Source organism: Nymphalis io, chromosome 13 (genome assembly GCF_905147045.1).
Source record: "Nymphalis io chromosome 13, ilAglIoxx1.1, whole genome shotgun sequence".
In the NCBI taxonomy this organism is placed as follows: domain Eukaryota; kingdom Metazoa; phylum Arthropoda; class Insecta; order Lepidoptera; family Nymphalidae; genus Nymphalis; species Nymphalis io.
Genome location: NC_065900.1, coordinates 11204598 through 11328335, shown reverse-complemented (window position 1 = coordinate 11328335; position 123738 = coordinate 11204598). Strand labels below are relative to the sequence as shown.

Genomic DNA, 123738 nt, shown 5'->3' with positions numbered 1-123738 from the left:
TGGCTCATGTATGTATGTATACGGAAAGATGTGACTTAATATCAAGTCAATGATGACTGTTTGTTGTTGAGTGTTTTGTACACTCTCGTATATCTATTTATTTTATAGATTTGGTTTGGGTTACCACTTCTTCTGTGCAAAATTTATAATTCATAGTATTATGGTATATAATATGATTCTATCACAAATTAAAAATCGTATGATATAATATATATATAATATATATATATATATATATATATATATATAAATGCTCGTAAAATAGCTACTATCACTTATGAAAGATATATAACATATACAAAACTTTTATACAATGTTTTCATGTTTCTGTTATAGTTTGGACAGCATTCACTTTTATAGTGCCCGTCTTTCCATCTCAAAAAAGTTTTTAATACAATCTGGAAAAAATAAAAAACTGAACAAACCTTTTCATGTATTATAAATAAAACCAATACCAGAATATTGAAATAGTAAATTATCCATTTATTATTATTGTACCGCAAAAATCGGTCGTGAAATTTTAGAAAGTGAGATGGGATATTCTCCGTAATATTTATTTTTATTTTTATATTATAGGTAGGCGGACGAGCATATGGGCTACTTGACGGTAAGTGGTCACCAACACTCATAGACATTGTAAGTAATTTTAACCATCGCTTACATCGCCAATGCGCCACCAACCTTCTAAACTAAGGTGTTATGTCCCTTATACCTGTAATTGCACTGCACTTACATTGGCTCACTCACCCTTTAAACCGAAACACAACAATACCAAGTACTACTATTTTGAGGTAGAATATACATCTGATGAGTGAATGTTACTTACCCAGACGAGCTTGCACAAAGCCCTACTCAACCTAATCATAACATTTCAAAAATACACGCATCAAAATAGTATATAATACTGAATGTCAGTTGTCAACATTTCACGACAGAGTAGTGAAGTGAGTTCGTACAGAATAGCACTGCAGGTCATTAAAAAAGGTTCATTCAGTAAAATGAATTCGATTATTGTGTGTATGATAAAATATTATTACTGAACAGTTTATAATAAATATAAAATATCTTAAGTCAATAATATCAATTATTATTAATAATCAGCAATCGAACTAAACAGGTTTGACATGGGAATCATTTGAGTCGGTGTTTTGTAATGAGCATGACAATTCAATAATTAATTATCTTGACGCCGCAATTTGGAAAATTACACACACTGTCGTAGCCAGACCGCGCTCTTACTTAAAATTTATGACTACACTATTTTCTCTAATCTTATTAAATGTTTAATAACTTTGTGCTTATATTATGTAGCCATTTAAACATTAATTCGTAACATATTTAAGTATTTCTATACCAAAAATACTTTTCGCTGATCTATACACGTCTTCACAACCCACTCGTTCCAAACGCTATAAAATGTCAGATTAAACACTCAGAATGGTTTAATGAAAACCAATTTATTGGGCATACATTGGCGATTTTACGACACGAGTCCTCTACGTGTGAAGGTCATGAATGGTATTTTACACATCGTTGAAGTATTAATGTTTAACCTTTATCAAGTTAAGGCACACAAATAATTAAAATATATGTGTAGATTGATTTATTAATCAAAATAAGTTAAGAGGAAGATATCATTTGTATTACAAAAAGTATCGATATTTTTCAAGTAGCAATTTTTATAAATCGTTTAAAAAAGGAATAATGTGTGAAAAATAATAAATAATAAAATATACGAGCATTAAGTAAATAACGGTTAGTTAAATTGTAAAATATTTAATATATTTAATGCAAGAATACTATCATAAATAATCTACATATTCATTTTTCAAATTGAGAATAATTTGTGAATAATGTATGTAATATTATGTAAAACTACAAATGGTTATTTATGGTAATTTTGCTGAGAAAAATTAGCATGTAAAGCAGTGGCTATTTTGATTACTTAGCGATAGTAATATTCATTTTATGAATTAGTGCTTTCATCGCAACATTATTAAAGTAATAAGCGTAGCAATTTTTGGATAAAGTTAAATATATGTAAGTAACAGTCTCTAAACAGCCCACAGCTGGGCTAGAATCTTTTTCATCTTAGAGGTAAGAGCAAAATTGTAAATCTTTTACTTGATTTTACATGAATAAATCCAAAAAAATAATATATTGTATGTATAGCTACATTATATTTTCAAGGGTTGTGTTTGATCAAAAACAAATAGTTTTCTAGATAGAAAAAAAATCACAAATTGTCCTCTAATCATTTTATATTTTTTATTTATACTCTTAATGATAGGATAGGTTATTGAGATCAAATGGATAATTAATTGTATTTATATAGTCGGTGTTGCAAAGAAAGGATTAAAAAATTAAAAAATATGAAAGCGCTTTCTTTGTATTAATAATCATATCTAAGTTAAAAGAACTATATAAAAATGACTCCTAACGCCATCTGTTAGCTCGAGTTAATATCACTATTCCATGAACATTTCAAATAACAGATAGACATTAAGTTTTGATGTTTGATAAAGCGCCATCTACATATTAGATGTTTAACTAAACAGCTTACAGTTGATACGAAATCTGCTATGCTCGTAGTAAGGTAGCGTCTTACTACGAATCTCGTAGGACGTCATCTGTTGGAATACAGTGAGTCTGAAAAATTGTATACACATCAATAAATATGATTTATAATTGTAGAATACCCTATCAATTTGTAGTAAATTTATTAAATGTGAAAAGTATAAGATGGAATGGATACATGATTTTAGTGTACAAAACGAGCTGTTCTGGATTTTTGCAATCTCAAAACTCGATATTTTCTTTCGGGTTTTGGTTAAAAACTTGGAATAACATTGAATTCATAGTATATTTACTACATTTATGTACATATATCGACAATAATATTAATTATTTTGTTAGAAACTGTGACGTTGTTTACGAGAAGTAAAGACAAATTGTACCACCACCCATCGTATACCTTCCTTCCTTTAGCATTACATAAATTAAAATAAAACTCAATTAAAATTATTATTATTATATGTTACAGAGGGCAAACGAGCAGGAGGATCACCTGGTGGAAAGTGACTACCACTGCCCATGCAACAGCCAAAGGCTTGCAGGTGCGTTGCCGGCCTTTAAGGATTCATTCCTTACGCTCTTTTCTTGAAGATTTGTATGTCATATCGGTTCGGAAAAGTCGCCGGCGATATCTGGTTCCACAAAGTAGTGGCAGGAAATGCATTAAAATTTATTTTAACAACTAACATAATAAGAACAACTAAAGATTAATGTTCAAAATAAATGAGGTTAGTACCTGGGCGGACAGACCTGTGCGCGGCTTTAATATATATATTTTTGTGAAATATTACGTTTTTTCAGGAGACACCTAAATTGTTAAATTTAATAAGTAAAACCTTAAATTTATAGAGCTACACAATATATGTATAGTTTATAATTCAAGAATTGCTCATTGAATATAATAACACGTATCAGCCTGTGAATGTCCCACTGCTGCCTTTTCTCTCTTTTTGACGTGAAGGCTTGGAGCTTTTTCCACTACGCTACTCCAATGCCGGTTGGTGGAGCACACTTGTGATAGAATTTCAGTGAAATTAGACACATGGAGGTTTCCTCACGATGTTTTCCTTTACCGTAAAGCAGGAAGAAGAATTATAATCACAAATTAAGCACATGAAAATTCAGTGGTGCTTGCCCGTGTTAGAACCCACGATCATCGGTTAAGATTCACGCGTTCTTACTACTGGGCCATCTCGAATATAATAAGATTAACTTTAATTAGCTCTTCTAAATAACTCAACAGAGCTTAAATGTGCGTTGTGCAGGTATTGCTGTTTGGCTGTAGAATATATGATGAGTTGGTGGTACCAACCCAAACAGACTTGGACAAAGCCCTAACACTGACTTATAAATTCTTGTAGTATAGCACTGCTGTTATTATATATTATTGTTAAGTTAATATCACTAGGACTATCTACTTTGTCAAAATATTTCAAGTTATATTATAATGAAGCGATGACTGAAGTAGAAGGGGGCTGGCGAATAACAGCGCATCTGGCGATTCGCCAGTATATGTACGTGCCGGAGTGTTTGAAGGCAGGCGCAGACATGCGAAAATTTCTGCGACAAAATATACTACATGACTGGCGTAGCAATATTAATTATCGTGCACTATTTTCTTGTATCAGTTTTATGGCTGTCGGGATTTTTTAGTAATAGTGAACAGCAGTGGTTTTCTGTAAGAGTTTACTTCATCTATCTCATCTACTTCACCTGTCAAATGTTGACTTATACAATTTTGATGCGTGTATTCCTGAAACGTTTGTATTATTACGGTCAATGTCACTTATCACTTTCTGACATTTCACGACTTATTTCTGCGGTGAATTTCGAGTTTGTTACAGAATAGCTGTACACTATATTTAAAATTATCGTTTGTCATAATCGTTTTTATTACAGTTTAGTAAACACGTGAAACATTTCACATCGTATAGAAACAAATTCGATCTTGAAATAACATTCTCATCACGTCCGAAGAAGTTTTAAGTCGCTGAGGGTAATAGCGTTCTTCTATAATCAGTATTTTTTTGGTAAAGTCTGCGCTGGTTACAAAATAATGTCTTTTAAACTTAATTTTAACGAAATTTGTAGGACTTTCATTCGGCCAACGAGTGACAACTGAACGTTTTATTAAGACCTGAAATTTACTCTTCCGTATTTGAAAAGTTTTACAAAAGAAATAAAATACACAATACATGTCGTGATATTAAAATTATCAGTTTGTATAAAATAGTACCTATGTAATCTTAATATCCACTAGAAACCTGATTTTTTTTAATAAATAGAAGTTTTTTTAATGCTTAAAATACGCTTAATAGAATCTAAATAAGTCTTAAAATATTTTAAAAAAAATCTCAACAATCAACATCATCATCTATTCCTACAAAAATATAATATCGACAGTCATGATTTATGTCGAGGTTTATGTTAATCTACCCGTCCACCTAATCGATGATCTATCCACCGTCAAAAATAATATTATACAATACATTATTATTAAACTTCTGTGAATACAAAAAAAGTCTCCACCAAATTATAGTCCTAGTTATAAGAATATAGTAACGTGTTATATCGTGACGTATTCTATCGTGTAAATAAAAGACTCAAAATATTACATATAAACGAAAACAAAAATATTCGTTAAACAATGACAATGAAATTTAAAATAAAGTTCTTACTGGTATATCCAAGAAAACATCAATGAAAATTGTGTTAACATATTCTTTGTAGTTTTTATCTGATGCGTGGCCAAACATGTACAGAAAGACAGACAGACTGATGACGGGCATACAGGCAGACGAACAAAACGTGTCCCACATCCTATTTTACGACATCACCAATAACAAAGTAATACAGCAGTCGACACGTGTTTGCAAGTTCGATTCACTCAATTCATGAGGTACCCATCGTTCAAGTTTTTTTTACTTTTAAGTGGATTAATACAGTTTTATCACTTACCCCGAAGCCTGCAGCTATCTCTGAAGTGCTTTGTGAAGGATCCGCTTCCACAATAGCCTTTAATTCTTCATTTTCCACTTTGGTCTCCGGCCGTCCACGGGGTTGGTTCTTAAGGTCGAAATTTCCAGAACGAAAACGTTGAAACAAAAAACGTACAGTGCTTTCTTTTGCGACACCAGCGCCGTACACATCATTAATCCTTCGTGCTGTTTCTGCAGCACTGGTGCCACGGTAAAACTCATTCTCGTAAATATACCGATATTTCCTGTTCTCCATTGTGCGGTAATAAGCGACGCCAAAGAAAAAATAATGAGGAAAAAACAAATGAATGACTGTTTTCAAAACTCAAATGTACCAGCTAAATGAATTTATAAATTTGAATTTGGAATTCTTAACAAAAGAGGAGATATTTCAGATCAAAGTGGTCATCAGTACGACAAAACGCTAATTTCATATGTAAGGACCTAATATTAAAATAATTATTATAAAATAAACAAACAAATTATAATTAATTGTAGTTTTCATTTTGAATTGTGAATACTTAAGAAAATGATTAATTAAACTTTAACAATTTACGTCACTTTTGTAGTTCGCGTGGTTCCCTACAACTTTTTAATTAACTCCAACTTGTCGAGTGTCTTTACTTTAGTTCAGTTGAAATAGAAATAAGAAATTATTTTATTGTTGTAAGTAATGTACATAACTCTAATTTCAAAAGAAACTTGGGAATGCGTATATTTTTGGACAAGGTACAAAAAATCATGTTCAATGGGAGTTTATATGTGGTTATTTTTAACATAATCACGCGTAATTTAAGTAATCATATTATTCATATAAAAAGAGTTTGGCCCATGAATTATATTGTGTTCATCACCAATGAATATCCTGTGTTACAGTGATAATAGTTTTCGCCCGCGGCTTCATCCGCGTGTAAGGAAAGGGATGTTTTAGGTACCTTATATTCATTTCAACAACCCTGAAAACGAGTACGTAACATTTCATGATGATCGTTTGAGTTGTTAAGACGTGAAAGCGAAACAGAGCATGGATGCACATGCTTTGTGCATTCTTCAATTGTTTCTTCAGATTTTAAGCTCACGTATGTTTGAAAAATAAGTCCTTACGATTTTGAAGTCGTATACAATTTTATTATATACTAATTTGTATTAAACACATTTCACGCAACTAGTCAATCCTTCTGGGGATTGAAGAATAAATAAATGAGATAGCAATCCAGAGAGATAATAGCTTCAGCGTTCTGGGTCAGCGCAACAGGACAATCTTTTAGGCGACGTGTATTGTACATAAATTTTATATGACGCGTCTTTTTGTTTTATCTCTTTTCATGATATAATTAAGTTGTATAGAAATACATACAACGTGTAATAAAAACGTGTAAATATCTTATAAGTAAATTTATAAACACAGCTGGGCTAAAGCGTCCGCTTCCTTCAAGGAGACGGTATGAAGGTACATATGTGGCAAAATTTCAGTAAAATTGACAGACACGCTGAGATGAATTATTATAATTATAAATTAATCGAATAAAAATTCAGTGGTGTTTTCCTGGGTTTAAGCTCGCGACCAATGGCTAAGATTCACGCGTTCTAACCACTGTGCCGCCTTGGCACTATTCAGCTTTTACATATTTCGACATAAATATGTAGTGCTGAATAATTAACAAAAAAAGTTAAGCTGCTTTTTTTATAGAATAGGAAGGCGGACGAGCATATGGGCCACCTAATGGTAAGTGGTCACAAACGCCCATAGACATTGGCATTGTAAGAAATGTTAACCAACGCTTACATCACCAATGCGCCACCAACTTTGGGAACTAAGATGTTATGTCTTTTTTGCTTATTAAATTATTGAATATATTTTGTGACACTAATTGGGTTATACAATAATAATATAATACTGTTTGAGCAAATAACTTAGAACATAATATTGACAGACCCGAACTCCAAGGCCCTTTGATATTTGAGACCACCCCCAGCCCCATATTGAAGCGGTTAGAATAAATTTATATTATTTTTGGATGGGTGGGGCCTCGATTGGCGGGTCTCCTAAGCCTTGTTGGCCTAGGCTTAAATCTGGAACTGAATATTGATGATACTTGGTAAGCATCATCGAAACTAATGAGATAATTGTATGTAGGTATATACCAAATAAAAAAAATATTTAAATAATATGTGCAAAAAAAGGTTTTTATAATTTTTTCTTTACCTAATATATAATGAATATAATAACATTGTTTAATAGTATGAGCTTTATGTATACCGTAACAGCCTGTGAATGTCCCACTGCTGGGCTAAAGGCCTCCTCTCCTCTTTTTGAGGAGAAGGTTTGGAGATTATTCCACCACGCTGCTCCAATGCGAGGTGGTAGAATTCACATGTGGCAGAACTTCAGTGAAATTAGACACATGCAGGTTTCCTCACAATGTTTTCCTTCACCGTAAAGCACGAGATGAATTATAATCACAAATTAAGCACATGAAAATTCAATGGTCTTGCCCGGGTTTGAACCCACGATCATCGGTTTAAGATTCACGCGTTCTTACCACAGGGCCATCTCGGCTTTTTTTTTTTTTTTTGATTTGAGCTTTATGTATGTTTTTTAAATATTTTCTTTTCGTCATAATTATGTGTTGCTAAATATGATTATTATTGTTTTCTACGATGCAATGGGAAAACAATAATTGCCTCTCACGAACTTCTTCAATCCTTAGAGTGAAGAGCATCGTCTACTAATATTTATTTGGGACACATGTTTTACGACGAAGTTTTTCTAATTAATAAGATAATTAAGTTTTAATTTCTTTGTAATGTTTTTGCGGTTGCTTGTGTAATATCTTTTCGATTTCTTTATTTGCTTATATACTGTTAACTTGTGTGTGAATGATTAAATTATAAATCCAAAGTAATTTATATAAATAAAAATTACATAATATCACTAATAACGTAAGCTAAGTATGGGATTAGTAGAGTAAGCGAATCGCGACTTGTCAAATTTCTTATTTTAAAATGCATTGGTTTTTATATATTAATGAAATATTCACCAATAATGTAAAATAATATTTTATTTTATGTATAAAAAATATTGTGAAATAGAAGGTGGGCCAGGATAGCGAAAGAAGTGTTGGGTGGTTATAAACAATATTTATTTAAACAGGCAGAGTAACCACCCTGCTCAAGTTCAACAATAATTATGATCGTTCATTGCAAATACATCGCTTTTTATACAAAAGTTAAATCATTATATTGTCGGTAGTTGTAAAAATCATATCACGAAGTTAAATAACATTAAAACAAAATTTATAATAAAATTAACTTCAATAAATATTAGGTTATTCTAAATTATATACGCGTTGGTCGTAGTGTTGAGTTTAACACTCGGCCATCCTGAAACTGCCGTGTCCCACGGCTGGTAGAGTTTTCACCGGCATCGGATATCTGGAAAAAAAAGCAGTACAAAAGTATCTCGTTTCATATTAATGTATTGTTATTAATTAGTAATATTTTCTTCTGTTACTTATAATTGAAGCCTTTACCAGTGACATATTTTAGTCACACATACGCTTTTAGTCACACATACGCTTTTAGTCACACATACGCTTTTAGTCACACAGACGCTTTTAGTCACACAGACGCTTTTAGTCACACAGACGCTTTTAGTCACAGACGCTTTTTTCTTGAAATATCATCTCATACATTAATTACTTCAATTAATTAAACATTCTGGTATGTAATAAGATGTACCTTCTAACTCGTAATAGACCCCGTGTATCAAATACGATTTGTTCTCCGTGTATAAATAATCAATAACCCCAACGGACACGAAGGCATAATTACATTTTTTTTATAATTAATATTTTCTGTTAAGAGTACAGGAAAACTATTTATAAAGTCATTTGAATCTAAATTAGTACCTATAACGTTAATGTTCAATTTATTTGTCGTGCAAAACGAAACAGATGCGGCGGTGGTCACTAAGCTAACATGATTTTGATTAATCAACGTATGGCCTATTATTAAAACTATGTCGGGTAGATGATATCTCAAATCTTGTCCATTTAGTACAATATTAACAACATTTACTTCTATCTCACATTTACCTAAAGAAGGTAATTGACTACTTTCAAAGCCGTTTATTATTATATTAGAGGGTTGAAGTTGTAGTTTTAATTTTTTTTGCTTTTTGCAAGGGTAAGCAAATTTAATTTGCTGCCTGTATATATGCGATTAAATCGTGACCTTTCATATGCAATTATATTACCATACATAAGCAATTTTCTTAAATAAATCTAATAAAATATCGTAGGTAATTTGTAAAACGACCTTTTGTGTGGGCTGGCTTGAACCGCTTGAAGAAAACCAGCACGTCGCGATGTTGTGCTCCCAGCGATGACGGTACTCGCAGCGCGTTGTCGCCTTATAATCCATCGCCTCGTGCCCCGTTCGACGACATGTGTAGCAGCGTTTTGTTTCTGCGAGTTCTTGTGTGCTTGAAATAGTATTCGCCGAAACACCTTCAGCGCGGCCTCATCAAGTTGATCTTCTAGCGGAATTCACCATTTCAATCCACCTCTTATTATACAGGATATAGCATCTTCTCCACTAATCTTGCATTTCTTAAGTAATGACATTTTTCCGTGAAAGTACTTAGTCATTGTCTCAGATTCATTTTTCTTTCTTGCCAACATTTCTTCTTCTTCAGATGATATAGACGGATCACTGTTCCTTTTTTGGTTCCCAAGACCAGATGTACGGTCCTGATATATTTTAGGCCGATCCCACTTCTGAGATGAAACAGAAGTTGGGCCAGATAGCGAAAGAAGTGTTGGGTGGTTATAAACAATATTTATTTAAACAGGCAGAGTAACCACCCTGCTCAAGTTCAACAATAATTATGATCGTTCATTGCAAATACATCGCTTTTTATACAAAAGTTAAATCATTATAATGTCGGTAGTTGCAAAAATCATATCACGAAGTTAAATAACATTAAAACAAAATTTATAATCAAATTAACTTCAATAAATATTAGGTTATTCTAAATTATATACGCGTTGGTCGTAGCGTTGAGTTTAACAATTGTTATAAAATTTGTAATATTACTTTACTTACTTTACTTTAATACTTTATTGTACAGCACACCACAAAGAGAAAAATACAAAACATGTATATTGCCTAAATAAATGTACAATTATGGCGACCTTATCGCTCTCACAGCGATCTCTTCCAGGTAACCGAGTGTAAGTAATTACAGATAGGATATGGGGTAGGGGTAGGTATTACTAGGGGAAGCACATATCTGTCATAAGAAATATATATTTTTAATTTCGTTTTGTATTCAATAGCCATAGCGGGCGTACCCTAAATTTTTTACACCCACCTTATATAAAAGGTTAATAAATAATAATATGTTGACGAGCTCGTTGGCTTGGTTGGTAGAATACTTGCCTTTCACGCTGAAGGTTGTGGGTTCGATTCCCACCCAGGACCGACATTTGTGTGCATGAACATGTATGTTTGTTCTGAGTCTGGGTGTAATTATCTATATAAGTATGTATTTACAAAAAAAAGTAGTATATGTAGTATATCAGTTGTCTGGTTTCCATAGCACAAGCTTTGTACAAGCTTAATTTGGGATCAGATGGCCGTGTGTGAAAAATGTCCCAGGATATTATTATTATTTTTGTAATAAAGGTTAATAAAAATAAGAGATTTTATTAAAATTCAATCAATTTATAAATTAGACATCTTGAAAAAATAATATTTCAATTTTATTATGGCATTTATACCAGTACTTTATTCGAATTAAATTTCGTTCACAAACAGTAATATGACAGAAGAATTTTAATTTTAAATAGCATTCTACGGGCAATACAAACATTTCGCCGAGAAACCAACCGCTCGCTGCTGCTTACAGGAATATTTGTTTACAAGAATTTAATTTCAAATGGATTGTTTAATTTAAATTCATAACTTTGAGATTAACTTTACGTATAACAAAATAAACATGCTCATGAACTGGATGAATTTTAAATAATATATGAAAGATTATTAAAATTTCGAAATACGTTTATTAAAGTACTCTGATTACGTACTAAAACTTACATTACGTATAAACTGATTTAGATGGCTATATCAGTTTATACATAATGTAAGTTCAAAAATAAAAGCACTTTAAGCTGTCTAGTATTTCCGAATTCATTATCTTATCATTAATTTAATTGATGTGTATCACAAAACAATTATCAGATTGTTGATTTACTGCATACTCAGTTCGTTGCTTAATTTTTGTGTCAAAAATAAATTGTTGTGGTGTTGCCTTAAAATCACTTGATAAATTAAAGTGATAATGCCGGATCTCAACGAAGCTTCGTTGAAATTATTTATAGTTACGACAAAGTAGTGCTTAGTTTAGTAATTTTTCGCAATGTTAAGCAATGTGCTAAGAAAACTTACTTTGACTTACGAAGAATGGGGAAAAACTTAGCTGCGGGTAGATTTTTCCCATGGGCGAGTGGTCCAAGTAGTTTGATCCAGTTTAGCTTTTAACGTGCATTTAAGATCCATAGCATTTAGCAAAATATAATCAATATATAAATTTTAAATAATATCTTGTTAGCATTTAGGACGACTGCTAACATTTAAATATATTGCTAAAAGCAGTTCAGAACTAAGAATATTCTTCTAAAAATTTCGATATAAAACAGGTAAAAGAGTTGCCAACTCTTCCAATTCACTTTACGGAAGGTACCTTGGACGGAAAGCAGGATAATTCACTGTGTTAGGTAACATTCTTAAAGTTCTGTGCCTTCAAGCAAAAAGGCATTTACTGATGAGCGTTATAGATTTAGATCAGAGTTAAAGAATATGTGTATTTGTATGCATTTCGAATACTAATAATGGTTTTTTTAATTTCCTGTTTAAAAGGTTATATTGAAATTTAAGTGTGACGTAACGTATTATTTATTATGCGTAATGGTTTTATTACTCTAATTATTAATCGTGAAACTGTTATTACATTACTGAAAAATATGTTTTTTGTCCAGGAATTAAATCCTTTGTATATATATTATATGCTGTTGTAAATATATTATTGTACTAACCGCTAGTGGTCAAAAGCTGATGATTAATATGAAAAGCGTAATGACATACGCAAAATTAAAAAAAAAGTGCTCATTTTCAAAATAGTGATTAAATTTTTAATATTCCATTACTCTATTTATTCCACTAACAAACATCAATACTTGACTTTCGGTTTGACGAGTGAGCCAGTGTAATTAAAGGTACAGTGTATATTAAATACTTTTTTAATTTTTCAAAAATCATGACAACGTTTATGCATAGTTTCATGTTGATCGGTTGAGTAGTAAAGACTTGCGTGACAAACAAACAAACTCACATTCACATTTATAATATTAGTGAGGAAACCTCGCTGTCAATTTTGGGATCTCTTGTAAAAAGTGTAACTAGATAAGCTTGTAAAATCTGAAATAACGTAAAATAAAATTAATAAGCCTCCTTGTAAGTAATTTTATTCATAAATAATGCAATTTTATACTTTAAAATAACTTTTGACAGCTAAACCTAAAATCTACTCGGCCAATTGTTCGAAATTGAAAAATGTGGTTTGCTTCTATTTGTATTCTGAGCTTGACATGAGTCAAATTTAGCGGCCATATTAGACATCCAATGAAATAAAATGGAGATTTATTTAAGTAAGTGAAATATTTTTTAGACAAATGGATTCCGTCCATCCATTCCGTCTAGAGTTAAAACACATGGAAGAATGAGTTTTAAGCAATAATCTCTCGTAAAGTATATATCTGTTTCTTAACACAATCACTGTTTTTATATCAAATAAAAACCGAATTACTCGTTTGTCTTTTTATTTTTCAGTGCAAATTTTTAGACAATTTTGAATTATTTAACTCATTTACAATGACGAACAGTTTTGATATTTGTATATGCTAATGTCGGGAAATATTTGTACGATTTGATTAATTAATTTTGCATGACATATTACGTTTATTTAGAAATATTAAAGACTGCGTAACTTCTCGCTACGACTCTAAGGAACGAAGATCGAAAACGCCAATATGAAAAATTACGTAAAATAAGACAGAATTAATAAAAATTAAGGCGAGCAAAACTGCGGGTATATTTAGTCTAGTATAGACGTTGATATAATGAGTGCATTTTAATATTTAAGGAAATTTATTAATATTTAAGATTACAATAATAACGTAAGTAATATTTTATCATCGTTAACAGTCAATGGTGCAATTACGGGTCGCCTAGCGATGTAAAAGTCGCAGGTCCTATCCTGACCCCTTGGGCTATTGTCATCCCCACTCCGACACAAGCATTTCGCTTAATTGGAGGGGTAAATAGGAATATACGTAACTCCTTAAAATTGGCATTGATATTAATGCCAATATTCTTTTTCTAAAAATTGATGCTTAAAAATAATATATTCATAATTTGTTTTATAAATAAACTTTAAACTTAACATTAGCTTAATAATTTAAAATGAATATGTTATTAGATTATTCAGTTATATATATGTATCTCTTTGCCAAATATTTGTATTACAATTGTTTTTCATATATATAATAAAATAATTAAATAATTATAATAAATTAATATAATTCGGGACAACGTTTCTAAAAAAAAGTTAAAAGTAAAAAAAATTTTGAAATTCGTTTACATTAAAACCTCTTTTAAAAATTCTACGCTGTAAAGAAAATATATTTCCTGGTCATTTTCTCGAAGAACAAAATTGCTTCATTAGAGCGACTTGCGATTCAACATTAAATGTTATTACTAAGGTTTTTTTTTGAATTCCGTACAAGGAGCCAGTTTTATGAATGCCATTAAAGAATAATTTTTGAAGGTAGGGGAACATCTCTGTGAGAGACAATTTAAATTTTTTAGTATAATATAACCTGGAGTATAAACTTATTGACCGATTTCATAAGATAAACGTGTTTACAAACTCGCAGAACTCGATAGCGAAATATCGGAAGTTATATGTGACATTGATTATAAAAAATATTATCTTTAATCGACATACGCATGAAAATAGCCTATCACTATAAGTGTACTTTATAACCATTCGTAAATCAACTTCAAATATCAAATATTGATTGATTGATAATTACCGAAACCACCTTTGTTGGTATGAGCATTTCAAAAGGCGTTATAAATTGCGTTAAGCTTGCCCGAACAAAAAAACGTATTGGCCGCCCGTCATTTACCTGATGATCGAACATAGAAAGACACCGCTGAGAGAATCTAGTCCATTGCGGTGCGTTGGATATACAAGTGACATAATTTTATTTAATGGTTTCCACGCCATACTCAATGTTTTTTAAACAAGTATAATATAAGTAAGTACATACCATTTCAGTTGTAATGCCCCGATTTGAACCCGCGATGCTCGATTACGCTCGAGTTCTATCCACTAGGCTATCTAGTCTATTTTATCATTAATATCGTTACTAAACGAGTATAAACCTTATTATAATCTCATTGATATTAATATTAACAATCGAATTATTTTCTATAAACTTATTAGCAAGCTGCATTTGATATTGTGCCTTTGTCACTATAATTGCTGAAATCAAATCTTTCAATTAAAAATAATTAAATAAAGGTCTGTTCAGACTCAACTGCTTATAAACAATACTACAAAGAACAATGTAAGAAACTTCTTAAGAATCAGTATAGTACGTTTCATCTGAAACGACAGCTTCAGCCTGCAGTGCAGCTGCAGTGTTCGACTAATGCACTAATACTTTTTTAATTATATCTTTTCTACTATATCTTGTTACTGGATATAGATTCGATCCGCTAGTTAATTAAAACTGTAAATTGAAAAAATTCTAAGTTTCGTCTTTCATCTTAATTTTAAATATAAAGAGAATATAGTTTTAACAGTTTGTATGATATTACCATTCATATAAATGAAAAAAGGTTAAAATACCACGAATTTCCTGGCTATTGCTTTGTTTATTTTTAATTATAAGTGAATAAAGTATCCTGAAATTAATATTCTTAAACAAAGAATTGGTTTTTCTCATAATGTAGTTACGATTGAAAATGAAGATTCATTAGATACATCACCTTTTACGTTAAATATAACTATTAAATACTCCAATGTAATAAGCCGCATTTTTCCCAATGTATTGGTCATGATTTTGTTAAATTTCTTGTAATATTATAAATGTCAAAGTAACTCTGACTGCTTGTTTCGCTTTCACATCTGAACCACTGAATTAAATTCGATGAAATTTGGTATGGAGCAAGCTTGGCCACAGCATGCAGGTGAAGCCGCGCGCGATAGCTATCAATCAAATCAATCAACAGCCAATCGTTGTCCACTGCTGAACATAGGCCTCTCCCAAGGTGCGCCAAAGCTCCCTGTCCTCCGCCTTCCGCATCCAGTTGGTGCCCGCCACCTTCTTAAGGCCGTCGGTCCACCTGGCTGGAGGGCGCCTGCGCTTGCCGATTCGCGGTCTCCACTCTAGGACTCGTCTGCTCCAACGGCCATCGGTCCTACGACATACGTGACCAGCCCACTGCCACTTCAGCCTGCTAATTTTGCAAGCTATGTCGGTGACTCCGGTTCTTTTCCGGATAATCTCATTTCTGATCTTATCCTTCAAAGATACTCCGATAGCTAACTTACTATAATTCTCCAATCACTTGCTATTTTCTTATGTTTCCAAACCCAAACTCTAAGTGGATGAAGCAAAAAGAAACGAATCCATTTGGGGTTTTCTACAAGATTAATTTATCAGAAAATCAATTAAGTTGCAGGAAGAAATATTAACACAATATTATCTTTCACACATTAACATCTATGACAACTCCGTCAGTAATGACCGTAGGTATAAAGAATAGACGAAGAATTCTTAATTAATTAAAAATGAAGCTACAATAGTGCAATGATATACAGGTTGTCTAGCGTTGTTAAAGTCTCAGGTTCAATATTGACCCTAGAGATATTTTCCTCTTAACTCCTAATATAAGCTTAATGATAAATTGAAGGAGAGTAAAGGGATAATAAATTCCTTGAAAACAGTTCCTCTATTCGATTTCCAATACAATCGAAGAGCTATCAAAGATATAACAGTTTACCATAAAAAAGGAGTTCTAGGCTGTTACCATTTCCTGCAAAAAAACTAAACTATTAATTTTTATCAGCCTTACTGGAGTCTTTGGGACCGCGGAATGTGTAGCTGTATTGGCTAGCCGTGATACTTATCAAACGTTGAAAAATATTACTTTGTTCTTACAGTCTTCAATTTTAACTGTCGGCTTTTGTCTGTCTATGATCAACGTCTATGGTAGAAACATACTGATATAATAATAAAGTCATTATTAGTACGATTCAACATTTACGCATCATTAATCTTGTAATTAATGCGAGGAAAAAAAGTCTTAATTACAAGGTGATAACGTTCAGAACCATGTAATCATGTAAGATTAATTTTGCTAAAAGATATATATATATGTATGTACCTATAAGATTTGCTCTATTCATTATTGTTCGTGGTGTCATCATTCAAAGATGAATAAATACTGGAAGTAATATAATATTTACTTTATTAAAATTTCTTTTCATTTTTGGCCCAAGGCTTAAACATGACCAAGGAATCTTCATCCTTATAAGCGAGTAACTAGATCAATAGCTGTTTAACAAGGCTCTAAGCAATATTCACCGAATAACTGTAATGACAGATAACTCATAGGTTCACTAGTTTCCAGCCGCGGCTTCGTCTGCGTGACAGGGGGGGGGGGGTCAGGTTTTAGTATGTCCTTTTGACAACCTATCCTGTGACAACGTGCAGAATATCATGTTGGTCGGGTTGTTAGGACGTGAAAGCGTAACAACCAAGCTACTACTGCTACTGGTAGTAGAGCTTTGTGTAAGCTCGTCTGGGTAGGTACCACCCACTCATCAGATATTCTACCGCAAAACAGCAGTACTAGGTATTTGTTGTGTTCCCGTTTGAAGGGTGAGTGAGTCAGAATTACAGGCAGAAGGGACATAACATCTTAGTTCCCAAGGATGGTGGCGCATTGGATATGTAAGCGATATTTAACATTTCTTACAATGCCAATGTATATGGGCGTTGGTGACCACTTACCATCAGGTGGCCTATATGCTCGTCCGCCTTCCTATTCTATAAAAAAAGCAAGCAATATTAGGTAGAATTATAAAATGAAATAATATAATATATATAATTAATATTATAATTATGCTGATTCTTCTCGGTTTTACATTGCAATCGTCCTTTAAAATCACGATTTCTTACATTACCTTCACTTCCTGTACCGTCCTGTATCTCTGTCGTAAATAAATATTGCTTGAACGTGATTCGCTCCTTTACCGCTAGATTATGGTAACATCGTGTTAATGTTTTGGTATGAAACTGTTCTCTGAATATCATGGAATAATCTTGGACTATTTCCTCTCCTACATTATTCTTACTTGAAGTGAAAATTCTTTGAGCGCGATGAAAGTAGAATTTCAAAGTCGAATTTGAATGCAACGTTCCTTTATGTACGTTTTAAAACGAAATATATATCACATGACCACCGAGATGGCCCAGTGGTCAGAACGCGTGAATCTTAACCGATGATCGTGGGTTCAAACCCGGGCAAGCACCACTGAATTTTCTTGTGCTTAATTTGTGATTATAATTCATCTCGTGCTTTACGGTGAAGGAAAACATCGTGAGGAAACCTGCATGTGTCTAATTTCACTGAAATTCTGCCACATGTGTATTCCACCAACCCGCATTGGAGCAGCGTGGTGGAATAAGCTCCAAACCTTCTCCTCAAAATGAGGAGAGGAGGCCTTTAGCCCAGCAGTGGGGCATTCACAGGCCGGTTCGGTTCGGATATATCACATATTATTATTTTATTTACTACACAGATTACAACTTACTAATACTTACATAGATTACTAATTAATACTACAATACTTCTACATATTATGAAACGAAGTCGCTCTGTCGCGTTTATCTGTGGTTCATGTGGTTCTCACTAATTGAAGGAGTGAATAATGAGGGAAGTTTACGTGTGTAATTTAAAAAGGTTTTGTTTAAATTCGTCGAAATATAACGATGATTGTCGAAGGTGTCAGGAAAATCATATCGACTGGGGGCTGTACTGCCGTGCACTTCGGAAACAAAAGTAGATATTACGATAAAAACGTTTTATGTAAACTTTTATTTCACCAGTGTGAAGCCAGTAGGTAGTTCATAAAATAATAACCGGCGCGATTAAAAAATTTCCAACAACACTACCATTTTTATGAGTTTCGTTCGTGTTAATTATCCATCTGATGCTCGGTGATGCAAAACCTTAGAAGACGTGCATGTAACTGAAACTATATAACGGATACTATTAAAAATAAACACGTTTACTTTATTTGCATCATATTTAATATTAAACGTAACTAAAAATTTTAAAAAGTAAATCATAATTCATTGAAATTTTTAAAAATAGAACGTCTAGAAAGTCTATTACAGATAACAAAGGTTTCACTCCGCATTGTACATTTCGCATCTGTGGCAGTGTTCAGGATCAAATTAGACACGTTGCTTTGAACTAACAAAGGTAGTTTGCGATAAAGAATTTTCTGAACATTTCTCATTTCCCGGCAGCTAATGAAACTATGTTATGATATTAATAAAGCTGTTGTTACAAGCGGACGTTTGGTATAGTGCAATTAACGGACACTTTCATAAATACTTACAAGAGCAACACACGACGTTATATTACGGTTAAATAAATACTGCGCTAAGAACTTGTACCGTAATAGGTCTCGTAATAGGTTAATAGATTTGTTCGAAATATTCCTACATGACTAATCTCCAAGCAAAACTAAAATAAATATATTATATCAACATTATTAACTTAAATTAAAAGATTATGAAAAGTACCGCAAGACATTTATAGTATATAAAAAAAATTTGATTTGCCTCTCTCTTTCTATTCGTACGTATATCTGTTTTTGTGTGCTTAATATTATGAAACAACGTTCTATATAGTACGTATACTTAGGTTGAATTTGAAAATCACGCTTTTTTTTTCTCGCTGTGGAAACCTTCAGAAAGGTACCCGAGTCCTATGGAGGTGGAACCGGGTTATGTGGGATTCTTACCCACTAAAACCACTGCGATGGTCATCCTCAGCAAGGATCGGAGAGGCTGGGATCGTGTTGTTATAACGCATCCGCGGCCTCTCCCGTGCTTTGCTCTACTCGTGGCTCGGCGGAGCTCTCATCAGGGGGCAAATTTCGCCCCCCGCACTCCTCGCTAGTGCGTACGGCAGCGCGAGGCCATCACGGCTGCCGTCCTCCGCAGAGCCGTCTGAAATAGGACACGTGAGGCCCCCACCTCACGTATCCACGGCCCCAGGGTTACGCCTTATCTTTTAAGCCCCGGGCGTCTGGGCTATGGGAGGGCCGAGACGACGCCGTCGTCGTCTCCGCCGAGCAGGATCGGCCCTTTCTCTTTCTCGCTCCGCCGTCTCCTTCTGAACCATGACGGCCCTCCACGCCGATTCCCTGCGAAGCATCGCCGACACGATTGCTGGTAGGGACAGGTCTTGTCCGACTTCACGGACCAGGATCTCCCTCTCCGCATTCCACGCGGGGCACACTTCCAACGTATGCTGAGCGGTGTCCCGGTCCGCGCCACAGTCGTGGCACATCGCCGTCGATTCGCGTCCGATCTTACACAGGTATTCTCCAAAACAACCGCGACCGGTCATTACCTGCGTAAGTCGGAAGGTGACTCGTCGCTTTCATCTCATCCAGGCTTCGAAGGCTGGCAGGATCGCTCCAACGACGCGTTTGCATGTGTACCGTTCTTCACAGAGACGGTCGCGCTCGAAAATCATGCTAACTTAACCAGAGTAGACCAGGTTATATTAATTATTATTATTTTCTACATACACATCTTCAACGATTTTGTTATTAGTGTAAATAAGATAGAGTTACGTTCCCTTAGTATCCCTCATGACGCCATACTGCCTTTATTACGGATACATGAATAAATTCTAGTATTACTTTCGAGAACCCATCCAAAAATTTCCTATTAAAAGTTTGAAGCGCTTGTATTTATGTAGCAACAGCTGCAGGCCATGTTATATTTGTAAATAAGCATTTTCTTAACAAAAGTAAATTAATGTTGAAAAAAGAATAATTATTTATTACGTTGTTAAGTTCGTCGTTGAGCATATTTATTATTAAAGCTATTTTGCTTTCACAATAGATTAGAGTGAATATGCTTTGTGAATTTTTACTTGGTGGTAGGGCTTTTGCAAGCTCATCTGGGTTGGTACCATCCCTTATTAGATATTCTACCGCTAAGCAGCAATACTAAAGTATTGTTGTGGTCCTGTTTGAAGGGTTAGTGAACCATTGAAGTACAGGAACAGGACATGACGTATTAGTTTCCAAGATTGCTGGGGAATTGGTGACGTAAGGAGTTCTATTAAAAAAATATATGATGGAATATAGATTAGTTTATTTACTTTTGAGTTATATGTTGTACAGATTGTATTCTATATTTCATTTTTTTCTATTATATAAAGTAATTTTATTTATAATTATATTTTTATAAATAGTGTAATGACAAATGTCTATTGCAGAAGTGACAATTTCTATGAATAAAATAAATACACTTTTCCGCTATTAATAAAAATATATGGGAACATTTCATGGTAGCTGTTTTTTTTTATTTCAAGCTGGCTTGTGATTAACGAAATGTTTGTCTTATGGAGAACCATCATGAGTCTAGATTTAGTGGAGTTTATCTTCCAGAAAATACATATCTGCTCTCGATGGCATTCAAATTATATGCGACATCCACATTGGAAGTGCGCTCCATCTTAGCGTATCGCAGATGAGATGTCCGTGTGAGGTGAATAGATGTGAACCTCAGAAATTGTTCTTACAACTGAAAAAAAAGAAACGAAAAAAAACTACGATTTAGTTTTTCATACAAACTACTTGTTAAAATTGAAGCACTTACCTACAAATATACTTGGTAGGGCTTTATGTTAGCCTAACTGGATCCATCTTATCACATATTCTACTGTTAAACAGCAATACGTAGATTTTTTGTGTTCCGGCGAGTGCAAGCTGCAGGCACAAAGGACATAACATCTATGGATAATATTTCTTACGGTGCCAATGTCTATGGTGACCAATCACAATCAGGTGGCTCACCTATCTATTTTATAAAGAATATAGAAAATAAATCGAAATGGCTTAAAAAATAGTTTCTAAGTGAAACGATATTGCGCCGTTAATTAAGCGTTTATTAAATTAAGTATTGCTATTATGTTAAATAAGAATTATTTCGCATGTAAGAGGAAATTAACTGACTGGCTTTTAAAACTGGACTATGAAGAGACAGAAAAATTATTAATTTAATATATTAATAATAAACAAGCAATTGTAGTAAAAAAAAGTAATCTACACACCCATAGCAAATACACAAATACCCTCAAACATATATACACATACATATAAGACACACAGACACACATACACATGCGTTTACACGCAAATATTCACAACCATACATTTTTTTTTTTCAATTAGCATAAGTATAACTTATTACTAGATAATATATTGTAAAAGTTTTATTGTTTCTCCTGTTTTATATAAAATTAAACAAATAAATAGTTCCTTACTAAAGAAGGGGAGCCAGGAGACCCTTAGCACAGGGCAACCTAGTTTGGGCTCCTGTCTCCCACACATAATTGTATTTATATATATTATAAAAAAAAATGTAAACATTATTGTCTGTGGGAGAGAATAAATAAATTTATAAATTATAAAAATTCGCATTGCTTCTTGGCATTATATAATATAAGTCATTAGTAGTGGTTACTGTTTTTGTATTTTCGACATGGTGACGTTATTTATGACAGTGGTAACACTTCACTTTCATAAGAACAAAACCGATTCGCTGATGTTTTATCGAATTGCTTTCAGGGCCAGGCTTTCGCATTTGAGGACCTCATTCCGAAGTGCTTAGAGTAAAATTATATTATTATTGGCTGGGCCCCTCTCAGCTGGTTAGGCTCCTAGGCCGGGACTGGTTGCTTTATACGGGTTTTTAACGTAACAATACATTGAAAAATGAAGGTCATTATAGAACGTTAGAAGTTTAAAGTATAATTTTGCCAGCATAAATTGACTCTTTATCGACGTTGCACGTACTCGTCGTGACACTAGTGATGTCACTTCATTTAATATATAATAAATGTATCGGTAAAACATAATTACATATGTTATTATAATTTTTTTATGTAAAAATGAATTGATAAAAATATGCCAAATGTTATTAATATTAAAGTGGCAAATTTGATATTTCAAAAATCTTTACGAAAAAGTTTATTTAAAGAAACATTCGTTTGTACAGGTTACCATAAAACTTAATATAACTTTACAAGACCGTAATTCTGTTTTGAAATAAATTGTCCAACATTTTCTTCAAAATAGGAATACATTGTTAACACTTGCTACTAAATTGAAGTGTCACAGCGCGCTTCAAACGACAAGTTAGACGGAAATTTGTTTAGGCATTTCACCGAAGCAATCTTATTCAAAATATATTTCTAGTTTTAAAATAAAAAATAGTTATCATGTTTAAAACAAAACCTTTTCATGAAACTATTATTTCTTCCTTAACCTAATTTCTGTTTGTTTGCAACATACACAAGATATAACAAAAAGATAACAGTGAAATATATCTGATTTTTATTTTTTATTGACTAGGTAGTTGGACGAGCATATGGGCCACGTGATGGTAAATGTTCACCAACGCCCATAGACATTGGCATTGTAATAAATGTTAACAATCGCTTACATCGTCAATGCGCCATCAATCTTGGGAAATAAGATGTTATTTCCCTTGCGCATGAATTTTGCGATGTAACAATAAAAATAAGACAATCTTTGGATGATACATATCGTTCACTATAATTTGTCTATTTAGTTTTATTTTATTTTTGTTTTATCCTTACTACTGTATTATATAAGTTTGCAAATAAATCAGCTATGAGAGTGAAACTGGCTTAAAAAGGTACCTACTCTCATTGTATATATATATATATATATAAATATAAATACAATAGTATTTCTGTTTGAGATTAAATTACATCAACAACATTTACCGAATGAAAATTGGCTCATTTATGTATTTTTTATTTTTTACTCATTGCATACCGTTATCACCGTGTTAATTGGTATATATTCAGCCTTGACAACATATGACGGCTGTTACTAGTAAAATTATTTATTACGCAGGTGCCTAGTAAATAATATAATTGCATTTTATAAATGAATAAAATACTAATAACACTAACTTGTCTATTATCAAATAAAAAAGGAAAATAAAATACCAGCCTGTGAATGTCCCTCTGTTGGGCTAAGTTGTATGAAGATTATTCTTTTACTTTGCTTCAATATAGACAGGTGGACTTCATTAGTTAACTAATCGATTATTTGTAAATTATATTTACTGGTGGTACGGCTTTGTGCCAGCTCGTCTAAGTAGGTATAACCCACTCATCAGATATTCTACCGCAAAACAGCAGTACTTGGTATTGTTGCATTCCAGTTTGAATGGTGAGTAAGCCAGTATAAATACAGGCACAAGAGACATAACATCATAGTTCCCAAGGTTGGTAGCGCATTGACGATATAAGCGATGATTAATATTTCGTATAATGCCAATGTCTATGGGCGTTGATCACTTACCATCAGGTGGCCCATTTGTTCGTCCGCATACCTCTACTATAAAAAAATTAATAAAGGAAGCTGATGTTGTATAGGAAACGAAATTTGAGAGATTATCTGGTATGTATGCCCATTATCCACCAATTCAAAGTATAGCTGCGTATCTATAGAGCAACTATCTAATATAATGGATCTATACATATACATTATTATTTAAACATTTTTGAATATAACAGTAGACAATTTATTGTATTTGAAATAGCCAATAGAGAAGCGGGAAATTATCTATAAAATATTGCTTTACTGCGTGTTCAATAGTGTTAAATATATTGAGGTATTTGTTTTCTAAATGTAACATCGAACGAGCATTATAATGGTAAGCCGTTATCGACATTTTGACTTGAAATATAGCAGTTCAATGGTCTATCGATACATTATGTGACATCACTATTTAATGGTGATGCAGGCAAAGTTATAAAAGTTCCCCCTTTAGTAATTACACCTCATACGTCTGTAATATGACTCGCAAAATTATCAGAACGATATCATGCTATAAAGGAAAATTAATATTTTAGAATAACAAGCCCAGGATCGTGTGTTATTAATTGCTTCGAAAAATATTCTCGAATCGAATAAAGATTCTTGAACGTATGAAATTTGAAAAAGTAATTGAATTTCAAGCAAAATTCAACTAAACGAGAAAATAGAACTTGAAATAACACTTTGAAAGATTAATTTCGTTTCGTAATATTTTAACGTTAGATATAATTTAAAGTATTTAATTTATAGGCATTTATGTTTTCTAACATTACTCACATTTCATTTTATCTAAGAAAGCAGAAATATATATGATAAAGATGATGTCATCCGGTACTGTTTTGCAACGGCGAAGATTTAAGCCGAGATGGCCCAGTGGTTAGAACGCGTGAATCTTGTCCGATGATCGTGGGTTCAAACCCGGGCAAGCACCACTGTATTTTCATGTGCTTAATTTGTGATTATAATTCATCTCGTGCTTAACGGTGAAGGAAAACATCGTGAGGAAACCTGCATGTGTCTAATTTCATTGAAATTCTGCCACATGTGTATTCTACCAACCCGCATTGGAGCAGCGTGGTGGAATAAGCTCCACAACCTTCTCCTCAAAAAGGAGAGGAGGCCTTAGTGGGACATTAACAGGCTGTTACTGTTACTGTGACCATTCTCAGGAGAGACTAGCCAACTACGCAAAAACAACTGCACCCTCTATTCTTTAAAAAAAACCTGCCACAGAAATGTTAAGGGCGTGGCGCTTACATTACGCTTTATAATACGCGGTTACACTATAGGGTACACACTATGCACGGTTCTCACGACTCGTTCCCGTGTAACTTAAATATGTATATAAAGTTTTTGGGTATCCCAATGGGGCCGTTTCATATCCCAGGATAAATAGTATATGTTGGTTGACCGAGGTTATAAACGAAATTTTATCAAAACAGTTACACATATTATACATATATTTTATCATACATTTTACATATCTCATTATCCTTAAATAATTTTTTTATAGACATAATATACTAATATTATAAATGAGGAAGTATCTCTGTCTATCTGTTTCAAATCAAAGGATTTTGAAAAACCCCAAGAGGGTTCAAGTTTGCTTCATACCAAAGGACATATTTTATACCAAATACCCTTCTCCTAAAACGCAGGCGAAGCAAGCGAAAATTAGTAATAAATATTTGAAGATCTATAACTATTTTATCTTATCTCAATATAAATGTGTATTATTTGCTCTTTTTATGTCAATTATATGGTGGGAGGATGTTAAACATCCGCCTGGCTTGTTACCACCGTACGCATGGTGAAAAACTCGTGAAGTGGCTTGCAGCCGCGTTTCGAGGTCAGCCTGCGTACAGCCAGAGCCCAAGCGAGTATTGCCGCGATGGGTGTTGGTCCGATGGAGACGGTTGTTGAACCAATGCCGGGGGAAACTGTATTGACCTGCCGGACAGGGAGACCCGAAGAAACGGCTGTTCCGCTGGCCGCCCGTGGCATAGTACAGGGGCCCGAGCGTGCCTAACCAGCTCGTGAGGCTGCCCCACCAGGCCACGCATAATCTCGGGGTGGACCGTCGTGCCGGTTGGTGACCGGTAGGTGGAGTCCCGGCGGCCACTTCCGGGGGGGTTCGGGGGCTTTTCCGTCCGGCGGGTCAGTATATTTTTCCTTTTGGCAACCACTTGGGGAAACACGCCTCCACACTTTGCCCATCCCTATCGTGGCAATACATCGCTCGCTTCACGTCTCTTTTCCATTTTATTTTTCCCAAATGGCGCAACAAAACAGAAATAACGGTCGTACAGCGGTGCACACCCCCACCATACCCTCGCTGTTTGAGGTCGAGTTCTCTAACATCCGAGGACTCCACACTAACCTCAACGCTGTCCACCACTATCTCGAGACAGCACGGCCAGCAATGTTGTTTCTCACGGAGACACAAATACTCCGTCCTGCCGATACCAGCTACCTTAATTATCCCGGCTACACGCTTGAAGAATCCTTCAAAGCGAAAGCCGGAGTATGCATGTTCGTCAGGACGGATGTTTGCTGTCACCGACTGCGTTGCTTGGAGGACCCCTCCTTCTCCATGTTGGTGGTACGTGTGGACCTGGTTCGTCAGAGCCGAGTCTACGTGTGCCTCTACAGATCCCACAATGGTGACTTGGAGACAAGCCGATTATTTGACCATCTTAGTCGGGTGGCAGATGCTGCGCAAGAGCAATTTCCTAACGCGGAATTGGTGTTTTTGGGGGATTTTAATGCTCACCACGAATCCTGGTTGAAATCACTCAAAACTGACCATGCTGGAAGGACTGCTCATGCTTTTGCTCTCACACATGACTTGACCCAACTGGTTGATCAGCCCACCAGGATCCCAGACATTGATGGGCAAGCACCTTCTCTACTGGACCTTCTGCTGACTTCTCACCCGGTGGAATATCAGGTTGTGGTTCAGGCTCCTCTTGGCTCTTCGGATCACAGCCTTATATCTACCAGAGTGCCACAGGCCAAGCTGCCGCCACTAGCGGTATGCAAACGTCGCGTTTGGCACTATAAGTCGGCGGATTGGGACGGTATGCGCGATTACTATGCGTCGGTCCCTTGGAAGGAACGTTGCTTCAGTGGGAATGACCCGACAGCTAGTGCTGCTGCTGTTGCTGGCGAGATCATGTTGGGAATGGAATACTACATTCCTAGCTCAGATCTCGTCACGCGTAACCGTTGGTTCACTCGTGAATGTGCCGATGCTGTATCATCTAAGCAGGTGGCATATCGCAAGTGGATCAACGACTGCATTAGCGGGGCATCTAACATTGACTCACTGAAAGCAAACTATAATAAAAATTCCAAGTCCTGTAGAAAGGCATACACGAGAGCGGATGCCCAGCGCATTGTACAGATTGGTCATGACCTTGTTTCGCATCCTAGGGGCTCCCGTAGCTTCTGGCGTCTGACCAAGTCTGTGCAAAACAATTTCTGCCAACTTTCGCTGCCACCGCTCAGAAATCCGGACGGATCGCTAGCTCACAGTCCGCAGGAGCAAGCTGATCTCCTGGCTAAACTCTTTGCCGACAATTCCGTCATCGATGATTGTAGTGCACTGCCACCTACAATACCTTCATGTGGCCATACGATGCCTGACATTAAAATCAGGCAACGTGATATGCGTGCGGAGCTGCAATCACTTGATGTACGGAAAGCTAGCGGTCCCGATGGAATACCAGCCATAGTGCTGAAGAAGTGCGCAGCGGAGCTGTCTCCTGTGTTAACGCGCCTGTTCCAACTTTTTCTCTCTTCGGGAAGTGTGCCGGAGGCTTGGAGAAGAGCTAATGTGCAAGCGGTTCCCAAAAAAGGGGATCGGTCTGACCCGGCAAATTATCGGTTAATAGCTATCACCTCAGTACTTTGTAAGGTGATGGAACGGATTTTAAACAACCAACTGATCCATTACCTAGAAGATCATTCTTTAATTAATGATCGTCAATACGGGTTTCGACCAAAACGGTCCACAGGTGATCTTCTAGCGTACGTAAAACACCTCTGGGGTGAAGCTATCGACAAGCATGGAGAATCGTTGCTTGTCAGCCTCGATATCTCCAAGGCTTTCGACAGGGTCTGGCACAGAAGTCTTCTCTCCAAGCTGCCGGAATATGGTCTGCCTGCTCAGCTATGTACCTGGATTGCTAGCTTCCTACACAAGCGTAGCCTTCGTGTTTTAGTTGATGGTTGCGCTTCACAATTCTATGTAGTGAATGCTGGGGTCCCCCAGGGATCTGTGCTATCTCCCACACTCTTTCTTTTGCATATCAATGATATGCTCTCTCTTGGGAACATACATTGCTATGCAGACGATAGTACAGTGCATGGTGGATACCACGGACGCGCAGTGGCTGGGCGAGCGGAAATTCAAGAGAGGTGGAAGGATCTTGTCATTGAACTCGATAGGACGTTAGAGCTCATCGCCAAATGGGGCTCTGATAATCTTGTTGAGTTTAATGCCAAGAAAACACAGGTATGCGCTCTCACGGCGAAAAAGTCAACATTTTCCCCTCTTCCCTCCCTCTGTGGTACTCCGCTGGTGATGCAAAGCAAAATCGCCATGCTGGGGATTGACGTTCGCTGCGACCTTAGTCCAAGGGATTACATCGAGGCTGTTATAAAAACAGTTTCACGGAAACTCGGAGTTCTGAACAAGGTGCGGCGCTTTTTCACGCCACAACAACTGTGCCTGCTGTACAAAACACAGGTACGGTCTTGCGTGGAATATTGCTCGCACCTTTGGGATGGCTCCGCTAAGTACCTACTTGAGGCCTTGGACCGGTTGCAGCGACGTGCCGTACGCATTATTGGCGACGTAAAGGTCACAAACACCCTTGAACCTTTACAATTGCGTCGTGAGATAGCAGCACTGAGCGCTTTCTATCGACTGTATCACGGCGAGTGCTCTGAGGTATTATTCTCTCTAATTCCTGCTTCCCCCTTCCTTCTTAAGTCCACGCGAGCTGGTTCTCGATGTCACCGCCTTACTGTGACATCAATTCCATCGCGAACAAAGAAATTTGGCAACTCCTTTCTTTGTCGCACTTCCAAAAAATGGAATTCCTTACCAGCTCACGTGTTCCCCTCCTCTTACAACCCGGGTTCCTTCAAACGAGGCGTGAAGAGGCATCTTGCGGGCCGGCAAGGCGATGGCGGCTAGTGCAGAACGTTTTTCCCGTCTGTACTGGCCGTCGTCGCGTTTGGACTCTACTACCACTTACCATCAGGTGGAGTAGAGTCATTTGCCCTCCCGGCGAATATAAAAAAAAAAAAAAATTAATTCGCTCCTTTTTAATTCTTATATATTTTAATTATTATTATTTTTGTGATTGTGATTCTAATTATTAATGTATGTTATGTTATGTTATGTTTTGTATCAAAAGTATGGGCCATCTTGCCTAAATAATTAAAGATATTATTATTATTATTATAACGGGTAGCTTACAACAGACACCAGCTCCATAAATAAAATTGATTTTAAATTCTATCATGAAGTATTTTCTGAGGGAAAATAACGATTTTTTTTATATAATACGCATGATCGTAGTCTGGTAATATATTATACATGGGAATTGCCAAGAGGCTTTGTGTACTGTTTTATACCTCAATTAGCGTCTACCTTCCTTGAATGAGTGTCTTTGTATAATTAAACAGCTCATTAAAATTAATGTTCCTATAATAATATAATTTGCAAAACGTATTGTTAAGGAGCGCAGCATCTTGTAGGAAAATATATTTTAAAGGGCTTCACAATGCATCTTTAGTACTTTGGAGTAAAGTTTTACTGAATTTATGGTTTATTACAGCCGAGATGGCCCAGTGGTAAGAACGCGTGATTTTTAAACGATGATCGTGGTTTCAAGCCCGGGCAAGCACCACTGAATTTTCATGTGCTTAATTTGTGATTATAATTCATCTTGTCCTTTACGGTGAACAAAAACATCGTGGTAAAAATGCATGTGTCTATTTTCACTGAAAATTTGCCACATGTGTATTCCACCAACCCGCATTGGAGCAGCGTGGTGGAATAAGCTCTAAACCTTCTCCTCAAAAAGGGAGAGGAGGCCTTAACCCAGCAGTGGGACATTCACAGGCTACTACCTTCTTAACCTACCTACCATGGTTTATTTGAGAAGTTTTAAATGTTCAACTAATTACTGGAAATATTTTCTTCACTGTTTATTCGGGTAAGATTAATGTTTTCAAAGAAAACCAGTTTTGTTTCCAAAACTCTTAAGTTTTCTCCAGCTCTACAGCTGGACTGTTCTTTTAGAATAACTAAAAACTATCATATTTAAAATAATTTGTGAACGTCAATTAACTTTATTTTTTAAGATGTTTTTGGTCTTCGTAGTGGCCAGTTTCTTTTTATAATAATATTTTTTTAACAAGTAATCGAATTTAATTTAATTTTCTTAGAATAAAAAAAATATTTTTTTGTCAGATATTTTATTTTGTTTCATGTCCTGACTCGGAAAAAGAATAATGATGAAATGAATATTATCTTTGTAACGAGCTACTGGATACAGCAGCTGCATCATGCGGACTGACATTGTCAGTTTTAGAAAAAAGAACGGACTAAAGCTTGAAAATAAGGTAATTTTTTTATAAAACTAACAAAAAAAAATCAAGATGAAAATGTACTAAAAATGAAGTGTTAAAAATATTGTCGAGTAGGTAACCATAATTAATATATTTTCATTTATTTGAAGTAAAAATGCATCAAAGCCTTCCTTACATTTATTTTTATAACCATTTAGCGATAATGTTATATTTGGAGGTCATTGTTGTTAATCGATTCCACTAAAAATATAAAAAGTCAATTTTCGATGTAAATTGAAAGTTATAAACAGGTTTAACATCCCTCGGGCCCGGAATACGAACGATCAATCTTCGGTTCCTTTTGAACTGCAGTATGTAGACGAGACGTAGTGGATCGGCTCACTCCGCCGCACGGCATTCCACGTTGTGCCGCGCTCGCTGCCGAACGCCTACTAATACCCGAAAGGTAAGTGCCACAAATAATTTCAGTCTTCGAAATTCGAAATTTAAATATAAGATTCGAATAGGTTATCGTCGAAGCGATATTTAGTTCAGGCAAAGGATTTATTAGGTATTAATATTTTGCAAAGCACGTTTCTAATAAAAAAATTTCTATATAAGATTCGTAACTAATTTAAGAACGCTAAACTTTTCTTGAAATGCGATTCGCATAATTTTAACTGACGCTGTTGAAGTTCGGAACGTTGTAAAACTTTCAATAGCGACGCGTTATTTTCCGTAAAGGTTTCGATTTAAATTTTTCAAAGTAATAAATAACTCTTAAAGTTTTCCGCGTTTATAACGTCGAGAAGTTTAATGTGGATTTTCTTAAACCTTTAGTTAGGATTTTGTTAGAAAATAATTATATACTTACGACACATAATAAAATAGGAATTAAAATAATATATAAATAAGCTTTCTTAATAATTATATTCATAATTTCTATAGATAAAAGAGTCAAAAATAAATTGAAACAAAAAATATAAAAAATACACATAGATGATATTTTTTCAAGTCAAGGAGTTATGGTTAAACTCTACGACTATTATGACTCATGAGGATTTTATTCAAATATAAATATGTGACTTTAAACAAAAAAATGTTTTAAATCCCATGGGGTATTGTTACGTCACACTCCCGAAAAACATTTTTTTGAACTTATAAAATGATTAGCCTTTATTTTATATGAGTATTTAGATCTACATAATCATATGAAATACACGATTCAAGGCTCCACCCTTTTCAATATATGTATAACAATTTATATACTATCAGTACCTTATTATATTCACTCAGTGTGTCTTGTACACCGACATTAAATAATATTGAGTTATGAATATATAAGCATATAACAATTACATAATTCAATATCAACTTACATTAAAAAAAACTTGTTACACGATCATGATGAAAAGAGTGGAGTAGCCCGGAGGTATTTGTTAATTTACCGACTTCTCCGAGAAGATTAACAAATTTAATTGTATTTTATTTATATACTAACGTTATTTAATTCGTTGAAGAGTTACTATACGTTTATCTTTTAGTTAGAATCTACATTCATAATCAGTAGTAGCTTTACATTTAATATAATATAGTAAAACAACGATTCATAGGTGCTTATAAAAGAATCAAGAATATTTTAATTTCTGTTTTTGTACATATATATTTTATTTATAATAATATATTATAAGCGACTTCAGATTTGAATACGGTTAAAGTTTTAGCTATTTTTTGTAGCCCAATTTAAGAAAAATATTAAATAATTCATTTTATGCATAAGTTACTAATGTTAAATATATTTAAAACATTCTTGAAATTCCGTTCTGTTATGCGTAATTGATTGGAAATTAACAATTCTTTTTAAAAATCCTTTCTTAGTAAGCACATGTCAGCTAACGGAAACGCTTTAAGTATTGAAGTTTTTTGTTCTTGAGAATTGTGTGTGTGTGCGAAATAGTCGCAGTTGTACGCCTTACATCGATTATTTTCAAAATATATAAAAAATTGATCAGACCGTTCAAAATGTCAATAGAATAATTCCCAAAAAAAAAACAAATTAATACTATTATAATTTAAAAGAAAAAAGTAAGAAGCTCTTTTATTGTCACACACTGAACAACTAGTGACAATTTATGTCACATAATTTGTGGCAAACGAAGCCGAGTCGAAACACAAAAAATAAAGAAATGATTACACGAACAAATGATATATAATAAAAAAATATATTGAACAATCAATCATAACTAATGCGAAATTGAATTAAATTTATTTGTTTCTTTGTAACGCTTTTACGTCTTAACTACTCAACTTAACATCGTGAAATTTCCCATACAAGATGTCAGGGGTACAATAAAAGGACATAGCGTAACTAATACCTGCAACGCCCCTCTCCCTTATCTCACTTGCGGGTTGGGCCGAGGTTGGAAGCTGGTCGTATTTATACGTTGGCAAAATTCAATTTTAATATCTGCAAATACTACGAGTAATAATACGGGTGTAATTCGTTTCACAGCCCTATTTAAAAGTACAATAATATTGAAAAGAAACTTAATCTATACATATTATTTATTTTTTTATAGTCTAAGTAGGCATATGGGCGAGCATATAGGCCACTTGATGGTATGTGGCCCATATGCTCCAACGCCCATAGGCATTGCCATTGTGAGAAATGTTAACCATCGATCACATCGCCAATGCGCCACCAACCTTGGGAACTAAGATGTTATGTCCATTGTGCCTGTAATTACACTGGCTCACTCATCCTTGAAATCGGAACACAACAATACCAAGTACTGCTGTTTTGCGTTAGAATATCTGATGAGTACCTACCCAGATGAGCTTATATATTTATATGATACAAAGCCACGTATTAAAATACGTTTCTGAGAAAACTATCTTACTAAATACGATAAAACGGTTTTTTAACAACGTAAGAAGTTTTTTTTAAATTAAATATAAAAAAGGTTGTTTGCCAAATCGGTCACCAGATAGTAAATAACTATATATATATAGAAAAAAGAAATGTAAGGAAAAATAACATAACCTACGTTTTGCCTTCTACTTACACTGGCACACTCACCTCAGTGAAATAAAACAACATAAATTACTGCTGTTTAAGTTCCATGGTTGGCATGACAGTATAAAGATAAAGAAATGGTCTTTTTTATATACCAATTGTAACACTGTTAGTATGTATAAGTCGAATCTTTCAACCGAATTTTGTACAAGTTCTGCTCAACTGTAGCTCAAAATTTGTCCACTTTCTTCAAATTCGTATCACAGCTGGGCAAAGGCCTCTTGAGAAGAGGGTTTGGAGGTTATTTCCACCCTTCTCCATATGTTTGAGTTGATAGATGTTTGTCCACTATTTTTGCGGAATTTTATCCAACACATATAACCTACATATTGGATAGAATTGCTTAACCACCAAGCAGGAGATGGATTATAAACAAAAATTAAGCAGATGAAAACTCAGTGTCGCCCGGGCTTGAACCCCACAATCGCATACACGTTCCAGCCATTGGGTCATCTCTGTATTGTAAATGGCCAGAAATAAAAGTGACTTCTTAAAAATATTTGGTCTACATTACATTAAGATCATGACAATTTAAAATAAAAACAATTCCTATCCACTTTCTTTAAATGCAATATAATTACACTTTTTAAAAACTTTTTAAGTGTCTGGAAAATACAGTTATATAATAACAACATAAATAAAAAAAACGCTCGTTATTGTTTTAAAAAGAATTACGTTATTAAAATTATATGACCGCGGCTTTTGTTTTTATTCCTTTTCTTTATATAAATTCAAACGAGATTCGGATAAAAAATTTTTATTACAAAACTCATTCAAACTTCGGGACTCGTCAATTCCTTCTACAAGTATATTCATGAGAGTTAATATTTTGGTTAAATTGTTCGAAGGAGGGTTTGATCTAGCATCCATAATTACTTATTACAGGTATTTAAATTTAACCTAAACAGATATTATTGTAATAAATCGTTCTTAAGATGATAAATTTCTTTTCACCTAATAAATAATAAACATAATTCAAATCGTATCACCTTTTCCTCTTTTACTTTGTTCTTTTAATATAAATATCAAAAAGGAGGCCCGGAGGGAAACTTACATCTTATGCAAATATTTTCGCCTGCCATGATAAGTCGTTCCTCGCAAAAAATATCAAATGTTTTATACAATCTTATTCTATCTTAATCTATTTAAATGCGCGTTGTTCTGTATATTGAAGAAATTCTTCTACAATATTAAATAATAAAATATATATAAAATATATTGGTTTAAATATATAAATAATAAAAATACGTTTTTATATATACATATAAATAGGTAGGCGGACGGACAAAGGGGCGTCTGATGGTAAGTGGTCACGACTCATAGACATTGGTGCTGTTAGATATTCCCCATTCCTTACATAGCTAATACGCCACACCTTGGTAACCATTGATCTTATGATCCTTATGACTTACGCTGGTTCACTCTACCCTTCAACCCGGAAAACAACAATACTGTTGTTGCTAGTTGGTAAAATATGTGATGAGTAGGTGGTATCTATTCAGACGGACTTGTACAAAATCCTACCACCACTACATTATTGCCTTCATTAATATTCTGCTATGATTGGTTGCAGGTTTCCTTCGAGTCGTCGCAAACCAAGTAAGTTTATTATTTTTTTTGTTTTTTACTTCAACGGTTTTATTTAATAATATATTTTATATACTTCGTAATATAAAACAAACGTATATATATCTAATGAAAATATTTTCAATATTTCTTACACGTGATATAAGTGCATACGAACATGACTCGAGGTTAAGTCGTGATCATAACGGACCTTAATTATAAACGTTGTTTACAGTTTATTTTGACATTGATTTCTTTCTATCACTGTCATCTTTGACTTTAAACTAGAAAATTGAAGACATCTAAACTGATCAACTCTAAAGCATTTATAAGTTATGCTGAAAAAAGCAAATGCGTAAGTAACGATAACATCTACTCGTGATAAGGAACGTAACAAAAATTAACAATTTTTCAACATTTATTTAATATTAGCATATTATATACTTATTTGAAGTAAGATGTATATGTAAAAATGCGATCTTATCACTACCGAAGTAATCTTTTCCAGATAATATCAGAGTAAACGTATAATATAGGCATAGACGAGATGGCCTAGTGATGTTAACCGATGATCGTGGGTTCAAACCCGGGCAAGCACCACTGAATTTTTATGTGCTTAATTTGTGTTTATAATTCATCACATGCTCAACAGTGGAGGAAAACATCCTGAGGAAACCAGAATGTGCCTAATTTCATTGAAATTATGCCACATGTGTATTCTACCAACCCGCATTGGAGGAACGTGGTGAAATAAGCTCCAAACCTTCTCCTCACAAGGGAGAGGAGGCCTTAGCCCAGAAGTGGGACATTAACAGGCTGTAACTGATAGGCATGCTTATCCTTTAAAAAGTTTTCTGTTCAGTTAAATAAAATCTCGTCACGTATAACCATAACGTAAACTTTAGATTATTGTTTGTATTTATTTAATATAAATTAAAAGTCACAACATTTTAATTTACGCCAAGCGAACGGGCAAAGAACATTATTAATATTAAAACAGCGGAGTGCGACAATTTTACTTTCAAAATTATACAATTGCCAAAATGTTCAAGAGTGTCTTTGTATTTAAAGGGAAACTTTGTTCAAGCATTTACAAAACATATATTTGTATTTGTTAAAGCAGAAATGTCCACGAATTCTCCGTTCAAACGCTATGCAGAGAATTGGACGATTTCCAGTTTAAGTCTGATTGAAGTTTGCCCACTAGAGACTTGTTTAGAAATCACTGGTATTTGCTTCAGCAATTAAAGTGTTTGGCTTTGTCCGAATACTAAGCTGTGCTGATAGTTTAATTGAAAAGGACTATAGACAAACACAAACATAAACTTTAACTTTTCTAAATTTTACTTTACTAAATTTGTTTACATAATAAATCATTTAACTGTCTAGATGGACGCGCGATTAGCTTATAAAGGACCGAGGATCAAATTTTCAAATCAAAAGAGTTATTATGTTTTTTTATCTACAAACTTTGGTTGGGTTGGTGTCCCATCAGAATATTATATGCATATATCTTTGCGTAAAACAGACACATTTGCAATATAAAATCTCCTACACAGCTGGCTAGTCTCCACCGAGATTGGCTGTTGCGACCGAAATATGTAAATAAGTCGACATTTCTTCCGTTGTGAAATTTTATCATGTCTCGAAAATAAGCTTAGTTCATTACAAACATCTTTATTGTATTGTATCTTTATTGCATTATGTAATTTGAAACAAAAAATACACATTTTATATTTTCTTCTCTTTTATAAGTGTATTATTACAATGGATGAATCCATCCAATCCAAAAAAGATTTATCTCCTAAAATCCGATGGACGGCAAATCTCCAAGAGGAAAAAGTTCAGCCGCAGATTTGCAAGCACAAATGTTTAATCAACGATAGAAGTTGGAAACATCAGATGCCTGGTTAAGTTTTGACGTCGATTCCCTTGTTGGACTTTGACATTTCATGAGTAAAGAGAAAAATTCATTTTGACGTAGACATTATACAGAAAATTAAATTTAAATATTATTAAAACAGTATTTTGTTTCCGCTGGTAATTTAATAATTATTATTTTGTGTAAATTATAAGACATAAGCAGTCTTTGTCCTGCATATATATAATAATATGTATATATATACATAATTAATATCTATATTATGATGTATTGTGTATATTATATATATCAATTGTGTATAGAGATCGATCGATCGATATAGAAGTTGATGAGCTACAGCAGCATCTAACGGCGAGTTGCAATAAATTGTATAATACAGAAACCCTATGAAAAACTACGTTTTTGTGCCAATGTGCCTTTTAATGGTCTAACGGTGTCAATAACCGACTATTTCGGAAGTGTACCAAAACTGGTACAATCCTTTACACTAATAAAATACTATTAAAAAAAATCTATCTATTTCCATATATTAACATATAGATGCATTGGTTAATATGTTAAGCCTTGAAACATTTTTATTTAACATGTGTATCCAGTACTTAATTAACGTTAGGTAAAAAGCACAAACCTTCTGCAGGTTTTATAATTACATTTTTAAAAAGAAAAGTATGTTCACGACTAATGAGTTTTTCAATGGATTCTATTCGAGCACTTATACAAACAAACACTTGGACATAATTAATGACCCAGTAGTAAGAATAACTAGACCTTAATTATATCGTAACTTAAGGAGTAAATCGTCAAGAAAATAATACATAACATAGTTATACGCTATTATTTACTTTCGTTTTATCCAATTTGTTGTTAACTCTACCAATAATAACCAATTGTCGAGAGATAAAAAAAAAGTGTAACATTTTATTGCAATATAAAATATGTATTAAATTTATAACGTTTGTGAGTAATTTAATGAAAAAAAGAATGGTAAAATTCTAATTATCGACGAGCCTTTCATGCCGAAGGTTGTGGATTCAATTCCCACACAGGACAGATATTTGTGTGTATAAACATGTCTATTTGTCCTGAGTCTGGGTGTTTTTTTTTTTTTTTTTTTTTTTTTTTTTTTTTTTTTTTTTTTTTTTTTTTTTTTTTTTTTTTTTTTTTTTTATAGAATAGGAAGGCGGACGAGCATATGGGCCACCTGATGGTAAGTGGTCACCAACGCTCTTAGACATTAGCGTTGTATAACCAATGCGCCACCAACCTTGGGAACTAAGATTTTATGTCCCTTGTGCCTGTAATTACACTGGCTCACTCACCCTTCAAACCGGAACACAACAATATCAAGTATTGCTGTTTTGCGGTAGAATATCTGATGAGTGGGTGGTACCTACCCAGACGAGCTTGCACAAAGCCCTACCACCAGTAATTATCTATATAAGTATGTATTTATAAAAAAAGATAAATAGTATATGTAGAATGTCTGGTTTCCATATTACAAGCTCTGTACAAGCTAATTTGGGATCAGATGGCCGTGTGTGAAAAATGTAACAGGATATTATTATTATTATTACATAATTACTTACCAAATAAATACAAGCATATACAGTTAACACACATATATAGATGTACGCATGTTAATACATAGAAACACACACCAAAGCAAAAGTGTTCTGACAGTTGAAGTTTTACACTTATATTAGGCCAGTTCGCATTCGCCAAATATACGGAGTATGTTTAGAAATTTCATTCAAAAACACAAAACTTGAAATTACAGACACCACTGATATAAAATACTTATCTGTCAAATTAATTAAACAACATACAAACGAACGCAATAATTAACTCATTTACTCGTTCATTTTAAATGATTTATTTTAAACTCTGATAAATGATGGCTTCATTAAGCTTATTAGAAAATATACGGCATAAGAAATTCGGAAACCTATTCGAGAGGAGATTTGTTGTAAAGCATATAAAGATTGTTATTTATAGTGTAAGTAATTTGATATTTATAATAAAATGTTTTTAAATGTTTTCAAATTCTATTTCAAACAAAGAAAAGAAGGCAACTTTTTATCGAAGCAATCATTTACCTCACAACACATTCTCACCACGTTCTCGCCAAATAGTGCGGTTAAATTATCGATTCTGCGAAATTGTTACGCGAATTCTTATATATTTTCGATTTAGCTTGCTAAAATATATGTCATATGAAATCGCTAAAAATGATACAAAGTGAGGAAGCCTCTCTGGGAAATGACCATCCATTCATGAAATATTCTTCAACTAAACAGCAATACTTTGTACAGATATTTTGTACACAACAGACACTAGTTAAAGTAGTAAGAAACATCTTAGTTTCCAAGGTTGGTGGCGCATTGGCGTTGTAAGTATTTGTTAATATTTTATTGCCTATTGGTGGTAGTGACCACTTAGTATCAAGTGGTCACTACTCTACTCAAAAAAAAACAAGTAAAACAATAAAAATGTTTAAAATTAGTGCTTAAAATAATAAATTATTTTTTAATTCCTCGAGATTAATTAGTGATATAAGATTGACAGTATCTTTTCAAAGCCCAGCAGTGTGTCAGTCCAAAATCGATGATTAGAGTTATTTGTTATTGCTCCAAGTTCTTTTCTACCATGAAGTTAAAACATATTTAAATAATAGCATTTTTAAGCAACCCAATCTCTTACATTTATGTAATACTTCCTTACAAGTTTTATTAAGAAAAACTTTTGCGTAACCGAGACAGGTCGGTATTACGTAAAGTAACGCCTATCTTCGCTATTGGCTGAAGTTGCTGAATGTTTCACCGATATATCAAAAATCTTCAGACCAATTTTGTTTGCTGGCCACGTTCTTATAGTTATGAGACTTATTGGATAAATGGATCTCCACAGACCAATGTAGAAGTTCCAATCTCATTTTCTTCGAGTGTTCATCTTAATGTGCAAAACCAAAATGGCACAGATGCTAAAATTTTTTTTCGAACTTGATACTGAAATATATATTACAATAATTTTGTCTATGTCTTAATTTTTTTCTCTTTAAATGATTATATGAAGTTCATAGACAATATAACATATATACAATATGTAAACATATTGTTTAAGAACTTTATACATATATAAAGTTCTATACACTACACTTCAGTAGAAAGTTGGACAAAATCTATACCCAAGTTCGGTTTAAATTATATTTAATTTTTACTATAAATAAATAAGTGTAATGCATCAATCAATACTAATATATAAAGCTAGAGAGTTTGTTAGTTCCAATAAAAAATAGCTGGTAACTCCCAAATATCGATATTAACTTCAAAATAGACAGTTATTTTGACAAAGATATTTATATTTTATTTATTTTTATAGATGTGTAAAAAATAAAAAATAAATAGTGGAACAAAAATACGTAAAACTTATGAGAGAATCAACCGATTTTAATAAAATTTAGCCTACACTGTACCTTGGAATACTCCCTAAAATAATTTAGTTATTTTAATTTATAATATATAGTCATTTTGATGATTACCCCGGACAAACAGACAGCCAGAAGACAGACAATAATAAAAAAATCCAATGTTTTGGATTTTGAAACATAATATTAACTTAAAAAGAGGTCGTTATTTGAAATTACAGACAGACACTTCTATTTACAGAGCTGTGAGATGTAGTTGAAAAATTCAAACCACACGACATCAGTGCGCATTTCAGAGAAAATAAAGTTTGCATCGTTAGCAATTTCACTTAGAACCCTGAACTTAAAGTTCCCACTGAATTATATCAAAGTGCAAGTTATTTTACTTTTACGTACTAAGCTTCAGGATACTTTGAGATAATATTTACAACCAAGTTTCGAAAACGCTTGCCAACTTTAGCTTTGCCATGTATAACAATTTTAATACTACATAAATAATTGCACTGGTGCCGGTCACCATGTCATTTAATGGCTTAGAGGGTTAAAATCTAAATAATTCTAATAAGCACTTTTCTTGCATTGTTGCCAGCATTTCACGGTCATGACTTATACAGTAGCTACTTTTAATTTTTAGCTATATATATTTAAACTTTAATGTATATAACTATATATCATTAAATATATATCCTACATGGAATTAACGAATACTATGTTAATAAAAATGAATGTATATAGCTTAAAATAAATAACTTTACGTTTATATCATCTGTATATAACATAAGGTTTAATTTAATCATTGGCTAAATTAAAGAAAAATTTTTTGCGGATTTTTATTATTTAAACGAATACCTAAAGCAAAACATTATCTACATTTATTTTTAAACGATTATATATTTTTCTAAAACCACTCCGCACCTGATTTTTTTTCCGGTCATGTCTGATTATGAGAGTAATTGAATAGAGAGCGCACCTGTGTTTTTGATATACATTTGTGCACTATAATATCCTGAACAATTACTTAGGTTCTCATAAGAATGGCCGTCGTGCAAGAAATCTGTCTGGAAGAATTCAAACATTAATAATATTTTAGTTTCATTTTATGATATTCAATTTGAAAAATAAAATAAAAAATAGACGGCACATGGTATGTGGTCATCATTGCCCGTAGAAATTTTCTTTGCAAGAAATATTAAGCATTATTGACGTTGTCAATAAGTCACAGCGACACTAATTGGAACAATATTGTGTGATAAGTGGTACCACACCTAAACATACGGGATTGCGCAAAGCCCTACCACCAAGCAAAATCACAACCTTCTACAAATCTAAGAGAATTTTTTTAAAGTAGTTTCTATCATTTATTTCTAATAAGTCGGTTCTCTATTAGCTGTGGTATACACACACACACACACACACACACACACACACACTCTCACACACACACACACACACATGTATACTACACAGTACATACAATAATACTTAAAAGGTTTGTCATAGTCAATAAAATAGTACATTTGCTAATGAGACCACAATGTTAGTGAATCAAAATTGCATTAATGTCGTCCAGTGAAAACAAAAATCAAGTAGATTGTTTAAGCTTTGCTCAGTTACTTTGTTTGCACGTTGAAATGTTTGCACACGAAAGTTTAGCTCATCCATGTTTGTTAGGAAACGATTACGCCGTTATTCAACACATTAATGAAATTAGTCTTCTCTATTGTAATTATACGATAATTATATTTAATTGGTCTAGTGTGCTTACAAGGTCGCAAATCTAGAGGTCCTAGGTTCAAATTCCGGGTCTGGTAAAATATAATTAAACTGAATAAAAATATAATTAATTATATGACATTATAAAATATTTGTACTTTTTCAACGTTTGAGTCGGTTTTAATAAATACCAGTTTTTTTTTATTTTTTTATTTCTATTTTGGTTTTTTTTACTATAACATAATATCTTTAATCGTTTTAGATAACCAGGTCTTATTGCTCTGGCTTTAAAATAACAAAACATAAGTTCTTCTTATTCTACTAGTGATCACTTCTTTATATATATTAAACATCATTATATATAATTATATGGTGATAGAATAATATTAATATAAATTAAAGATATGATGCACCAATGGCACGGAGAACACGGCTGTGGAGATACAAATGACTTTTATAAATATTGTATGATATTTGTTTATAATACGTTTTCTATCATTCCATCATTCTATCTCAGCTGAACTAACAATTTCATTTATATTATTTAAATTTCTAGATAAATATAAATCGCGACTCAACGAACCCGTTCAATTAAGCTAATCTGCTGCTTGTGCGAATAATTCCAGTGATTACGTATTGGAAATAGAGAATCCAATTGTTTGGAATGTCCTGATTTAGTTTCGCTTTTCAATTTGTAATAAAACTTCTTTAATGAACTATAGAAACGCCAGCGACGAAAATTTGTTTCGAATTTCAATTTCCAATACGTATATGTTTAGATTGTTTTTTATTTTTTATTTAAGAATTTTAGTAAACCAAAAGAAAACGGTAACTATGACTGGGTAATTTTTATCATAAAAACCTTTCATTATCATCATTAATTATTGATAAACGTTTATATTCCTGCTAGTTTTTTCTATACAGACTTGATAGTATATATACCTTTGATGAGTTAATTTTAAGCAAATGGATTTATAAACAGGAAAAAAGTAAAAGCCTGTGAATGTCTGCTGATTACACGTATATAGCAGAGTTTTATCACGATTATTATTATTTCGAAATTTGGCAAATCCTTTCTTTGTCGCACTTCCAAAAAATTGAATTCTTTACCAGCTCATGTGTTCCTTTTCTCTTACAACCCGAGTTTCTTCAAACGAGGCATAAAGAGGCATCTTGCGGGCCGGCAAGGCGGGGGCGGCTAGTGCAGAACTTTCTTCCCGACTATACTGGCCGTCGTAGCGTTTGGACTCTACTACCACTTACCATAAGGTGGAGTAGAGTCATTTGTCTTCCCGGCAAATATATGCATATATAAACGATGTTCCTCATCACCGGCGAGCACAATATGGGTTTATAAATACAAATTAACCAAATGAAAATTCTGTATTGCTTGGCTTTTGAACCCGCGATCATCACTTCAGATCCACGCGTTTCAATTACTGGATCATCTCGGCTCTGAGATTATTAAAACATTTTCAAATTATATCTTGTAGTCATACCCATCGATATATATCAAATTCGAGGTACCTTGCTGAATTATCAACGGGATCCTTGGGATCGCGAAATCCAATTTCGGGAAGTATCATATACATTGAGCGTGGGTATGAATTATCACCTTTCCGAGATTTATTATAACCGAACACGATGATAAATTCAGAACTTGATTATATTAATTCTTGAATAGTTTAACTGGAGCAAGTATTTTTTTTAAATATAATATAAATGGAAAGGTAAAAAAAAATAATTAAAAGGAAAATAAATTGCATGCAAAAGCGGTTTTATCATTAATGGCTATCTTTTATGGACAACCTTGGGTATTTATAGATTATACTTACAGAGAAGGGATATAGCTGAAATATATTTAATCAGTTTACATTAACAAGTTAATAATATACATGCCAATGGTGATAGATAATACCTTTATGCCGTCTGTTAGAAACCGTTGTAATTTGAAATTGATTGAGTAACAAACATACAAGCCCATACCTTCGCATTTATATAAAAAGATAAGATAATCTACAGAAATTAAATATATATATATATATATATACATATATATATATATATATATATATATATATATATATATATTAAATTGGTAAAAAGATTATTTAATTATTTTATACGAAATGATGTTGAAAGTGTTACTGAATAAATTCATTTCGTCCGTTGGGTGTCTTAAAATAAATTAATTTATTCGTTTCATTTAAATTCGCTTTTATCCTAAAAGAAATAAAAGTTGAAAATTAATAAAAGGATTTGACTTTTGGAACTTGAAAATATAGCCTCTGAATAATTCTTACTTTGTTAATTTCTTTCGGGAACGCACTTTTAGTACAACAATTTTTTACACTTTAAACATTTAATTGAAATCTATAACTGACTCTTACATAAAATATAAATAAAATGATACGTATATATTTATGTATTTCAGTATTTTTGACATTAAACCCTTAATAATCACCAACGTTTTTAAAACTTATATAATAATTGATCAAATCAAATCAAATCAACAGCCAATCGTTGTCCACTGCTGAACATAGGCCTCTCCCAAGGTGCGCCAAAGCTCCCTGTCCTCCGCCTTCCACATCCAGTTGGTGCCCGCCACCTTCTTAAGGTCGTCGGTACACCTGGCTGGAGGGTGACCTACGCTGCGCTTGCCGATTCGCGGTCTCCACTCTAGGACTCGTCTGCTCCAACGGCCATCGGTCCTACGACATACGTGACCAGCCCACTGCCACTTCAGCCTGCTAATTTTGCAAGCTATGTCGGTGACTCCGGTTCTTTTCCGGATAATCTCATTTCTGATCTTATCCTTCAAAGATACTCCGAGCATAGCTCGTGCTAATTTGTGGACTAGTCCCGCAGTTAGTGTACACGTTTCGGCACCGTATGTCATGGCAGGTAAGACGCATTGGTTGAAGACTTTCGTCTTTAAACATTGCGGTATAGACGACTTGAGGACTTGACGAAGGTTGCCAAATGCTGCCCATCCCAAGCGAATTCTTCGATCAGCTTCCTTCTCGAAGTTGTTCCTACCGACTTGTATTATCTGTCCTAGGTAGGTATATTCACTAACAACTTCGAGAGGTTTCCCCTCGACGTATATCGGTCCCGGCACGACATGCCTATTGAACATGACCTTGGTCTTGTCTAAATTCATACCGAGACCGACACACCAGGAAGACTCGCCTAGGCTACGCAGCATTTCGGTGAGTTGTTCCAGCGACTCTGCTATGATGACGATATCGTCGGCAAATCGAAGTTGTGAAATGTACTCGCCGTTTAAGTTGACTCCATACCCAGTCCAATCCAGCGTCTTGAAAACGTCTTCCAAAGCGTTGGTGAACAGTTTCGGGGATATTACATCCCCCTGTCTCACCCCTCTGCGCAGTTGGATCGCCTTCGTCTTACAGTCCTGGATGTGGACATTCATTATAGCGGCGTTGTACAGACATCTCAGTACCTTGACATATCTCCAATCGATATGACATCTCTGCAATGAGTGGAGCACTGCCCAGGTTTCGATGGAGTCGAACGCTTTCTCGTAGTCCACAAATGCCATACACAGCGGCTGATTGTACTCTTCGGTCTTCTGCACAATCTGCCGAACAGTATGGATGTGGTCCACGGTGCTGTAGCCTGATCGAAAGCCGGCTTGCTCTGGGGGCTGGAACTCGTCAAGTCGTCTGACGAGACGGTTCGTGACGACTCTTGAGAACAGCTTATACACGTGACTCAGGAGAGAGATTGGTCTGTAGTTTTTCAAGAGGGGTTTATCACCTTTCTTGAAAAACAGTATAACCTCATTCCCGCTCCACGTTTCCGGGGTCTTGCCATGTTGGATGACGGAATTAAAGAGGCTTGCTAGCTCTTTTAGGACCGGAGTCCCGCTTGCCTTAAGCAACTCTATTGTGATTCCGTCATCTCCCGGAGATTTGTTGTTTTTAAGCTGTTCTAAAGCCTAATCTCGCCTTGGTCAACGACCGGGAGCTCCTCGGAGTAATGGCGCGTAAGAGGGGTGCGCTGGTCATCAATACTGATTCCCACGGGTTTATCCCATCTTGAAGAGAACAACTGCCCATAAAACCTCTCTACTTCTCCGACAATCTCAGGCCTAGAGGTAACGACCCCACCATTTTCAGATTTAAGTTTTGTCAGACGCGGCCTCCCAAACTTGCGAGCGAACACTTTCGATCCCCGATTTTGCTCAATCGCAGCCTTGATGGCACGGGTATTGGAGCGTTGGAGATCGCGTCGCGTCAGCGTTTTTATGGTAGTTCTCGTCGTTTTCTCATGAGCTCGAGTGTCTCAGCAGAGAGTTTTGGTGCATTGTCTCTTCTCTGTGGCGGAATAAATATATAATAGTCGATAGTATTGTTTAATTTGGATACTGCAAAATAGGCCTTACAAAGTAAATGTTAGGGCATTTGTTTCCTAGCCGAGATGGCCCAGTGGTAAGAACGCGTGAATCTAACCGATGATCGTGGGTTCAAACCTGGGCAAGCACCACTGAATTTTCATGTGCTTAATTTGTGATTATAATTCATCTCGTGCTTTACGGTGAAAACATCGTGAGGAAACCTGCATGTGTCTAATTTCACTGAAATTCTGCCACATGTGTATTCTACCAATCCGCATTGGAGCAGCGTGGTGGAATAAGCTCCAAATCTTCTCCTCCAAAAAGAAGAGAAGAGGCCTACAGCCCAGCAGTGGGACATTCACAGGCTGTTACGCTAAGGTACGGTTGTTTCCTTAAAAACTAAAAATAAGTACGTTTCACTTTAAAGGACCACCGAATTTAGTAACCATCTCCTACAATGAGTATTCAATTTAAGCTGACCATTCATTTGACAACGGAAATAGCGTTCCACGTATCCCAAGAAAACGATTCACTTGAACCAATGTCAAAGTAACAAAGAGATGAAAAATAGACATTATTAGGCTAATATATTGAAACAATGAGCTCGTGCAAGATAAAGACATTCTGGAAACTAATGGAGCCAGTTCGGGAGGTCATTTTCTGAAAGATAATTCTGTCAGTTTGAGTTTACGACTTAGATTCTTCAAATAAAAGTTATTTTTCTGTTCATTGTGACCCAATTCAATTAGTTTATGTAGACTTCAGTACCCCAATTAAGCCGAGTCTTGAAGAATAAGATATAGTGTTTCATGGTTATTACTTTTCCAGGTAAATTATGATCTTAGAATTCGACGGCACCATTCCATAAAATTCGTCTTCGTCTTCAAACGAACGACGACGACAACGACGCATTGGTTGAAGACGAAAGTCTTCAACCAATGCGTCTTACCTGCCATGACATACGGTGCCGAAACGTGGACACTAACTGCGGGACTAGTCCACAAATTCAAAGTCGCTCAGCGTGCTATGGAGCGAGCTATGCTCGGAGTATCTTTGAAGGATAAGATCAGAAATGAGATTATCCGGAAAAGAACCGGAGTCACCGACATAGCTTGCAAAATTAGCAGGCTGAAGTGGCAGTGGGCTGGTCACGTATGTCGTAGGACCGATGGCCGTTGGAGCAGACGAGTCCTAGAGTGGAGACCGCGAATCGGCAAGCGCAGCGTAGGGCGCCCTCCAGCCAGGTGGACCGACGACCTTAAGAAGGTGGCGGGCACCAACTGGATGCGGAAGGCGGAGGACAGGGAGCTTTGGCGCACCTTGGGAGAGGCCTATGTTCAGCAGTGGACAACGATTGGCTGTTGATTGATTCCATAAAATTTATTTATAATCTATTTAATAATGGGCACAAATAGCGACTACCAAGGAGATTCTGGATTAAAACTTTAAAATGGCGATCCATAATAGAAATGATCGGATTATGGTAAGACTGACCGGAATCCAGAATTCCACGAAGACCGAGTCAACTGGCACACATTCTAAGTTAATAAAATAGTTACTTGGACTTTACGACGTCAAAATTCCTTAAATGTTTAATCCTGAAACGTAGATTGTAATGATGCTTGGTAATAAACTTGGAGGTACATTAACGAACTATTAATATGAATTAAATATAAGATACACCAAAGGTATGAACAACACATATGTGGAGATAAAAATACAATAACATAATAATAAACAGATCGTTTGTATATATATAGTATTTGTATGAACAGAAATACGACGAAAAAATGCGCGGGAATAATTTCTCTTTAAGAGAAGCGTAGGTTCGAGCCCAACTGTGGAAAGCTTACGAGCTGTAACTTACCTTGCTCTTGTTTTTTGGGCTTAATTTGTATATCTTAAATTATATAAACGATAGCGTTTACACAATTTAAGCTGATAGCATAATCAACGCAAATTGCAATACCGATTACATTACGAACGTTTGTGTAAACAAATGTCTCGCTGCAAAGCTGTGAATGAAAACATTCAATTTAAGCCTTTATAGCGTTAATTCGCTTGGAATAGCTTGATTGAACTTTGTAGATTCTGAAACGAGTGTCTTTTATTACACATAATAATCAAAACATATTTAATAATTGCAATATGATTCTTACATAGACAGATTTTAATAACAATTGTGTTTTGAGATCTTACTATTATACTTCCAAAATCTATACTATCTAAACCATTTAACAAAAAAAATCGTTACCCTTTTTGTTTCATAATAATAAACATTTGTTCTTTTTTGATAATATTTAAAAAAAAAATTACATAAACATTCACATATCTAACGATACATAAAAGGTATATATGTACAAACTAATTGAGAGTCTCTTTCGTTTTTTAAATTGTTTAACAAATATTCAACGACAAAATATCAATTATAAACCAATATTTTTGTACAAACCAATGCTAAGTTAAAATTATAATTTTTTTCTCATTATTAGACTTTTCTAAAACTATAATTGATACGATTATATACTATAAGGTATGTATATGCTATTCTAAAATCGCTCATTTGCTAATTTTTTTTTTTTTTTTATAGTATAGGAAGGCGGACGAGCATATGGGCCACCTGATGGTAAGTGGTCACCAACGCTCTTAGACATTGGCATTGTAAGAAATGTCAACCATCGCTTATAGCCAATGCGCCACCAACCTTGGGAACTAAGATTTTATGTCCCTTGTGCCTGTAATTACACTGGCTCACTCACCCTTCAAACCGGAACACAACAATACAAAGTACTGCTGTTTTGCGGTAGAATATCTGATGAGTGGGTGGTACCTACCCAGACGAGCTTGCACAAAGCCCTAAGTAAATACTATTTCATTTGCAATTCAATCAGTCGAATCAATTTCTTTACAATTGCTTAAAGTTGCTATTTATTACAAACTACCAATGATTCATCTGAGATCACGAAATAATTTAAAATCCACGTGTAAATTAAACTGGGTGACCTCGTCATCATCATAGTTAACAATCATATGCTGCTTTTTGTTAATGTAATGAGATATACATGGACGTGCAGTATTACGAACTTAAAACGTATTTAAAATTAACAATTCGTTGAAATTTATTCATTTGTTTGATGAAACATAAAATGCAATTTATATTATTTTGTTTTATACGTTCATTCCCTTTGAATTGTCATTCGATGGTGAATGTTTGGACATTTTAATCACAAAGGAATATAAATATTTATAAATTATCATAGCTTTATTCGTTTTCAGTATCATTTGACTCATAATTTTTTGTTTGTTTATGTTTTATGCGTTTTGTTTGCTTATAATACCGTCAAAAATATAAACACAAAATTATTGTTGCTTTATATTATGAAGGTAAAAAAAAAATTATGCCAGCTGAAGGTAAGCTGATCACTAAGGTATAAAACGTAACCTATTTTGGTTTCGCTAGAAAAACGCCTTTATGACAGCATGAATTGGTGGAATCTGGGACTCGGTAGGGCCATTTGCACCGGTATACAGACTAAAAAACCAGGCACCCACTCCGTCTCTTGGGTGGGGGGGCGTTACGGGATTGCTGGATACTATCGTGATATAACGTTATCTTTGCGAGAAGTATGAAATATACAATAATTGCCATGTAAAACTGTATCAGGTGGTAAATGCATAAAACAGTTAACATTAACAAATGTGATTGTTAACAGTTACATTAGTCATAGACTGTGTTGCAGCCATTAGCGCCCACCTCCAGAAAGGTGACGTGCATAGTTTACTCACTTATTATCTTACGTACTATTAATTTCTATTACTTATAATATAGTAATTCAAACACTCACACTTTCTTCTATTTAAATCATGAATTATTTGTAAATAATTCATTAATCTTTCATTTATTTAAAAGTAATTAATAAAATTAAACTTATATAAGATACTGCGTCCTCGGATCATTTAAAGTATAAACTACTATAATAAAGGCTTTAGGGACACACGACACTCGCTTACAATGTAGTTCAATTTGAAACTCTTGCGATCGACCCTTCCGTTTGTAACTTCAACGATATTCACAAGATTTATGAATGTGATAAATTCACCCTTGCGTAAATTATTCATAAAATGTAACATTTCACGACTCAAGATAAACGTAATGATATGTAAATCATAAAAAGTCACATCTGCGCCGTCTTATAACTCTACACCATTGAGTTTAAAAAACATAAAATTTTGTGAGACACCATAATAAAGACTGCTCCTTGAATGCTATTATTTTATAGTCTCTGGTATGATTATATAGTAAGACTATTCTTATGTTTTTTTTCATATATTTTTTTCCTTATGAATATGCAATAAAGATATTTATTACTATTATTATTATTACAAATATATGTGTTTTCCCAGTCATGAAATAAACAGTAGTGACTTGGAGCTAGGAAGGAAGCGTTACATTCCTGAGCCTTAGAAAGTACATAAAGCCGTTGGTCCTGCGCCTCATCGCTGTGCGAACGTGCAGAATACCCGGCCTATCGGACTGAAAAAATTGAGTGCTGTTTTAGTTGCGCAATCACTTGAACACAATAATATTTTCTCTCTTCTTTCACGGCCTAAATTGAGTGAATGTGGAGAATGAATGAGGTTAGTGATCTAGGTCTGAACATTGTTGAAAAGGCTATGTTCAGGTGCACGATTTACATAATCAGATCTGCCCAGTTTATGCAAAGCGGAACCACGTTACATAACCTTGTCACCATATCTTACCAATGGCCTCTAGTAAGCCCATCAACTGTAGAAAGTTTTTTTTTTTTGAAAATATATTTTGAAAACAGATTGGAGTCATATGATTTTATTCCGTCATATATTTTACAACAATACGGTTTTTTACGCGATTTTCCATTTAAGTATATATTTGTTATTCTAAACATATCCAAAGCATATTTATTAAGCACTCGACCTTCCTCCCAAGGCAGATAATATAATTGAACAACATTTATACCGGATAAAACATTATTTTAAATACTACCAAGGATTTAATATTGTACTAACAAAATCCAATTTTGTTAGGCACAAGGGTACAATTTAAAATAATAGCTGCAATCCAGAAATATGCAAATTTTAAAACTTAATATAAATCTCCAAGGTGCGAAAGAGGAGTAAATATAATTTATGATATCATCACAGTTCATAATCTCCTTAGTGATATTTACTAAACAAATCCTTTGATATTCACGAAAGCACTTTACTTAAGATAATCAGCTGAGCCAATTTGAGCCGTATTGTTTGATACTGTGTAAAGTGAAGCTATTGTTTATAAAATGTGGTATATTGAGCGCTTGAGAGATATGCCAGTGGTATCGTGGCTACATACCTTTGTCATTTAATTGGTGATAAAGTGTAACCACTGAATTTATTGTTATTTTCAGCAAAATTTGACTCAATAATAGATTTACATTTATAAAATAATATTATTGTTGAGCCCTGTCTGATTACGGCGACGGCACCGCATTTCTCAAGAACGACTATCCGACTACGTAGGATATATTTCACAAGAATGTGCGTAAACACAAATTCCCTTGCTCACATAATCCGATTAGTCAGCAAATCCCATATGACTGGCGAGAGTTCAAGCGTAGGTGCAAAATTCAGCAGGACCGATTTCCAGACTCTAGTTGGATTTAAAATTTTATATAATTCTGCAAAACGTCGATTTAGTAGAGTCGACTTGAATGAAGTATATTTATACTTTAATATTTATTATAAGTATTTATTTCTATTATATTTTAACATACTTTTAATTGATGGTAGAGCTATTTGTCAGTGATATAGTTCTGGTGGTCACTCTCGTGCCGGACATTCTACCACTATTAAACATTTCTTCTTTTGTGTTCCTAAAACTATTAGCAGTTGAATATAAATATTCAATAATCACTACTTTTTAACCAAAGCTAAACATTCTAATGAAGCATTCTAGCAAAATATTCGAATGAAGCTACGAACATAGTACAATTTCTCTATTCTTACATACATATAATATTTAGTACATGTGATATTTTAACAACATCCCATGGCTGATGTCTAACAGTGCTAGAAATGCATTTTTTTGATGGCCTTAATCTGTATGGGAAATGGATTATCATCAAATGGCCAATTGGCTCGTCTGCTTTATCTTTCTTTATGAGAAATTATTATATCTACAATGGTCCATTATATCATCTATTCATTATAAATATTTGTATCTATTAAGAATTTTCTTGAAGAAATTGTATATATTTAGTTAAAAATATATATTAATATTGAACACTTTAGTTACTAAACGTTATTTGTAACACAAATTCAAAATACGTTTTGAAAGATTGACTCAAACTTGCTCTAATTGTGGGATATTCTCTGTGATAATACTGAAACTAAACTTTACTTACATTCAAGGAGTTTCTCTTTAAATGCATATTTAAGGACTTCGTTTGTTGGAATGCAAGCCATTCCTAATTATTACAAGTTCCATTTAAAGCGTCAGAATATTTATATGGAAATGCATATTGCATTTATAATGTTTCATTTTTGGTTATTTTGAAGACTTTGAGGTTTATACTTTTACATTATACATATCATATTAAAGTAAAAATATTAATGTTTTTAATCTTCGTCGATACGAAAATAAGAGTCAATTGTATCTGTAACTCACAAAACTGACCCTTATAGCGCTGGGCTATAGACTTAAATTCGTTTGGATTATTCAAATATAATGAAGTTGACTGAATTATAATTGTAATCAAATGTATATAACTAACGAAGTCTTAAGTCTGTTATTACCTGAAATACGACATAGGATTATTTATATATGTAAAAATATATACCCTGCTGGTAGTGACATATTCCTTTAATATATAAATTATAAAATACATTGTATATATGTACATTACTCCCGTTACTCGACTGCATAGAGTCAGTAACTCTTTTGTGGGGCAATGTATACGGTTCTACAACAGGATCCCAGAAAGCGTTCAAAATGCCTCAGTTGCTAAATTTAAAAAAATTGTAAAGGAACGCTTGTGTGCTAAGGGTTATTATATGAATGAATTCATGGATGTGTGCACCTTGGCAATGAGACTATCACCGTATGGCTATTTCTGTTTTTTTTTTTGTAAACGAAACATGATACATATAAAAAAACCCGCTGAGTTTCTTTCGCCGGTTCTTCTCGGGGTTTTTTTCGCCGTTTCTTTTCCGAACCGGTGGTAGTTTCTGGTTTGACTATCAATAAGCAAGATTTATGCAACACTGAAGCATTACTTCAATGTTGCGTAAATCATTTTGATTTTGATTGCCTTATAACAATTGTTTTAATTAATTATTCAAAATCATATATATCTACTATGAACATATTACAATTCCAATCAATATTCTATGTACAGTGTAGTAGCATAAATAGTGTTTTGACATTCACGCTAAATGAAATACATAATCTAATTTGAAAGCATTCAGTTGAAACCCACAATATTAAGGAAATTAAATGAATTCTAAAACTCTTTCACGTTGATTTTATTTAAAAGCGAGAATGAGAGAATACAGCGCTGTGTTGGCACAGATAAAAGTCATATATGATAAAAATTACTTTAAAAACGACTGTATTTATTAGTGATAGAGCTTAAATTCCGGTAACACCGTAGAGCTTAGAAGAAAATGACTTCCAGTGTAAAGTGGAAATTAGATGTTCTATAACATTCGCGTTATGAATCTCGGGCGGAAGCTACAGTTGTATATTGTGATGGTAAAAAGATATATTAATTCAAATGAAAACAAACAAATTGTCTTCTTTTAAATGCAATGCATTATTAAGATCTTTTTAATTGATTCAAAAACACTAATAAATGTAAGTACATTTTTTATTCTGTATTTCTGCGGACATTAATATCCAGAATTATAAAAAAACGGCACCACCAATCCAGTACTCTGTTAATTCAGCTTATGTAGTCTACAAGATATATGAAAAGATAAAGAAAATATTTGTACGGCATATAAAGTTAATTTTCGTCATAGAAATTTTGTTTAACATAATCTCTCTTACAACAAATTATTAATTAAAAATAAATAAAACAATTTAAAAACTTCAATACATATATTGAGCGAACATTAAATCTAAGTTATTTATTTGATCCCATTTCGACCACAAAAGGCCAATGCGACATTTCCCTCTATTTACATTTCAAACGAGTCCTTCCTCTTAATTATAGTGTAGCCACAAACATACAAAGGGTCGGGAAACTATGTAGATACAGAGTTCTATTACTTCGTCAATTTACTTTCATTTGCATTTGTGCTGAAATTAATAACGACAAACTAAATCTTTCGTGTTTAATTAAGTACCGAACATTGCGTGTTGAAATCTAGACAGCTAAATTATGTTATAATATAATAATATACATAAGTTTATACTTCATCACGTGCTTCGTGAGAAAATCTACATTTGATGAATAAAATTCAGCCATTTCACCAGTCATATCCACGTGTGCGCCACTCCGCATTAGAGCATCACAGTGGAATAAGCTTCAAGCCTCAATTCTCCTCATGATAAAGCGAATATACTGTTTTTCTTGTCGCTTACTACCATAACTTCTATGAGCTTGTCTGTAACACTCAAAAGTCACTTATATAAATAAACTATATTCTTATTCAACTTTCAAATATATTTTTTCTTACACAACGATTGTAATTTATACCTCGTACATAACTTACCTACGTGTTGCCAAGGAAGGTTTTCAAGCTGAATAAATTGTGATTATTTTAGCGAAAAATGAGCCAGTCCTTCTATAAAAATGAAGAAAAATGAGCTCCATTAATAAAGAAAAATTTCAAAAGTATTTTCATATAACGTAAGAAATGTAGAAATATGAAAATATATATATATACATATTAACATAGCTAAATACTTTACTGCGTTAAATGTTGGCCTGAACAGTATAACTGGCGGTAAAGACTACTAAAACTCCTTGGCCATAAAAATTACGTTGCTTTTTACGGTAAAGTATAAACGTATGAAAAGGGTTCGTGTCACCATTGACTTTAATTGCATTCAAATGATATGCGTGTTACCTTTGAAATTAAACCCTTACCTTGGAGTCAATTAAGAATATAATTGCAGAAATGATAAGACAATATATATATATATATAGTAAGCTGTATAATAATATGACAGTATCTTGCTACTTGTACCAGTTCGAACATCGAAGTTATGTTCATTTTTCACTCAGACAATTAGAAATGCAATTCATTTCACATGGATACTATGCATTTTTGGAAACATTTCCAGCAAGTTTACTTTGAAATATATGTATAATGTTATGTCTTATGTCGACTAACTATTAACAAATATGTTTAATTTTTTTCAATTATGTCGATCCATTTTATTTATTCGATATAAGTAGTGTATTAATATTTATCGATCAGGACGAGCTCGGATTATAAATAAAATATAACAAAACGGATCATAAATTGTTGGGTATTTGAGTAAAAAAATGTTGCCGTTAATATATTGTATGGCAGTTTTTTGATGTGTTACATAAGTGTGTGTACACAATTACAGGCACAAGGGATATAACATCTTAGTTCCCAAGGTTGGTGGCACATCGGCGACGTAAGCGATTGTTAATATTTCTTACAATGCCAATGTCTATAGGCGTTGGTGACCACTTACCATCAGGTAGCCCATATATTCTTGTTTGAAAAGCTATTATTTGTCCATTTCCAAGTAAGGTATGTATGTATGTATGAAATAGTATGTGGTTTATAATTTATCTATATATAATTTTATACTCTATAATTATATATAATATGTATATGCTAAGTAATAATTATATATGTGTATGTATATATATATATATATATTTGTATGAATGTATATGTGTATGTGTGTGTATGTATGTATGTATATGTGGTTAGTGGGATGTAGATATGTGTAGTCTATTAAATATTTAGTATCTCCTTTTTATATGTAAATGCACTTACCTGTTCTCTTACAAAATTCTTTCACCAAAGGTTGTCTGTTAGAGATCGCTATAAGCGATAAGACCGCCTTTGCGCACCATTTTTTATTTTCTTTTTCTTTGATTGTTTCCTACTTCTCTCATTTTATGTATATGTTGTGCAAAAAGTGTTAAATAAATAAAATAAATAAATAAATACTCGACCGCCTACCTATACTATAAAAAAAGAGTTGATGGTTATTGAAAGTATGTCTTATTTGAGAAAACTAATTAATGTAGAATATATATTGAGGGAATAAATATTTTGTTATTATTATAAACAGAGATAACAGTATCCGATATGTGCCAAGTAAACACAGGGGAGTTGAGAGCGGATAGGGAGCATGACTGATGAATACAAGCCAGTACTCCAAAGCGCGCCAATAGATGTTTCAAGTCAAAATTCATTTTGTTTTTTTTTTATAAGCGTATTCAGTTCTGACATTGACTAAATAAAAATTATGACAGACATAAACTTGAAGTTTTTGATATTGTGGGTAAAACTAGAACTGTAAATTCAACGTTACTTATTTGATCGAACGGATTCGTTCTCTTTTTAAGATTACGAAGTGAACAATTGACTAAAATAACGATAATAAGGAATTGTATTCGTTTCGTTACAATTGTTCTTTATGCCATTGTATGATAATTCTGATCATTGTAACTCTAATTAGGTTCATTTCGAACGATAGTGTTCGCGAAAAGTTTTCAAGTACTAGAAGAAACGACTATTTGTGTTGTGAATAATAATTAAAAACTTTTGCCTTATCTTTCCTTTTTTATGGATCAATATTGATTTATAGTATTTGTTGTGATTTTAAAATAACAAGGAATAATGTAATTATAACAATTTTGTATAGTAATTTTTCAATATATAAAGTTACCCACCGGAATGGAATGGACGGGATGGAATTCTATCGGGAAAAACGAGCAAAAATTCAATATTTTCCCTTTGCCGACATTTAAATTACAAAGGTATGTTAATTGAATAGAATTAAATGATCATTTAATTTTTGTTACTGATAAATAAGGATTTATCAATGTTTTTTTACAAATACAAATATTTCTGAATTCTCTTCTGTTTACAAATTATCTTCAGTTCAACTGTAGAATGCAATATAAACTGTGTTCAACAAAGAATTCGAAAAGCTGAAGTATGAATTCAGCATCTCTTTAAATAGTCCAAAGTGAATCGCTATTTCGCTATTGACCTGGACTTATATCGCTTTCAGCTCTAGTCGAGCAAGTGGTAGTTAAACGTGCCGCCAACGACTTTGCAGACCTTGCTAACCCAAGTGTTGATGCTTTTAAACGTTTAAAGCAAAGCTGTCAGAAACTTTTGACACTCAATGTTTGACTTGATCGTAAGATGTTAACTTTCTTATGCTATTTTGAACCTTGTATTCTTTTAATTTTATTATTATTTGAAGTTCAATGTTGCTTAAGATAAGTTCAATTACTTTGAGATGTTTCATGATGGAATCTATACCAAATATTATGAGACAATATAAGCCTATCATGAGATCAATTTACTTTTCTGCGACAGGCAAAGCAGATGGAAGATATGCCAAAAAGTTGTATGATAACCGTTATTGTCTCGTTTAATAATAACGCTTCTACGATCAATCTTGACATATTACATGCATAGATACAGTCTAAAGCCTTAGTTTAACAATGACGTATATATATGGTTGTAGGGATTTCTCGAGCCACAAACCTATGATTTATTATAATACCAAAAAATTTATAAATCACCATAATCGTTTAAAGGGTAAGCGAGATAGGAGCGTAATTAATATAAGAAAGAGAAAAGATTTAATTGTAGATGAAGTATACTTATATAGGGATAAAAAACATAAAGGGACAAAACCCAATTACTGGCATTGCTTTAATGTAAGGTGTATTAACTTTAAGTAAATGCATATCTGCGTTCTACGATACCAGTGGTACCACTTACCATTAAGTAGTCCATTTGCTCATTCACGTGAAAGTAAATGAATATCATGAGTATTATTAGAAATGAAAACATAAATCTCCTTTAATTAGTTTAATCATATGATACTCGTATCCACTAGCCCATAAAGCCGTGGGGACTGACTTAACGCGACAGAATAATTAGGTTCCATACTTCATACCTATGTTTATAGACTTTATTAACCAACCCTTATAGTTATATCTATAATTTAATCCCCTTTTATCAGCAATTAACAAAAAACAATATTAAAGTAAGTTTGATGTTATTTTAGGCGTCTTATCATTTGACACAGATGACACATTCGAATTATTCAAGTTACATTTTTATATTTCGAACAAAACTTTTTGTTTTTTTTTTTACTATAATAGTATTTATCTTAACGAAGTTATGACAACTGACAGCCTAACAAAAAATTATTCAATGGAAATATTAACGCGATATTAACTACAATAATTTACTTAAAGTATATATGCGATCATCAAGTCTGGTTTCAACATTTTGCAATAAAATCCAGCATCGAGGTTCAAATTTGTTTTTGCTGAAAAGCTTTCCATATTACAGTTAACAACAAAATACTATCTTATGTATAAAGACAGATAATGCCAAGACAACGTCCGCCATGTTAGGCTAGTCACATATATATAGGGCCCATCCTGCTCGGCGGAGACGACGACGGCGTCGTCTCAGCCCTCCCATAGCCCAGACGCCCGGGGCTTAAAAGATAGGGTCCGTAACCCTGGGGCCGTGAATGCGTGAGGTGGGATGGCCTCACGTGTCCTATTTCAGACGGCCCTGTGGAGGACGGCAGCCGTGATGGCCTCGCGCTGCCGTACACACTAGCGAGGAGTGCGGGGGGCCGAGATTCGCCCCCTGATGAGAGCTCCGCCGAGCCACGAGTGGAGCAAAGCACGGGAGAGGCCGCGGATGCGTTATATCAACACGATCCCGCAGCCTCTCCGATCCGTGCTGAGGACGGCCATCGCAGTGGTTTTAGTGGGTAAGAATCCCACATAACCCGGTTCCACCCCCATAGGACCCGGGTACCTTTCTGAAGGTTTCCACTGCGAGAAAAAAAAAGACATATATTTATATATATACATAATATTATATATAGCACAATTAACAGCTAGACGGTATTAAACCGTATTTACCTACTTTCAATCAAATTGAAGCAACTATAATCGATACAATAAAAGCGTGCTTTTAACTCTTGCTGAATCATATATTTTTTAAGTTTCTACACTAACACGCGCTTATATATAAATACATAAGCGTTCATTTTAATAAGCTTATGGCTTACCGGCAGAGAAAGCTTTTAGTACTAAGCCCGCTTTTTGTAAAATGTATATTTTGTGTTGTGCAATGAAGTATTAAGTAAATAAAAACCTTACTCCAAAGAGTTCGTAAAGCTGAATATTGGGAAATTTATATTTCGTCGTCAACTTCTTGACGTACACGGATGTGTGGACATCTGCGATTACAATAGCAACTTCTTTCATTTTTGTCCCATATTTTGCCGATTTTGAAGTACCAACCTGCGATTGACCGTCGGCTGGGCTGATCTACTTTTGCTAACTCAGTGGTACAAGTTGCTTGCTTATTTTTTAATTATAATGTCATGTTCATCCGTGTTGAAGGCATATTATTTTTTCAGCATTTTGTATTTGTGCGTAAAAGTTATTTTTTTATGAAATACTACAACTATACAACACTATACAAATATAAGGTGTATCCTTATTTCTTACCATAGTGCGTGACATATGTCACTGGCTTTAGATAAATGTTTTTTTTACATGTATTGTTTTTATGCATATTGTCATAATAATGTTGAAAGTGTCATTTTATAGGTTTTATTTGAAATAAGAAATGATTTTTTGTCTGTAATAATACATAAATTATACGACAAAGTTACAGCTTAAAACTAATCGAAAATGTTTTTTTTTCTTTCCTATTTAAAGTAACTAACTACTAGTTGGTCCTTGCGAAAAGCGCGCTCTGAATTTCAAATTATTTTTGAAATTCAAACTTCATTTTTATACCATAGAGCTGAATTTTTTATTTAAATCCTGTTCAAAGCCTCCAATTCATAATTCCGAAGCTCTTTATTATTTTAAGCGGCGTAAAGTGAATTTTTACAGCATACTTGAGCTTACTTAAAATATTTTCAACATGTGAAAAATATGAATTATGAAATTCGAATTAAACTTCAACGAGGAAAAGTAACTTTTTTGTAGATCATATAAAATAATTTAAAGGTGACCTAATAATTAACCTTAAAAATCTTATAAGTTCCATTTGTTATGTGATGCTAACATTTCGCGTGTTATATTATCGTAAAAAGAATCAGAATTTTACGAATCGAAAACTCCACTTATGTTACTTACTCTTTTACATATTAATGATAGCTCGTATTGAGCTCACGCAACGTAAAATCAAATATTTGGACGCGGAAAATGCAGACATACTTTTGATATTCGAATTAATTTGATTCATTACGGATTGTTTAATCTGTTTAGCCGAAAGGGTTTTGTTTGTTTCATTCGTTTGATTTCTGACTTCCATGCTTTGTATTTACTTAAGCATTTTAAATTTCCAAGCGTTATGAATAATTTAAATATAATGGAATTAACTTCAATTTATGTAATGATGATAATCTTTTGTTATCATTTTTATACAGGTTATTCAAATCTCATCCATTTAAAGTAACACATTAAAAAAATGTTTAAGTAATATAATTCATAAGTGAAATAAATAATATAATGTATATTCTATTTTCTTATAAAATATAAATATTATTAAAATTATTATAAAAGTAAATTACATTGTTAAATGAGAATCATGATGATTTTTATCGTGATATTGTATTTAATCCGTGAATAATATCTTTATTATCTATTAAATTAAAATTATCAATTAAAATTAATATGAAAATAAAAAATAATAAATTTATTTTATCTATTATCGAAATACAAATCTACCCTATTTTATATTCAATATTTTACATATTATAACAATATTAATTTAATAAAATGTTTTCTAATCTTTAATTGAATTGCTTTTCTTGTAAACTTAATATCTGGATCAGCGATATGACATAGAAAAGGTTATGTTTTGTTATTATATACAGTTTTTAATCAAGAATCGCTTGCATGTGACATGCGAGAGAAAAAACTTGATCCTTCACGCAGATTGGTCGTCGACAATTTGTGAAATTTTATTAAATATTAATTTCAAAAAGATTTAATTTTGTTGCTATAAAATGAAATAAATAAATTGATCTAAAACAATTTACATTAAATATCTATATATCAGCCCCAACGTTCATTGAAGTCTAGAATATAGGTTTTTAATGTTAATTAAATGTCAGGTACTTGTTCCGGGCGAACGATCACAAACCTTTTTTAAAATATCCCAGTAAGGAAAAATGTAAGGATATAAAGTCTTGTAAGGCTCTTGGGAAAATGCAGATTGAATACATTCTTTCCCTTCATAAGCTAATGCTTCTACTGTCATTATTACATATAAATTCGAATAAGAAGACAGCTTGAAGTAAGACTATTATTTTATTAAAAAAATAAATAGTTGTCATTTATATTTTCATAAATATCAAACAGAACTTCTCGTTGAAGAATAAGTTTTTATTTTGTAAATCATAAATCTTTATCTTAAAAAAATAAAATTTTAAAATTATTCTTTTTAATTATTGAATACGTAAATGATATATGTACGTAGCCAACAAATTTACAATGTAATATTTATGTATTGGGCTACATGATCATCTGGGCTACCTGATCACCAATAGACACGGGAAAAAATATAAATCATTTCTTACACCATCTAAGATGGTAAGTTCTTTGTGTCTATCATACACTGGCTCACTTGAAATAGAGCGATACGAAGTATTATTGTTTGACGGTAAAATTATTTATTAATAAAAGTCGTACTCATCCATACAAGTTTGCACAAAGCCTTGTAATAGGGTAACAAAAATTACTTTAGGCCGATGGAAGATTCAGTTTTTCAAAATTAGATAGCCAACCTGTTTCATATTATTGTTGATTATTTGATCAAAACCAAGATACAAGTCCCGGATACAATAAGTATTAGTAAAAAAAGTATTTATCACGTACTTCAGAGAAATCCTCCAAACAAATACCTTCCAACAATATCGGAAAACTTTACAAAACCCTTCAATTCATTTGTTTTCCGTGTTCCAGTGTTATTTATAGTTTTAACCCTTTTTATTACCAAGTCGTAACAAATAATGGTATTGTATACCATCCTGTGGGCCATTATACATAATTGTACATTGTTCGAAACAGGGAAAAGGACTATCCTCGAATATATGGTTTCTGTTGTTAAGATCATTTCACACTAATATACTAACAATTATTCAAATTTTGCTAGTTTTGTGACTTGAATTATTAACACAAAATAAGACAATTAATGCTATTCTGATTTTGAACCTGTAACTTTAGGTAAAAATGCACGAATATATAATATACATATATATCTATCCGTTGTAGATCTCTTGGACAATTTTAAAATGAAAATTTAATTACTGTATACGTTTTTGCTTTTCAATTGATAGCCCATCCTAGTTAATAATAAATAAATATATCTGTATGTCAATTTATTTTCAACAATTTACTTCACGATTGCTGATTTCGAGTTGGTTTTTTTAAATATTTCATAACAAAATTGAAGATCTATTTGTAACATTACAATTGTTACAATTTACATAAACTTTGGAAGAGACATTAGTAATAACATGTCACACGCTAAATATTGTAACAAAGTTATGACTTGTGCAACATATTCTTAACTCAAAACTTCACTTACTCACCATTCAAACTTTACCATAGAAATACGAAGCAGAGCTGTTTGAGCTTAAAATATCTTCTAGATATGAAACACAGGTCCAAATTACTTTGCACTTGCCACTATTATAACTATGCGTGGTTGACTAATCTCTCTTGGGAGTTTTCACCACGGCTTAAAAATAAAATCAAGTTTTGCAAAGGTGTGGCGTATATACTAGTTGTGTTTGAAATAAAGTATAATAATGTTATAATACAACTAGTATAAATTAAAACAGTAGTCTTCCGTAACGATAGTTAAATGTTCACTGCATAGTCTGATCTCTCAACAATATGACGTCATAATGCTATGTAAAGTCAATCAAGCTTGGACAGGGCTAATTCTGACGGTTTAGTTTGGCTTAAAAGCCTATAAGCCGGCCGCGTCAGGTGTTCATAATAGCAATAGCCCCAGTAAATTGCTTTCGGTTTTAGATACCACTCCTTTGATCAACTTAAGCCCATAATCGACTAGCAAACAATGACACAAGCCATAAATTACGTAATAACATTAGTTGGTAGCTCCGTAATGTTTTATCGAAATAATAACTACTGTGGAATGGACACAATTTAGCCGGTTTATAAATTAGTATTTGATAGCAGTTTCTATGACAATAATTTATGTTTGTAATTCCTCTTCTGTGCTGCGGTGCAGGAAACTATAAATTTTGAGAAGTGTTTCTGTGGCTCTAAGATATATTACTAGTATGACCACCTCTTTCGGGCACAGTGGACATTCAACAGAGAATAGCCAACTGTACCGGAGATATCATAGCGCTTCAGTGTGTGCATCAAACACAAATGCACTCTATATTCCCTCATTCTCATAATTCAATGGAAATACAGTACGACACGACCAAAGTGAGTTCAGGTGAAGAACAACGGATTTATGTAATTTCCGAGTACACACAGATTTACGGGAGTGAAACATTGAAACTTCTAAACTTCTACTGATTTGCTATTTCTCAGTAGAAAGTAGTAGGGATTATCCGAAATCAGTTTGTAGTATGCCACGTATAAAAACATACTCGCCAAATTTAAATTGGTGTTCCTTTCAGGAAAAGAGTGTCTCTTTATCAGGTCGTACATTCGCCCCTTTACAACCTCTTGGGATTTAATTTCTATGGGATTCTTTTTCAGGTAACACATATAATATATACAATACGAATAACATATAGGTATACGATTATATAGGCAAGAATATTATACATTTTGAAAGTGAAGGTAAACATTTATTATTTTGTTAATCATATTATGTCGTGTTAAATTAATTAATGTGAGAAAACTGCCTTAAAAGAAGGGAAAAAACACTCAAAACTTTCTTATATTAATACAAAGTTATACGCCATTATTATGTTCTTAGAATATCCTGAACATTTTGCATATCATCATATTGCACTTATTCCTGAACGGTGTAATTAAAATATATTTGGGTCACGTAGTGCGTTCACTCTTGTAGCAGCGTGTCCAGAATTGAACGGGGGCTTTATTAAAAACATCAATCATTCGGAACGCACAAACGCTAGTGAAAAAAGTCACTAATGCTTATTATTACCTCCAAGCAGGAATGTTCGGTTTTATTTTCGATAATTTGTTGAAAGTATTTTCTATAATTAAACCGTATAAAATGCATTATCAATTAATTTAATTAGGTGTTAATAATAAAAATAATTTGAAAAGAACTTGTTCGTTTTGAATGAACTTAAATAATATTGGATATCCAGCTTTCCTCGGTAAGACGTAAATGCATCATGAGGTGAAATCGCTAATGACTTCAGTCTAAACACGTAATAAAAATACCTACATATGTAATACAGATACAATATAATATTGGTAATGTATGGAAGGTGATGCCAATTACCTACCAATAAAAATGTTGTGTACTGTATTTGTCCTTAATATTTTATAATGTTAGTGTAACTTCAGATACAATGGACATTGCGTCTTAGTTCCCTAGGTTGCAAGTGAATTGACGAATTAGGAAATGGTTTATAATAAGATATACATACATATTTTTAAAACGATTATAAAGCAGTTTTTGTAAATACAATTCACCATTTAAACCTTGTTATTTGTATATAATTTCAAATATAAAACAATGTATTTGAATGAACTCATAAAAAAGAGGGATTCTTGGGCCCGATGTTAGTAGCATAATAAAGTTATAAGTTCCCCAAGTAATAAGAATATTCATTGTTTTATTAATGGCAAACCTTTATAAGTAAATTTTACCCTAGCCTTATAAATTTCCAAGCATATTTTGTAAAGAATTAAGTTCTATAAAGATGCTTATCAAATTTAATTAAAGTCCCGGTATCTGATACCTATTTTAGCTTGTATTTTATGTAATTATAATTTATCTCCATCGAACAGACTCTTTTGAAAACATTTACTATATATTGTATAATTTTGGGGTGATATTATTTTTGTACACTTGAGAAGAAGATTTGGGGTGTATTCCCCCACACCACACACGTACATGTACAGACAATATAAATTTTAATTACAAATTGAGCTCAAGATAAACTCATAGTCCACTACATTTGCTTACTGGGGCTTCAACGAGCAATCATATCCAAGATTCACATATTCTAATAACTGGCACATTTCATCTCTATCAGTTTTTATACCATAAGTAAAAAAAAACATAATTTTGCAATGTAGATTCTACCATAGAATAAGCAAGGTAACATAAAAGATTTCGTTTTCATTTTTTATGAAAGTTATTTGTTTTTTATTACTTTATTTACAGAAAGTTGATGTTACAACCTGAAAATATTCTAAATAAATAAACTAACAAAAATGATCTATTAGGTGTGTTTTTTATCACAGCGGTGTTCATTATTCCCAATTATATTTTAATTAGATTTTGCAGACCTCGCGAGTTGCGGCTGACGTACTAATTATTGCAACTTATCAAGTGTTACTCTAATAACATTATTTACTAATTACGTTATGCGGTTACGAAGAACATGTACAAAGTTATTAGATTTAACTCCAAAATGTTGCTAATTCGAAAATTATTTGGACAACACGATGGAAACTTAATTAGAATTTGAAACAGGTATTATATATTCATATACTTTTGTCGAACATTAGGGATATTAGTTGAAGGTTATATGGTTTTAAACAGTAATACTGTAGTAAATACTGATCAATTGTTTTTGCCGTTCTTATTCTGTAGTATTAATGTGAACTTGTAGTAATTTTACGTGTAAAATGACATAAAAAAAACACGTCAAAAAAATAACACCACCAGGCAAATGGGAGATTGACTTCTCAATACAGCATCAGCGCATCAAACACCCAGATTATGTTTATAAAACTCTGGTGCTGATGGTATTAATGCCAAGGAACCAGTGTCAATACGATCTAATAAGATCGCTACCAAAACTATGTAATTTATTAACAACTGAAAGAATTTGGTTGGAGGAGGAGTAATAGTAATATCAGTTATGTTTTTTATTATGAATTCTTCTTATGAATCTTAACCGATAACTGCATATTAATGAAGGGAAACATCGTGAGCACACTTGGATTTATCAGATGAAATTTCGTTCCATGTATACAAACCGCAGTGGGGTGTCATAAAGCACACTGCTTCACTGCGGTTTGAGACCAATCATTTCCAGCACAAGATACTTAAGCAATTCGCCATAAACGGGCTGTTATTTGTTTTTTTTTACGAGGACGGTGTCAAATTCACAAATTTCTTTGTACGTAACTGGTTGTTCTGTACTTTAACGAAAATAAAATATTTTTACGCCAATATATTATGGCAGTTATTTTTAAAGAAACGTAATCGATATTATAAAAAATGTATCTTGTAAAAACTTAAGTCTTCGTGGCTTTATTTTTTTTGCTATTTTCCTTCGGGCGCACCCGATCGTTCTACGATAATTTTTCCAAGTACAATTTTCCAATACTGGTGACATTGTATTGAAAAAATACTAATTAAGAAAAAGGCATCATTGTTTTACATTTTCTTCTAATTGAATGTTTTAAAAACTCCTATTTATTCCTGTCTTAATTATTTTTAGTAATTTAACCTTAAATAAAAAACTAATATATCTCTTTGCGATTAATATAGATAAGATAGATTTCGAACGATCAATATGAAAGTTGGTACAAATATAATATATGTATTTTTCATGGAAAACGTGATTAAATTATTCAATGTTTGCGCTGCAGGATTTCATCTTCTATACCGTTCAACCGATCGCTTCGACAATTGATATGGGCTCCATCTACTGGGTTTTGTAATATATAATGGAGCAAGTAGTTAAAGTTTCTAGTAACCTTAAACGAAGCGAGAAATATATTAAGGGTTAGATTAAATTTACGTTAGGCCTTTATTGATAAATACTTCGTTGAATTCGTTTAAACTATCGATTTTCTTTCTTGTATATAACCGAATAAGCCAATTTATAAAAAAAATCTCAATTTTAAATACTTTCAACAAAATAAATTATATTAAAATGAACATATTTTCCATTTATGAATAAGTAATAATAATAATAAAATTATATCCCCTACGCAGTCAACCCCAGATAATGATTAAATGCATAGTGTATTAAGCCGTTGATATTGTTTGTATTATCTAATACCAGAACACCACATCCCCAATCTTCATAAGGAACATAGCATTACTTATTTTCTACTCTATAATCCCTGTACCTAAAGACTGTTTGTACTCGCACAAATTGGTGTAGACGCTAGACCTTGACAAACAAGAGAGAAACAAAAAGACCCCAACTACAGAAAGACTTTTGCTTCAATTAAATGCCAACACCCTTTTAGTTACAACATGACTTACAAGAGATTATTTGAAGGAATACATATTTTTTTGTAATTTAAGAATTCATATAAAAACGTATAAGGTTATAAAAAAATATCATGAAATTTTCGTTTTACTTGAGATCTTTTCGACGATGTAACAAATTGTTCAAAGTATACGCAGTTTCGCTTTAATGCACGACAAATATTACGATCAAGTCTGCCTAAGAAGTTCAAAGAAAGGATAAAACATTGTGCCATTATAATACAATTTTTTCCGTATAGAAATGCAAATTTATCTAATTGTGTCTTTTTTATTGTTACAGATAAAATAAATATGTCTATCTCCGCATTTAGACGAAAGAAGCTGCTGTATGTCTTCAATGTATTCTTTGGTAAGAATTTTATAAAAGTTTTTTTATGCCATGGCTCATTGGCTTGAAGACGAGAATCTTAACCGATGCCGAGTTCAAACCCGAGAAAACTGTACTGAATTTTCATGTGCTTGCTCTTTATGATTCATCTCGTGCTCAGCGGTTAACAAGACATCGTGACGAGACCTGCATTTGGTATACGAAAGTTAGCCACGTGTACCCATAGAAGCAGCGTGATTTAGCAGTGGTAATTTAACAAGCTGTTACTTTTACTTCCTTTAAGGCTAATGTAGCATAACATATTATGTATTTAACTGTTGAAGAATAGTAATTATTTCTATGTCTTTCTGGTTCTTCCCGATATTTTTTTTTTTTTATAGAATAGGAAGGCGGACGAGCATATGGGCCACCTGATGGTAAGTGGTCACCAACGCTCTTAGACATTGGCATTGTAAGAAATGTCAACCATCGCTTACATATCCAATGCGCCACCAACATTGGGAACTAAGATTTTATGTCCCTTGTGCCTGTAATTACACTGACTCACTCACCCTTCAAACCGGAATATATCAAATATCTTGCCAGATCAATATATCTACATTTAGAACCAGTAATAGCTTTAAATTCAATATAATTTTCTGTAATAACGATTCGAAAGCGCTTATAAGTAATTTGAATAAATAGATAAAATAATATATATCGGAATATATGGAATGAAGAAAATGAAGTAATATATATTTTAAAATAATTTTTTTTTCAGTAAACTTACTATCCTTTCAGAATAAGTTAGTTAAAGTGAAATAACAATATATATAAATATTTATGGATCATATCATAAAATTTTACATTTGAAAATTATATTTTTAAAAAGTAACGCTTATTTTAAGTAAAGATCATATTTCATCATAGTTTTAAGCATATGGCCCTACTTATAAACGTTGTTTAACGGGGCCTTGGTTAAACTCTGATTACTTTCTTTGTGACGTCATTGACCTGAGATTCGAAAGAAGAAGATACAGCATTGTTTGTTTGACGGGCGTGGTTGGTAGATACTTGCTTTTCTGGCTGAAGATTGTGGGTTCGATTCCCACTCAGGACAGACATTTGTGTGCATGAACATGTCTGTTTATCCAAAGTCTGGGTGTAATTAATATATGTGTTATTGTAAGTATATTTTTACAAAGGAAACGTAGTATAAGTAGTATATCAGTTGTCTGGTTTCCATAGTACGAGCTTTGCTTAGTTTGGGATCAGATGGCCATGTGTGAATAATGAACCAGGATGTACCAGGATATTATGTTTAACTAATCACCCATTAAATAACGGTGTCGATAGATTTTAAAAACGGTTTTCTTTTCAGATGTCAATCAAAGCGGTACCATTGAGAGGAAAGATTTCGAGCTAGCTATCGAGGTTGGTGTATTTATTAATTTATTGGTAATAAAAATAAGTTTATTTTTATTTTATCGTTATTAAAACAATTTGCTTAGGTGATCCCTCCGCCTAAATTGAATAATGAAAAAAAAAAGAAAGCTTTCTTTATTTAAATATTTGAACATGCTATACACTATTTGACGTTTGAATAACTCATTTACTAGAAAAGTTGGTTAGAGGGTAATATATGATATAATGTCCACCAAACCGAATGTCTGCTAGACATTACGCGGATTATATTTTTTAGTCTCTCAAATTCACATTTCGAAGACGAAGTGACATTAATAGGGTGTATCATCCTCAGATTTAGCTTTCCAAGGAATTCCGAGGGAGTATGACATCACTAATTTTTTTTATTCCTTATTTTATGCCATGAATGATTTCGTGCCTAAAATAAACAATAACACTGATGGCTCCGAAATTTGTTCCTGTTACGTTATATCTGCAACCCAAGAAGGTAGAGGTGGCATTATTCATTAGATAATCCATCTGTTCGTGTGTCTTACTCACTTATATGTATAATCTTTTTTAATGGATTTTTCCCGGTAAAGTTATCCAATAGGACTTCTCTCACTTGATAATTAGTTTCAAAGTAGCTCAGATCGAAATTGCAGATTCTTTTAAAGCTGAAGAAGGAATTTTCAAGCTTAATTGATCAAATAGTTTTATCTTTTTGCAGTGATCAAAGAGCTTAAAATTCAATATAAAAGAATAAGGTTTTTTAATGGAAATATGGGTTATATTAAATTACGAATACAAGCTTAAGAAATTTAATTTGAGATTCCGTAGTAATTTCGTTATTATTGTTCTTCATTGTTAATAGAACTTCATATCTTTTAATAATGTTGTTACAGTTTTAAAATATCATGACAACTGTTGCTTCGTAACATTTTAAAATATATGAAACACTAATTAGGCAAGCAATAAAGCTTTTAGAAAGGACAGAATGTGAAATTTGCAAATGGGCCCATGAATTATTTTTAAAAGCCATCTAGTGATGTGTGGAGTAAATAAAAGGGATGAGTTGGTTAGTTTGTCATCCTAATACCTGCAGGAGTCCATTCCAATTATGAAATAAAAAGTGCAATCGTGTTCATAATAATCACGGTATATTCTTAATTATATTTTTGGCTATCATATTATTAAGCTGAATTTTATAATACTATACACACTATTACTAATACTATTACAAGTATGTTTTGTGTAAAGCGATTGTGTTCGTGTCATTATATGTCATGTATCTTTATTATATCATATTATATTTAAATATGATATTTAATACTTCATAGCTAAGACCATTCTGCCTCTTCTCAAATGATTTCAATAGATTAATTAACATTATAAAAAGAATACGTACCAATTATGGAACATTATTTTTTGTTACTTAGATTGTGAATTAAATAAGCACATTAAAATTAAAAATAGCTACTGGACAAATCTCGACCACGAGGAAAGAGGGAAATGGATAGATGAATGAAAAAATGTGTCGATTATAATTAAATAATTAAAGTTTGTTTACTTTATATATAATTTAAGAGAGTAAGTTCTATAATATATATATATATATATTGTACGACGTATCAAATTTTATAACAATCGCACAAAGTCATATTGAGTCCTGATTAATTTGTATTGTTAACCAAACAAATTTTGTTCTTAGAAAATCTGCAGCCTTCGAGGCTGGAAGCCCGGAGATGCGAAGAACACTGAGACCCACGAGATCATGATTAAGATCTGGGAAGGTCTGAGGAAGAGGGCTGACTCCAACAAGGATGGACAGGCAAGTATATTACATATACATACATAAGAATAAGAAATTTGACTACTAGTTTTATTATATTATTATTTTATTTTATTGATGAACGATTATTTATTTATGCTTTTTTTTAAATATAATAAATAACTCACATAATAAATAAAATTATTAATAAAGTTTTATTAATGGCAGTTTTATAGCATACTAAAGATAATATTGAAATGTGCAAATTGATATAATATCTGAAGGAAAATAATTTGCAATATATATGTATAAATGGAATGTATAGCGGCAAAACATTCATTCATTCGTTGTTACCTATATTATTTTTTGCGAGTTGTAAAATATTTGATTAGTTAAGTCTTAAAGTCCAACTCATCATTCTCGTGCATGTTAGACATATTTTTCATTTGTTTTTTTTTTTTGTATTTTTATGATTTTTTTTAACATATATATATATTAAAGTTATCAATGGATAACTTTGGATGGAACAATGGATAATGAAACTAATATAAGCATATTATAGTGGATAAAGCACATAGCATTCTCAGTGTCATTATCTTATCACTCTCAAGTGATAAGGGTGAGCTACAACAAAGTGAATACCTTAGATCGATTAACGAGGGGCATTTTAACACAATTGAAAATTAATTGAAAGTCTTTCAAGAAGGATTAATATTAATTTTATATCTTTATCTAATAATTATAGCTTGTCAGTTAATTTAAGGTATTTAGATGAAATACTTTAATGTAAAATGAATATTATACGGACATAAATGTACTGTTAATAAATAAACATGACTTTTAAAGTTTGTCTAATGTTTTTTTTTTTTAAAGAATAGGAAGGTGGACGAGCATATGGGCCACCTGATGGGAAGTGGTCACCGAACGCCCTTAGACATTGGCATTGTAAGAAATGTCAACCATCGCTTATACAGCCAATGCGCCACCAACCTTGGGAACTAAGATTTTATATCCCTTGTGCCTGTAATTACACTGGCTCACTCACCCTTCAAACCGGAACACAACAATAACAAGTACTGCTTGTGGAATATCTGATGAGTGGGTGGTACCTAAACAGACGAGCTTGCACAAAGCTCTACCACCAGTATATAATGTTATAGATTCATTGTTTTTTTTGGAAAGTAAATTCCATCCTTTGCCTTTATTGCGATTAAATATTTTTTATTGATTAAAAATATTTGAAAATCAGACGGTTTAACTATGAGATGTTATTGAGATACAAAAATATATTGTCCTAAAGAAATCTCGATTCTGTTCATATATTATTAATATATAGCTAAAATAAATCCCTAAAAACTACATCAAATACACTTATTTTCTTATATATGCAAAAGACCAAATACTATTACAATAATTTAATATATAAAATCAAATAAATAAAAATCTGTGGCTGCGGAAAAGAAGTCCAGCGTCGATTTATCACCGTAAGCTTGAGCCTGACTTTACTTAAATGTAAGTTATGAGGTTCTACGATTCTCTAAGGAGTAATATAATATTATGGATAGGTAATCTTATACTACTAAGAACATTTAAACACAATCATTAAATCTATAGTTCAGTAGCTATATCTTGATTAAAGTAATGGAATATGTTTAATAAGAACATTAAAATTAATAAATGTTAGTTATTTATTTGTCGAAAAAGATTTACACACAGACTTACAAAGAATTTTACATAATTGTTTGATGTTTAATTACAAATGTACATTTATAAATCGATATAAAGATGATGCACTATTTTTAACTATCACTTTCCTTTGTGGTTAATAAGCTCACCATCTCGATTACATCAGGTTCTCAATAGAAAAAAGTTCATTCAAGATACTATTAAAAATATATGTTCAAAGAATTATAAAATAACAGGAATACATAATGAAACAAACTATATAATAATGTAAAATAATTTATTAAATTTAATAGTATAAAATGTAGCAATAAAAAATCAATAAATAATAATAAACACTCACTCATACCACTTCCTAGCTGTACTTAATCCATGTATTTGCGATAAGACCAGACAATCGACAATAATGCAAGATTTTCACAGATACCCTCTTCGAAATTGTATTTTTCTATCATTTAATAATATCATGTATACATGCTGCTTTGCCACGCCGCTGGGCAATTGTTGTAGTAATATTATGTTCTCATTTTAGTGAATGTGTTTCTTGATGAGAATAAAGTTTATTTAACCCGAAAAAACCGAATCAAAATCGGTCCACTCGTTTAGGAGCAACGATGCCGCAGACGAACAGAAACATAGTTACACACGTATAACTTATAACACCCTTCATTTGGGGGTTAAACAAAATAATACAAAGCAAAGGTACAAGAAAATATCATTACCGAATCTCCTTATTATGTGTTATTTATTGTTTTTTTGTTAAAAACATTTTTCATTCTATTAATAATAATAATATTCCTACTTTGTTGCTTAGTTTAGTATAATATGCAATCAAGTAGTATGGCATTATTCAAAAAAAGCAATGTTGGATGGAATTTTGTTAGAACATTCCATCCAACATTCTCAAAGAGATTATTCAGTGCTTAATTTCTTAAAAACTGTACCTTCATCTCAAGCTTACTTAATGAAGCTTTTACTTAATGGATTAAGTATTCGTCATGTCCCTCACCTAGATCACATTCATTAGTCGAGTGACATTACAACAATTACTGAATGTAGGCTGTCACATTTCAGAGACTACATCTCGTCGGAATTTTCTTGTGCCCTTATAAAAACATTCGAGAAGTACAAGAACGAATTACTGCTTTTAGTTATAAATCACTAGCTACTCGTCCCGGCTTAACACATATAAAAATAGGATCTTGTATGTATATTTGTCCTTCAATGAGTTTAATTATTGAAGCACAAACATACAAAGAAAAAATCAAATAAAAAAAATATTTTTTTTTGTTCAGAACAACTCATCATATTTTCATTACAATCGGTTTCAATCAATGTTTTATAATAATAATAATGTCCTCCACACCGATTTCGGCCACGGCGGCCAATCTCAAGAAAGATTAGCCAACTACGCAGGAGATATTATAGTGCCTAAGTGTGTGCTCAAACACAGGTGCACTCTATTCCCTAACTCACATAATTCGATGGGACGGCAATTCGTTACAACCGGACAGTATTTAGACGCTGGACCAACGGCTTTATGTGCTTCCCGAGGCACGGGCGTGTACACACTTCCAACTTCCAGACTCCGGGCTCCTACTGAGAATTTTCTGACAGAAAAACCCAATAACTTTTTATTGGTCCGACCTGGGAATTGAACCCAGGACCTCCAGGTCTGCGGGCTTGCATCAAGCCACTAGACCAACGAGGCAGTCAATGTTTTAATTAAGTAATTGACGTATAAAGGACAAACTTAGAAACAGTCATTTTAAAATACCAATCTACATCTACAGTTTAGATCAAAGTTAGATGAACTAATTTAACTTTAATCCGGATGATCATTGGTTACTATACCTATGCTTTTACAACAGGATCCCAGCGTTAGCAAATTTCAGATATATAGTTTAGAAAAGTACCGATCACCTATTCAATATTCTTATTATAATATTCTTGAGTGAATGTGAAAGTAAAAAATAGCATTTACGAGATAAATAAAAAAGTAGTAGTTAACTTTATTTCTTATGTAATATAACCATTTATCTACTTTTATTATACCTTTGCGCGGAAAAGGTCTCCGATGATCTTTTATTCATCCAGACTTGACTACACTCAGTGGCATTTACAGATACCAAACATTGTAGATAATTGTATCCGTTATTTGGTTTTATCTTTGTAGATATTATTATTTGGATCGTTTTCTTTGTCCATTGTTCTTGAGAGAATTATATTTTTTGAGCCTTTCTAGGTAAAGGATATAATGCTGTATAAGCAAGTGTCTTTATGCTGCCACAACAACTCTACAAGGCAATTTGATTACGTCAGAGCTAAGTTTTTACGATTACATAAGAGAATATCGTTAAAGTCAACTGTATACTTTGTGCTTTTTAATATAACTTTATTAAATTATAGAACATAGCATATTTATATATTTCTTACAACTATCATTATAATTCTAATACTATAGCCGTCGTCAGCTATTCGTTATACGTTGGACCTGGCTTCTCCTAAGGTGCGCCAAAAGTTCTTAGCATTTAGCATCTATTCGGTTCCAATGACTTGCAGTTTCCAATACCTCGATTTTATTGCAACGTCGTATCGTTTGTAGTATCGTTAATTTTACTGTACTTAAATATAAGAAATTCCCTTTTTAATAAAATTTCTAATATTACTTTTCACCTCTCATGACCTCCTTTTGACTACCCCCAAAAACTGTTAAGTTAGGCAGGATCAAACATGCGACTTTCACTTTGATAGAAACGTAACAATCGTAAACGATTGCGCTATTGGCGCTATATTATATACAATATAATATCTAAAAAGAGCAATTATATTGAATATATCAATATAATTGTTCTTTTTTCAAACTTAAATTTTTAATGCTCATCAACCAACAGCCTTTATAAATAAATGTATAAAATGTGACCTTTGTTTTCTTCTATATCAGTCATGAATCTCTATGAAGGGACTCTCGACCTTTTATAAAGGCTGACGTTTTAATGCATGCCTTCGGGTCGAGTATTAGCATTTTTATGAAATAACCCTTATTTTTAGGCTAACCCTTTTTTTCTTGTGTTTGTTTGCGACATTGCTTCTTGTATACAAGGATTCAATTACGATATCAAACAGATGAGAGTAAACTTGGGACTTGTTTGTGTTTAATTTCAATACGAATTTTAACGTAATTTAACATTGGGGCTCCAACACATGGTTTTGCTGATAGTAGCGGTAGAAAAATCGTTTTATCCTATGTAATATAATAATATTTTTTATCACATGATAAACAAATTGTATTCAATCCTACTTTTATACAACTAATTAAAAGTATTACTTTTAAATGTCGTATATGTAGTATATTCTGTTGAAGTCTGATGTAATTATATTAAAATACTGATTTTTAACATAGTTCCCTAGTGGGAACACCATATAAATTTCATTCACTAGGTCGAAATTAGAGAATAATTGTTATTGTAAATGGAAGATAGTATATTATATATGCTTGTTTAGATCTTTTTTTGTACTCTATTTTTAATTTTTTATGCCAAACAAAAAAAATTAAAAGAAAATCGGTAGACAAACAAAGAAAAAGTCACTGTACTGTTTTGTCTTTGACTTTTATAGTAGTAGTCAAATTATTTATAGTTTTTTATGTTAATGCACTCGAATGATTGTCATCCTGACTACATCAATTTGGCACTTTCGAAAATTGGTTTTTCTCAGTATCATTTGGCATCTTCTATCCAATCTCATTCTCTGGGTACCTCAGAAAAAGAAATATTAATATTTTAAACAACTGATATGAAATCGATATCATTAATTGTTCATCACTTCGCACGCTATTTGGATCTTCTTTCTTTAAAGATCAGAAAATTAAATAGGATTTCATAAATCGTGACAAAGGTTTGACTTACAATAACAGTAATAGCCTGTTAATGTCCCACTGCTGGCCTAAGGCCTCTTCTTCTTTTTGAGGAGAAGGTTTGGAGCTTATTCCATCACGCTGCTTCAATGCGGATTGATAGAATACACATGTGGCAGAATTTCAATGAAATTGGACACATGCAGGTTTCCTCACGATGTTTTCCTTCACCGTCAAGCACGAGATGAATTATAAACACAAATTAAGCACATAAACATTCACTGGTGCTTGCCCGGGTTTCAACCCACGATCATCGGTTAAGATTCACGCGTTCTCACCACTAGGCCATCTCGGCATCTTTTAGGCATGACATGGATTCATGCATTGGCAAAAACTGGACTCATTATAATCCATCCTAATATATGAAGCAAAAATTTGGTTTGTTTGTTTGAAGTTTTCGATTTTTAATTCATATATTTTTGCCACAGGTATCTGTTGAAGAGTGGGTGTCTATGTGGAACGATTATGCTCAGAATCCCTCCGCTGCTTTGAAATGGCAGCAGCTGTACTGCAAGTTTATGTTCCAACTCGAGGATGCCAGTGCCGATGGCACTATCGATTGTGACGAGTTCACAACCGTTTGCTCCTCTTATGGCATTGATCCTCAAGAATGCAAGGTGGCCTTCGGTCAGATGGCTAAGGTAAGTAAGCGAAAGCTTGGAATGGGTTGTTTAATAAACCTCAACCATAGTTTCTTTAACATTATGAGTAAATATTTCTCCGTACATACCATTATACCATATTCTATTCCATTTTTTTTAATTCAACTAAACTCAATTTTATTTTAATTCACAGGGTAAGGCGAGCGTCTCCTGGGAGGAATTCCAGGAATTGTGGAAGGAGTACTTCTCTACCGAAGATCCAAATGCGGCTGGCAACTACATATTTGGAAGAACTAGCTTCTAAGTTCAGTCGCTATTGACAATGCCCAAAATTTAAAGGGCAAAGTACATTCCATCAACACGAGTTTTGACATCAAGGTTTAACACACGAAATGAAAAATCGTTGCGTTTCAATTTAACGCAAAACTCCTATCTAATTCTACGAGAAATCAAATTAATCGTGTGATAGACCTCACGTCAACGTTACATTAATCTAATTTTGGGTGTGTGTTCAAGATATAATAGTAATTTTGCCATTAATAGAATCATATGAATATTCGATTTCAATATTGAAGCTCAAAGTTTAGGAATTTTTGACTCTTAGAGTATATGCTATCAAATCTTTTCACTATCGACTTTCTTATTATAGCATATCTTGTAGTCATATCTAGATAAAATTAATCAAATCGTATTTTTAATTGTGTCTCAGAATTCTTGTTATCTAATATTTTGCCTTTAAATGTGTGTATTCAAAGTTTTCATTTTTTACGACTAACATGAAAGCACTGCCGTCTGCCGATACTTTTTCGTTTCACTAGTGTGAAACACCCTTACAATCTAGTCGTTCGAATTTTATTTATTTCATGTTTTATATTACTGTTGATATTGTTGTAACAAATACTTTGTTGTTATTTTCTTCGTTTTGTTTTAATTATTCAAACATTTAATATTGTTGCAACTTGATGATTTAATGTATACATATATATATTTTAATGAAATAAAGTTTATGTCATACTTACTTGTGTATTTTATTATTGATTTTTGCAACTATTTACAACATATTTTGTCTTTTGAGAAAATCTATTATTTAATATTGTTTAATAAAATCTTAATTTCTTAATTGAATTTATATATTTTTATTCATAAATAATTATTTACAAAACAAATATAAATTACACATAGTATATAACATTTCAGTAAAAAAAATTACAAATAGATCAAGAAGAAGAAATAATATATTTCATAACGATACTACAATAACCTGTAATTAAAATTTTAATAATGAACCTCATTTGTACCAAATTAACAAATAATTTTCTTTTATATTATATGACTTCTCTTTGTTATTAAATATAACTAAATAACTCTTTAATTGTAATAGTAATTACAGTATAATCAAATGGTATTTTCGCGTGCTGATAAAATAAAATGGTAACTTTAATAATTTAATACACTTATGCCTATATGTTGTGAAAACACGACTCCTCTTCTCGATTGGGAGAAAGAAACACAAACTAACCTCGAAATTAAAAAAAAAAACATCTGTATTCAATATATAGCTTACATAAACCAATGAAAAATGTTAAATAAACTAAATTAATAGAATATGAGTACTATGTGATTAAAATTTTTTAAAAGGCTTTTCATTCGTTATCAATTAAACTCTGAAAAAATACGTGCACGCCCAATTTCGCCTGACCCGCGCTGCCAAATCTTTTGGGCTTCGAATGGGATCTTGTTATATTGAGTAATATTTTATTAGTACTACCTACAAGAAGTAGAAAAATTTGTATGGTATCAATCGGACATAATCGGAAAATACTGCAATAAAAAAAACAAAACACGGAATTGGGGAAAATAATAACTTTTTATAAATTATCATAGCTGCTATTCAAAATATTAATTGTCTGCACAGTGCAAGTGAGATAGCTGTTATTAAACGGCGGCGAGACGGAGACAAAATATTTTAGAAAACAACTAGATACATTTAACTTGCAAATGGAGATAATCTGAACTGACTGCTATGATTTGCGGTTAAATTAATTTGTATTCCGCATATGTTCGACGCGTACTCGACCACATTTCATTTACAGCTTCAGCGAGACAGTTTGACGTGTGGCTGACTTACCTGGTCACATATGGAACCTACATACATATTAAGTCATGTTTAGCCATGTTAAGTTTGTTCCTTTTCAGTACCATGAGTGTTTTCTTTAAGTCTGTAAGAAGGTTTTTAGCAACTATCACATTTAATGGAATCATGGACGTAAAAGCCTTATGGCGATACTAAATCTAGTATTATGACGTCGTAAAACATATTTGTGATATATCACAACGTTGTGATACGTGTCTCTAGAAAGTCTGTAAAATTTTATTTCAAATATCTAAGTAATTTTAAATTAAAATTATCTATACAACACAGATATTAATTCGATACATAGAATTACATATTATTGTTTTAAAGTGAGTTAATTAAATGTTTTCTTTGGCGTAGTGATCAAGTGAGTGCAAAATTAACGGCAATTCCCGCTCATGGTACATATTTACTCTGGGTGTTTGTATCGTGCGTTTTATCGAAAATCTGACGCAAGGTTTCAAACTAATAGCTGATGACTGTGAGTAGTTGATTACTATTTATTAATTGCGAGTATATTTTTTAATCTGTCTGTGATTTAAATTGGTGGAATTGGTTAAACTTGTCAAAGGAAGAGTGATTTATACCCTATCTATTATACCCTTATGGTGGTGTCATGAGCTTATTCATCCTATATATATATATATATATATATATATAATATATATATATATATATATAGGATGCTTCTATAAGCATCCTATGTATGCATAGCACAGTCGAGTGTTCTCAACATAATAATTTTGAACTACGCTAATGACTATGACTACGACTCACGATAATTCAAATAACTGTCATAGCGTCTTATATCAATGTCAATACCGCCATTAGTCATACGCAAGTCACAACTAAGACTTTATTTTATTATTATTATTTATTATCTGACATTTTATACCAGTCCCGGCTTCGCACGGGCAGAATACTGGTCTACTGAAAAAACGTTTTTATCGTAATACAAACGACTATTGGTTTACGCGGCACGTCACGGCACGTAAAGCTTTCAATCGGCATCTTCAATATTTATCGTCAAAATTAGCCATTTTTTACAAAGCATTACCGAATTATACACTTAAGCTTCGTCGTTCCCTTGCTCCAAAATCTCATTCGGTTATAATGTTAACTGGAAATTTTTCTATATAATCAAGTTTTACTTGTTCTTGATATTTGTTTACAAAAAATAATATCAAAGAATAAATAAAAATAAATAAATCTAAAACATCAGTACAATATTGTCAAACCAATCAACAATAATCAACAATTTTTTAATAATGTGATCACTAAACACTTTTTGGGCTCTATCTATTATTTTTATATATGTTGTTGATTACCTATATGGGACCCAAATATGAAAATATTATAACCTACATATATTTAATCAAATACCATAGCCTCAACCCGGACCCAAAGAATTGCCCTAATTTGTCTTCTAAACACGTGAGGGCATTTTGTACACATTTACTAAATAAACATGGATGCAATCACACCGGATATTCTATATATTTGAAGACTAAGAAGGCTAATCTAATCTGTCATAAAAACTTGAAACACAGCATTTCAATTATTCACGCATCAAAATAATGAAGTGATTTCTTACAGAATAACACTGCCGACCAATAAATGTCGCATGAATTCTGCTGGATATGGAAATTATTTAAAAAAAAACTGATAGCTTGGCCACGAAGTATGTTCATTAATTTCATTGTTTTAATTTAATTTATACATCTCCCTTTGATAATAATTACATTTTGAAAAGACTAAGTGTACAGAGAATATTAAAACTATTTAAAAGGAAGCAAACCGTGTCGCTCGTATTAAAGGGACATAACTGTCTCCGTTAATGTTGAAAAACTTCTGTAAATACAATTTAGTATTATTATAGTTATAGATAGGATCTCTTACGTAGTACATGTAATGTTTTTTTTATAAAATGAAAGGCAAATTTGCAAATGGATCAGGGGATCATGTCAACGTCTCATTCTTCATTCTTCAAACTGGAACACAACCACACTAAGTAAAGCTATTTGCCGGTTGAATACGTGTTGAGTGGGTGGTACCTACCCATACGGGCTTGCACCAAGCCCTATCACCAAGTAACTAAATAAGTATAATAACAATTTACATTATTTGAATAGTTAACAAATTACAGAGTTCAAGTTAACGTATATAATATAATGTAAGTTATATTATATGTATAACTAGCAGATCGCCCGTGACTTCGCGCGTTTCATAATCGATAATCCAGTTAAACAGGATAAAAAGGCCAAAATATGTTGATTAAATTATAATTCAGCTATGATAATACATGAAGAAGTAACACATATTCACAACGAACACATACTTTCGTATTTATGAAATTAGTGCGATTATTATTATTCCAGTAATTAAACTTTAAAAATAATTAACTGAATTATTGTAATGTCCTTTTATATACTATATTATGCACGATATATTTGGCATGACTTACACGTAAACATGCTTGTATGGTAAAAGAGCAGCAAGTTATACAAAATATTACGACCCTTCTAATCTATTAAACCATAAATAAGGTTACAACTAAACAATTTAATGCAAACTTTATTAAGCCTTACAAACTAAGGAAAAGGTAACCTAAATAGTACAAAGTAATAATGTATAAAATTCAAAACAAAAAGATTAACTTAGACAAAATTAAAAGCGAGTCAATAACTTTTGTTATAACTTTTGATATACACAACTGATTTTGATGAAATAAAGACTAAAAGGAACCTTGTAATGCTTCTTATTCAGTTATTTTAATTATAATTTTTAGGCGTTTCAAAGATTAGCCAGGACAAACAGACAGACAGACAAAAGTTTTAAAAACGATTGTTTTGATTATGTTAACTCGCAAATAGCCATATTAACTTAAAAATTTAGTCATTTTGAAATCGCAGGCAAAAATTTAAATTGTATTGATTTGTAAACATAACTTAAAATAAAAATTTATAAATAGGGTTAAAACCAAATTAATACATTCTTGCTTTTCATAGTTGACTATGCTGACCTGTGTTATCTAAACCTGAATGAAATCATTATAACTAAGCTCTGATCGTTTTCTTAATATAGCGATTCGTTTTATTTTCATCCTTCTTATATTTGACCACGTTACTTACCGCTCTCAGCATTAGTGGCTTTCCAATCGCGAACGCAGATTGTCCTTTCTTTTTCAGAGTTCTGACTTAGTAGCTGATTCATTTGCTATGGTTGCCGTTGGTCTTCCAAACAATTTGCGTAAAGTATTTCTTCGAGTATCATATATAAATAATGTCTTCAGATATCTACCGATTACAAAGTAAAGTTTCTACGTGTGGTGACAGCGACGAATATCACCACTCCATCTCCTGTGAAGGTAGAAGTCGTCCCAAGAGTATATACACCAGAGAACGACAGTAGGCTTTCTCTCAGTATTATGACCGTCTTACCGCGATTGCAATCCCGTGTGCCAAACATGACGATTATCGCAATTAAACAATGATTGACAATGATGTATATTTATTGTATTTTCATTAGTAGTATATGTAAATAAAATATATTACCTGTATTATTATTACTTCTTTTGCTTAATCTCAGTTTGCATACCTAATAACAGTATTCTGTTTACGTCTCAAGATTTGCTCGGAATGTATAATACTCTTGTTAGTTTCTTGACACTTTTATATCGTATACTTTAATAATTAATTACATAAATTATATACATATTATTATTATATTATGCATATAAAAACACATATTTATCTATAAAATTTATTAAAATACTTTAATGGATAAAAATATGAAACAGTTATTTAGAACGATGATACGGTGTAATAGGCGCCTAAAACTGCAGATGGTGAGTTTCATTCCAGGGTTGTATGGGGGAAAAGCAACGGTCATTTATTATTTTACCGTAATACACCATGACACGGACGTCGTTTCGATGCCGGTGTCGAAATAACTTTGATCAAGTCTTATTCTATTAAAAGCGACACTTTACATAATAGCAAAGAATGAGTCATTAATTTACATATTGTACATAATAAAATATTATATAACGGTCTTGCCCAGATTGACATTTATGCAATAAAACATAAAGTTCTACTATTTTATTCAGACTCTAAAATAATTTAAAAAATGTTAGTTTCTATAACAATGTCATTACACAATTAATATATTCAAAGTTAGAACCTTTTGAATTTTATTTCACCACGCTGTTTCAATGCCGCTTGGCGGATACACATGTGGCCTCCATGCTGTCTTCTTCTTTCAAATGTTAAATCAATAATGTCAGAAAGAGAAATGAGTCTTAAATAAATCAATCGCTACGTTTATAAGTAGGACCGTTAAAGTTTAGGTCCAATGTCATTAATAGTTAAGACTTTTACTGGTGGTAGAGCTTTGTGCAAGCTCGTCTGGGTAGGTACCACCCACTCATCAGATATTCTACCGCAAAACAGCAGTACTTATTATTGTTGTGTTCCGGTTTGAAGGGTGAGTGAGCCAGTGTAATTACAGGCACAAGGGACATAACATCTTAGTTCCCAAGGTTGGTGGCGTATTGGCTATGTAAGCGATGGTAAGCATTTCTTACAATGCCAATATCTATGGGCGTTTGGTGACCACTTACCATCAGGTGGCCCATATGCTCGTCCGTCTTCCTATTTTATAAAAAAAAAAAGACTAATTATTCTATACAAAATGGTATTACAACAAAGTATAAAACAAAGTGTCGTGAACACGTCTATCCGTCTGACTGTATCTTCATTCCAATTCGGTAATAGCTTTGTATATAATTTAAACTTATAAAGTTTAAGATTGTTAACGATTCATATAATAAAAGCTTTAATGTATATTTTTTTTTATTTATACTTTATTAAATAGATAAAAATAATACAATACAACTTCGTTATGTGTGTTTCGTAAATGTGGTCTTATGGCTTAAAGATTAACTCTTACTTTTAGAATAAAGTTTGATGAAGATTAAAGTACGTTAAAGTAAAGTTATATATCGTACGCTTATAAAATATCTCATTAATTTTTTTTTTGAATCAAAATAAGCTATGCAAATGACATTTCTTTTATAAGTTTAGACGTAATCCCGAATCCCCAGGTAGCTTCGCTTGAATATGACATATATTCAGCGACGGTAGCGCACGTCTTAGCAATAAATCAGCGCAGTCAAATCAGAACTGTACTGAGGTAAAACAAATTATTTATTAAAAAACAGTCTAGAATATATAGTTAAGATTGTCAAAAAAACTTAGATTTAATGTGATAATTGCACCTATAATTGAGTGTTCCAACTGTAATCATCCCGACCGTAACCCAATTAAAGTACTACATATTGCTGTAGGTAGAATATTTGATAAGTGGCTGGTACCCACAAAGATTGCACCAAACCCTACCACCAAATATACCCTACCAATTAATACGTTTATGTTGAATAAAGGAGTTTGAGTTTGAGTTAAAAACATCATGATCATGAGTTGATACAGAAATAATAAATATTGGAACGATATTTTTACTATTAAATATGTATTGCAAGGAATACTGTTACAAACGTGAGTATGTTTGCTCTCCACTCTCCTGAGCGGCGCTGAACACAAACATCAGAGTATCCGCATATATCGATTGAAATTCTGAAACACATACTTACGAGTACCACGTGTACCAAGTCGCTGTAATATATTCTTCAACTTCACAAACTTCGTTTCTATCTTATTAACAACTAGTTTTTGCCAGCGGTTTCACCCGCATGTTAAGAGGGGGATACATATAAGATATAAATAAGTAGCGTATCTTCTTCTTTGGGGTTCCAGCTTGCTCAAAATTTATCAAAATCGGTTCAGTTTTCACATTAATTACAGCCATATTGTTTTAATTAATGTTTGGCGGTAGATTAAATGATGGGATGTTGACTACCCCGCTCACTGTCCACTACCAATAAGAAAAATCACGATTTGCAAAAAAAAAAGTATTTAAAGTATATTAACAACCCTTGAATGTCCCACTGCTGGGCTATTTTGATTATTTATTAACATATGCAAACCTTTTATAATTTTAAACTCGGAGGAAGACGTGTTATAAACCAAAAAATATAATTTATACAGCGAGTAAGACAATGCGTTTATACTACATACTACAAAGAGCTACATTTGTTTCGTATGTACATGACATGTGTTCTCGACTCGAAACGACTTCGCTGTCTGATTTTTATTGCAATTGCTAAACTCAATATTTGCCAGACTATTTCTCTGGTTTTGTATTTTATGAATTCATATAAAAGTAAATAAGTCGAATAATACTTAATAACAAAATTAATTAATAAATTTTGTGTATAATATTTTTGATGAAAAACATATACTGACGCGCGTGGGGTTAAGACTCGTAAAAATATTTATTTCATTGAAAAATTTAATTTTATTGTTTAATCTACTTCAATTCTATTTTTTTTAAATTGATTTTCTTTACTTTTAAAAATTCTTTCAATAATCATCAATTTTGAGATTTCGTATCGTGCGTCCCTTGCTTATTACTAATATTATAAATGCAAAGGTGAGTTTGTTTGTTTTTTTTTCTTCTTAACTTTTTTTATATATTATAAGTAGATGGAAGAGCATATGGGCCTTCTGATGGTAAGTGGTCACCAACACCCATAGACAATGTCATTGTAAGAAATGTTAACCATACCCTACATCGCCAATGCGCCACCAACCTTGGGAACTAAGATGTTATCCCTTGTGCCTGTAATACCCTTCAAACCGGAACACAACAGTACCAAGTACTGCTATTTTGCGGTAGAATATCTGATGAGTGGGTGGTACCTACCCAGAAAAGCTTGCACAAAGCCCTACCACTAGTAAACCACTTAGCGGATTTTCATGAAAGTTTGTATACATATTACCAGGGATACAAAATAGGATTTAGGATATCTAATATCTTACCTCTGCAGCCCAGGCATCGACTGAAAACCAGTTTTAATATAAACAAAAAAAAATCTTATAACAAAATTTAAATAACTAGTAACTTTTTACATTTCTCGATTCAGTAACATAATATCGCGCACTTGCAAGCATTACCGATTTACCCTTATTCCTATTTTCTTCACAAATTGAGTGGAAAGCTTTTCCTAAGATTACAGCGACAATTGCCGAAGAATTCGAAATTTTGTATTGAAAAAACCGTATAACAAAAGCTAACGTAAAGTTTCCATGATAAAATATATAGACAGGTAAAAAGTGACAGGGTAAATATCCTGTTGCTGGGTTAAGGCTTAAAGCTTTTTTCACAACGCTGTTCCATCTGACGTGCATCCGACATATGAAGCTTTCCGTGACCGCGATGTTTTTCTTCACCGCCGCGCACGAGATAGATTATGAACACAAGCAATTAAGCACATAAACATTTGATGGTTCGCATTTGAGCCCGCAATCTTTACCTCATTTATCATCAGGACACTTATTTATCTGACTCTCTTTCAATTTTTAGTTAAAAAGCAACCTCATATTATAATTTTTTAGTTAGGTACCAATTTTATAAAGAAACGATGTTCTAAGCCAGATTTGGCACAGTATTGAGCTGACTCTTCTTTAATTTTTGAACGAGCTCAACTTCTTCTCAATCAGGCAGATCGTTATATATTTAGAATAATTTTCTTTTTATAACTAACTTTTCGTTTTATGTAATAGCAGCTCTCGGACTATCTAGCTAGAAGCTGTTATTAAATAACTAATTTAACTAGGTCCGCTAGCCTTAGCCTTCTTTCAGCGCTCCCATTAAATATGATAATGTTCAAAGAAAGAAATTGCAAAGTTTATTATGTTAGTACACAAAGGAAATTTATTTAAAGCTAAATGAATGAAAATTATAATATTATTTAGTTATGTTATTTAAAAGATATTAATTGTGATAAGTAACTTTTATCACGAAGTATTAATAACTTGGAACTTCTCCGGTAAGTCAATTTAATTAGCACAAAGGATATAAGATCTATTGTTAATTTTTTTTTATATTCGCTGGGAGGGCAAATGACTCTACTCCACCTGATGGTAAGTGGTAGTAGAGTCCAAACGCGACGGCGGCCAGTACAGATGGGAAAAACGTTCTGCACTAGCCGCCTTCGCCTTGCCGGCCCGCAAGATGCCTCTTCACGCCTCGTTTGAAGGAACCCGGGTTGTAAGAGGAGGGGAATACGTGAGCTGGTAAGGAATTCTATTTTTTGGAAGTGCGACAAAGAAAGGAGTTGCCAAATTTCTTTGTTCGCGATGGAATTGATGTCACAGTTAGGCGGTGACATCGAGAACCAGCTCGCGTGGACTTAAAAAGGAAGGGGAAGCAGGAATTAGAGAGATTAATTCCTTAGAGCACTTGCCGTGATACAGTCGATAGAAAGCGCTCAGTGCTGCTATCTCACGACGCAATTGTAAAGGTTCAAGGGTGTTTGTGACCTTTACGTCACCAATAATGCGTACGGCACGTTGCTGCAGCCCGTCCAAGGCCTCCAGTAAGTACTTAGCGGAGCCATCCCAAAGGTGCGAGCAATATTCCACGCAATACCGTACCTGTGTTTTGTACAGCAGGCATAGTTGTTGTGGCGTGAAAAAACGCCGCACCTTGTTCAGAACTCCGTGTTTCCGTGAAGCTATTTTTATAACAGCCTCGATGTAATTCCCTTGGACTAAGGTCGCAGCGAACGTCGATCCCCAGCATGGCGATTTTGCTTTGTATCACCAGTGGAGTACCACAAAGGGAGGGAAGAGGGGAAAATGCTGACTTTTTCGCTGTGAGAGCGCATACCTGTGTTTTCTTGGTATTAAACTCAACAAGATTATCAGAGCCCCATTTGGCGATGAGCTCTAATGTCCTATCGAGTTCAATGACAAGATCCTTCCGCCTCTCCTCAATTTCCGCTCGCCCAGCCACTGCGCGTCCGTGGTATCCACTATATCCACCATGCACTGTACTATCGTCTGCATAGCAATGTATGTTCCCAAGAGAGAGCATATCATTGATATGCAAAAGAAAGAGTGTGGGAAATAGCACAGATCAGATCAGATACGAAAAGAGACGTGAAGCGAGCGACGTATGGCCACGATAGGGATGGGCAAAGTGTGGAGGCGAGTTTCCCCAAGTGGTTGCCAAAAGGAAAAATATACTGGACCCGCCGGACGGAATGGCCCCCGAACGCCCCCCGAAGTGACCGCCGGGACCCCACCTTCCGGTCACCAACCAGCACGACGGTCCACCCCGAGATTATGCGTGGCCTGGTGGGGCAGCCTCGCGAGCTGGTTAGGCACGCTCGGGCCCCTGTACTATGCCACGGGTGGCCAGCGGAACAGCCGTTTCTTCGGGTCTCCCTGTCCAGCAGGTCAATACAGTTTCCCCCGGCATTAGTTCAACAGCCGTCTCCATTGGACCAACACCCATCGCGGCAATACTCGCTCGGGCACTGGCTGTACGCTGGCTGACCTCGAAACGCGGCTGCAAGCCACTTCACGAGTTTTTCACCATGCGTACGGTGGTAACAAGCCAAGCGGATGTTTAACAACCTACCACCAGATGAGCAGATGGTCGCTCAGATATCCCTTAGTCGCCTCTTACGACACCCATGGGAAAGAGAGGGGCAGTGAAATGTATTCTTTCTCCGTCACTGCACGGACGCAACTTTTAGTTTCTGATAATAAAGCTGAAAGTTGTGATAAAATAAATAAATGTATGTTTGTTAAAATTATGTGTGCGTTTTGTCTTTAAGTGGCGTCCCACGGTGCGTGTTATTACGGACGGACGCAGACCAGAACGCACCAATGCACCGTGGGTAGAGAGACATCTGTGGAAGCGCAGATGAGTCTATAGCGGTGCATCGTATCCACCGAGGTTCGGTAACTTTAAAAATGCGGTGCGAGAGCAGTAGCGACAGAGATATTGCCTTCTCTTTCATTTTGCATTTTGAAATGGCAAAAAAGCTTGGAATCACCAGACAGAAACACAATGAAGCGCCATTGGAAGAGCCGCAGTGCAGTTGGTCCAGTGGCTTGATGTAAGGCCGCAGACCCGGAGGTCCTAGGTTTAATTGCCAGGTCAGCCCAATAAAAAGTTATTGGGTTTTTCTGTCAGAAATTCTCAGTAGCAGCCCGGAGTCTGGAAGTTGGAATTGTGTACACTCCCGTGCACACACTTGTGCGCTATAATATCTCCTGCGTAGTTGGCTAATCTCTCTTGAGGTCGCGGCGTCCAGACCGATTTCGGCCGCCGTGGCCGAAATCGGTCTGGACGCCGTTATTATTATTACTTTGATTTTGGTTAATAAACATTATTTATTTATTTAGTTCAGCTGTGGGACAATTACAAGCTGTTACTTAAGTTCTTACTAAAGATTTGTTATAGAGTATTAAGCAAAATTGAAATAATTGTGCTAAAATATGAATAATACTTATTATATTTTTTAAAAGGCTATTTTAAAATAAAGTTACCTTTAATATAATAAAGTACATATTCTGAGCATTGCAGAAAAATAAATCTAAGTGAACAAAATAAATAGAAACAACTTGTTTTTTTTAACATTCAGGACCGCCGTGAGTTAATAAATGGCCGAGATTTTCTTTTCAGACAAGGTTTATTTTCAATTTTTCTTCCCGACTAAGTCGCTTGCATCTGATCTTGAATGATTATGCAAATACTCTTGAAGGATGCTGTTACTTCACTTGGAAGCAAATGGTTTATTTAAACAAAAATTCAGTACACTGGAGTTAATTTTACTTATTTATTAAATAACGTACTACTGTAGTCAATATTTATTTTTAATTAAGGTTCGCCTATTCGCTGGCTTAAAAGATAGATTAAAAGCTGGTTAATAAAAATGTATTAGGTCTTTCTTTTCAGAAAATTCGAGAATATCAGTTTTAATCAAAATTAAAGTATATCTAAATCTGGAGAACTTTAAGTGCCACCGAAAATTGATAACCAATAGCAATATAAAATATAGTAATTTATGCTTGTTGCATATTGAATATGTTATGATCAAAATCAAAGTAATTATTATAAGTACAAAATCAACTTAATTGTGTGGTTGAGATCATCTCATCCTCTTAATATTTCAAATGCATACGAATATACTTATAATATTTTACTAACAATAAAACATTAAAATTCATTTTATACCTGGGAGCAATATAATTTCCAGGTGCATCACGATTTAGCTATATCAAGATCTGACATTGATCGCACCTCACGATATGGAAAATCGTGGCATGATAAGCGATTCTGCAACAACTAGGTCAACCTGCAAGCAATAGAAAATTATATCATAACACAATATACATCTAAGATATCGAAATTAGAATCAATATTTAATTAATAAAATTAACAAAAAATACTAAATAAGAACAGATGTATGTAAAATTTGTAGGAGCAGTGAGGCTTAATGCGAAGTTTTATTGCAAAGCAGCTATTAGAATATATTTACCAAAAGAGCAGGCAAACAAATATTCGGAACACAAAAATATATTATTTTAACTTATTTTATGTTAATCTTTTTTTATTATCCACTGATAATTAATAACTTGAAAAGAGTTTTATGATATAATATTCACAATACCAATCAATTTTGGCCACTGCGACCGACTTTTGGCACACTGCAAAACTCCCACAAATCCATAAACCAATTTATCGTACAAACTTTATTTTGTAGATTAACTGATGCGAGATAAACTGACAGCTGGACTGGTTTCAATAAATATAGAGATTATATAATAAAAAAATATATTATATGAATATTCCAAAATAAATATATTATATGAATAACTCATGGGGAAAGGTAAATTAGTGTTACTAACTTTCAGTCTTTATGTAAATGCTTCTAGTTATGTTATTGCTTCTAGTTATTCATGTTCATGTGTTGTTCATTATGTCATTCTCAATACCCTTAATTGTAAGGTCTTACAATCAGATTTGAATCAAATATGAAATCAAACTTAACGCCTACCGATTCGAAAGGTTAATTCTACCAGGAAGAACTGGCAAGAAATTCAATAATTACTCATTCATATAGAGGATATTTTTTATGGAATAGGTAAGCGGACGAGCATTGGGCCACCCGATGGTAAGTGGTCACCAACGCCCATAGAAAATGGCTTTGTAAGAATTGTCAATCAATTATCGCTTACAACACCAATGCGCCACCAACCTTGGGAACTAACATGTTATGTCCCTTGTGCCTGTAATTACACTAGCTCACTCACCCTTCAAACCGGAACACAACAATACCAAGTACTGACGTTTCGCGGTAATTGCACAAAGGCCTACCACCAGTAAATTGATACACGAATTAATCACGTTTAATTAAATATAATTTCAACTGCATGAAAATAGACGACTAAAAATTAATTCCATACTTCTTTTTCATCTGCATGATCCCAAGATTCTAATTTCTATTGCTTTAAAAAGGACCGTATTGAATTGCCTATTATGCCTATAGAAATCGTATAATGTTCCTTGTATTTGAAACCAATTTCCTGCACTGCCTGCAGTAATTTGCTATTGAGTATCCAATATCCACCACTAACTGTTCCAATTTAAGCAAATCTGAGATTGAACAGGCTATGCATTATGTGTATTAGTGGATGCCGTTATCCATACTGAATAATCGGGTCCATGAATCTTATGGATCAACGCATTTTAGAACGGTTTTATCGGTCACTATAAGCTACTTTATCAATCGATATAACGTCGAAGTAATTTATATGTATGAAAATAGAGTATGGAATTGACTCACCTTGGTACAAGACCAACGTGTCTCGTAACGGCAAACGGCATTCTAGTGTACAGAATCTGTAAGCCAAATTAAAAGACCACGGCTGAAAATTGCTGTCATCTCTTTCTGGTGTATGAGGTTAAAAATGACAGCAAATATTATCACACAGAATATAAAATATTCACATTTGAAATGTTTTTTTTTGTTCATATTAAAAAACATAAACGAATATTCATCATCGAAGAGCTAACATAAATCTTCATATTCTTCGTTTATAGCTGTCACTTTGTGTTGACTAGGTGTACGCTAATCTTTCAGTGTACTATTAATCATCGGATAAAATGTTAACAGTTGACTGGATTCTGAACATCTGTTATAAATTTTGAGTAGTTTTAATAACAGAACAGAATATAATTTAAATGAAAAAAATACTACCTTAAAACAAATGAATTACGTTGTATAAATTAATGAAATGATTGCTCCTCTTTATATTGTACACAATAAAAATACCACGAGTAAATAAATGATACTGTCATAATATGTACATCAACCTTCAAAGTTAAATTGCATTACCCCCAAAGCAAAATAAATAATAAACGGAAACTTTCATATTTTGGAGCATAACATCTTACCTCAACAAATTAGAGCATTTTAAGTTCAAACATAATTTTATGTTGTTTTACGTTTAACTAGATTGTTTTATAAGCTTGTTTGTTACCCAACTACATAAAGGTAAAGATTACAAGAAATAAACGCTCAATTTTAAATGCTTAACTTGTTATAAAATAAACGTTAAATTTAAGATAGTTCGAAAGTAGAATAATTTAGAGTTACAGCAAGTAGTAACGAACACTGAAAATGCAAAGAAATACAAAAGGTAAATATTAAAGAAAAAAGAAATAAAGAACAAGATACATTTAAAATAACTAAATACTGCTTAGACAATATTTGAGGTTTGATTCTCAAAATTTTCTAAACGCAACGAATATATATCGTGTTTGCTAGAACACAGAAGCCTTCCGTGAAGTCTTATATAATCTTGTATGACTATATTATTACTTTAATATACTAGAACTACACTAAAATAGTATATATAAAGTGCTAGTGATATTTAATCTAATCTAGAGTTTAATGTTTTATGATATGATAGATGAGATCCGTTCACTGGATAGCTTTGTATCTAGGCTCATAATCAATCAATCAATATAACATAAGCAGTAACATGGAGTTTGTATTTAGTTCATCTATCTTTCTACTACTCGATATAAACATACACTTAAATAATATCTGTCTATACTAATATTATAAATGTGAAAGTAACTCTGTCTTTTACGCTTTCACGGCAAAACCACTGAACCGATTTTGATGAAATTCGATATGAAGAAAGCTTGAACCCCGAGAACACAGGCTATTTTTATAACCTTAAAATCAGCTCGTCCAACTTAACACGTGGTCGAAGTCGCGAGCTACGACTAGTGTAGGATATTTTACATGGTCCAGAAACACACAGTGTAATTCTTACCCTTTTTACTGCGAAGTGTTTTTGTGATCTTTTTTTATTATTTTTTTATAATTTTTTTATTTATAGTTATATATATTATCTTTTTATTTATTTATTTTATCTATTTTTATTTTTTTTATTCATAGTGTAATGTTTAATAAATAAACTTGTGTCATTCGTATCAAGTATCAAGTTGTTATGATTTAAAAAGTACATTATATAATAATTTCGAACCGGAATAAGCTTCTAACTAATTTCTTATCAAAAATTATACTACAAATTTAATTTTTTTTTATTAGACAACACAATCTTTAGAAATAAGATTTATATTTTTTTTGGGAATGAGTTTGAGTACTTTCTTCATTCGTAATAGACGTAAACGAATAGAAACGTTCCTATTGGTTAGACGCGCGACTACAGCGCCACATGCGTTGAACTATTCTGTTCTCATCGATATCCGAACTGACCGGTCGATAATTTACGCGCTCTCATAAAAAATTGTGATCTGTGTTCTTTGTGAGTTCTATTATCATATATATAAGTGTGGACGATACTCCCTGTTCCTTCAGCATCGACAGAAGACACGTACTGGGCCCCGTCTACGTAAGCTGCTGAAGGTAGGTGCTTAGGCTCAATTCGCTATTGTACGTTACAATAATTATTATCATAATCAACAAATATAAAAGTAATACGTTACAGAAGCGATTATATGGTAGCCGGTAGCTTTATTATAAGAAATATATATATATATATTTATTACAGTCATTGCTTAACATAAAAGGGACAAACAAATAAGGGTAAACTTTATTTTCTGTTTTTCATATTCAAACAACACAAAATTATGGTTTAGATAAATTCTTACTATATTTATTTAGTTTACTGGATTTACTGGTGGTAGAACTTTGTGAAAGCTCGTCTGTTAGGTACCACCCACTCGTCAGATATTCTCCCGCAAAACCGCATTACTTGGTATTGTTGTGTTCCGGTTTGAAGGGTAAGTGAGCCAATGTTATTACAGGCACAAGGGACATAAAATCTTAGTTCCCAAGGTTGATGGCGCATTGGTGATGTAAGCAATGGTTAACATTTCTTACAATGCCAATGCCTATGGGCGTTGGTGACCACTTACCATCAGGTGGCCCATATTCTCGTCCGCCTTTCTATTATATAAAAAAAAAAATGTTTGATTTTTGAAGCGCTTTTTTTTCTTTACTAATAAAGAATGTTGTAAATTGATAAAGTTATTATTATTGATAAAATCGAGCTTTATTTATTAAAAGTAATAATATAATAAACAGTCATGCCCAAATATAATTATCTGTAACCTCTATCTATTCATGGTTTTTTGTCCATGTAAATAATTACATGACAGATGATTTGAAAATAATAAAAAAAACAATGATCATATAAGTTTTATTTATAAATAATGAAAACGAATAGGATTGAAATCATACCAAAGGAACTTTTATTGCAACCATCATTTACTTTAGAGCAAATCTCATTTTCTAATATCGCTCTAGAATTGTGCAGCCAGTGGAGAGAACGTTGTATTGAGTTCAGCAACTTGGAACTAAATTGAACAAAAGCATGTTTGAACTGCTATTTTATTACAAGACTACGGCGCAGCTGAAGATGATAACATATTGATTTGACTTTTTATCTGTTAATAATGTAGTTAACCTAATATTCTAATTATATATATAAATTAAAAAATACTGACTTAAGTTTTAACATTTTTGATTTGTAACTTTAAAAAGATAGTTGGTGGTAAGGATATCTGCAACAGATGAGTTTGTAAGTAACACCCATTAATTATATAGGCTACCACGAAGCAGTAATACTTACTATTGTCGTTTTCCGGTATAAAGGGTGAGCGAACCAGTGTTACTATAAGCACAAGGGACATCATATTTCAATTCCCAAGGTAAGTGGTGGATTGGCGATAAAAGGGACTTGCCAGCCTGCAAACTTAAAACAGTACACAAAAGCCGATTTGACCCAGTGATAGAATATGTGAATCTTAATCGAAGATACAGGATTCAAGTCCAGGCAAGCTCATTGCGTTTTCAAATCCCATGCTGGGTGGTACAAAAACATCGTGAGAAAACATATGTATCGTATGAAAATTCGCCACAAGTGAATCGTTAATATCGCATAGATAGTGTAAAAAGTGATTTCTACTGCAGCGTCAGCTATGGGTGAAGTTATTCAAAATAAACCACTAAAAGGCTAGCAGGTAGTCTAAAAATAATTTAAAAAAAATTAGTATTTTCGTGGTTATAGCTATTAAGTGCTATTATTTTGTGTGCAATACATAATTATTTGTGTGTGTTAGTTTTTAAAAAATGTCTCTAAATGTTTTTATAAAAGAAGGTGATACTACCATATATCATCCGCGCTGTCTGGTCGTTTGGCATCCTTCCAATGTCATTGCTGTTTTCCACAAACTTGTAAGACATGAATTGATCTTCCACCTGACATTTTTCCTGATCACTATAATAAACCGGTTTTCAACTGCCGAGAGTACCTAGAGTGCAAGGCAGAACCTTTTTTTAGTAGACATCTATTAGAACCAAACTTTAATACTGTTGGTATATATATTCGGCCTAACTTATAGACGTTGCTTAGCGGCAGTTTATAAAAGCAATGATTTCTCTCTTTCTGTTATAAAAAAACGTTCTGCCGTAACTTGATGAGGAGGAACTCAATTGCATCTCGTAAGAACCGACTTTTATTTCTATGAAATACAGAGACCGCAATCAATAATAGTATATAATGGCTTGAAACACAACTGATGTAACATCATTCAAAGTATTATTAGGATAAGTTCGCGCTTAGAGCACTTTTTTGTTTTTGAATTTAGTTAATTATATATTGTTTTGTTTTCGAGACAGATATTTACAACAACAACTTAATTTGCTATAACAGTAAAATAACTTTGATTATAATATGCGTATCAGATTTCATAGCTCACAATTGCCTTAAAAAAATATTCATTTTTTCAATCAATCAATCAGCAGCCAATCGTTGTCCACTGCTGAACATAGGCCTCTCCCAAGATGCGCCAAAGCTCCCTGTCCTCCGCTTTCCGCATCCAGTTGGTACCCGCCACCTTCTTAAGGTCGTCGGTCCACCTGGCTGGAGGGCGCCCTACGCTGCGCTTGCCGATTCGCGGTCTTCACTCTAGGACTCGTCTGCTCCAACGGCCATCGGTCCTACGACATACGTGACCAGCCCACTGCCACTTCAGCCTGCTAATTTTGCAAGCTATGTCGGTGACTCCGGTTCTTTTCCGGATAATCTCATTTCTGATCTTATCCGTCAAAGATACTCCGAGCATAGCTCGCTCCATAGCACGCTGAGCGACTTTGAATTTGTGGACTAGTCCCGCAGTTAGTGTACACGTTTCGGCACCGTATGTCATGGCAGGTAAGACGCATTGGTTGAAGACTTTCGTCTTCAAACATTGCGGTATAGACGACTTGAGGACTTGACGAAGGTTGCCAAATGCTGCCCATCCCAAGCGAATTCTTCGATCGGCTTCCTTCTCGAAGTTGTTCCTACCGACTTGTATTATCTGTCCTAGGTAGGTATATTCACTAACAACTTCGAGAGGTTTCCCCTCGACGTATATCGGTCCCGGCACGACATGCCTATTGAACATAACCTTGATCTTGTCCAAGTTTATACCGAGACCGACACACCGGGAAGACTCGCATAGGCTACGCAGCATTTCGGTGAGTTGTTCCAGCGACTCTGCTATGATGACGATATCGTCGGCAAATCGAAGGTGTGAAATGTACTCCCGTCCGTTTACATTGACTTCATACCCAGTCCAATCTAGCGTCTTAAAAACGTCTTCCAAAGCGTTGGTGAACAGTTTCGGGGATATTACATTCCCTCTGTCTCACCCCTCTGCGCAGTTGGATCGCCTTCGTCTTACAGTCCTGGATGTGGACAGTCATTGTAGCGGCGTTGTACAGACATCTCAGTACCTCGATATATCTCCAATCGATATGGCATCTCTACAATGAGTCGAGCACTGCCCAGGTTTCAATGGAGTCGAAGGCTTTCTCGTAGCCCACAAATGCCATACACAGCGGCTGATTGTACTCTTCGGTCTTCTGCACAATCTGCCGAACAGTATGGATGTGGTCCACGGTGCTGTAGCCTGATCGAAAGCCGGCTTGCTCTGGGGGCTGGAACTCGTCAAGTCGTCTGACGAGACGGTTCGTGACGACTCTTGAGAACAGCTTATACACGTGACTCAGCAGGGAGATTGGTCTGTTATTTTTCAAGAGGGTTTTATCACCTTTCTTGAAAAACAGTACCACCTCACTCCCGGAATTAAAGAGGCTTGCTAGCTCTTTCAGGACCGAAGTCCCGCCTGCCTTAAGCAACTCTGTTGTGATTCCGTCATCTCCCGGAGCTTTGTTGTTTTTAAGCTATTCTAGAGCCGCCCTAATCTCGCCTTGGTCAACGACCGGGAGCTCCTCGGAGTAATGGCGCGTAAGAGGGGCGCGCTGGTTATCAATACTGATTCCCACGGTTTTATCCGATCTTGAAGAGAAGAACTGCCTATAAAACCTCTCTACTTCTTTGACAATCTCAGGCCTAGAGGTAACGACCCACCATTTTCAGTTTTAAGTTTTGTCAGACGCGGCCTCCCAAGCTTACGAGCGAACACTTCCGATCCCCGATTTTGCTCAATCGCAGCCTTGATGGCACGGGTATTGGAGCGTCGGAGATCGCGTCGCGTCAGCGTCTTTATTGTTCGATTTAAGGCCTTGGGAGAGGCCTATGTTCAGCAGTGGACAACGATTGGCTGTTGATTGATTGACTGATTAAGGCCATATTTCCGATACCGCGACCGCTACTTTGGTCGGGCCTAGCGGGCTTGCCGGTAACTGGGGGCCTTTTTTTGGGCGCATCTGCCATTAAGGAGGGTTTGCCCATACTTGCCGCGCTGGGCAGGCGTGTTGGCGAGCGCAGTAGGGGGGTAAGATGTTTATGGGGGGGGGGGGACGCTGCTGCCCATCCTCCCTTTTCCCCGTCCTTCAGTCGCCTCTTACGACACCCACGGGATGAGTTTGGTGGAGTACTATTTTAAGCCGGTACTCCACGGCGAGTTTCATTTTTTAAATAAGTCTAATTTAAACATAACCGAAAATGTACTGAGATGACTAATTAACTAATATATTTTTTAATTAAGGGATTTTATTTGTTCGTAAGCTCAAAAATAAAGAAACTTCCAAGTCATTCCACTTTCCTGAGTCCATTTTTTGGGAAGTCGGTGACCTTATGAATGTGAAATTAAAAATAAGTAACCGCAAATCGTTTTGCACAAATATTTGTAGGTAGGGGGGTTACAATATACGGATAGTTCTTACTCGTTGATTTCTTATAATCCTTGTAAGCCTTCTTGTCAGCCGGTAACTCGTCAGAAGCTTTTACTTAATTGACAGGCTGGCATTAATCATTTGAGGTGAAATGTTAACAAGATACACTTCTAACGCTGTAAAATTTAAGATAATTATACCTTGCTTTGTACATATTTAATATTGATGCTAATTATAATTTTAGTAAATAAATAAGGTTTAATATACTGTATTTATAAAGCTTATGTCAATAAAATTTGTATTACTACCTACATATTATAAACAAAGTCATCAGTCGCCAAACGGATTTTAATACGGTTTTTAACAATAGATGAAGTGTTTTATAAGGAAGATTTTGGTACATAATTCATTATTGTTTTATAAAAATTTCGTTACATACTTTCGTAATACATATGAATGTAGTTACATTCATATGTATTACGAAAGTATACTACATATGAATATACTATAAATATATCTTGGCTTGGACGGTAAAAAACAACATTCAGTGAACGGAAAAAACGGGGTTAAAAATTGGAGAGTCCCCAAAGATCCGGAATACAGCAGCCCTCGTTTTAAACATAAACGGAAGTTCAACCGACATATTTTATTCCGAAGAGAATGTACGATAACGAACTGATTCGTAAGAAATATATATTTCAAAGGAAACTGTTTTACTTTACGGAAGAAAACGAAACATATTTCTTTAAGTTGATATTTCTGTATAATTAGCTTTTAAAAAGTTTTAATATTTTTGTTCAGGGAATTTTATTTAGAATTTTCTTTTCCGAATGTTAAATGCATTTTTTAATAATTATGAAATTGTTGAGGCTATTAAAAATTAGATTAGATTCGCTTTTGTTTAGTTATCTTTTATATGAAACGATAAAGTATAAACTTTAGAAGCGACAAATATTAGTACATAGTTTGGTACCACGTTGGTAAAACCTAGAGGCGTGAAATTTAAATGAAGTACAACTTTCATTATTGAATTTACTAAACCTATCTATCATGTAATAACCGTTAAAATTAATTTAACTTTTCCTAAACATGAGACACAAATGTCATTTAAAAAAAATAAAATTAAAAAAAAATAAGAAATGAGTTATTATTAATTTATACTTTTTTGTTATTGTTGTTCAAAATGATATAAAAATGATTAAAAAAACAATATTATTTTTATATTTGCCGGAAAGGCAAATGGCTACTCCACCTGATGGTAAGTGGTAGTAGAGTCCAAACGCGACGACGGCCAGTACAGTCGGAAATAATGTTCTGCACTAGCCGCCCCCACCTTGTCGGCCCGCAAGATGCCTCTTCACGCCTCGTTTGAAGAAACCCTGGTTGTAAGAGGAGGGGAACACGTGAGCTGGTAGAGTTCCATTTTTTGCCAAATTTAATTATTTTTTTTTAATTTATTCTATATTTTTAGTGGTACATACTTAATAAATACATAAACAATTCCTATATGCTTAGTTATAAAGTAAAAAAACAATTATGTAATCCCTAATAAAATTACATAAGAACAACCATCATACGTGTCATCTTTACTTTCTGCAAATTTCAATTAGCGCGTCGTTAGTCTAACCCGTTTGTGCATTTAAGCGCGTGCATCGAGTTTGGAACCTAACGTTCCAAAAACGGACAAATGACAATTATCATGATTATACATTGAACTTATCACTTATTTTGTTGAATGCTGTGCTACTGCGATAAGACTAATTTATTTTAAATAAATTTCATAGATATAATTCTAAAGTAAATCGAATGTTTAACACTAACAGGCGAAATCGTCATGCGGTAACAAAAACACTACTACTGCTCCGAAAGTCAAAAAATAATATTATATAATATTATAAGGATATATACCAGAATTATATTTTTATAAGAAAATAAAACAAACGAAAACCAGTTATTTACCATATAGAAAACATTTTGATCCACCTTAGAAAGAACAAATATATTGCGCAAAATGTACTGGATGCAGTTGATACAACAAACTCATTTTCGCATTTTTTAATTATATAATATAATAAACTATACATTATAATCTCAGTAAATCTATGTAATCTCAGTAAAACTCAGTATATAATAATATAATATTAGTAAATATAATGTTGGCAATTTTTACTTTATTTTTTTCTTTTTTTGTCGATAGCTCAAATTTACCTAACTTAATACATTTAGAAAAACTTAAAATGCAATCAAACAAATCTCCTACAATCTGCTCACGAGTTTATGTGCTGAAGATTCAATTAATTCTGCACTTACCTTAAAATAGAAGATATAACAGTAATTAAAATTTCACAAAAAGATGTAAATCTTGAGCCGAGATGGCCCAGTGGTAAGAACATGTGAATCTTAACCGATGATCGTGGGTTCAAACCCGGGCAAGCACCACTGAATTTTCATGTGCTTAATTTGTGATTATAATTCATCTAGTGCTTTACGGTGAAGGAAAACATCGTGAGGAAACCTGCATGTGTCTAATTTCACTGAAATTCTGCTACATGTGTATTCCACCAACCCGCATTGGAGCAGCGTGGTGGAATAAGCTCCAAACCTTCTCCTCAAAAAGAGGAGAGGAGGCCTTTAGCCCAGCAGTGGGACATTCACAGGCTGTTACGGTTACGGTATGTAAATCTAAGCTGAGAGCCGGGATGACTTAATAAATAGATATATGTGAATTTAAAGAGTACATCGCGGGTTCAAATCCAGGCAAGCATCAATTTATTTTCAATTACTTAATTTATGTTTATAACTTATCTCGTTCTCATCTTATATCAACCCGTGGATATCCCACTGCTTGGCAAAGGACTCCTGTTATGGGACAGGTTTAGATCTTATTCCACCATGCTGCTTCAACGCGGATTATCATTATTTTATCTGACGCGCTATTTTTTTTAACGACATTATCTTTCGCTCAAGTGCACAAGATGAGATGTTTGCCTAGATATGAACCCTGTCACTGAACAGTCACGGCTCAAAAACTAAGTAACTAGTAAGCTAGACTTAAAAATTAAATGCGAAAATAAAGGACATTAAAACGAGTCACTAAATTGAAAGACATTTCAAAATATTAGAAACGCGAACATCACTTATTTGGATTGAATCCTCACGCAATAATACTTTAAGCCAAAACCAATTGAATCGAACATCACAAATGGGTAGAATTCCATTACAGAATTAAGTAAATTATGTCTTCTTTCTGATAAAGGATATTATTCTAGTGGTAGCTTGGTAGGTGGTGGTAGACCTTCAATACAAAAGTTGGATTGGACATAGATAAAGGTGAACTGCTTGAATTATAAATAATAGTCAAATTAAAATTTAAACTATAAGTAAGAGTTAAGTATTATGGTGCCCACTTGGGATTTTTATATAGAATAGGAAGGCCGACGAGCTTATGGGCCACCTGATGGTAAGTGGTCAAAAACGCCCATAGATATTGGCATTGTAAGAAATGTTTACCATCGCTTACATAGCCAATACGCCACCAACCTTGGGAACTAAGATGTTATGTCCCTTGTGCCTGTAATTACACTAGCTCACTCACCCTTCAAACCGGAACACAACAATAACAAGTACTGCTGTTTTGCGGTAGAATATCTGACGAATGGGTGGTACCTACCCAGACGAATTTGCACAAAGGCTTACAACCAGGCTTTTTAAGGTAATCTTATTAAAGATAATTTATGCCACGTAGTTGAAAGTTATGAAACCACATTCCACTAACTCTGTTCTTACAAAATTATAGAATATCATAAAAATATATATTTCAACGGATAACGTTATACATATATAATACGTAACAAATATATCACAGGATATGTAAATTTATAATCCATATTGTATTAAGAACGTATTGAAATTATATTTAAAGGTAGCCATTTACGAAACTGCTTATTTGACTTACGTAAATACTAGAGCTAGTTTCATGATATTTGCTGATTTCGTCTTTAAAAATGATTTGACAGACTTTCTATACCACAAGCCAGTATAATTCTATAAATACTTTTGCCTACGTAACCTTTATTCCAAGGATGTCGACAAATTTAAAAATCAAAATATACTTTATTCAAGAAGGCGCTCACGTTAATTCGATCTTATGGTTTATTTTTCAAGATTACAATAAGTATAAAGTAATATCCGTATATATAATTATAAATCGGTTTCAAATGTATATTGTACTGAGAAGAACCGGCTAGAAAATCACGAATTACACACTCTTTTTCATCAATAAATATTATATGTAGAAGAATATAGAAGTAGAATATTTCACGTATGCTGATACTAAGCATTAAACTTTAATACTTATAACACATTACTATTTGTTATTTGATTCTGCATACAGTATGTATGCCTTGCTTTAAGGTAGTAGCTACTAACCGCCCAAATAGCCACCTGGACCCTCGCTAAATATCAAGTCTGATCTCATAGTGATAATCTTGTACCCTGACTCAGATCACTATTGTGACACAATGTGTATAATATATATTAGCTAAAACAATATCAAATATACTTATTAAATAATAATATCGGTTATTCAGATTCAAACGGTGTTCTTGATTAGCTTGCAGAGGATCTAATGCTAGGAAACATCATCGTTCCTTTTCTATCTTACATGCTCGTTCTTCCTTACCTCAATGTGCCTCAGTTGTTATTTCATTATTTCGCGACAACCTTAACATAAATTCTCACAAAGGCTGTGTAGATATGTGTATGGCAGGCTTTAGTATTGAATTATTGGTGATTGCATGAGAATATTCAATATAATTCCAAATCCAGTGTAATGAGATCAGGTTTAAACAACATACATATATAACGAACGAAAAGGCCGAGATTTAATTAGAAAGCTTGATCAATTCAATCAGCATTTTCACCGCGTTTAATTAAAACCTTTAATAAAGTTTCTTTAAAGATAAGCAGATTGCTACAAAAACTAAAAGTCATATCATGGTGGTTAGGTTCTCATGTTCACCTGATTGACACTGGCACTGCTAGAATTATGTCTACTGGGTCACCAACCGCATATTCTAAGGTATATCTCTTATCTAAGTACGAATACACTGGCTCAATCTACCCCTCATACTGAGACACAAATAAACAAATTATTGATGTTGCTCGAAATAAAAAATGATGAGTAAGTACCCATTTGGAAAACATGCACAAAGACTTACCTAGGTATAAGTATTATATTATAGTAATTATCTCCTTCCATTATCAAATAATGGTTTAACTGGTACGGATGTAAACGATAAAGACGTCTTTGTATAAATTTAAGTTAATTTCCTTACCTCCATCTTAAAATCCTATAATTAGTATAGTTTCTATCTATATGTATGTTACATACATTAACGGTAAATGAAAATATAAGTAACTTGTATTATATCTACATAGTAGCAGTCTGTAAATGTCCCAATGCTGGGCAAAGGTCTCCTATCCTTTTGAGAATAAGGTTTGGATTTTATTTCACTATGCTGGTCCAAAACGGCTTCGTGGACACATATACCTCAGATTTTCACCAATGAGCAAGCTGAATTATAAACACACATAATTAAGCACTTGAAAATTCAGTGATATTTGTCCAAGTTTGAATCTGCAAACTTTTATTAATATATACGTATTCTACCTACTGGGCCATATAAATTTAATTAAGTAATTTAAAAACTTAGTTATCAAATAACCTGTCAAATACAGACATGTTTAATTTTTTCTACTGTTTAAGTATATATGTGTATATGTACAAATAACAAGACAATTTAAAACATCGATTTCCCTGACCGCATTTCGACCACAACGGCCATTCTTATGATCTCAGCCTAAGCTGTATAAGCTATCCACTAGCTGAACCAACGCAGTACTTGGTCCAGTAGCTAGATTACACGTCTTATTTGGTAAAGCTACGATTAAAATAACCGCCGCAATTTCAAGAATTGTGCATAAAGTTGCGCGAGCTTAATTGAGCAAGCTGGTTTGCTCGTAACCGCAAAATGTAGCAGGACTTAGGACAAGAAATTAGATTGTACTAAAATAGATTTTAGTTGTAAAATTATTTTTACTATTCTGTCTGTCTGTTTGTCAAGTCAATCTTTCTCATGAATGCGTAGACGTGGAGTCATCAAGTTAAAATTAATATCAAATACTCAAGATTGCATCCCAAGAATCCTATGGGTCAGAGTAAAAATTAAACTTCTAAGTCAACGCTACCAAAAGATACGATCGCTGATGCTTGATACTTGCAAGGAAATCAAAACCTATAGTGTGCTTCCCATTGGCCTAGAATCATGAATTTTAGCAAGAATAATACACAATCGTATATCCTATGATGTGCAATTTAATATTAAAATAATTTATAGTTTCAGCATACATATCTTGCAATAATATAAATATATTATTTTTATATTACGTAATTGTTCTTGGAAAGAAATACGTCGGTCCTGGTATTTTCTAAGCGAACGTTGCCAAAACTGTAAACGATAAAAGAAATCTCTTTTATTTCATTTTCATTCTTTCTTTTGTACAATTATTTAAATTAATTATTTAGTTTTATATATGTGTGCAGTACCGATTATTATATCTTTATACATATAATTCTTCTGTACGTTTGTATCACTGAACCTCCTAAACGAGTGAATCGATTTTGATGACTTTATTTGTGTGTTTGAGGGGGTGGATGGCTTAGCAATTTAAATTGGACTCGATAAGCCTCGTTGCGATCGGATTTCTGAATATATATTTTCTCATTTCACCTGTACGAATTCGATACGGTAGCTAGTACTTATATATAATTTATATCGAAATTTAAATTTCCTTTATATAACAATCACAGTGACCAGCTTTAAATTTAAAAAGAACGGTTAACACAAACAATTACTTCCAATCTCCAATATAACTAATAATTAATCTATATCAAAATAAACAATGTATTATTTTTAAGCGTTTTCTTTATATAAAAACATGTGTATTATACAAATATATATGCATCAGAGAAAAAAATCGTAGTATAAATACAGTAAAATTTATTATTATGTACACACTGAGTCGAACAGGTGTGGCCAGACAGAATCGTCATTTTTATACTGTAACTGCAGTAGTAATAATATTTTAACTTGAGCAGTTTTAAATTATATACTATATTGTACTGACCTAGCTGGGACGGTGCTACTATATACAATTATACAAGATAATTATGTTAGCTATAAGTTATACTCAACTACGACGCAAATATTGAGAACTATAAAAGTAATTTTTACCCGTCTACGGCCAAGCCAAAAGGATGATTTCAGCATGCTATATATGTATGCATGTTCATCTGTTCCCGCATATCTATCACTCTAAATGAAATATGGCGCCCTCAAGAGAACATACAGCACTCTATGAAAAAAGTATTTTTGATATGCTGTAATAAGCAAATGACAATGACATAACAATTTCGAACACGATTTTTTTCTTTTTTTTCCGTAATCGAGTTTTAGCTTAAACAATTTTTTTATTTATATCTTACTAGTTTTTTCTTGCGATCTAACCCGCGTTTTAGGTAAGAGGGGCTGGTATTAGGTGGAAAAAGGAGTCTATGTCAATATATCAAATTTCATCTTAATCGGTTCAGTGGTTTAGCCATGAAAGCGTAACAAACAGACAAAGTTACTTACTCATTTTTAATATTAATACAGATTAAGCTCCAGAACCTTCACATTAAGAGGAGAGAACTTCATTCAGTGTTTTCATATTTACAAGCTATTTTCTATTTAAAATTAAAATACTATTATTTAAAAATATATATATACATATATATTAGTGTAACAATTGAATCCTTACGTAGACCTACTTGACCCAACCCTCTTATATGTTTTCATCTCGCAACGAATCTTTTATCTATTCCCTCGGAAATATCGAGAGGCAATGGATCTAATATATTGAAACGAACCCCTCTAGTGCTTTGAAAACAGTATTAAATTCCACGCGTTCGAAACATTGATATGTAGTTCGGGTTTATTTAAATAGTTTTCAATTTAAAACGATGATAGGCAATAGAGTAAAAATAACCTAATATATAGCAGTAAAAAACAAATATATGTAATTAAAAAATATATATATTCAACATAGAAGTATTACACTTTCTAATTACAAATAATTTTGTTAAATTCTTCTATTAAATCAAATAATACAAGTCTTCTCAACTCAAGTAAGCTTATAAGGGCTTTTGAATCGTCATGTTACATTTTACGAATTATAATTATAGCAATATAAAAATTATAATATATTATAATTATGAGCAGTCGATGTCAACTGACGGAGTCATGTATTTAGTATTTGTATTGTTAATGAGCAAATGTCGTGATGGCCCATTGGTTAAAACAATTGAATCTTAATAGAAGACTGCGGGTGCAAACCTGTGCTTTATTTCTGTTTATATTTATATCTCATGCTCTCGGCGGTGAATAAAAACATTGTGAAGAAATCTGCATGTGATGGATGAAAATCTGTCAAATGTATAATAAGAAACAAAAGAGCTTATACTTGAATAAACAATATTTTGACTTTGATAAACTAAGACATGAAAACTAATATACGTCTATCTACGATTTTATTTTATTATAACACAAGTTTACGCCTGCTTTTCACCAGCGTGTGAAGAGAAAGAATAGGAGTTTTTCCTAGGTATCTTTATTGCTTTTTGTGCCCCTGACAACACTTGCAATATTTAATGATGATTGGTTAAGAGATTAAGCCGTGAAACCGTAACAAATAAGCAAACAAATACACTTTCGCATTTATATAGTACGGTTTGTGTTAATATAAAGTCCTATTATTTCATTGTTCCGTTGCAAAATAATATGCTCACGTTTTATTATTATGGACAGCATTATCTTTTGGCACACAATAGCTGATAGAGCTAAATCATTGCATAAATTTATACATAAAATTAAAGTGGGCAATTTGATTATGTTATTGCAACAAATATAGATTAGATTAAATATAAATTTAAATTTCTTTTTTAACAATGATTTATATTTATTATTTAGTAAATAAAATTTTATTTATTTAGTTTTGATCTGACACAGCCTTTGAAAATATAATGTAGTTATATATAAATATTTTTAACTTTACAATGAATTTACCCATGCAAAACGAAATAAAAGATCAACAATTTGGTTATTTTTCCAGCAGACATTGAGAGGGATTTAATAATAAACCTTAAGATGCACAGAGAAAAACACGTTACAAAATGATGCAGTCGTACAATATTTAAAACCAAATTACGATGACGACGGTACTATTCCGATACTATCATTAATTATTATAATTATTTTTAATATCTCACTTTACTTTCTCACATTTTAATAAAAAGGTCTATCTTATGTTTTTAATTTGTTCTTATAGAATAGAGCCATTGAAGTTTAGTGCTTAGCTTTTGCTATAAAACTTAATGAATCCTCTTCAAAGCTGATGGAGCGTTATAACTGTCTTGACAATGAAACGTAGTTGATTTTACCACCTGACGCCAAACGACCGTCCTAATGTAATTGCCGGTTTAGAACGCACTCGAATTCATATACGGACAGCAAAAAAGTTACAAACCAAATTATTGGTCAGACTGACTTAAAAATATTATGTATCAGGAATTCTAATTAAATAAAAAAGTAAATTTATAATTATTATGTTTTAAATTAAATCTGATTGATGGTAGGCGGTCATAAAAGCCATATATACCCATACAGTTATCGTCATAGTATGTTGCATATTGATACAACATACTATGATATGTACCAGTTGATTCATTGTCATCATAGCTCACACTGGCACTGGAAAAAATAAATCACTTTTTGCTTTGCCAACCACGAGGTATACGATTTATCCCTTGTGCCACTTGTGTTACACAGCCCTCTATTTATGCGTAGGCCTACAAGCTAAGGAGGAAGGGTGGCCCTGCTAAAAATAATATAATTTTATTATATTTGCTTCGGAATGGAGTGGCTCAAATATTAAAATACCGAGGGATCTTCGATTTCTAAGTCCGTGCCTGGTTTCAAAAAGCCGTACCAATGATACACAATAATGGATATCGGATTTTATTAGCTGTGGAATACATGATAATGAGCTGCCACAAAGCCACCACTAGCTGTCCGAAATACAGTGTGGTCTTAAATATATAGGAAATTTCTATTACATGACATAATATTATTTGTTATTAGTTATTACAATAATTATTAAATTCTGAAAATATTGTTATTGTTACGTGCTTCGTGATAACAATGGTAATAGGGGTTGTAAAAATGCTATCAACATCTGGCGTGAAATCGGCGATTAACCGAAATTGCTCTCCCGAAATGCATTTTATGTACCGTCAGCAAATAAATATATTACAAAATTAATAATATTAACCAAACATAAAAATATTGCTTATGGTCAATAAATATTTCTAGGTATTATTTTAAAAATATTTTGTCTGTCTGTGCATACATAATGAAGAAACTAGGAGCGAAAATTATTTAGTTGAAAGAAAACCTGAATTTTAACTAAGTGTTATTAGATCAATTCGATGTCATACTTTTTTCATTTGCTTAGGAATTATAAAAGGCATCGCGAGAAATATACATATGACAGAATAAATTTGACCTTCCAACAAATAACGCCAAATACATAGCCTTAACAAGATGGAATACCACTGTGTCGTTATACGTCTCTTTTCTTCTACCCAGCAAAACCCCTTTGTTGAATATTCTCTGTCACCGACAATATTTAAAACTAACGAAGACCGAAATCGCGACTGGAAGTGCAAAGCCACTATAAGTGTTAATTACTTTCATCAGTGTTCTAAAATATTTTTAATGTAATTTTTAACTTCCTTTGCTGACGGTTGTGAAATTTTTATGTAATGAACGCTTTACCGCATCACGACTGTGACATTTTTTTTTAAACAGCTCGTTGCAATTTTGACTTTATTGCAAATAATCCAAGGTTCAAATTTAACTAAATTTTAAAAAGGTAATGATGAAAAATAACTTTTCGCTTAATAGTTTCATTAGTGACCGCGGTTATTAGAGATTTTAATATATCAAGAGTAATTTCAGTTTTATACGCCACTATATTATTCTAATATATGAATACGAATTATAATAATATAAAGTGTTCAAACACGGACTGTACACGCAGTGCCAGGTTTAGAAAGAGATGGAGAAGTCTCGCAAAAGCTACAACCAACCTACACGATGATCTATGAGCACGACTGCTCCGTGAGGAGTGTACGACTATGAACAAGGAGAAGATATGCTAATAATGTAAAAAGTCATCCTTATTCTCTACTTTGAACACATCTATGAAAAACTATCAAATAATTAATTAAAAAAAATAAAGCAATTAATGGTCTAAACATAACTTGGAAGCATTTTGATGAGAAACACCTAATATAGGCGCCTTGGGGGTAAGACCGACTCATATGCTGTCACGACGCCGCTCTAGTAGAGTAGGGAAAGTAAGGGAGTAAGGGAGTAGTCCCTTGTGTGTTCATGGCGCGTACGTAAACTATGACACTTCGTTATTATATATTATTATAATAATAAGATTCATATATTAGGTCCTTACATATGAAATTAGCGTTTTGTCGTACTGACCACTTTGATCTGAAATATCTCCTCTTTGGTTAAGAATTCTTACAAGGAAAAAAATCAACTCCGATGCGGCAGTCCAAACCGCCTTCAAAGAGTTTATTGATGATATGACTTTATATTCCACCCGTACAAAACGCCAATTTCATATGTAAGGACCTAATATTTATTTTATTTACGAAACTATTTTATTTTTTAATTATATGTTTGTAGGGATCTTTTGTAAAACCTTATTTTATTTTTCAAAGATGTAAACTTTGCTTTCGCTTTTGATGCTTACTCCATTTTCTTCCCGCGTAAAACCACATCTCGTGTCGCATGTCACCCATACGTTAAACTTATATTCGTATCTTAACGCTGCGGCGGTATTGAAACAAGAAGACAACGGGTAAAAAAATGTCAGCGCTTTGTATTAATTATCATATTACAGTTTTTTTTTTAATTTTTTTTTTATAATTAATAGGCCAGCGTTTGACCGTTGACTTGCCTGATGTTAAGCATCGACACGGTCTAGGATGTAGCACGCTTACCTATAAGAAACCTGTTTACTCTGGATTTGAAGACACCAACATTGTACCTATCAGGAAATACGGACAGGCAAAGCATTCCATAGTTTCGCAGTGCGAATGATGAATGTGGATTCAAAGCGCTTCGTACATAGGCGGGGAATTTCCACTGTGTACCTATGGCGCTTTGGTCGCGTTTGCCTGGCCGTTCGATGGTAAAAAGGGGGGATATAGTTAGAAGAACTATATCTTATTCGTCAGAATAATTTGTAATATCGATTTATTTAAAATACTTTTTAGCTTACATTTTAATATACAAAAAAATAATATTATAAACATAAACCACTAGTTATTAGAATACGCCTTTTGGTTTCGTTGCTTTTAAATTTTGTCGACATCATATAAAAGATGCACTTTATCTTAATGTCTCATAAAAACAATGTCGCTTAAGATTCTAAGCTTAAAGCGCTGCAGAAATTCCTTCTACAAACCCTGTAGTCTATTACTATGAAATAAACTTAACTTCACACTGTCAAAACTAACGCGAATTCCTATAAAGAAGCTTAAAATATAGGTTGGTTGATTTATTACTCGATAACATTTTTTTAATTACGTTTTTATTTACACTATGTACTGAACAAATGAAATGAGGGACTATTTTAAATTTGATTTAAAAAAAGGTCTTTAATCAAATTTATACAGTTATCTTTTGTGATAAAAATAATAATAATAATAATTGTGTAATAATTAAAGCCAGATATTATAAATAGCTAATTAAATAAATATAATTGAAACAAATACATTCACAAATTCATCTCTTGAAATGAAAAAAAATGTTTACTAATATTAGTACAAAAGATAGATAAGCAGAGCAGAGTAAATTCAGAGTAAAAATATTATATTATATTAAATATTATGAAAACACAATTCAATGTGTATTTTTTTATTGGTATTTAAAAATCATATTTAATAAATCTTTAAAAAATATTAAATAAATATCAGTGGTACCCCAAAACATATAGCCGAGATGGCCTAGTTGTAAGAACGCCTATGGCCTAGTTGAATCTTAACCGATGATCGTGGGTTCGAACCTGGGCAAGCACCACTGAATTGTCATGTGCTTAATTTGTGATTATAATTCATCTCGTGCTATACGGTGAAGGAAAACATCGTTAGGAAATCTGCATGTGTCTAATTTCACTGAAATTCTGCCACATGTGTATTCCACCAACAGCATTGGAGGAGCGTGGTGGAATAAGCTCCATACCTTCTCCTCAAAAAGTAAGTGGAGGCTCTAGCCCAGCAGTGCAGCCCAGTTTATAGGCTGTTACTGTACTGTACCCCAAAACACTTTTTTATGAGAAATATTTGTTAATTAGTATTATTTTATTAAGATACATACATAAAATTCTAAAACAAAATTAAACTAAATTGTCTTCAAGGACATCTGATAGAACTGAAAACTTTATAAGTTAGAAATGTTTTACTCAAACGTAATATATATAGAACACTGTAACACAACACAATATAAACTATTTAATTAGAGATAATTAAAAAAACTTACCACTTACAATATCTAAAACAATAAAAAAAACTTAATAACTAGCAATCTTTGATCTCTTTTATAATAAATTCAAAGTTATATAGTTATATATACAAAAGCAATGATTTAACAAGCAAGTAGTTCGAAGGCATTGAAAGTTATATAAGCATATGAAAACGCAATGACAATAAAAGCCATATGTACTCACCCTTATTAACATCAAGTCGATCTAGAACATACAATCTCTTCATTTTCGAAGGCTTCGCTCGCTACGCAAAGGAGCTTTACTCGTTCAAAGGGAATTTCAAATGATGATGTGAATGAGCCTCTTGTTCCATTGTACTTGCATTGTCCTCTAACGTAGATACTCAGAAACATAAGCAATTAATGGAATGGAACAGTTTTGGTGGCGCTTCTATTTTTAATTGTTTATATTTAATTTAAAAATATGGGTGCTGGTTGGTGGAAATAAACCGCTTTTAGGATTAGTATTGTAAGAGAATTTTTCTTACAAGTAATGAATGTGCGGCAATGTGCATTGTTTTATCCACAAACGTAACAAAGTGTGCTTAACGCAGACGCGTTCTCATGCGTCTTATAAGTCTCCTTTCTTCATAAAAATAGTAAATAAAGAAGTTGTTTAATTGTGTAAGTTTCGGCACTTAACGATATGGCGTACATGAAGATCTAAGTGGAAAATTATGTCAGTTATTAAAATTATTACCACCTAACACTGCTGAGGCTTTCCAAAGTTTATACGGAAACCAGTGCTTGGAAACTCTATGCAGTATAAACTTCGAAGTACCTAATGAGGGATGCTATATAACTAATGAAATTAGCTTTAATAAGCAAAATGTGCTTAGATAACTTACAACATCGAGTAAGTTTCAAAACAGTAATGTTTTACTTGTTGCACCATGATAATAGTCTTCAATAATTCTAAGTCTTTAATATATTAATTTGCTTATGCAATATATTGATGAATTTATGGTGTAGGTCTTTGTATAAGATAGTCTTAGAATATTGTATTTTCTCATCAGTTATGGTAACGCTGAACATTGGTACCTTGTATTGTTGTGTTCTGGTATAATTAATGGTCGTTAACTCACGTGGCCATTTTATCTAGCTGCCTGCCTTTCTATGTTAGAAATAAATATATTTTACGAGCCGGTTGGCGTGGTTGGTAGATACTTGCCTTTCATGCCGAAGGTTGTGCGTTCGATTCCCACCCAGGACAGACATTTGTGTGCATGAACATGTCTGTTTGTCCTGAGTCTGGATGTAATTATCTATATAAGTGTGTATTTACAAAAGAAAAGTAGTATGTGTAGTATATCAGTTGTCTGGTTCCCATAGCACAAGCTTTGTACAAGCTTAATTTGGGATCAGATGGTCGTGTGTGAAAAATGTCCGGGGGATATTATTATATTATTTCACTGCTTCATCTCAGGCGGACTATAATTTTAAATCCTGTTTAAAGATAATCAAATGATCTTCATATTTCTCGGATAAATACTCACCTTATATTATGTTTTCGGTAAAAAATATATTTCTAATCCGCAAAGAAAATGAAATACGAGGAAATAGATAAATTAGGCAAATAAAATATATTTGTAATTGTAGCTGTCTTCATGTTTTGTAGGTACGTTAAATCATATTTTTAATTGTGTGTTTATAATAGAATGATATATGTATTTAGAATTACTGAGATATTAATCAATAAAAAAATGACCAAAGAATATCGGAATTGAGAAAATTAATTATCTTATGTGTTATATTAAACAATCGCTGTCATAAGGCTTACCGTAACAACTTTTACGTCAGTTTTTTATTTCTTACACCCGATTTGGGGCCGCAACGCGTGTAACGCAACAGACGCGCGGAATTTCAACAATGAAAACGCACGTAATATTAAAAAACTTTATTTATTTAACCTCTGACTATCTCATCTCTGACTTCTGTGGTCTAGTGGCTAGATAAAGGCCCGAGGTCTTGGGTTTAAACTCCAGGTCGGGGCAATAAAAAAGTTAATGGGTTTTTCTTTAGAAAAATCTCAGTAGCAGCCCGGAGTCTGGAAGGTGGAAGTGAGTACACTCCCGGAAAGCACGTAAAGCCTTTGATCCTGCACCTGAACTCTTTTTGGTCGTGTCGATTTGCGGCTCCATCGGATTATGAGAGTGAGGGAACAGAGAGTGCATCTATGTTTGCGCACACTTTTGTGGTCTATACGCAGTTAGCGCTCATGCAGCTTTGATTTGAAGGCGCCCACAATATTATACAAAGCGCTACAAGCAAAGGCGATAATACCAACACCACATAGAACTAGACGAGCTGGTTGGCGTGGTTAATGGATGCTTGCCTTTCACGCCGAAGGTTGTGGGTTCGATTCCCACCCAGGACAGATATTTGTGTGCATGAACATATCTGTTTGTCCTGAATCTGGTTGTAATTATCTATATAAGTATGTATTTACAAAAGAAAAATAGTATATGTAGTATATCAGTTGTCTGGTTTCCATAGCACAAGCTCTGTACAAGCTTAATTTGGGATCAGATGGCCGTGTGTGAAAAATGTCCTAGGATATTAAAAAAAAATAATTAATTAAACTATTTTGTAAGTACCATTAAAACACACAACGTGTATCACCGTAAGTAAGACAATTTTCAACATTACAAGAGTGATACACGAAGTGATTTATTCAAAATAGCCATGTTGATTATTATTTTTTTCTTTATTCTTGTTATGTACTGTAATTTTTATTGTTCGTTGAACATCGTATTATGTCGTATTACGCCTTACCTTGCCTTAAGCAATTTACTTATGAGAAAGTTACAACAAAGGTTTTTATTTGAAAACATTTTGTACTTTAACACACAAATTTTAACACACAAAGTAAAGTTACCCATCAAATTATAGAACAGATGCTTGTACAGTCTCTAAAATAAGAAAAGTTAGACGAAGTTGGGAGCTGTAAGCAAAAATATTTTATACCTGATTGTTACCGTCTCAGTCCTGGTATAAACTTTGACAAGATCAAGGTCTTATTCGATGAGCATATTGTGCCCGGACTGATAGACGAAGAGAAACTACACTATTATCCACAAGTTCAAGGTCCCTCAGCGTGCTCTAGTTGACCTATGACCTACATGACCAAACAAAGTGGCAAAAACCTAATTGTATTGATGCTAATGCACTGAAAGAATTAGTTCTCCTTGGGCTCCCCCAATATCTAATTAAAAACATTAAAAAACATTTGTAATATATGACCAGCCTAACAGAATAAAATATTTATGTATGTACCATATTATGTTACTAAATCCTAACAGTAAATAGTGCTATAATTAAGAATATATTCAAGCGATATTATAAATACAATATAACATATATAAATATGATGTTAAATATAATTACATAATATAATAATGTGCGCAAACACAACTCATATTCCCTATCTCTCATAATCCGATGCGCAAACACAGGTGCACTCTCTATTCCCTAACTCTCATAATCTGATGGGACGGCAATCCGACACGACCGGAAAGAGTTCAGGCGCAGGACCAACGATTTTACATGCTTTCCGAGACACGGGAGTGAACACACTTCCTACTTCCAGACTTCGGACCCCTACTGAAAATTTTCTGACAGAAAACCCAATAACTTTTTATTGACCCGACCTGGAAATTGAACCCCGGACCTCTGGGTCTGTGGCCTTACATCAAGCCACTAGACCAACGAGGCAGTCAATTACATAATATAATAATATTTAATTACAATATCAATAATTGTTCAGAAAATAAGATTATTATACATATAATCATTACTGCGTGCTTATTTAATTAGATCATAAAATAATAACAGTGATCTAATTACACCGAATAGTAGAACATTATAATTTCTAATTAGTAATCTTGCTTGCTTCGTAACAGCTTGTGAATGTCCCACTGCTGGGCTAAGACCTCCTCTCTCTTTTTGAGGAGAAGGTTTGAAGCATATTTCACCACGCTTACTTTTACTTTACTATTTTACTTTTTACTTTTATCATTCCAATTTTAATATTAAATTAATAATTGAATGATATAAATTCAAATTGCATCATTAATTGCGCCAAATGGTCATTAGAATAGCCGAGATGGCCCAGTGGTAAGAACGCGAGATTCTTAACCGATGATCGTGGGTTCAAACCGGGGCAAGCACCACTGAATTTTCATGTGCTTAATTTGTACGGACCATTAGATCTCATTGGATACTAATCATGTATCTTGGTCGAAAACTCATAAAAATAATTATACAACTAAAACATATTTTTTAAAGTATCCACTAGATGGCGTTGATTTATTTTTTAAAACTCCTAAAACGAACTGTCCAGATTTTTTTAAATAAAATAGTTATATGCTTATGGTAATGTAAATATTGTACGTAATGGGATTCGATCAAATTTATTGAAGATTAGTAAACAGTAGATGAAGTCTTATTAAGCCATGATTTGCTACACCGATATAGTAATCACACTCGACAGGCATTAAAATACCAAAACAATAATATTATTATAATTTTATATTAGATTTTGTTTGTTATATTGATGATTAGATTACTGGTGGTAGGGCTTTGTGCAAGCCCGTCTGAGTAGGTACCACCCACTCATCAGATATTCTACCGCAAAACAGCAATACTTGATATTGTTGTGTTCCGGTTTGAAGGGTGAGTGAGTCAGTGTAATTACAGGCACAAGGGACATAAAATCTTAGTTCCCAAGGTTGGTGGCGCATTGGCTATAAGCGATGGTTGACATTTCTTACAATGCCAATGTCTAAGGGCGTTTGGTGACCACTTACCATCAGGTGGCCCATATGCTCGTCCACCTTCCTATTCTATAAAAAAAAAAAAAGATTTTTAATTGTTATGCCGCCATATTGTTGATATTTTTTTCATAAAATAACAATTTATAAACAAGATGGCAGTGAAACAAATTGCGAACTAAATGCCTTGGTTGGCCATCTTGTCTCAAATATTTCTCGGCATACATATTTATTAAGCCAATTAGCCCAATAAATAAATATAAAAAGAAAGTAAACGATTATTTATCATTAGCAAAAACCATTTGGCAAAGCAATGTAAATGGCTAGCTTTTAATTAATCTACTTCGTGCGCTTGCATCGGGAGACATTCCGTAAATTTCCAAGATGAAAAACGGTGTTTTCTAGTTCATAGCTGTTTGGAAAGTTCAGCAGTACGTACACACAGGACAAGAGCAATCTCGAATCGAATGCCCGCCTTGTTCCCTTCAAAGACTTTTTTTCTATACGAAAATGGCCAGGGAATTCTTCCCCATTTTTGGAAAAGGAATGCTCTTGGAAATATTTTTTTTAATTCTACTCTTTCATGGTTTATCTTTTATAAAATCGTCAAAAGTGGTACCTATATAAAAAAGCGAATATAATGGATCAAATAAAACATAATGATAACTTAGCAGCGTAAATGAATGAGTCTAGCGGTGCAGAGAGGCACAGGACAATCTTTTAGACGGTGTGTTTTTTTCTATAAGTTTGTAATACGTATTTTGTTATTTTTATTTTTATTTTATTTATTATAAAAATGACTGTACATAGCTTAACAGTAATAGATTAAAATACTTAAGAGCTATCATTCAAACATTCCATTACCACCCAATCTCAAATTATAAATTTTAATAATTTTAACTTTAAATCAAATTAATGTATAAATAAAACCTTGTTTTAATCTGAAAATTATTTCTATACTGATAATTTGACACAAGATTATTACAACCTGACCTGACCTACATAGAATATACTAGAAAATGAGATTTACAAAGAATATTATAGTTACAGCAATTTTGTACCTCGATTTTTATAATAAATAAAACTTACGTATTTAGATTCTTTTCAAACATTGTCATTAAATTACGCGAAATATAACTATACTAAGTAGTAACTGATCTATTTTAGATGCTTGATAATATTCTTATGTAATTTGTTGAATTATCTGTAAGAGTTGTTAACATCTATTAACCTTTTTTAGTAAGATATTATTTATCATCGATATCAAATCAATGAAAATAAAGAGTTTCATTGATAAAATAAATATTTTTTTCAATTATTATTATAGTTATATACCGTATAGTTACGATGAATACATACGCGTATATAGGTTTTCTATATACGGGCCACACACAGAGCAGTAAAGGCAAGGAGCGACAGTTAGCATCATTCCGTTTACCGTCGCGGCGTACGTGTCGGTCTTAACATCATGTTTCACTAAAAACTAATTTTACGTATGTGATTATAAATTAATTATTAAATAGAAAGTTAAAAAAAAGAAAATCAAAATTAAATATATATAAAACGAAAGTAATCACAACTGTTATTAATATTTACATGCCAATTTAGATAAAGAACAAACCATATTATTTAGCTGACTACGTCGGAGCTCAATAGAGGATTATGGTTTCAGCAGACTATGTATATATGTATGTGTGTTCATCTGCACCCGCATATCTTCTTATCTACGTGCCTGTCATAATTTGACATATCGGTATCGTAAAAGCGTCTTGGGTATAGGCTGGTGACGTCACAATAATTAATTTAACATAACGACGTCTGGAGTACCAAACAAGCATATTTTCTTGTATAGGACTTTTCAAAGCGCGATTTTTTCGATTTTTATGTAAAAATATTTCTCAGTATAAAAGTCAATCAATTATATTTTAAGAAATAATTAAATAAGCAGCTGTAAAGCGCTAATAAATAACACTGTTAAAATCGCAGAGGCATAAATTTCGTGCAGTGGAAGCGCTATAAGTCATTATGTCTTAATAAATTGTACTCTTGGAGCACCGTTGTGGTAGCCAGCTAACTTGAACAAAAAAACACTAGTATAATTTGGTCAAGTCATATTAGTCAACTAAAATCCCGTACAATGTGAGTGTTCGTTTCATTTACATTGAATAATTAAAATCTGTATATTGCAAATTATTTTGCTTTAATTAAATGTTCAGTTTTTACTTTTGACTTGGTTTTATTGTGGTTAAGTTCTTTAGGACTATAGAAATATAGAAATGAAAAACATTATATACAAACGCATTTATTTATTTTTTAATGATTTTTAGAAATACTTTAAAATTGTTTGTCAAATTGACACTAGAATTTTAATGATAATCGCTCGTTCCAATCTGAAACATTGTCCAAATAAAATATTTAACCGTGTGTTAAATAGTTCAGAATCTCCAACAATTAAGATAGCAATCGTGGGAAACAAGACACCTGATCATTACACTATACTCTTATACAGCAGTTCCCATTATACGAGAGTATTTTGAAGCCGGTAATAAACAAGGATTAACGACTCTCCAAAGGAACGTGCCATTCATTCCGCTAACCGCTCTTCTGGTGGGTATACTTTCATTAATCCAAATGTATAACCTGACTAATCTCGAAAATTTTCATATATTAAGACTTTAACATTTCAACTGATTTTGACAAATGCCATAAATGTCCAGCTAACCAACTGGACGTGTTCCATTTGTGAACTTTATTATATAACCAGAAAATTTCTTTAGCAGGATATGTTGTAAGTATATAAATATAATATTTATATATACTTACAACATATCCTGCTAAATGTGCAGGACGGTCTGTCTGTGTAACACCCACTGACTAATTATTCTACTACCCTATGATTATGTACATTAATATTATAAATAAGAAAGTAACTCTGTATATCTGCCTGTCGTTCGCTTTCATGGCAAAACTGCTGAACCGATTTTTATGATATTTAAACCCCAATAAAGAACATTAAAACCAAATGAGTGAAGCTGCAGGCAAAAACAATTACTTTATATGCGCGTTAAGAGTCATTTTTAGGGTCGAAGTCAGAGAACAACAGTTGTTGCTTATCATATTACTAATGTTTTGCGATGTTATTAATATTTTACAGGCAACCCTGTACGCAGACCGGACAACATCTGCTGGGTTTTGCTAGTATTAATATAAATAAAATACAGCATTATCTCCGAAACGGAAAATATTGTTCTTGACGACCCATCGTAACAATCGTTTCTTCGCTGTATGAATTCAGATCACGCAAAGTCTATTAAGGCGGTGATTCTGTTTTTTTTTTTACAAAATAATGTCTCCCGTCTTTTATTCAGTAATATATGATCTCCATTTGGGCGTGCAGTTTGTGGGGATGACACGCTAGCCCTTGGAATCTGGATCAAACCTTCGACTTTCACATTTCAGGCGGCCCATACACAATGCGCGTAGAATTGACACGTACGCCGTAACGGCTTGAGGCTCTTATGCTGTTTTCACCCATCATCACCACCACTCTGACTTCCCTTTGTGTGCGCGGATCATGTACAATGTACGTTGCTATATATATTATTATAAAAATAATAATAAAATGTAAATTACCATAGTAATGAAACTATGTGTTTACTTATTTTACACCATGTTTATTCATTGGTTTTCTTTAACAACGTACAATTTCAATGTTTCACATCCGCCGAGCGTCCCGTAACGAACACGGTATTTTTGAATAATTTCCTTTATTTTTTTATAGAATAGGAAGGCGGACGAGCTTATGGGCCACCTGATGGTAAGTGCTCACCAACGCCCTTAGACATTGGCATTGTAAGAAATGTCAACTATCGCTTACATAGCAAATGCGCCACCAACCTTGGGAACTAAGATTTTATGTCCCTTGTGCCTGTAATTACACTGGTTCACTCACCTTTCAAACCGGAACACAACAATATCAAGTACTGCTGTTTTGCGGTAGAATATCTGATGAGTGGGTGGTACCTACCCAGAAGAGCTTGCACAAAGCCTTACCACCAGTAAATTTATTTTTATGTTATATTATCTATATATAATATTTATATTTACTTGAAAGAAATTACGTACGGTTAAACGAATCTTCTTGTCTATGGTAAGATTAAATTCACTGCAATTCAATTAATTGTTGCTCTTGGCTCTTAAGTAATGTACATAAATAATTCGATTGAAAATTCAATCCTACTCGATAAAGGCTCTCCTTTAAGGGTCTCAAATAGTCACGGCATAGTTTAATCAGCGTAAATTTAGACTTGTAACACCAAACGGGTAGGATTGAACCGTAACACGTCAACCCGCAATGTAATTAAGTGACTAAAGTAATATTCATAGTTGCCTATATAGTCGGATCCAAGTAAGGCTGATTAAATTGATATTAAATATATTTTGAATATTATATAATTCGCATACATTTGTAGTGAGTTTCAAGAGATATCCTAGATGTAACGAATGGTTTCTATATTTAATGGTGGTTAAATACCATGGTCAAATATAAGGACCAATTACTAGTGCGTTGTTAGAATGAAATTAAATAAAAAAACATTTAAAAAATTCATTGTGGTAATTCCTTTATTATTTTAATGGTTGTAATTAATTTTAAAACGTATAACATTTCGCAATTAAAATATAATAATTGAGCAACGTTATATTTTTATAACAAAACATTTTTTTTTAAATACTCAATGCAAATTTTTGCGTCAGACGCGTTTCACTCCAACATTACCCATAAAACGTGGCAATAAAATTCGACCATGAAACTTCACTTCATTCTTCGGATTTGTACCAAAACAAAAAAAACCTGTACATTTTCGTCATCATAGACTAAATTCTTATCTTATTGTTGTCTAGAGCTATCTTAGTGTTGTTTGAGTGACAATAAGATGAGACCCAGATCTCATTAGGCTGTGTCAGCGAAACGAACAAGTGATTCTTAAGATACGGGTTTCAATTCGACTATTATGTATCGTGCTAGTGGATAGCTTATAAGGATAAGCATCCCATTATCCCAATAATAACGAATTAGCCTATAAACATTATTTTTCTGTCTAGTAATTCTCGGTAATCTGGAGTTTTAAAGTAGCATGTGTCGGATAAAATTCTGCTATATGTGTTAACAAACCCTCACTAGAACAGCGTGGT

At 33.2% G+C, this 123738-nt stretch overlaps 1 protein-coding gene across 1 annotated transcript; it reads left to right on the top strand.

Moving 5' to 3' along the window:
* Window positions 1–31289: 31289 nt before the first annotated feature.
* LOC126772737 (calexcitin-1) lies at window positions 31290–79233 on the top strand. The gene is made up of 7 exons (XM_050493270.1): window positions 31290–31417; window positions 35601–35626; window positions 68931–68999; window positions 70339–70391; window positions 72073–72192; window positions 78160–78372; window positions 78527–79233. The coding sequence occupies exons 3-7, from the start codon at window positions 68942–68944 to the stop codon at window positions 78635–78637; spliced, it is 555 nt and encodes a 184-aa protein (XP_050349227.1). The 5' UTR covers window positions 31290–31417; window positions 35601–35626; window positions 68931–68941; the 3' UTR covers window positions 78638–79233.
* The last annotated feature ends 44505 nt before the right edge of the window (window positions 79234–123738 follow it).

Coding starts and splice junctions, on each gene's coding strand:
- LOC126772737 (XM_050493270.1), top strand. CDS start 68,942: ATGTCTATCTCCGCATTTAGACGAAAGAAGCTGCTGTATGTCTTCAAT. Junction 69,000..70,338: donor TGTCTTCAATGTATTCTTTG/GTAAGAATTTTA, acceptor TTTTCTTTTCAG/ATGTCAATCAAAGCGGTACC. Junction 72,193..78,159: donor ACTCCAACAAGGATGGACAG/GCAAGTATATTA, acceptor TTTTTGCCACAG/GTATCTGTTGAAGAGTGGGT.